General features: G+C 53.1%; 6 protein-coding genes, 2 non-coding genes and 1 pseudogene across 12 annotated transcripts; 5 read left to right on the forward strand and 4 right to left on the reverse strand.

Annotated features, from left to right (window-relative positions):
* The first annotated feature begins 1,125 nt into the window (after positions 1 to 1,125).
* S1PR2 (sphingosine-1-phosphate receptor 2) lies at positions 1,126 to 8,878 on the forward strand. The gene is made up of 2 exons (XM_075998104.1): positions 1,126 to 1,279; positions 6,396 to 8,878. The coding sequence occupies exon 2, from the start codon at positions 6,438 to 6,440 to the stop codon at positions 7,494 to 7,496; it is 1,059 nt and encodes a 352-aa protein (XP_075854219.1). The 5' UTR covers positions 1,126 to 1,279; positions 6,396 to 6,437; the 3' UTR covers positions 7,497 to 8,878.
* A 6,115-nt stretch (positions 8,879 to 14,993) lies between these two features.
* On the forward strand, positions 14,994 to 16,117 carry LOC105885444 (actin, cytoplasmic 2-like; annotated as a pseudogene).
* A 13,018-nt stretch (positions 16,118 to 29,135) lies between these two features.
* On the forward strand, positions 29,136 to 72,297 carry DNMT1 (DNA methyltransferase 1). Of its 4 annotated transcripts, none has more exons than XM_012790673.3 (40): positions 29,136 to 29,353; positions 40,471 to 40,507; positions 41,045 to 41,152; positions 41,346 to 41,565; positions 42,905 to 42,980; positions 44,086 to 44,164; positions 44,989 to 45,020; positions 45,731 to 45,815; positions 47,171 to 47,205; positions 48,129 to 48,213; positions 49,809 to 49,843; positions 50,247 to 50,328; positions 52,841 to 52,875; positions 53,271 to 53,316; positions 53,412 to 53,492; positions 53,565 to 53,674; positions 55,839 to 55,957; positions 56,207 to 56,299; positions 57,126 to 57,277; positions 57,409 to 57,596; positions 57,710 to 57,908; positions 58,960 to 59,057; positions 59,248 to 59,395; positions 60,163 to 60,278; positions 60,448 to 60,652; positions 60,731 to 60,864; positions 62,543 to 62,716; positions 63,681 to 63,902; positions 64,632 to 64,824; positions 65,933 to 66,017; positions 66,210 to 66,338; positions 66,497 to 66,779; positions 67,341 to 67,482; positions 68,438 to 68,604; positions 68,969 to 69,146; positions 69,683 to 69,878; positions 70,191 to 70,357; positions 70,522 to 70,638; positions 71,311 to 71,401; positions 71,860 to 72,297. In XM_012790673.3, the coding sequence occupies exons 1-40, from the start codon at positions 29,274 to 29,276 to the stop codon at positions 71,892 to 71,894; spliced, it is 4,857 nt and encodes a 1,618-aa protein (XP_012646127.1). In that variant the 5' UTR covers positions 29,136 to 29,273; the 3' UTR covers positions 71,895 to 72,297. The 4 variants fall into 4 exon arrangements, with proteins under 4 accessions (XP_012646127.1, XP_012646128.1, XP_012646129.1 ...); XM_012790674.3 differs by having other exon boundaries at positions 57,725 to 57,908; XM_012790675.3 differs by lacking the exon at positions 29,136 to 29,353 and adding an exon at positions 29,372 to 29,902.
* A 7,922-nt stretch (positions 72,298 to 80,219) lies between these two features.
* EIF3G (eukaryotic translation initiation factor 3 subunit G) lies at positions 80,220 to 84,058 on the forward strand. Its single transcript, XM_012790679.2, has 11 exons — positions 80,220 to 80,298; positions 80,430 to 80,476; positions 80,956 to 81,039; positions 81,148 to 81,236; positions 81,358 to 81,417; positions 82,165 to 82,269; positions 82,361 to 82,550; positions 83,113 to 83,220; positions 83,328 to 83,464; positions 83,544 to 83,650; positions 83,942 to 84,058. Exons 1-11 carry the CDS (start codon positions 80,279 to 80,281, stop codon positions 83,955 to 83,957), a joined length of 963 nt encoding a protein of 320 aa, XP_012646133.1. The 5' UTR covers positions 80,220 to 80,278; the 3' UTR covers positions 83,958 to 84,058.
* LOC105885445 (uncharacterized) lies at positions 84,051 to 91,232 on the reverse strand. The gene is made up of 14 exons (XM_075998386.1): positions 91,152 to 91,232; positions 90,893 to 91,063; positions 89,986 to 90,087; positions 89,743 to 89,793; positions 89,466 to 89,636; positions 88,422 to 88,498; positions 88,118 to 88,225; positions 87,887 to 88,010; positions 87,722 to 87,800; positions 87,515 to 87,644; positions 87,277 to 87,434; positions 86,984 to 87,194; positions 86,503 to 86,693; positions 84,051 to 85,581 (listed from the first exon to the last, which is right to left on the reverse strand). Exons 1-14 carry the CDS (start codon positions 91,167 to 91,169, stop codon positions 84,359 to 84,361), a joined length of 2,814 nt encoding a protein of 937 aa, XP_075854501.1. The 5' UTR covers positions 91,170 to 91,232; the 3' UTR covers positions 84,051 to 84,358.
* Positions 88,302 to 88,381, reverse strand: LOC142864974 (small nucleolar RNA U105B). The gene has a single exon (XR_012915264.1). It is a non-coding gene; the product is annotated as a small nucleolar RNA U105B (small nucleolar RNA).
* Positions 89,863 to 89,946, reverse strand: LOC142864972 (small nucleolar RNA SNORD105). Its single transcript, XR_012915262.1, has one exon. It is a non-coding gene; the product is annotated as a small nucleolar RNA SNORD105 (small nucleolar RNA).
* A 5,620-nt stretch (positions 91,233 to 96,852) lies between the features above and the next one.
* On the forward strand, positions 96,853 to 100,358 carry ANGPTL6 (angiopoietin like 6). The gene is made up of 5 exons (XM_012790678.3): positions 96,853 to 97,422; positions 98,126 to 98,303; positions 98,811 to 98,998; positions 99,075 to 99,345; positions 99,930 to 100,358. The coding sequence occupies exons 1-5, from the start codon at positions 96,853 to 96,855 to the stop codon at positions 100,118 to 100,120; spliced, it is 1,398 nt and encodes a 465-aa protein (XP_012646132.1). The 3' UTR covers positions 100,121 to 100,358.
* Positions 99,459 to 104,434, reverse strand: SHFL (shiftless antiviral inhibitor of ribosomal frameshifting). 2 transcript variants are annotated; one of them, XM_075997980.1, is made up of 8 exons: positions 104,115 to 104,434; positions 103,518 to 103,641; positions 103,284 to 103,333; positions 101,931 to 101,969; positions 101,628 to 101,777; positions 101,223 to 101,326; positions 100,950 to 100,996; positions 99,459 to 100,618 (listed from the first exon to the last, which is right to left on the reverse strand). In XM_075997980.1, exons 1-8 carry the CDS (start codon positions 104,133 to 104,135, stop codon positions 100,392 to 100,394), a joined length of 762 nt encoding a protein of 253 aa, XP_075854095.1. In that variant the 5' UTR covers positions 104,136 to 104,434; the 3' UTR covers positions 99,459 to 100,391. The 2 variants fall into 2 exon arrangements, with proteins under 2 accessions (XP_075854095.1, XP_012646134.1); XM_012790680.2 differs by having other exon boundaries at positions 100,950 to 101,104.
* Positions 104,435 to 137,223: the final 32,789 nt, after the last annotated feature.

The following is a 137,223-nucleotide window of genomic DNA, read 5'->3' on the forward strand; positions in this document are numbered from 1 at the left end:
CACAAAAGCATTGACCGAGGGAAGCAGCAGCTTCCTCCCATCCTCAAGTTTCCTTCCCGCCATCCTTAAGTACCTCTCCCAGGAAATTGGCCAGTTTCTTCTTCTTGGAAGAGTTGGGGTTTTCTGTGTACGTACAGTAAGCCCTCAGCTCCACAGGGACAGGGAATCTGGTCTGTCTTGTTTGCTGTGCTCTATCTCCAGGCTTTAGAACATTGCCTGGCACATCGCTAGTGTTTAATGTATTTGGTAAACAAACACACACACATTCTGGCACCCTCTTAACTGAAGAGGCCACCTCTCCCTTCTGAACATAATAAGCTCCATCAGGACAAGGAATTTTGTTCTTTTTTTTTTTTTCCTGTTTTCTTCCCTGCTGTGCCCAGTAGGTGCACCAAAAACATTTGTTTAAGGAATGAGGGGCTCTCTTATCCTGTTGTCAAGCGCTGGTCACAAACACACACACACACACACACACACACACACACACACACACACACACACACAGGTACACAGACATCTGCTAATGAACACAGCCTTGCCGAGCCACCCCAGCGAGGGCGCGACAGCGACCTACACAGTCAGGCTAAATACTTGGGCGTCCCCAGGCTCCTAGGCAGAGGGGACAGCCCCCGAATTCTGGAGTCCTATGAAGGCAGAGACCAATCCTGTTTTTAATGCAGCGTGTGGCACACAGTAGGAACCTACGCATGTTGGGTGGACGCACAGTAGGCGCTTACGCCTCTTCACTGGGCTGACGCATAGTAGGTATGTGGCTCCTTGCTGAATACTTTTAAGAGGATCTCATGTTGTCCTGCAATTCCAGAGTCCCAGGGATGGACGCCAGTATATTTGGAATTGAAGGTAGTGTTTCAGGTTGAGGCCACCTGGCTAGAGCGCTGTGACGTCTCGGGGCTGAGTGACGCCACGCGCCCGCCGGTTCTCACGGGTGGGGGCTGGGAGGGGCAGAGCGAGAGGCGCGGGGCGGACAAAGGGGCCCTGCGCGCCGCCCCTGCCCTGCCCCGCGCGCCCCCGGCCGGCCCGCGGTCCACATCTGGAATTCATTGCAGCAGCAGCCGCCGCCGGAAAGGGGAGGAGAGGAGGGCGGGGCGAGCGGGGGGCCGAGGCGGTGGCTCTCCCCGCCCCCCGCTCCGTCCCTGGTCCCCAACCCCGGGACACAGCCGAGGCCGGCGGGCAACCCCAGCCCCAGCCGCGGCCGCCCCGGGGACGCAGACGCCAAGGCCCCTCCGGCCAGGGCAGGGACCCCGGCCGGCTTAGCCAGGTGAGCGCGCGCGGCCAGGGGGAGGCAGAAAGGGCGGTCCTTGGTCCCCTGAGGTCGCCGGGTCGGAGCTGGGGGGCCCGGCCGGGGGCTGGAGCTCGCAGGGGCGCGCACGCGCCGCCTGTGTTCCTGCCGCACGGAGCGGGTGGTCACCGTGACTTCAGGCGGGCCCCACTGACTCGGCCGTGAACCCCAAGACTGCGCTCCCCGCCTTCCCCAACGGCAGGAAGTTGGCGCCGAGGAGAAGGCGGAATCCGAGCGCTTTCGGCTGGAGACTTTGGGAGACAGGGCGGTGTGCCCGGGGACCAGGGTTTGGGGGTGTGTTTGGGAGAGGGCTACAGCACCCCCAGGCTGACCCCGCTGAGCGAGGGCGAAAAGTGTCGCGGGTCCCCGAGCCTCCAAGCCAAGGGGCGAGGCCCCGGGGGAAGGCAGTAGCCCACCGCCTGCGCGGCTGACTTTCTGCCTCGGTTTCCCCAAGTTGTTCGCCTCCTCCAACCCCCCTGCGGGGGCGTGGCTTTGTTTGGGAAGGAAAAAGAACGACTGCGTGGCTCTGGCGCCTCCTTTTTCAACTCCGGCCCAGGGATGGGGCGTGGGTGAAGTCGCCCATGGCACAGACCCCCGCGTGGTCCCCAGGCCCCTGCAGAGCGTCGGGAACTCGCCCCCTCCTGTGGCACAGATTGAGTCACCCGGGGATTTCCACCCCCTCCCCCGTCTCTGCCCTTGTCAGACGCTCCGATCGCCACGCGCTGAGCCCACGGTCCCCTGCGTGGCGCGACGCCCGCACAGCACTCCCGGTGCGACTGGGATCTCCCCCCTTCCGTAGTCCTCCGAGGATCTCGAATTGGGGCTCCTGGCCGCCAGTGCCACTTGGAGATGTGGGGGTCCCCGCGCGCGTGGCGATCGCGGGACAGAGGAGGCGCGGCCCTTGCGCGAGCGAGTGTGGATACCGCACATTCCTCGGCCAGATAAGGAGGCCGAGAGTGCGGGCCGGCGCGGGGGCGGGTCCTGCAGCCGTCTCCACGGAGACGCGCCGGGCTTCGCTTGGGGGTGGCGGGGGTGGCGGGGAGGGCCGCCAGGGGGCCAGAGGTGTCTCCACCCTCCTTTGCTGTCGCTTGGGTCTGGGCTGCACTTAGGAGCCTCCGCCCTCGGGAGCCCACTGGGGTCTCGTGTGTCCCTTCGTTCGTTCATTCATTCATTCATTCATTTGCGCAGTCCACATGTTGGCTGAGCGTCCTTTGTGCCAGGCCTCCTTGCAGGGGCTGAGAATGAACCCCATCCGCACTTGCATTCTACTGTGACAACTTCCCTTAGTGGCAAGTGCTGCGAAGACAATAAAAGAAGATGCTGTCACAGGGCTTGGGGAAGGTCGCCACTGCAGATGGGTGGTCCGAGGAGGCCCCTCTGGGGAAGTGACCTATAAATGGAAACCTGAAAGATGGGGAGACAGTCATTTAAGGATTTGGGGGACCGGTGTGCCAAGGGTAGGAGTGGCCCACAGGAGGCTGGTGTGGTTGGAGGGGCTGGCTCCAGGGAGACTGGGAGCCGGCTGCATAGCCAGGGGCCATGCCACTGGGGCCATAGATAGCTATGGAAGAATATTGAGGACCGGTGTGACATATTGTAAGTTTAAAAGCTCCCCCTGGCAGCTTGGTGGAGAATAGGAATAGCAGTGTAAGGTGGTGGTGGTGGGGGGGGGGGTGTCCCGTTGGGAGGAGGACTAAATGTGGGGAGGTGGCTGCCCTATGGCAAGGGGCATGGGATCACTGGGTGACCAGGCGGAACTGTCACCACAGGATCTGCCTCTCTGTAACTGGGAGGAGGTGGAGAGGAGCCTGGGAGCCGCTGAGCCCTCCTCCAGCCTTCCCCTCGCCTAATCTCCAGCCCAACAGTCCTCCCAGTCTATCTCTCTTCCCTTCCCTCCCTGCCCCGTCACTTGTCCTTATTGTTCCCTTTCAGGCCTGGACATTCGGTCTCCCGTTCTGAGCCCAGTGGCATCTTCTGGACTCTCTGAGGGGCAGTCAGGACTGCTTCGGTGAAGGTGACTAGGAGACAGGCTCTGTGTCCCCCCCTGAACCTGGGAGGCTGACGTGGGGGAGAGGAAGCCACCAGGCCTCCCTCCGTCTAGGGGGTGACCCTTCTGCCAGCTCCAACCTGCCCTGCTTCCTCTTTCTGGGAAGCCAAAGCCGCCTAAGCTCCTGCCTCGACAAAGTCCCACTGGGGAAGAGGAGACTTGGATATAGCGTGGGCCTCAGTTTCCCTTTCTTTAGGGGAGCTGCTTCTCTCTCGCTCTTTCTTGCAGTTGCAGAAAGTGGACTGCAGCGGCCCCAGTCTTTTCCCCGGGGAGGAAGGCCGACTTTTTAGTTAGTCCCGCGAGGATAGAGGGCTGAACGCTAATTCTCCAGGAAGCCGCAGTAAATCTTTCTCCTCGGGAGCGGCGGAGGGGGCGGCCGCGAGACACACCCTGGGCTTCTTGCCCACCAGCGAGTGTGCTTCCCAGGCCTGCCAAGGGACCTCGAGTCTCAATTATGAAGCCCAGGAGGGGCCCGGCAGGCCCCGGGCAGCCTGGGGGCGTCTGGTCAGGGTGACCCGGCGGTCAGGCCGCGGTTCCGACTCCCCCAGGGACGTCCACACAGCATTAACTCTCCTTGGACAGCGCTGAGGTCCGGTCGCCCGTTCGGCAGGGCTAGCTGTAAGAGCGCCCCTAACTGGGCCAATCAGAGGCCGAGCATGGAACGTCAGGCCAATAGACAAATCGCTCCGTGCCCTGGGATTGAAAATGAGCCAATCAGGGCGCGGGCTGTTTCCGGTCCGACGGCCGGTCTGCGGAGGCCAGTTGGCCGGGGCCAAGTCGGCCGGGGACCGGCTGCAGCGGGCAGAGGGCATCAGGGCGCCTGGGGCTCCGTCCAGCGAGGGAACAAGGGGCCTCTGTGTGGCGATTGGGCGGGGCGGCCGTCCCTCAGAGAAACGCACAAATGCACAAGCCCTTGTCTGTTCCCAAACTAGGACGGATGTCCCTCCGCCTTGGGGGAGCAGCTGCCTCGAAGTCCGGCCGTGGGCCCCGGATGCCCCTCCGAGGGGACAGCCGGGGACTGAGACGGCTGGGCGACCCTGGAAGCCCCCCGTCACTCCTAAGCTCACTAGGAACCGGCCTAACCAGACTTTTCTGGAACGGTGCACGCAGTCCTTGCCAAGCGTGTTTCTAGAGACCTGGGGCGGACTCTCCCTGCACCACCCCCTCCGTTTGGCTAAGGGCTGCAGCTTCCTCCCTGCTCCCCTCCTGAAAGGCAGATACTGCACTGGCTCTTCTGAGACACCCCCCCCCAACTCTGCCCCCAAGCTGGGGGAAGGCCAGGGCGTCTGCCTCTCATCCTCTCTCTCATCCTCCTCTTCCCACCCCCTTCCCCCACGGCTCAGTGTTCCTTGAGAGGGGGGTGACTCAGGCTTTCATGGAAACAAATGCCTCCCCCCAGTGGGGCTTCACGCCCCCTCACCGCTCACATGACTTGAGCGCAGCTGCCCCAGCCTCCCAGCCGGGTCTCCGCCATCACAACTCCCCCCACCCAGCCTTCCCCACACCGGATGTGACTAGGGAGAGAGGACTCCACCCTGTGTGTTCCAGGGGCCTCACATCTGGATTTCATCCTGGCCGGGGAGGGGGTGCCAGCGCCCTGCCCACCCCCCTGGGACCCTGTGTCCCAGGGCCAAGATAGATGGTGCTGATGGGAACAAGCTGTCCCCTGGTTGGCTTGGCCAGGATCCCCCCTCCCCTCCCAAAAGATTGTGTAGGGGGCCACCAAATCCAAAGCCGAGTGTGTGTGTGTGTGTGTGTGAGTGTGTGTGCGCGTGGGGCGGGAAGGGGGAGCTGATAACATTAGCTAATATTTGTTGAGTGCTTATTATGTGCTAAGTGTGGCTGTTGCATCATTTAAAAGGATTTTCCTAACAGCCATATGCAGTGGGCTTTCTTCTCCCCATTGCAAAGATGGGGACGTTGAGGCTAAGAGGCCGAGAGAGTGTTGGGTGACTTGTCCAGCGTGTCACAGTTGGAATGGGAGCCAACTCTGATTGCCTCCAAGGCCTGTGTCCTTGAAGATGCTGTGACCTCCGGGGTGTTTAAACCTCAGGGCCGCCCTGGTGTCTCCCCAAGACCTTATCTTGGGAGCACCCAAGGCCTCAAGGCTTAGACCCAGCCTGAAATCCGGGGCAGTGGGTGGTAATGAGCAGGGGATGGTGCTATCAGCGGTGAGAATCTCCCTGACCCAGGTCAGCAGACGGCATGAAGCCCAAGGCTCCTGTGTGTTTGGAAAAATAGACAAGCCAAACCTTCCAGCCCCTACCCAAGGTAGATGGGCAGGGTTTCTGGAAGTCCACATTATATGCCTCATGCCATTTGGGGGAAGCTTCTGTCCCTTTGAAAGAGAGTGTAGCTACTTGGAAGGCCGAGGCAGAAGATTGCTTGAGGCCAGAAGTTCAAGACCAGCCTGGGCAACATGGCAAGACCTCATCTCTACAAAATACAGAAAAATTAGCTGGGTGTGGTGGCGCCTGCCTGTAGTCCCAGCTACTTGGGAGGCTGAGGTGGGAGGATTGCTTGAGCCCAGGAGTTTGAGATTGCGGTGAGCTATGATCACACCACTGCACTCCAGCTTGGGCAACAGAGTGAGACCTTGTCTCTCAAAAAATAAAATTGAAAAACTAGCCAGGCGTGCTGGTGGTGCACACCTGTAGTCCCAGCTGCTGGAGAGGCTGAGGTGGGAGGATCGCTTGAGCCCAGAAGTTGGAGGCTGCAGTGACCTGTGATCGCACCACTGCACTCCAGCCTGGGTGACAGAGCGAGACCCCATCTCTAAAGAAATAAAATAAAAAGAGAGTGTCACCTAGGGGTCGTAGAGACTTCAGAGCCAGTCTCTCTGGCTCTGCCACCTGCTAGCTTTGGGACTTTGGGAAAGTGAAGTGGCCTCTCTGGGTTTCCCGTCCATAAATGCAAAACCCGGAGGTGAGGATTCTGACTTCACGTGGGCATTCAGAGAGGAGCGACAGAGCTGGAATCTGAGCCTCAGCCGTCTGAGGTCAGAGCTCTCTGACCTGCTGTCTGTCTGTCTGTCTCTCTTCTCTGCAGTTCCGACAGTCCCATGGCCCCGGCCGGCCGCTGAGCTCCAACATGGGCAGCTTTTACTCGGAATACCTGAACTCCAGCAAGGTCCTGGAGCACTACACGTACACCAAAGAGACGCTGGAAACACAGGAGACACCCTCCCGGCAGGTGGCCTCGGCCTTCATCATCATCCTGTGCTGCGCCATCGTGGTGGAAAACTTGCTAGTGCTCATAGCCGTGGCACGCAACAGCAAGTTCCACTCGGCCATGTACCTGTTCCTGGGCAACCTGGCCGCCTCCGATCTCCTGGCCGGCGTGGCCTTCGTGGCCAACACCTTGCTGTCCGGCCCCGTCACGCTGGGGCTGACGCCCGTGCAGTGGTTCGCCCGGGAGGGCTCCGCCTTCATCACGCTCTCTGCCTCCGTCTTCAGCCTCCTGGCCATCGCCATCGAGAGGCACGTGGCCATCGCCAAGGTCAAGCCTTACGGCAGCGACAAGAGCTGCCGCATGCTGCTGCTCATTGGCGCCTCGTGGGTCATCTCGCTGGTTCTTGGTGGCCTGCCCATCCTTGGCTGGAACTGCCTGGGCCAGCTCGAGGCGTGTTCCACCGTCCTGCCTCTGTACGCCAAGCACTACGTGCTGTGCGTGGTGACCATCTTCTCCGTCATCCTGCTGGCCATCGTGGCCCTGTACGTCCGGATCTACTGCGTGGTCCGCTCCAGCCACGCCGAAATGGCCGGATCACAGACGCTGGCCCTGCTCAAGACGGTCACCATCGTGCTTGGCGTGTTCATCGTGTGCTGGCTGCCAGCTTTCAGCATCCTCCTCTTGGACTACGCCTGCCCCGTGCGCTCCTGCCCCGTCCTTTACAAAGCCCACTACTTCTTCGCCTTCGCCACGCTCAACTCGCTGCTCAACCCCGTCATCTACACGTGGCGCAGCCGGGACCTGCGGCGGGAGGTGCTGCGGCCGCTGCGGTGCTGGCAGCGGGCGGCAGGGGTGCAAGGGCGGCGGGGTGGCACCCCGGGCCACCACCTCCTGCCGCTGCGCAGCTCCAGCTCGCTGGAGAGGGGCACGCACATGCCCACGTCCCCCACATTCCTGGAGGGCAACACGGTGGTCTGAGGCCGCAGGGGCCGGTAGGTGGACTGGCAACCGGGCCACAGCAGGGGGCTGCGTGGAGAGGCTCCAGGTGACCTCAGACAGGGGCAAGGGGCTGCCACGACAAATGCCCCGCCCCCCCCAGACCCGGATGACATCGCAAGCATTTCACACCCTGCGTGGCCAGCTGGGGCGCTGCCTGGTCTGGTCCCAGTGCTGCAGTGGGGTCCTGGGGTCAGTGCAGTGCCCAGTGTGACCCCTTTAGAACTGGATCGTGGGGACACTGGGGGGGGCACCCATAAAGGGTGAGGTGACAGCAGGCGTGCACTCAAGGGGGGAACTCAGGGCAGGACCACTTTACCACGCGGTTCAAAGGATTCCAACATTTTCCTGTCGGACCCCCAACCCTGCACCAAAGTCCCCTCTCTGAATCTATCCTCCCATGCCACCTTCTCTGGACAAGCTCAGGCCACTTCTTTGGAACCACTGTCGGGAAGAGCTCGAGGCCCCTCTAGGGCCTCAATCCACAGCTTCCCTAAATTTCACCAGCTGCCACTTGGGCGACTTCTTCCCTTTCCTCTGAGTCCACGAGATGCCCGGAAATCTCGGGGTGGAGGTGGCGAGGGGAGGGGGCTGAACCCATCCCCGGAGCTCAGACCTCATTGGTCAGTTGCACTATTGGGGGCATAGACGAATAATAACCAAAGGCGGGAAATACCAGTTTGGGCGAAGCTGCTTCTCCTGGTGTGGGGCAGGGTGGGACTTGAGAAAATCCTGGGGGAAATGTTTGCACAGGATCCCTGCCTTCCAAATGCCACCCCCACCAGCCGTCCCCTCCTCCGCACCTGCAGCCCCAGCCAAGGTCCCAGGTCTCTGAAGGCAGGGCAGCCCTGAGTCCCCTATGCCTTCTTTCAAGTTATATTGAATGGGGGGGGTGGCCAAGGACATATCTGAGGGTGCTGTCCCCTAACCTCCCCCGGAAGGACTTTATGAAATCCTGTGGATAGACGGAAGGGATTTTGCGGTACGAACATATATTTATGTGTGTCTGTGTGTGTGCACATACGTGACGTCTGTGACCCCTCTCCCGATCACGTATCCCCCCGAATGGATGCTGTTCTGTCTCCTCTTGTCCGTGTTGAAGCTGCCAAAGGAAGGTTCTGGCGCTGCCCAGACCCTGATTGCTGACTCATCCGCCCCCTGAGAGCTGGGGTGCAGCTCACACTGGGGACGGAAACCTCACGCCTGCCTGCCTCCAAGCAATTTCTTGTGAATGCAAAGGCTGGGGGAAGGGGTCTTTGGGGGGCAAGGAGCCAGTCAGGGGCTTGTCTCCCCGACACACAGCTCCCCAGACCCCTCCTCATGCCTGCGACTCAGATGTAGGCCAATAAACAGTTCAATCTCTCTTTTGGCGGTTGTGTCTTTTCAGGCTTCAGGGAGCAATGCCTGCCATTAGTGTCCCACCGCTGGGCTGGATGGGGCAGGGGCGGTGGTGGCTGCTGCCTGGGCATGTCATCCTTTGCCAGCCTTCCCATCCCACGCCCCCCACCCTTAGCCCGGCTCCAGCCCGCATGCCAGGATCTCAGTGGTTTCTGAGAAAACAGGGATCAAGAGAGATTTTTTTCCCCCTAGGCAGCTGTCTGGCCCCTCCTAGGCATTAATGAGGTCTGGAGCCTCCCTGCTTTGCTTCAGAGAGGCAGCCTGGCAGGTGGTAGGGGGCCCCTTCTCCATCCCAATGACACGTGCCTGTCAGGGAGCTGGAGAAGTGGTTTTGGGGGTGCAACAGACCCAGATACCCCTTTGGGGCTCAGTATTTCCCCAAAGTAATGTCTGACCTTCATCAAGCACTTTCTAGGCAGGAAGACTTGACTCCTTAGGAGGCAGTAGTTATGATAAGCTCTTACGGAGGTGTGGGTTCAGAGAAGTTAAGTGATTTGCCCAGGGTCACACAGCACTAGTGGACTCAGTGCCTGCCTGAATTTGAACCCAGACAGGCTGACTCCAGACCACTCCTGCTCCTCCACTGGGCTAGAGAGAGAGGCCCCTCAGCCCCCTCTTTGCCATAGAAGGACAGCCTCAAGCCTTACCGAGAACCAGACGCCATGTGGCTGGGGGATGGGTCCCTAGCTGGGCTCCCAGGTGACAGCCTCCTCCTTCCTCAGGAGCCAGAGAGCCCAGGGACTCCTTTGAAGACACAGGTCTGGAGCTTTGATTAGGGGGAGGGTCCCAGGCCCCCAAGCTGGAGAATTGAACGCTAGGACAGCGGAAGGGGAGGAGGCAGACAGGGACGGACAGCCTGCAAACCCCATTGGGATTCCCCTTTCTAGCAGTTGAGAAACAGCCTCTGGAAACCTGAGCCCTAGATGGGATGGGATGGGCAGGGGAGGGGAGGGGAGGGGAGGGGAATGGGGGAGAGGCACAGGCAAGGCCAAAGTCAATAGATTTCCCTGAAATAGCCACGTGCTCCCTCCATTTCCTTTCTCAGGCCTCTGCTCAAGTGCCACCTCCTCATAGAGGACCTCCCTGACCACCTTCTTGCCCCCAACCTGCTTCCCACCTGGCAGCATGTTAGATATCTCGCCACCATTAAAATACGAACACCAGGCCGGGCGCGGTGGCTCACGCCTGTAATCCTAGCACTCTGGAAGGCCCAGGCGGGCGGATTGCTCGAGGTCAGGAGTTCGAAACCAGCCTGAGCAAGAGCGAGACCCTGTCACTACTATAAATAGAGAGAAATTAATTGGACAACTAATATATATAGAAAAAAAATGAGCCGGGCATGGTGGCGCATGCCTGTAGTTTCAGCTACTTCAGTGCAGGAGGATCGCTGAGCCCAGGAGTTTGAGGTTGGTGTGAGCTAGGCTGACGCCACGGCACTCACTCTAGCCTGGGCAACAAAGCGAGACTGTCTCAAAAAAAAAAAAAATACAAACACCTTGAAGATAGGACTGTACCTGTCTTATTCACCAACCTGTCTCTAGCATCTTAAAGAGTATGTGGCAGGTTCTCACCTCAGGGCCTTTGCATATGGTATTCCCTCTGCCTGGAATGCTCACACATAGTAGGTGCTCAATTAAAATGAAGCAAGGGTCAGGCACAGTGGCTCCTGTCTGTAATCCTAGCACTCTGGGAGGCTGAGGTGGAAGGATTGCTGGAGGTCAGGAGTTCGAGACCAGCCTGAGCAAGAGTGAGACCCCATCTCTACTGAAAATAGAAAAATTAGCTGGGCATGGTGGCACATACCTCTAGTCCCAGCTACTCAGGAGGCTGAGGCAGGAGGATCGCTTGAACCCAGGTGTTAGAGGTTGCAGTGAGCTATGATGACACCACTGCACTCTAGCTGGGGTGACAGAGCAAGACCCTGTCTCAAAAAAAAAAAAAAAAAAAAAGAAGCAACACCAAATGATGGTTACTTCAGTGAGTGATAAGTGCTAGGAAGAAAATGAAACAGGCCGGGCACAGTGGCTCATGCCTGTAATCCTAGCACTCTGGGAGGCTGAGGCGGGTGGATTGCTCCAGGTCAGGAGTTTGAAACCAGCCTGCCTGAGCAAGAGCGAGACCTCGTCTGAGGCGGGTGGATTGCCCCGTCTCTACTATAAATAGAAAGAAATTAATTGGCCAACTAAAAACATAGAAAAAATTAGCCAGGCATGGTGGCACATGCCCGTAGTCCCAGCTACTCAGGAGGCTGAGGCAGGAGGATCGCTTGAGCCCAGGAGTTGGAGGTTGCTGTGAGCTAGGCTGATGCCACGGCACTCTAGCCCGAGCAACAGAGTGAGACACTGACTCAGGAAAAAAAAAAAAAAAGAAAGAAAGAAAGAAACAGAAACAGCAATAGTTTTGAGTATCAGTGATATTTTCAGTGGTGAAGCCAGAGAAAATCTCTGGAACAGGTCACACCCCACATTCATTGAGTAGGCCTTTGGGGACATAACTAATGTTTTTCTGTTTGTGTATGTATTGCGTATTTTTTTTTTTTTGAGACAGGGTCTCACTCTGTTGCCCAGGCTGGAGCGCAGTGGCATCATCATAGTTCACTGTAACCTCTAACTCCTGGGCTCAAGTGATCCTCCTACCTTGGCCTCCTAAGTAGCTGGGACTATAGGCATGCACCACCATGCCTGGAGCTAATTTTGCTTATTTTTTGTAGAGATGGGGGTCTCACTGTGTTGCCCAGGCTGATCTCAAACTCCCGGCATCAAGTGATCCTCCCGCTTTGGCCTCCCAAAATACTGGGATGACAGGTGTGAGCCACTGTGCCTGGCTAATTATAATAATAGTAAACTCTGCTTAATGTGTGCTGGGTGAAGTAACTTACACACTTAGGAACTCATAGAATTCTCACAACAACCCTATAGATAGGTACCATTACTGACTCTTTGACAAATATGGAAACTGAGGCAGATAGAGGTCTAGTAACCCATCTAAGGTCAAATGGCACGTGAATGAAGAGGCCAAGATTTGAAGCCAGGCAGTCCTTGGAGACTGCAGTCACGTCTGATCTTCCTCAATATCCCAGTCTGAAGATCCAGTTCAGTCTTGGAGCCCAACCTTCACACTGTTGTGAAACCATCACTAGTATCTCTTTCTAGAACTTCTGCATCATCCCAAACAGAAAATGTCCCCATTAAACACTAATTCTGGCCAGTCATGGTGGCCTGTCATCCTAGCACTCTGGGAGGCCGAGGCGGGTGGATTGCTCAAGCTCAGGAGTTCAAAACCAGCCTAAGCAAGATGGAGACCCTGTCTCTACTATAAATAGAAATTAATTGGACAACTAATATACATAGAAAAAATGAGCCGGGCATGGTGGCGCATGCCTGTAGTCCCAGCTACTCGCCCAGGAGTTTGAGGTTGCTGTGAGCGAGGCTGATGCCAGGGCACTCACTGTAGCCTGGGCAACAAAACAAGACTCTGTCTCCAAAAAACAAAATACAGATTCTCAAGTTCTGTAGTCAGAAATGCTTACTACGAAGATCTGGAATGACCCCAGAAATGTGTGTTTCTCACCAAACATCCCCCAGGAATTAAAAAATGCATGGTCCTCCAACAGAATTATCCTTAAGACTAACTTAAAAAAAAAAAAAAAAAAAGAAGAGAGAAAAATAAAATTAAAAAAAGAAAAAGAAAAAATAAAAAAAATGCATGGTCCTTGGACCATATTCTGAGAAACATTCTAGACTCCATAAGCCAGAACAGTTCTGTCCATTAGCACTTGAAATGTGCTGATATGAGGCAGGAACTGAATTTTAAATTTTATTTAATTTTAATTAAGTTCCATTTAAATAGCCACATGTGGACATTGGCTGCAATACTGGACAGGACAATTCTAGGTTCTATCTCCTGGTTTCTGCAGCCTCTGAGCAACTGGACTCTTTTGGTAGTATGCTACTATCTCAACAAAACACTTTTTTCTATTTTGGGGTGGATTTTTGCTAGGTTGCTCAGGCTGGAGTGCAATGGCTATTCTCAGGCATGATAATAGCTCACTGCAGCCTCGAACTCCTGGGCTCAAGCAATCCTACTGCCTCAACCTCCCCAGTAGTTGGGATTACAGGTATGCACCACCATACCCAGCTACAAAAATTCTTAATCCATACCATGATTATTATTATTATTATCAATGACTTTGTAACTCTCACATATCACTCCATGAATTTTGGAATATTTCTTTTTTTTTTTTTTTGAGACAGAGTCTCACTTTCTTGCCCGGCTAGAGTGCCGTGGAATCAGCCTAGCTCACAGCAACCTCAAAGTCCCAGGTTCAAGCCATCCTTCTGCCTCAGCCTCCCGAGTAGCTAGGACTACAGGCATAAGACACCATGGCCGGCTAATTTTTCTATTTTTGGTAGACACAGGGTCTCGCTCTTGCTCAAGTTGGTCTCGAATCCCCGACCTTGATTGATCTGCCCTACTCAGCCTCCCAGAGTGCTTAGATTACACGTGTTGAGCCATCGTGCCCGGCCTGCAATATTTCTTTCAATAATAATATCAAGGGCCGGGCATGGTGGCTCACGCCTGTAATCCTAGCACTCTGGGAGGCTAAGGCAGGTGGATCGCTCAAGGTCAGGAGTTTGAAACCAGCCTGAGCAAGAGCGAGACCCCGTCTCTACTAAAAATAGAAAGAAATTAATTGGCCAACTAAAAATATATAGAAAAAATTAGCCGGGCATAGTGGCGCATACCTGTAGTCTCAGCTACTCGGGAGGCTGAGGCAGGAGGATTGTTTGAGCTTGGGAGTTTGAGGTTGCTGTGAGCTAGGCTGACGCCACAACACTCTAGCCAGGGCAAGAGAGTGAGATTCTGACTCAAATAATAATAATAATATCAAGATTAGACTCAGCTGCAAATGACAATGAACACAATATATTAGTGACTTAAATGAGAGAGAAATCGATTCTCTCTCACATAAAAGTCTTCTGGTGAAATTGGTCTGGGGCAGGAAGAATGGATACCCACTTCCCAATAGCCCAGCTTCCTGTCCATGCTTGCATCCATCCATGTAAACACTGAGTTTTCTAAGAACAAGGCATCTTTTGACATAACCTCAGTAAAATTATCGAAAGCAGGAAATCCGCAAACCTTAATCAGATTTCACCAATTGTCCCATCGGTGACCTTTACAGGGGAAGAAAATCCTGAAAATTTCAGATCACTTGTTCCTTCTTGTTGTCTTTTTTTTTTTTTTTTTTTTTTTTAAGAGACAGGGGCAGGGGTCTTGCTCTGTGGCCCAGGGTGCAGTAGAACTCCCGGCCTCAAGCGATCTGCCAGCCTCAGCCTCCTGAGTCGCTGGGATGACAGGCACCCATCCCTCCAACTCCCCCTGCCCGGCGGTAGCCATCTTTTTAATCTCTTCCAGTTGGAACAGTTTCTGAGCCTTTCTTGTCTTTCGTGACCTTGACATTTTTCTTACTTTTTTTTTGAGACAGAGTCTCGCTTTGTTGCCCAGGCTAGAGTGAGTGCCGTGGCATCAGCCTAGCTCACAGCAACCTCAGACTCCTGGGCTCAAGCGATCCTCCTGCCTCAGCCTCCCGAGTAGCTGGGACTACAGGCATGCGCCACCATGCCCGGCTAATTTTTTCTATATATATTAGTTGGCCAATTAATTTCTTTCTATTTATAGTAGAGACAGGGTCTCGCTCTTGCTCAGGCTGGTTTCGAACTCCTGACCTTGAGCAATCCGCCCGCCTGGGCCTTCCAGAGTGCTAGGATTGCAAGCGTGAGCCACCGAGTCTGGCCATGACCTTGACGTTTTTGAAAAATATAGGTCAGTTATCGCATAGAACGTCCTGCAACTTGGGTTTGTCTGGTGTTTCCTCATGATTAGGTTCAGGTGGTGCATATTGGGCAGGAAGACCCCAACCTGCTGTCATTTAGTCCCATCACTGGCCATGTTAATTTTGGTCACTTGGCTAAGGTGGTGTCTGCCACGTGTCCCACTTTAAAGTTACCACTTCACTCGCTCTGGGCAGCCAGCCCGCATCGTGCGTCTTCCCGATGTCGCGCCCCTCTGCGGATTGCAATGGAAGAGGAGATCGCCACGCTGGTCGTGGACAATGGCTCCAGCATGTGCAAAGCTGGCTTTGCAGGGGACAACGCCCCCGAGCCGTGTTTCCCTCCGTCGTCGGGCACCCCTGCCACCAGGGCGTGACGGTGGACGTGGGCCAGACGGACTTGTGCGTGGGCAGGAGGCCCGGAGCAAGTGCGGCATCCTGACGTACCCCATGGAGCGTGGCATGAATGGTCACCAACTGGGACGACACGGAGACTTGGCACCACACTTTCTACAACAACCTGCAGGTGGCCCCTGAGGAGCACCCGGTGCTGCTCACAGAGGCCCGTCTGAACCCCAAGGCCGAAAGAGAGAAGACGCCCCAGATCATGTTTGAGACCTTCAACACTCTGGCCACGTACGTGGCCATCCAGGCCGTGCTGTCCCTGTACCCCTCTGGGCGCACCACTGGCATTGTCACGGACCCTGGAGGCGGGATCACCCACACGGTGCCCATCTACGAACGTCACGCTCTCCCCAGCGCCACCCTGCCTCTGCACCTGGCTGGAGACCCTCAAGGAGCTCGGTGACAGCTTCACCGCCACAGCCGAGCGGGACATAGTGCGCGACATCAAGGAGAAGCTGTGCTGTGTCACGCTGGACTTCGAGCAGGAGATGGCCACTGCCGAGTCCGCTCACTCCTTGGAGAAGAGCCGTGAGCTGGCCGACGGCCAGGTGGTCACCATTGGCGACGAGCGGTTCCAGTGTCCAGAGGCGCTCTTCCAGCCCTCCTTCCTCGGCACGGAGTCCTGCGGCATCCACGAGGTGACCTCCCACTCCATCAAGACGTGTGACGTGGACATCCACGAGGACCCGTATGCCAACCTGGCGCTGTCCGGTGGCACCACTATGTCCCCGGACCTCGCCGGGACAGGATGTGGAAGGAGGTCACCGCCGCTGCCCCTGAGCGCACCTGCTCGGGGTGGGTCGGCGGCTCCGTCCTGGCCTCGCTGTCCACCTCCCAGATGTTTATCGGTGAGCAGGAGCGCCACCAGTCCGGGTCCCCCATCGGCCACCGCAAATGCTCCTGCATGGACCGTGAGCAGATGTATCTCGTGACAGCTCTGGATCGTAGAACTTGTTGCTCATTTTGACCTTTTATTCAAGTTTGTTGTTCCCTTGATTGCTTAATACCCTGCACGTATCTTTGATTTGAACCCTTAAGGCCTGTGGCTCAGTCAGTCACCTGGTGGCTGAGGTGATATAACATGCTTGGAAGAAAAGTCTGTGACCTGGTGAGTCTATGAGGCCACCAGCCTTGGTCTGTGCAGGGCATTAGTGCGTCAGAGCTGACCATTCCCAGATAGGACCAAACTCGGATCTTTTCTTTTGCCCCAAATTCCTTTTCCTAAGGGGCTTGATGAGTCAGGCTCACAAAGGGTAAAATCTCACTAGACAGGTTTTGTCAACCAAATAGAGCGTGCTTCACTTCCCAACCTGATTCTGGTATAGCATTAGCATCACCTGAAAGATAGAAAGTCCCCCCACCCCCCATCTTAACTCAAGCATCCTAGCAGATCCTTAATCTTAATTTGAAAGAGCCTCCTGCCTGGACCTCCCAGAGTGCTCACACCTTTACTTTAAATTAAACATTTCCTTTCTGGTCTTTTAGATAAAGTCAACTCTCTCAGCCAATTGTCAGCCAAAGAATCTTCAAAGCCATCTCTAACCTGTAAGCCCAGGCCCTTTGAGACATCCCACCTTTTTGGGCCAAACCAATGTACGCCTTCCATGTATTGATTCATGACTTTACCTGTAACCCCTGTCTCCCTGGAATGTATAAAACCAAACTGCAACCCAGCCACAGGGAGTCCACTTGCTCAGTGCTTCTTGGGAGTGAAGAGGGAGGGCCATGGTCCTCAAATTTGGCTCAGAATAAACCTCTCTTAAATATTTCAGAGTCTGGATTTTTCTGTCCACACAGGAATTCTCTAGAGGCCGGCAGGAGTTCCTGAATCAGTTGTCATTTCCTCAGTCTAGCAGGGTTGGAAGAGTCCAAGCCTAAGGAGCCAGTTTTCCTGTCTTACCTAATGTTTTCCTTTGGTAACACCACGCTGGTGACTTGGCTCGAGTTGGAAGCAGTTTGCAATTACGCCTGCAAATGTCTTCATCCTTTTAATCTATGTAAGGTTTTTGGATGCAATTCTCAATTCTTTAAGAGATGACAAATTTTGGTTTTCAACTGTTACGTGACAGCATTAGGCCCCAGAACACGTCATTGCGTGAGGAAAAATAAACTGCTGTAGTAAATTGAAAAAAATTAAAAAAAATAAAGTGACTACTTCCCCCTTTGTAATTATTAAGCATCTTCAGGACTTTGACACTTTCTAAAATACAATCTCTAAAAGATAGCAACAGTTAAAAAAATTAACCACGGGCTGGGCGCGGTGGCTCAAGCCTGTAATCCGAGGCGGGTGGATTGCTCAAGGTCAGGAGTTCGAAACTAGCCTGAACAAGAGCGAGACCCGTCTCTACTATAAATAGAAAGAAATTAATTGGACAACTAATATATATAGAAAAAATTAGCCGGGCATGGTGGCGCATGCCTGTAGTCCCAGCTACTCGGGAGGCTGAGGCAGGAGGATCGCTTGAGCCCAGGAGTTGGAGGTTGCTGTGAGCTAGGCTGACGCCATGGCACTCACTCTAGCCTGGGCAACAAAGCGAGACTCTGTCTCACACACACAAAAAAAATTAACCACAATAACTTCATCATACTTATCGAAAATATCAATTATAGTTCAAAGATCCTCATCTGTCTCAGTTTCCTTTTTTTTTTTTTTGAGACAGAGTCTCACTCTGTTGCCTGGGCTAGAGTGAGTGCCTTGGCATCAGCCTAGCTCACAGCAACCTCACATTCCCGGGCTCAAGCAATCCTCCTGCTTCAGCCTCCCAAGTAGCTGGGACTACAGGCATGAGCCACCGTACCTGGCTAATTTTTTCTATATATATTTAGTATATATTAATTTCTTTCTATTTTTAGTAATTAATAATTACTTAATAATTTACTTAATAATTACTTAATAATGTAATAATTAATTGCTTTCTATTTTTAGTAGAGACGGGGTTTCACTCTTGCTCAGGCTGGTTTCGAACTCCTGACCTTCTTCTTTTTTTTTTTTTTATCGTTTCTTTTCTTTTCCTTTTTTTTTTTTTTTTTTGTAGAGACAGAGTCTCCCTCTTGCTCAGGCTGGTCTTGAACACCTGAACTCAAGTGATCCTCCCGCCTCAGCCTCCCAGAGTGCTAGGATTACAGGTGAGAGCCACGGTGCCCCACCAGTTTCCTTTTTTAACATTTGATTTGTTTGAATCAAAAGCTAAATAAGGTCTTCAAGTGTCATTTATTTAGTTAATGAATCTCCGTGAAGTATTGTTTAACACATTGGTTTCCTTTTCCTGTCGTGTTTTTGTTTTGGTAATTCATTTGTAGAAGAAACTAGGCTGCTCTCTCTTCCCTGGAGAGCTTGCCACAGTTTGGCATTGCTGGTGGCATCTCCTTACGTCATGTCACATGCTCTCCTCTTGTCCCCAGTCACATCCAGGATTCATATTTTCGAGTTCAATTCTTCCCAAGTGGGGCTAGAAAATTCTATCATGAGGACAGAATGTCTGGCTATGTTTCCCACTTACTGATAACTAAGACTGATGGGGGGGTTCAGATGTCGCCAGTGTGACCCTGCCTTTGTAAATTCCCTTTGACTTTTTCCTCATAGTTTGCTCATCCACTGGACAACTGTTGCCTGGACTCATTCTTCCGTTGGCCATCTTGGAAGGGTTTCTAATCTGTCTCCCCACCCCCAAATTCTGAGCATTTTCCCCATTTGTCTGCAAAGCTGACGTACTTTGTCAACCTCCACGACCTTTCCTTGTCTAGGAATCATGAAATCTGTTTTTGTTTGTTTGTTTTTGTTTTTGTTTTTTTGTTTTGAGACAGAGTCTCACTCTGTTGCCCAGGCTAGAGTGAGTGCCATGGCGTCAGCCTAGCTCACAGCAACCTCAGACTCCTGGGCTCAAGCGATCCTCCTGCCTCAGCCTCCCAAGTAGCTGGGACTACAGGCATGCGCCACCACGCCCAGCTAATTTTTTCTATATATATTAGTTGGCCAATTAATTTCTTTCTATTTATAGTAGAGATGGCTAATTTTTTCTATATATATTAGTTGTCCAATTAATTTCTTTCTATTTATGGTGGAGACGGCTAATTTTTTCTATATATATTAGTTGGCCAATTAATTTCTTTCTATTTATAGTAGAGACGGGGGTCTCGCTCTTGCTCAGGCTGGTTTCAAACTCCTGACCTCGAGCAATCCGCCCGCCTCGGCCTCCCAGAGTGCTAGGATTACAGGTGTGAGCCACTGCGCCCGGCCGAATCATGAAATCTTTTAAAATAAATAAATAAATAAAGGGGAATGAAGTTGCTCAGATGTGATTCATTTTTAGTGGCGATTGTGGTGTAAGTGTTAAAAAGTGCATAGATTTGCAGAAAAATCAGATTTGCATCTCAAATCTGACAACCCGAGCAGACTGTGGGCAGGTTGCGGGACAACTCTCAGCTGGTCTCCTCATCTAGACAATGAGTATGTTAACAACCCCAAAGGTGGTGATGGTCTTGGGAGAATCCGTTGTGGGTAATTGGGGGTCATTTCTGGGAAGGAGTCTTGGCAGGTGAAATCCCTCTGGTTTCTTCCATTTAAGGCCAGGGCTGGCCTGCTCTGCATGCCTACTCACCGTGCCTGGAGACGGAGACTTTCTGTGCGGTTCAGAAGCGGACGCTGTGTGTTTTCATAGTTCATTCTTTTCCAGAAGGTGGGCGATTCCCTCAGCCTCCACCGTTGTTTGCGTCTAGGGCCTGGTGGCTTTAAGGGGCGATGGCCACGGGACCTGGCGGGCCGAAGGGGCTTGGGAAGTGCTGGGGGAAGCCAGGCAGGGTGGCAGTGGCTGGGCAAGAAGGAAGCCCAAGCTTGAAGTGGGTGAGAAAACTGGAGAGAAGGACCTTGGTGGTTTACATAAACGAAATTACACAGTATGCACTTCACGACCGGTTCCTTTTGTGCAGTGTATCGTTTTTCGGGTTCATCTGTATTTCTTTTTTCTTTTTTTGGAGACAGAGTCTCACTCTGCCACCCAGGCTATAGTGCAGTGGCATCAGCCTAGCTCACTGCAACCTCAAACTCCTGGGCTCCAGTGATCCTCCTGCCTCAGCCTCCCTAGTAGCTGGGACTATAGGCATGTGTCAACACCTGGCTAAATTTTCTATTTTTAGTAGAGATGGAGTCTCTCTCTTTTTTTTTCTTTTTTTTTTTTTTTTTTTGAGACAGAGTCTCGCTCTGTTGCCCAGGCTAGAGTGCTGTGGTGTCATCATAGCTCACAGCAACCTCAAACTCCTGGGCTCAAGCAATCCTCCTGCCTCAGCCTCCTGGGCAGCTGGGACTACAACCATGTACCACCATGCCTGGCTAATTTTTTCTATATATTTTTAGTTGTCTGATTAATTACTTTCTATTTTTGGTAGAGACGGAGTCTGGCTGTTGCTCAGGCTAGTCTCGAACTCCTGAGCTCGAGCAATCCTCCCACCTTGGCCTCCCAGAGTGCTAGGATTACAGGCGTGAGCCACCGCATCTGGCCAGGCTATACCATTTTGGACTTTTCCCGGCAACATGGAAGAGTTCTGCTCTTGCCAACACTTGAAAATTTTTTCCTTTTTTGTGCACGCGTGATGTTGTTTTGAGGTTTTGATTTGCATTTCTCTGATGACTAATGAGGTTTAGAAGCCTTCCACATGAGGCTTGGCCATCTGGACATCCTCTTTTGTGGAGTGGCTGTTCAACTCATTTGTCTACTTAATAAAAAAAGGGATTATCTGCCTTTTATTCATTTGAAAGAGTGCTCTATATATTGTAGATATGAGTCTGTTGTCAGCCACGTCTGTGGCTTGCCTTTTAGTGGTTTCTCTTGATGAACAAAAATTCACTTTAATGTAGCCCAACATGTTTTCCTTTATGGTTAATGTGCTTTGTGTCCTGTTAAAGAAACATTCACCTACCCCAAAGTCCCAAAGATGTTCTATGTTTTATTTTAAGGGCTTTCTCAATTCTACTTTTCCATTTAGATCTGCAAGATATCTAGAATTGAGTTTTGAATATGGTGTGAGGTAGGGATCAAGGTTCACTTTCTTCCATGTGGTCATTCAGTGTACCCAGCACCTTTTATTGGAAAGACCATGTTTTCCCTGTTGCTCTGCTGGTCATTTTTGCTTGTTATAAATAACATGGCCATGGGACCCAGCATTCCAAAAGAGCAAAAAGACTTTCAGAGAAATTTCTCTTTCTGTCAATATCTCCCACCCTGCTAGTGAACATTTATCTCCAGAAAGGTATCCATTTCTTGTTTCTTTCCCAAGGTTTTATTTATTTTTATTGCTAGGGATGCACAGTGTATAGCATCTCAAGGTTTTATATATATAAACAAGTAAATATACATAATTTCCCACTCTCTGGTTTTTTACATAAATGACATCACCTTATGCATTCTGTTCTATCCCTTGCATTTCTTACTGATAGGAAATAATCTTTAAGGTATTAAGTAGCAAAATATACTTTTGTGTTTTTATTATTGTAGGGTCTGTCACTGTATGAATGAAACATAATTTCTTTAGCTAATCCCCCACCAATGGAGAACTAGGTTCTTTCAGTCTTTTGCTACAGACAAAGCTGCTGGGAATAGCTGTGTTCATTTCTCATTTTGCACATGTGTGAGTGGATCTTAGGAGAAATTCTTGGAAGTAGTATAGATGAATAAAACAGTGTGTATGTTGGTAGTTTTTTTGCTAACTTTTTGTAGAGATGGGATCTTGCTATGTTGCCCAGGGTGGTCTCAAACTCCTGGGCTCAAGTGATCTTCTGCCTCAGCCTGCCAAAGTGCTGGGATTATAAGCATTAGTCACCATGTCCAACCCATTGGTAGGTTTTTGTTTTATTTTGAGACAGAGTCTCACTTTGGTCACCCCAGGTAGAATGCAATGGCATCATCATAGCTCACTGTAACCTCAAACTCCTGGGCTCAAGCAATCCTCCTGCCTCAGCCTCCTGAGTAGCTGGGACTATAGATTACACCATGATGCCCAGCTAATTGCTCTATTTTTATTAGAGACGGGGGTGGGGGGGTGGGGGGGGTCTTGCTCTTCCCAGGTTGGTCTCTTGAACTCCTGGCCTCAATTGATCCTCCCACCTCAGCCTCCCAGAGCGCTAGGATTACTGGCGTGACCATTGGTAGTTTTGATGGATATTTGTAAGCCAAGCATTCCAGGTGGGGATAACAGAGATCATACCCTCACTTGTGCAGGACTCAGTAACTCTTGATTGTGTGCCAACTACTCCTCGGTCACTTTGCTAGGCGCTGGGATAGGAGGGGGTATGATTGACATAGAAGCATCACCCCAAAATATGATCGCCAGCTGAGATAAAGGCCCTGAAAGAAGGCTGTGGTTCTAAAATCATGCACTGAAAACACCTGGTGTCGAGCTGGTGGATGTCAGGAAAGGCCCCTTAAGGAGGTAATGATTGATTGAGCCACAATAGGAAAAATAATTGGGGATTTTCGAAGCAGGAGAAGTGGGCACATGGAACGGCAGGCTTTACAGGCTAAGGGAACAGTACATGCAGAAACTTTGCAATAATTCTCTCTGGCTGCCTTGAAGCCTAGTGTCTAGAACAGCACTCGTGCATTATATTTCATGGTTTCTGTGGGCTGGGAATTTGGGAGCAGCTCACTTGCGGGGTCTCATGAGGCTATGGTCAAATGGGGCATGCAGGGTTACAGTCATCTAAAGTTTGAGCAGCACTGGAGGAGCTACGTCTAAAGTGGCGCACTCACATCATGGACAAATCGTGTTTTCTTCCCGTGGGCCTCCCCGCAGGGCTGCTTGAGCACCCTCACAAGATGGTGGCCAGCTTCCCCGAGAACAAGGTCGTGCTACCATGCCTGTCATGACCTAGGCTTGGAAGGCACTCGCCTACTCTTGGCCCCATAGATTGGCCCTGATTGAGTGTAGGAAAAGACTCCACGGAGCATGGATGCCAAGAGGCAAGGGACGCTGGGACCGTCTTGGAGGCTGGCTACCCCGCAGGTCTTAGGTAGGAAGGGGCTGGGACTGGCCGTATCGTGGCTTGGCTGGAGTGAGAAGGCGAGTGGCTGGGGTGGGCAGGGCCGGGCACCCAGGCCTTGTGTGCTGCAGTGGGGTGAAGAGTCGAGTTTACCCAAAGAGTGCTAAGCAGCCATGCAGGGGCATTCAGGGAGGTAGGGAGGAGCTGATGCGATCGGATTGGGGTTCTGAGACGCTCTGTCCAGCTGCCGTGTGAGAATAGGTAGGGCGAGGGGCCAAGTGGCAGCTCAGGAAGCAGGCTGGGCAGGCACCCAGGACAAAAGTAAGGGTGGCCAGGGTGGGGCAGGGGCCCTGGGGGGGAGGGCAGATCGGCTACCTGACTCAAGGGCTCTTTAAAAGAAGGACCTGCGGGGCTTGGCATCGAGTCACCCGTGACCCCAAACGGAGCTGTCAGCTTGCTCAAGGGCCCCGAAAGATGGAGGCGGCTCTGCCCAGCAAGTACACTCAGCAAGTACCGGGCTTGGGTTTCCCCGGATCTGATTCCGGCCTTGGGCAATTCCCTCGAGCCTGGAGAGAGAGAGCTTTTGAGGCCCTTCTGGGATGAGCGTGGTAAAGTGTCCCCATTGTATCTGAGTGTTGCTGCTGTCGCCACCTGGGCTTGGCACCGACCATGGCATCCGGGGTGACTCAGCTTCGCCCTTCTGACTGACCCTGGCTCAGGACACGTGGCCAGCCCTGCGCCCGCCCGCCCGCACGCCCGCCCGCGCTTGGTTGGAGGGACATCTGGGCCTCTCCGGGCCCCCTGGAGCACAGCCCTCCCTCCGCCTAGAGGCGGGAATGTGCCCGGGCCTGGCGCGTCTTTCTTGTGGGCGACTTGGGAACACTACTTTGGAGCCCGAGAGGCGCAGGCAGAGTGGACACCCACAAAAGCAGCACCCGGTTCCCTCTGGAGGTTCCAGTCACTCCTCTCCAGAGAGGGGCCCTTACCTAGGCTGGGGGAGGGGCCGTGTGGCGGAACCAGTCACTCCGGAGGATCCTGGCAGCTCTGTCTACCCCACCCCCACCCCACCGGCTCGGTCTGATTTCTGATATTTAGGTGAATGAAACGAAGTGACACAGGAACTGGAGACAGGAACACAGGAACTGGAGACAAACTGAGTTTCTGACCTGATCCGGTTTGGGTTTCTGCTTATCAAATGGAAGTTAAACTGTTTAGGGGAGACGGGAACTTTATTAGCCACCAACATTGCGTCTTACCTCTGAAGCAGTTGGCCACCTCCCATGTTGTATAGGTATATGGTTTTTTTTCCTTTTTTTCATTTTGAGACAGAGTCTCACTCTGTTGCCTGGGCTAGAGTGCCGTGGCATCAGCCTAGCTCACAGCAACTTCAAACTCCTGGGCTCAAGCGATCCTCCTCCCTCAGCCTCCTGAGTAGCTGGGATTACAGGCATGCACCACCATGCCCAGCTAATTTTTCTCTATCTATTTTCAGTTGCCCAATTTAATTTCTATTTAGTAGAGATGGGGTCTCGCTCTTGCTCAGGCTGGTTTCGAACTCCTGACCTTGAGTGATCCACCCACCCCAGCCTCCCAGAGTGCTAGGATTACCACCACATCTGGCTAACTTTTTTATTATAGAGATGGAGCAGGGCTCTTGCTATGTTGCCCAGGCTGGTCTCCAACTCCTGGCCTCAAGTAAACTTCCCACCTCGGCCTCTCAAAGCACTGAGATTACAGGTGCGAGCCACCGTGCCTGGTCACATCCTGTATATTAATTCAAGCAATATTTGCATTCCTCTGGTGCTTGCAGTCTGTGTGGGAATCAGTGTGCTAAGGTCTGAGGGCCAAATTTGGCCCACCATTTGTTTTATAAATAAAGTTTTATTGGAACACAGTCATACCTATTCATTTACATACTGGCTATGGCTCTTTCCTGTGCTGTGATGGTAAAGTTGAGTAGTTATAGCAAAGACTGTGTGGCTCACAAAACCTATTATCATCTGGCACTTCACAGAAAAAGTTGGCTACCCCTGCTCTGTTCTCATGGGACAAATTACGACAGTGAATACGAGAATGTGACAAGAGTAAATGCTACAAAGAAATGGGGTAATAGGATAGCATGATGGGGGGGGGGCGGCAGGGGCAGTTTAAAGGGTGGCTTCCAGGTAGTCTAGGGAAGCTTCTGTGTAGAGGAAACCTTTGAGCTGTGAGAATCTTCTAGAACATTGGTGTGGGCAGAAGTGACAACAAAGCCAAAGGTCTTGGAGCAGGTAAGAGCTTGAAAGAACAGAAGTGGGTCAACAAAGTTGGTGCCCAGTGAGAGGGATGCTGAGATGCATCAGGCAGGACCCTGTAAATGGAATACAATGCCTAGATTTTTCCAAGAGCAGCGGGAAGTTTTGGAGGCTTTTTACAAGGAAGGAGAGAATGAGGTGTTCTGATCTGGTTATTTTTGGAAAACCTTTCTGGCTGCAGCGTGGAGAAGGATCTCTGAGACACTTGGAAGGCCAGGGAGGAGGCTGCTAGAATAGTCCAGGTGAACGATGGTGGCTGGAGAGTGGATAAGCAGGGACTTGGCTTGCATTTCAGAGGAAGAAGCAGTAGAGGTTGCTCGAAGTTTGCATGGGAAAGATGGAGAGGCATGAAACACGGTGCCTGGCTTGTCGGTCTGGGCAAGTTGAAAGCAAATCAGCCCAGGGTTGGCACCAACTTGCAGGATGCCAGTTGCGTATACTTGGGTATACCGTTTCCGTGTCCCTAAGCTTGTGCCCCTCCTATAAAATGGGTAGAGCCAGGCCCTTCCTCGTAAGGCTGACAAAGCCATTGCCAAGGAAATCTACCCAGAGGATGTCCCCCAAAAATGCAGCTGCTTTCCCTTGCATGGAGACCCTTGAACAACAGCTATGTTCCTCTGTCCTCTCCCCCCAAGCCCTGTAAGCCCCCCTTTTCCCAAGGTGGGTTAGGCGCCCTCATACTGGATTCTGGCAGGTGTACTCCGGCAAGACTGTCTTCAATCTGTCACCGTCTTCCTGTCCCTCCTCCTTAGTCCAGCCCCCCCAGTGCTGTACCTGTGGCCTCCCATGATCTAGACAGCTGGCCCTCCCTGGGGTCACCATCTGGCATTCAGGCTCTGGACTAAAGACACCTGGATTCAGGGTCCCGGCTGCTCTCTGGGTCTATGATTTGGGGTAAGTGGCCTCCAAGTCAGAGTCCTGTGATAAATATTGTAGCCCATGAGAGATGGGGTCCTGAAAAGTCACTTTATGGTTGTTAGGGATTCAATCAAATAAGTCCTCTAAAGACCCTAGCATATTACAAACATCTTGGTTACAAAAAAAAAAAAAAGACCCTAGCATAGTACATAAAAATGCTGATCAAATATTAAATTCATAGTTGTCTATTTAGTTGTCTATTTTAGTGTTATTATTTTTCAGTCTTCTGGGTCCTGCCATGTGTAACTTAGTAAACAGAGGGTGTAAGGTCCACTTCTGGCCAGCCTGTGACCCCTCCCCGCCAGCTCTTGGACTGTGTGTGTGTGTGCGTGTGTATAAACACATTCACTTATAAATTTTGTATTACACATATTTTATAAAATGTAAAAATATACCATAATCTTAAACTCCTCTCTGGTGCTTTATTGTTTTTAAAGAAACTCAGCCCTATCTCATGAATAGTTTATTTTTTATAGTAAAAATATACAAAAATTTACCATCTTGACCATTTTTCAGTGCACAGTAGAGAAGTGTAACTATATGCACATTGTTTTGCAACAGATCTCTGCAACTTTCATCTTGTAAAACTGAAACTCTATACCCTCTGAACAACAACTCCCTTTTCCCTCTTTCTAGTCCTTGGTAAGATTGATTCTACTTTCTAAGATTCCAACTACTTTAGATACCTCCTATAAGTGGAATCGGGTGCTGTATCTTTCTGCGGCTGGGTTCTTTTGCTAAGCATAATGTCATCGAGATTGATTCATGTTGTAGCATGTGACGATATTTCTTTTCTTTTTTTTTTGGAGACAGTCTTGCATTGTTGCCCAGGCTAGAGTGAGTGCCGTGGCGTCAGCCTAGCTCACAGCAACCTCAAACTCCTGGGCTCGAGTGATCCCCCTGCCTCAGCCTCCTGAGTAGCTGAGACTACAGGCATGCACCACCATGCCTGGCTAATTTTTTCTATATATATTAGTTGGCCAATTAATTTCTTTCTATTTATAGTAGAGATGGGGTCTCGCTCTTGCTCAGGCTGGTTTCGAACTCCTGACCTTAAGCAATCTACCCGCCTTGGCCTCCCAGAGTAATAGGATTATAGGCGTGAGCCACCACGCCTGGCCTAATATTTCTTTTTTAATGGCTGATGCACATTCCAGTATATGTATATACCACATTTTCTTTCTGCTATTTAACTGTCAATAGACATGTGTCTTGCTTCCACCTCTCACCTATTGTGAATAATCCTGCCATGAAAATGGTAGGCAAGTATCTTTTCAAGATCCTGTTTTCAATTCTTTTTTGTATATATCTAGAAGTGGGTTTGCTGGGTCATATGATAATTCTATTTTTAATTTTTTGAGGAACTTCTACATTTTTCCCATACCATTTTATATTACCATCAACAGTGTACAAAGGTTCCAGTTTTTCGACATCACCAACATATATTATTTGATAGTGGCTAACCTAATGGGTGTGAGGTGGTATCTCATTGTGGTTTTGATTTGCTTTTTCCTGATTAGTGATGTTTAGCATGTTTTCATGTTTGTTGGTTATTTGCATGTGTTCGGGTAAGTATTCAAATCTTTGGCCCATTTTCTTAATGGGTTTTTTTTTTTTTTGTTTTGAGTGGTTGGGTTGTAGGATTTCTTCCTTTCTTAGAAATGGGATCTCTGTCACCCAGGCTGGAGCATGATCATAGTTCCTACTGTAAGCTCAAATGCCTGGGCTCAATCCTCCTGCCTCAACCTCCCTAAGTGCTGGGATTGCAGGCATGAGCCACTACGCCTGGCTGGAATACTTTATATATTATGGATATTAGCCCCATATCAGATACCATAGTTTGCCAATATTGAACCATTCTTTAGGTTGCCTTTTCACTGATTTTTTTTTTTTTTTTCTTTTTTGAGACAGAGTCTCACTCACTCACCCAGGCTAGAGTGCAATGGTGTCATAATACCTCACTGCAACCTCAAACTCGTGGGTTCATGTGATTCTCCTGCCTCAGGCTTCCCAGTAGCTGGGACTACAGGCACGTGCCACCATACCCAGCTGATATTTTCACTGATTTTTCTTCTGCTCTGTAAACACTTTAAAGTTTGATGTAGACCCATTTGTCTACCTTAGCTTTTGTTGCCTATGTTTCTGGTGTCATTGCCAAATCCAATGCCATGAAGCTTTCTTACACGTTTTCGTCTAGGAGTTCTATAGTTTCAGCTCTTACGCTTAGGCAGTCAATCCATTTTGAGCTAGTTTTTATATATGGTATAAAGTAAGGGCCCAACTCCAATCTTTTCCATGTGGCTAAGCAGTTTTCCCAGTAAAATTGGTTGAAGAAACTATCTGTTCCCCACGTTCTGGTGTTTTCTTTAAAGACACAGGCTGTAGAAGTGGCCCGGGACTTCCTACAGCACCCGATTCTTGGTGCTAGCTACAAATTCTGCGCATCCTCAAGACGTTTTCTAGAGCAGGTGCTATTAGCCCCGTTTTACAGATGAGGATGCAGAGGCTGAGTCCAAGTGACCCGCCCAAGGTCGCATAGTGAGCACTTAGGTAGAGGCTGGGTTGCAATTGAAAGCTATACTCAAGAGCTCATACGCTTATAACCCTTTGGGGGCTGCACCCTGCTTTATCCCGAGCACGCCCGAAAGAATGAATGAACGGCTCGGGCACCGCGCCCACCTCCCAGCAAACCCCGGAGCTTGGACAAGCCCACTGCTCCAAGCGGGGGTGCGTGCCCGCCCCGCGCATGCGCGGCCCTGGGCACAGCCCGCTCCGCAGCACCCGGGTCCTGCCTTTCTGCGCATGGCACGTCCCGCCCTCCCCCCTGCGCCCGGCCCGGGGTGGTACGCGCTGCCTCCGCTCGCCGTCCCTCCCTGTCGGTTTCCGCGCGAAAAGCCGGGGCCGCCTGCGCTGCCTCCGCCTCTGCCGCAGCCTCCGAGATGCCGGCCCGCACCGCCCCCGCCCGGGTGCCCACGCTGGCCTCCCCGGCCATCTCGCTGCCCGACGATGTCCGTAGGCGGTAGGTGGCGCGGGGGACCACGGACTCTGGGGGAGGCATGGTTATTGGGGGGTCGCTTCCCCTCGGGGCGGCCAGTGGCCGCCGCTGACAGGCGGGCGCGCATGCGCGGGGTGGTGCAGCGCGCTCAGGCGCGCGGCGGCGGCAGCGGTGGCGGTTGGCGCGGGCAGGGTGGCACTTCCGGTCGCGCGCACCCTGGCCGTTTGGCGCCAAAATGGGCCGAGGCCCCTCGCAGCTCCCCGGTGACTAGAAACTCGGGGAAGGCGTCTCTTCTGACCCCTAAGTAGAACCAGCTTTGGGTTCGTCTCTGGGTCCCCTTCTGCAAGCAGCCGCGGGCCCGGCTCCTGTCTCCAGCCTGGTCGCACAGGAAGTGGGCAGCCCGCGGTCTCCGGACACCCCTCGGCCCCCCGGCACTCCGGCCTCCACTTCCGGTGCCCGGCCTGGTCCCCGGGGGCGTTTCAGGGGGTCCCTCGGTTTCCCCGAGCTGTGCATCCCCATGGCGGCCTCCAGAGACGGACTTCGCCGGTCGGGGCCCGGGCTCGGCCAGCTCAGGTTTGAGAGCCCAGTCTTCCATGGGGGGCTCCCCAGCACCTGGGACTGTGCGGTCCTCGCCCCGCTGGGGAAAGTCGTATTCTGGAAGGAACTTTTACCCGGCAGCGTAGGGCCAGGGCCTGGGCAGCATGAAGGCTGAATGATCTTTTCAAGTAAATCTGTGCCCGTGAGCCATGGGCATCCAGGAAGCCTTGCTACTGAGAACTGGCTGTGCTTTCTTTGTGTGTGTGTGTGTGTGTGTGTGTGTGTGGAGTGAGGGATGGCGGCTAATGTCGGGGTCCCTGGCTATAGCAAGTCATTCCTCTCTTGGACTTATATGCACAGGAGGAGGGTGGGAAGACTTGCCCCAGCCCCTTGTTCTTGAAGGGCATCAGTTCATTCCCGAAAACTTGTGCCAAGTGACGTGTGTATCAGTCACAGAAACCCTGACCAGGCCTGGACACTTCCAACTGGATTTGTGAAACCACCTTTGCCATCAGTCTATTTCCCTGGGTTTGTGCCAGGCCAGTTCTGATTTGGGTTTTTGGGGCTGGAGTGGGGAAGGACAGATACTTGGTTAACTTGTTAACCATAGTTAGAGGAAAGGGTATGTCTTGATGAATAATCTGTATCAGTATCCTTAAAAGATATAATTTGACTTAAAATGGAAATGGAATTAAAGTACCTGGCTTCATGACATTAGACCCAATTCAGAGAAGTTTGGGCCCAGCCTTTTCTTTTCAGGGTCATGTTCTGTCTCCTGGGCCAGAGTACAATGGTGTCATCATAGCTTATTATAGCCTCAAACGATCCTCCTGCCCTAGCCTCTTGAATAGCCGGGACTATAGGTGCCTACCACCATGCCCGGCTAATTTTTCTATTTTTTGGTAGAGACAGGGTCTTGCTATGTTGCCCAGGCTGGTCTTGAACTCCTGGCCTCAAGCAGTCTTCCTGCCTCAGCCTCCCAACGTGTTAAGATTACAGGGATGAGCCACACACCTGGCTGGCCCAGCCTTCTTGATAACTCTACTTCTACTGTCTTGCTGATGACCTTGGACAAGCATATGCTGCCTCTGCATCTATAGACTAGTAATAATAACATGGGCTTTCAACTAGTATTAGATTAAATGAGAATATGCCTGGCACATAAACGCTCACATGGTAGTGGCTAACTTAGCTTTTTTTCAGTTCTGCTAATCATTAATTTTTGAACACTATATTATCTCATTTAATCCTCAAGAGTTACTAAAAGTGGATTCTTTTTTTTTTTTTTTTTTAAACTTTTTTTTTTTGAGACAGAGTCTCACTTTGTTGCCCAGGCTAGAGTGAGTGCCGTGGCGTCAGCCTGGCTCACAGCAACCTCAATCTCCGGGGCTCAGCGATCCTCCTGCCTCAGCCTCCCGAGTAGCTGGGACTACAGGCATGCGCCACCATGCCCGGCTAATTTTTTGTATATATATATTTTTAGTTGGTCAATTAATTTATTTCTATTTATAGTAGAGACGGGGTCTCGCTCAGGCTGGTTTCGAACTCCTGACCTTGAGCAATCCGCCCGCCTCGGCCTCCCAAAGTGCTAGGATTACAGGCGTGAGCCACCACGCCCGGCCCTAAAAGTGGATTCTATGAGAGTTATCTGCCAGGAAGCAGGGATTCCTGCTGAGATCTGCCTCTAGCCAAAACCTCTCTTCAAGTAGGGGTTGCCAACAGGCCACAGGGGCTCTGTTAGGCTTGTGCAAGTGTCTTGTTTAGCTGAATTTGAATACGTTTAGGTCAGTCTTACCATCCACTACTGGCTGGGCTTGGTGACTTACACTTGGAATCCTAGTAATTTGGGAGGCCAGGGGTGGGAGGATTGCTTGAGGTCAGGAATTTGAGACCAGCCTGAGCAACATAGCAAGACCCCATCTCTAAAAAAAAAAAAAAAAAACAAAAAACCAACAAGCCAGATGTGTTGGCACGTGCCTATAGTCCCAGCTACTCAGGAGGCTGAGACAGGATCGCTTGAGCCTGGGTGTTTGAGGTTGTGGTAAACTATGACAACTGCACTCCAGCCCTGGCAACAGAGTGAGACTGTCTCAAAAAAAAATTAAAAATCCATCATTGATCCCGGTGTCCATATTTCTTTGAACTAGAATATAGAATAGTGTTAGTGTAGGCATTGGAGTTTTGGATGCTTGCTTTTGACCCTGGGGAATACACTGAAACTCAGCTTATGTGACCCACTGACCAGATTTTTTTATACCTTGAAATATTTCAGTATACAAAAATAAACATACAAACATGGCATCTAACAGTCCCTTAAACTTAGATTTATAAATGGAGGTATAACTTTTCTTAAGAAAATTAGTATACACTAACTGAAGTTACCCTAAAAAAAAAAAAAAAAAGAAAATTAGTAGAGAAGTGTAATCTACAATATAAGAGAAGTACATAGGTCCAGTAGAATAAATACTGTAGGAGATAAATTAGGCCTGGCCTTCATTTATGCACCTTCATTTAGTCCTGCTAACTTGTGTTTATACAGGTTTAGTCTCCCTTATCTGAAATGCTTGAGACCAGAAGTGTTTAGGATCTTAGATTACTTTTGGGTTTCGTGATAGTCATGTCACTTAATGACAAGGATATATTCCAAGAAATTCATAGTGAGGTGATGCCGTTGGGCAAACATCATAGAGTATACTTGCAAAAACCTGGATGGTATAGCCTACTGCACACCTAGGTTATGTGGTATAGCTTATTGCTCCTGGGCTACAAACCTGCACAGCATGTAACTATACTGAATACTGTGGGCATTTGTAACACGATGGTAAGTATTTGTGTATCGAAACATAGAAAAGGTGCAGTAAAAATATAGTATTACAGTCTTGTGGGACTGTTGTTGTATGTGCAGTCTGTCGTTGACCAAAACAGCATTATGTGGTACATGACTTTATTTGTATTCTACCTACCGGTTCTGCATCCCTAATCCAAAGTCTGAAACGTTCCAGTGAGCATTTGCTTTGAGTGTCATTGTTGGTGCTCAAAAGGTTACAGATTTTGGAGCGTTTCAGATTTCAGATTTTCAGATCAGGGATACTCAAGTTATATGCAGCTTTTTTCTTCATGAGACAGAGTCTCATTCTGTCGCCCTAGTGCCATCATAGTTCACTGCAGCCTCAAACTCCTGGGCTCAATTGATCCTCCTGCCTCAGCCTCCCAGGTAGCTTGGACTATGGGTGTGCACCACCACTCCCAGCTAATTTTTGTATTTTTTTTGTAGAGACAGAATCTTGCTCTTGATCAGGCTTGTCTTGAGCTCCTGGCCTCAAACGATCCTCCCACCTTGGCCTCCCAAAGTGCTAGGATTACAGACGTGAGCTGCTATGCCCAGCTGTAGCTTCTTTTCTTAGACTCATATGTAGATGCATCAGATAAACAATAGTAGAAAGTATTTTCAGTGTTTGGATTTCTAAGTCTTTAACCTCATTTTGAAGTATAATATACCCCAAGTCTTCTAAAAATCATGCCTTTCAGGGCAAGCCACATTTTTCAACTTGATTTTTTTCTTTAAGTTGCCATAACTTGCACAGCAAAAGTGATAGTGTCTGACTTGTCTTCCTGCTGCCACCAGATATTTTTTTATAAATTGGAAATTGTGATCCTCTTAAAACACAAACTGGAGCCGGCGGTTTTCCTATTCCGCACACAGCCTGGCACTCTTGGTCTGAAGTTCAGAATTCTCATCCTCCTGCCTGCCTCATCTTATGCTTTTCTCAAGTCACACAGGCTTATTTTAGGTTCTCTTGGCTTGAGACCATGCTGTTTTCTTATTTTTTAGAGATAGGGTCTTGCTTGTTGTCCAGGTTGGAGTACAGTGGCATGATCATGGCTCACTGTAACCTTGAATTCCTGGGCTCAAGGGACCCTCCTGCTCAGCCTCCTAAGTAGCTATAGGTGTGTGCTACCACACCCAGCTTATTCTTTTTTTGTAGAGGTGGGATCTTGCTATGTTGCCCAGGCTGGTCATAAGCTCCTGGCCTCAAGTGGTCCTCCCGCCTTGGCCTCCCAGAGTGTTAGGATTACAGGCGTGAGCCACCCTACCTGGCCTGTTCATTCATTCTTAAGCCTTCCTCTGCAAGACAGCCCAGCTTCCCCATAATCAGAAGAGTGCTGAATTCCGGCAGTGCCCCCTGCATGCTGCCTTTGCACCTTGGAGTTGATTCCTTCAGGGACTGTTGGCAGAGCACGTTTGCCTTATTCATTATATCTGCGCCTCGGAGCACAGAAGACTTGAAATGTTTGCATGCCAGCCTTTCCCTTGTGTAGCCTGGATCTACACGCTGATGCTAGCAGCCTGCTTTACACAACTCTTTAGCCTTTTAATTACTACAGCTTTCTTTTCTGCTTGTCTTTCTGTGATTAGATTAAGCTAGGTCTTGAAATCCTTAACTCTAGTTCCATGGGCGCTACTCAGTCGGTATTGACTAGGGCAAAACTGAGTTACCTTTTATAGTTCTGCTTCCCTGTGGTAGGATTCATATCCTGCCCCACTGCTTACCAGGTGTGTGGCTCATTCATCTGATTTCTTGGGGCCTTGATGTTTCTTCTGTAAAATGGAGAAGGGACTGCCTACTTCATGGGGGCATTGTGAAGAGAAGCTGAGCTCGCTAACATAAATGTCTTAGAGCAGCACCTGCCCAGAGGCCTTCGTCACCAGTTGTCACATGACCATGTTTGTTACGGGCATACCTCGGACATACTGTGACTACTGCAGTAAATCGAATATGACAAAAAGTCATACAAACTTTTTGGCTTCCTGGTACATATAAGTCATCTTTACACTATACCATAGTCTATTACAGGGGTGCTCAAACTTTTTTTTTTTTTTTTGAGACAGTCTCGCTTGTTGCCCAGGCTAGAGTGAGTGCCGTGGTGTCAGCCTAGCTCACAGCAACCTCAAACTCCTGGGCTCAAGCAATCCTCCTGCCTCAGCCTCCCCAGTAGCTGGGACTACAGGCATGCGCCACCATGCCCGGCTAATTTTCTATATATATTAGTTGGCCAATTAATTTCTTTCTATTTATAGTAGAGACGGGGTCTTGCTCTTGCTCAGGCTGGTTTCGAACTCCTGACCTCGAGCAATCCGCCCACCTCAGCCTCCCAGAGTGCTAGGATTACAGGCGTGAGCCACCGCGCCCGGCTTGGTCCTCAAACTTTTTAACAGGGGGCCAGTTCACTATCCGTCAGACTGTTGGAGGGCCGGACTATAGTTTAAAAAAAACTATGAACAAATTGCTATGCACACTGTACATATCTTATTTCGAAGTAAAAAAACAAAACGGGCAAAAACACCCGCATGTGGCCTGCGGGCCGTAGTTTGAGGACACCTGGTCTATTAAATGTGCAGTAGCATTATACCTAAAAAATATACTTTATTGCTAAAAAAATGCTAGCAATCATCTGAGCCTTCAGCAAGTCGGTCTTTTTGCTGGTGGAGGGTCTTGCCTCGATGACGGCTGCTAACTGATCAGGATGGTCGTTGCTGAAGGTTGCGGTGGCTGTAGCAACTTGCTAAAATAAGACAGCAACAAAGTTGGCCACATGAATTGACCCTTCCTTTCACAAAAGATTTCTCTGTCGTGCCTGCTGCTGTTTGGTCGCATTTTACCCATAGTCAAACTTTGAAAGAAGTTGGAGTCCTCTCAAACACTGCTACTGCTTTGTCAACAGTTCATGTACTATTTTCAGTCCTTAGTCATTTCGGTTCAGTGTCTTTAGTAGATTCTGTCTCAAGAAACCACCTTCTTTGCTCATCCATAAGAGGCAACTCCTCATCTGTTTGTTTTATCATGAGATTGCGGCCATTCAGTCTCATGTTCAGGCTCCACTTCTAATTCTAGTTCTTTTGCAATTTCTTACCCATCTGCAGTCCCTCCGCTGAAGTCCTGAGCCCCTCAGTCGTCCATGACACTTGGAATCGCCTTCTTCCAAACTCCTGTCAGTGTTGATGTTTTGACCTCTTCCCAATAAGTCCCGAATATTCTTAGTGGGCTCTTATAGAATGGTGAATCCTTTCCAGAAGGTTTTCAATTGACTTTGCCCAGATCCATGAGAAGAATCACTCTCTGTGGCAGCTATGGCATTACCAAAATGTATTTCTTAAATAAGACTTAAAAGTCCAAATTACCATCCTTGATCCGTGGGCTGCAGAGTGGCAGTTGTGCTAGCAGACCTGAAGACAACACTCGCCTCCTTGTCCATCTCCCCCAGAGCGCTTGGGTGACCAGGTGCATTGTCAGTGAGTAGTAATAATTTGAATCTTTTTTTCCTGAGTAGTAGGTCTCAACAGTGGGTTTACGGCCGGGCGCGGTGGCTCACGCCTGTAATCCTAGCACTCTGGGAGGCCGAGGTGGGCGGATTGCTCGAGGTCAGGAGTTCGAAACCAGCCTGAGCAAGAGCGAGACCCTGTCTCTACTATAAATAGAAAGAAATTAATTGGCCAACTAATATATATATATATATATATATATATATATATATATATATATATATATAAAATGAGCTGGGCATGGTGGCGCATGCCTGTAGTCCCAGCTACTAGGGAGGCTGAGGCAGGAGGATCGCTTGAGCCCAGGAGTTTGAGGTTGCTGTGAGCTAGGCTGATGCCACGGCACTCACTCTAGCCTGGACAACAAAGCGAGACTCTGTCTCAAAAAAAAAAGTGTTGTCATCCAGGCTTGGTGGTTCTGTTTATGGAGCACAGACAAGGTAGATAATTCTGAAGGGCCCTGGGATTTTCATAATGGTAAATGAGCATTGGCTGCCACTCAAAGTCACCAGCTGCATTAGCCCCTAATAGGAGTCAACCTGTCCTTTGAAGCTCTGAAGCCAGGCATTGGCTTCTCTTTTTATAAAAGTGCTAGAGGGCATCCTCTTCCATGTGATGCTGTTTCATCTACGTTAAAAGTCTGTTTAGTGTGGCCACCTTCTTTGATGATCTTAGCTAGATCTTCCGGATAACTTGCTCCTAGCTTCTGCCTCAATGCTTGCTGCTGCTTGCACTTTTATGTTATGGAGATGGCTTCTTTCTTGAACCCTCCGTGAACAAACCACCAAAAAGCTTTGAATTCCTGGTACCATATTAGTTTCCAATTGCTGCCATAACAAATCACCACAAACTCTGGTTAAAATCAGACAATAGACATTTATCATCTCACAGTTCTGTAGGTCAGAAACCTGGTGTGGGTCTTGCTAGGTGACATTCAAGGTGTCAGCAGGTTATGTTCCTTTGTGGACGCTCTAGGGCAGGCATCCTCAAACTATGGCCCGCGGGCCACATGCGGGTGTTTTTGCCCAATTGTTTTCTTACTTCAAAATATGTGCAGTGTGAATGGGAATTTGTTCATAGTTTAAAAAAAACTATAGTCCAGCCCTCCAATGGTCTGAGGGACAGTGAACTGGCCCCCTGTTTTAAAAGTTTCAGGACCCCTACTCTAGAGAATCTATTCCTGGTTTTTTTTTTTTTTTTGGCTGTTGGCAGAACTTAACTCATTGCAATTGTAAGACTCAGGTTTTCTTGCTGTCTCGCCCCTTGGTTTGTGCCTCTTCCTCCACCCTTAAAGCCAGCAACTCCAGCTTGAGTGCTCCCATCTCTCACAGGCCTTCTTCCATAGTTGCGTGTCTCGAGAAAAGCCACAGAGCGGGTTCCGTGTTCTTAAGGACTCCAGCGATTAGATTCGGCCCAGCCAGATGATCCAGGATAATCTCCCGGTCTCCAGGCTGCAAACTCAGTCATATCTGCAAAGTCTCTTTTGCCATGTAAGGGAACATACTCACGGGCTCCAGGAATTGGGGCGTGGACGTCTTCAGGGGGTCGATTTTGCTCGTCGTGGTTACCCTCTTGGGCAGCCCTACCCCACCTGCCCTGCAGTCGTAAGAAGCGGAGTTGACTGAGCCTTGGAACTTCTCTCCCACTGTCTGCTCCTGCTGCCAAACCGTCGTGTTTTAGACCAGCCTTTCCAGTTTAGGGGGTGTCAGAATAACTTACCATTTTGTAATCCCTTCCTGTCCAATCAAATATTCCTGCCAGATTAATTTAAAGTGTGGCTCAGATAATGCGGGTTCCATCTGCCCCGTGACTCCTTGGATGGTTTAACTACGGAGCAACAGATTTTTCAGCCTCTGTTCCTGACCTCTTTTGAACGGTCACAGGTGGCCGCCTCCCTGGATGTCCCTTTCCCGGCCTGCGTGGTGGCCAGTCTCACGTGTGTTCCTCGCATGCTCCCCGAGCCGGCCTCCCAGATATGGGGCCCCTGTTTGGGCAGCTTCCTCTACCCCACTCTTCTCATCCTTCCTCTGATGCTTGCTGTTCATGCCCTTTCTCATGGGAAACCCGCAGGCTTTTAACTGTATTTGCCTATTCCCTCGTAGTTGTCCATGTATCTTACCTCCCTTCCGTGACTAAGCTCTAAGGGAAGCAACGAGGAAGGAATTGTAGGGTCTGGGGCTGGGAGCTGAGCTTGTATTCCAAATCCTCCGCTAGGCCCTTGGCGTCTGTTTCTAGTCCTCCTGGTTCCAGCAGGTAGAAGGTTGGTGTCTTCATAGTTTTACTGGGGAAAGGGATGGCTTTCCAGTGACCTCCTTCCTGCCAGCTCCTTCATGCCTGCCCGGCTCCCACGCTGCGGCCAGGCGGGTTAAATCCAGTCTTCCCCAGGCGGGACGTTCTAGGACTTCTGAAGGTGTTTTGGTCTCTTTTTGCCAAGCTAAACATCCCAGTTCATAGCAAGGGTTGAAAGAGCTCAGGCCCAACGGATCTGTCTTGTGCCCGGCTGTTGAGAGGTGTCACCATTCTGAAAAGGGTACTGTAGTCGGCTTTGTGGTCACCTGTGCCTTGTCCTTCACACCTGATGTAACTTCGGGATTGAGGGACTCTCCGGCTGGTGGAGTTAGGAGCTGTGTCCTGCCATAGTTTCACGAGCAGCATGACTGAGAAGTCAGGTGTACGCCGCTCTGCAGTGGGACATGTGCCGCTGGTTGTGAGTCCTGGTGCGGGGCTCCTCCCAGGCCCGAGTGACTGCGAGAGTGGAATGACTCCAAGGTCCTGAAAATCTGGATTCCAAAGCATCTTGAGACCAATGTATATATACGGTGCATAGAACATACAGGATGTATTACCACTGTGTCTGGCGGGCACCAAGTGTCTCTTCTATAAAAAGGCCATTCCTGACTACCCAGCAAGTCAGGAGGTCTCTGCCTGGTGGCTCTTTGCTGGACCAATGTCGCTCGTATTCCTGACTCTGCTGCTCACACTTGTTCCCTGCAGCGGGCAGCTTGGAAGAGCTGTTTCTGCCCTTCGGGCTAGGAATAACTGAGCGCCTAGTCTGTGTGGGTGCAGGGTGGGAGGGTCCTGAGATAGCAGAGGCCTGGTCCCTGCCCAGGGTGACCTCCCTCCACTGACAGATACTTGCCCGGCTGGTTAGACCTGTTTTTTCCCCACTGTCTGCAGCCAGTACCCAGGCTAGGAACAGCGGTCTCCCTGCCCCCGCCCCCCTCCCCCTTTCCTTGGTGTCTTTTCTTCTTGTTCTTTTCTCCGTTCCCCCCCACACAAAGAAGCCAGCCACTGTCCTTGATAATCCAATCAGACCATGATTTTGCAGTCACACGCATGACAGTTCTGTGCTTCTGATTAGGTACAAACATTGCAAGGATGAGCTCTCCAGCAAGACGCCAGCCAACTTCTGTGACTCTGTCTCTGTCTCCCCTGCGCGTGGGCACCCCCAGCTGAATGCTGCCTCGGCCACCTTCCCCACACACGCCCTTCCCACAGCTGGCCTGCGGGAATACCAGCTGGCTGTTCCCCAGGGTCCTGTGGCTCTCCTTGGCGCAGTCATTCTGACACTGCCACACTGCAGCACGCCCTTATATGGGCTCTTGTCAGACCCAATTGGAGAAAGATCCACTGTAGGTCATTGAACTTCCAGAAGGACCCCAACTGTGCGACCTGCTCCCTTTCCCGGTACCTTTTAAATGACAGATATTCTAGGCTGGGTGCGATGGCTCACACCTGTAATCCCAGCTCTTAGGGAGGCCGAAGTGGGAGGATTGCCTGAGGCCAGGGTTTCAAGACCAGCCTGGGCAATAGTGAGACCCCATCTCAACAAAAATAAAAATTAAAAAAAATTAGTCAGGTGTGGTGGCAGGCACTTGTAGTCCCAGCTACTTGGGAAGCTAAAGCAGGAGGATCACTTGAGCCCAGGAGTTCCAGGCTACAGTGAGCTATGACAACCCCAGTGCATTCTAGCCCTGGCAACAGAAAGACCTTGTCTCAAAAAAAAAAAAAAAATCTGTTATAGAGCTCCTATATCATTTCTCACCAGCATCAGGAAAACGACCCCAAAAAGAGGAAACTTGTTCAAATTACAGATGACTTCCTAATATCAGACACTATGGTAGGACATTCTAGACATTAGGAGGGGGAGATAAAAGCCACCATATTTTTTTTAATACTTATGTGTTCAACTTGTTGCCTGAATTCTTTGAACTTGGGATTAATTCTTAGGGGTAAACAAAGTTGCTTAACAAGCATTTGTGTCTCCCCTGTCTTCTCCTAGGCTCAAAGATTTGGAAAGAGACAGCTTAACGGAAAAGGTAATTTCCACCTTAATAACTTTTTAAATTATCAGCTGTGACTGTTTGACAGATACTTTGTGGCTCATAAAAAGAGGTTTGTTTTGTGGAAGTGGAATTGGTTCTCTTTTCTGTGTGGTTTCAAAGAGAGCTTGGATGTGCTGCTTGTTTCGTGTCTGTATTAACGTGCTGCCTAATACTAGTTGGCCCTATGGTAACCCATTGCCGGGTTTACCAATCGAGGTTCCTAAACAATCAACTCTGGATTGTCGTTTGTCCAGATGACACTGTTTTCAAGAGCACAGTTCTAATAAACCTTGATGCATCTTGATCTCACCTCTTACTGTCCCATTTGTCACCATTTTGGAGATGAGAGTAAAGTGATTTTTATAGAAATGCCATGACCATGTTTTGTGACTATTTAGTTTCCTGGCTGAGACAGCATTACCTGCCGTTCAGTCGTTATGATGTGACAAGGGAGCTTAAAAACTTGTGTGCTAGTCCGTTGGGTCATAGCTTGGGAATTTGGGGACTGCTAACCCTATATCCTTCCCTTAGGAATGTGTCAAGGAGAAATTGAATCTCTTGCATGAATTTCTGCAAACGGAAATAAAGACTCAGTTATGTGACTTGGAAACCAAATTACGTAAAGAAGAATTATCCGAGGTAAGTCAGTTGTCAGCATCCGGGCTTCTAGAAGAAAAGTCTCCTCCCCTGTAACTTGTCTGACCAGGGAGGCAGAAAATCCCCCGCTCTCCCTGTTGCCCGATGATGATGAAGGAAACGCATGTGTTTCCTTGTTCTCTTCTTGCCACTTGTTTACATTCACTGCTACTTAAATTATCCTTTCCTGCTGTAGGAGGGCTACCTGGCTAAAGTCAAATCCCTTTTAAATAAAGATTTGTCCTTGGAGAACGGAGCTCACGCTTTCAGTCGGGAAGTGAACGGACGTCTAGAAAACGGGATCCAGGCAAGGGGTCAAGATCGCAGAGTGGGAATGGCAGAGGCAAACTCCCCCCGCAAGCCCATTTCCAAAGCTCGCACGCCGAGGAGGAGCAAGTCGGACGGAGAGACAAATCGTAAGGACGCTTGACTCATTTTCCACCCCAGAGGAGGCTTTGGTGACACATAAGGGGGCAGCCAGACTCGCACCCACACACATCCCCTGGGCAGCATTTTTGAGTCTGTTTCTTGTGTATACTGCCCAACTAGCAAGCACTGTGTGCTTTCTGATTAGCTTACATGTGTACTTCTTTAAATTTTGTCTTTGTACTTTGGTTGTTTTTTTTTTTGAAATGGAGTCTCCCTCTGTAGGTGGCATCATCATAGCTCACAGCAACCTCAAACTCCTGAGCTCAAGCCATCGTCCCGCCTCAGCCTCCCAAGTAGCTGGGACTACAGGCACACGCCACAATGCTTGGCTGGCTAATTTTTTCTTTTTTCTTTTTCTTTTTTTTTTTTTTTTTTTTTTTTTAGTAGAGATGGGGCCTCACTCTTGCTCAGGGTTTAGGCTGTTCTTGAACTCCTGAGCTCAGGCAATCTTCCTGTCTTGGCCTCCCAGAGTGCTAGGATTACAGGCGTGAGCCACTATTCCTGTCCCTAACTTTCATCTTTGACCAAGTATATAGCATTGGATCCCAAAACATGGCCACATTTGAGAGGTATTGGATGATAGGGGCTATTAGTACTCTTATTTCTAAGACATTATATACCCAGCTAAGCTAAACCTTTATTCCCAGATTCCTTCCCAGTTTATAGGTGAAGGAATTCTTCTGGAATATTATTTTGATTTTTTTTATTTTAGAGACAGGGTCTTGCTCTGATGCCTAGGCAGGAGTACAGTGGTGTGATCATAGTTCACTGCAGCCTTGAACTCCTGGCCCAAATGATCCTCCTACCTCAACCTTCTGGGAGCACAGGCATGGGCCACCATGCCTGGCTAATTGTTAATTTTATTTATTTATTTATTTATTTTATAAAGATAGGCTCTTGCTATGTTGCTCAGACTGATCTTGAACTCCTGGCCTTGAGTGATCCTCCCATCTCAGTCTCCCAAAGTGCTGGGATTACAGGCGTGAGCCACTGTGCCTGGCCTGGAATTTTAAAAAACAAGAGGATGGGACATGAGCTTAGGTCTGGTTCTCAGTCACTTCATCTTTTGGCGATAGAAGGAGAGATTGTTTCTTTATGTGGTTTGGGGTTTGGCCCCTCTAATAGGAGCTCGGTGGAATATGGCTCAGCAAACGGGCAGGTGCCAATGACTGACACTGGCAAGCTGGTCATGGACTAGAATAAAAACCCAAAGGATGCTTCATCCTTGGAACCTGGCTTTCTGAGGTAGCTTGGTGATGGTCAAAGGACCATAGCATAGCTGTGGACTTTTGTATTCACAGTGGCTTTTTTTCTTTCTTTAAACAGCCGAAGCTTCACTTAGCCCCAGGATTACAAGGAAAACTACCAGGCAGACCACCATCACAACTCATTTCGCAAAGGGGTCAGTATATAATGAATTGGCAGCTGCTTTTTCTAGGGACCAGCTGTTTTTGGTAAAACGTGCGTGAAATTGGTAGGGTGTAAGTTAACAGTTCTGTCTCCGTATTGCATAGGGTTTCATCATGCACTTATAGTCACTAGACATTTATGAACAGCATCTCTGAAGACCTCGTCTATTCCTACTCTTATAGGAAACTTCAGCTACGCACAGAATTGAGTATAGTGTAACGAACCGCCAAACACTCATCACCCAGCGTCTGCAGTTATCAGCTCCTGGCCATTATTTCATTTGTGCCCCATATGCTGTGTCCCCTCACCTGAATTATTTTAAAATAAATCCTAGACATGTCACTTCGTCCATGAATATTTCAGTATATTTCTAGACAATGAGGTTGTTCTCTTACAGCTTTTTTAAAAATTTGTTTAGCAATAATTGCTAACATTTTTTAGATATGTCATAGGTAGCAGGACAACAGCCTTTTTAAAAAATGTAATATAAGAACTCCTTAGTATCAAATATAGTCAGCATTCAGATTTCCCCATTTGTGGTGAACAAGCCATGTGGCAAACAAACAGCACTTGCCTGATTTGTTCCTTAAGGTTTGCAAGTCATAGATTCTTTCCCTCTTATCCTCTTAGCATTTGCTTGAAGAAATTAGTTCATTTGTTCAGCAGCGGTTCTAGGCTTGGCCGGTCGCATCCTGGTGCTGGTCCGTGTGGCCCCTGGGGTTTCCTGTAGACAGAGCGAGAGGCCTGGTCAGATTCCAGCTTTTTATTTTCTGAGGCTGACTTTTTCGTAGATGGTGCTGTGTCCTTCCGTCAGAGGTGCGTCATGTCTGTTCTGTGACACTAGCAGCCATAGATCAGTGACTTCTCAGGGCTGGCAAGGTGGCGATACGATAGGTTTAGAATATCATTCGAAGAAACACTAAACTTAAAGCCTGTTTCATCAACTTGGCATTAAGGGGCCCCTCCTGGGAGTGAAGAAGGCTTCATACTCCGAGTCTGTCCCGCAGAGAGTGCTTTTAGCAAGAAGGGCTAAGTCACTTAAGGTCTAGAGGTCTAGGATCTTGGCGAACTAACGCTGGCTTCACTGTCTGTGACAGCCCTGCCAAACGAAAGCCCCAAGAAGAGTCTGAAAGAGCCAAATCGGACGATTCTGTCGAGGAAGAAGACAAAGACCTGGTAGGACTGGCATCTTCATTTCTTAACCCCACCTTGTTTTGGTATATTTGCTGATTATTGTGGTGTAACGTGTTCTGTGTAAATGAATAAAAACCTTGTCTAGTCTGGGTTCTCCAGAGAAACGGAACCAATAGAGACAGAGTGTGTGTAGAGAAAGAGATTTATTTTAAGGAGTTAGCTCACAGGATTGTGGAGGCTGGCAAGTTTGAAATTTGCAGGAAGGGCTGAAGGTCCAAGGAAGAACTGATGTTATAGTTCGAGTCCAAATGCAGTTCTAGAGGCAGGATTTTATATACTCACAAATACTCAGATTTTATATATGTATGTTCCATATAACATAGTACAGAGAGATTCTATGTACCCTTCACCCAACTTTCCCCAGTAGTAATAATCTTGTGAACTTGGAGAAACTGTACTAGGGCATTCATCTGAGAAAAGAGCTACTGTCCCATTTAGGTTATCAATATCGCTTCCTGATAAGAATCTCAAATTACCACTTTGGTTTTGCTTTACTCTGATAGTAAAGAATTTCTTGACATGCGGTAGAGAATCTTCGATTCTTTCACGTAGCATCCCTGGGCGGGGTCCAGCAGGCAGCCACATGCTGGCCTTGCTCCTGGCCTTCACCTTTGTTTTGGAGATAGTGGGGGAGTAACAGCACCAGACCAGAGTTTCCCAGATCTTCTCCCCAAAACCTAGACCCTCCCAACCCTGTTTTTAACCATATCAAATGTATTCAGTTAATCTTTCCATTCATGCTTTTGCTGTTGGTCTTCCCTCAAAACCAATATTCTTATCTATTGTTCTTCCTTCCCTCCACACAGGAGAAGAGACGTAGAGTTACATCCAAAGAACGGTAAGAATAGTTACTACATCTTTCTTTTTGGTCTGAATTGGTTACATAATCTCGCTTGTGAAATTACTTTTCCAGAAAGTATAAAAAGAGTTTTTTAGGCCGGGCGCGGTGGCTCACACCTGTAATCCTAGCACTCTGGGAGGCCGAGGCAGGTGGATTGCTCAAGGTCAGGAGTTTGAAACCAGCCTGAGCAAGAGTGAGACCCCATCTGTACTAAAAATAGAAAGAAATTAATTGGCCAACTAAAAATATTAGCCGGGCATGGTGGCGCATGCCTGTAGTCCCAGCTACTTGGGAGGCTGAGACAGAAGAATTGCTTGAGCCCAGGAGTTTGAGGTTACTGTGAGCTAGGCTGACACCACGGCACTCTAGCCTGGGCAACAGAGTGAGACTCTGTCTCAAAAAAAAGAGCTTTTTAGTGAGTTTCTATGGCAACCACAGCCCTGTTGAATTAGGGGTCAGATAATTAACCTTTGGATTCAGGTAGAATTCTCTGTGGCCAAAGAATGAAGGACAGCTGGCATTGCTTATTAGAACAAGTTTTAGCTCATATTAAATACTAAATATTCAAGGAGTATGTGTCTTACAGAAGTCTGAAGATTGGGTTGAAGATTTTTTTGCGGGGTAGGAAAGAAGATCTTAGGAAGACTGCTTCTGGGAAAGATGTCTGTGTCAGTCATACTTGGGGTATTTGTTATTTCGTTTGACAGAGTTGCTAGACCTCTTCCTGCAGAAGAGCCAGAAACGGCAAAACCAGGAACACACACCGTAAAGGAGGAAGAAAGAGATGAAAAAGTAAAGCTTTGTCTCCTTCAAGTTTGTTATTTCTGCCTTAAGCAAATGCAGCAGTCCCCATTTGGTTCCAGGAAGGGGGACAGCGGGCGGGGAACATGTAGGAACAGAATGGATTTCTCCAGGGATCAAAATGGCCTTAACTGTGGCCAAGACACTTCTCACACTTGCTCTTCTGGTGGTTGTGTACAACACGGAAGGTGGGTTATAAGGTTGTAGTGATAATAACGACCTCAGTGGGGGCCTAGGCTGACATTTGCTACTTACTTGGTCACCAAGCTTCGGTCTCACCCCTCACCCACCTGCCTCTCGCTGACAAGGGTCTTTGTGAAGATCCAACTTTCAAATGTGGGAGGTGCCAACCTATAGCATCATCCAGGTATGAAGTTGCTTTCTTCTCTGAGATCAGACCAGCCCTTTCCCAAAACTTCCAGCTCCTTTGAAAATCCGAGGGTTCACATTTCTGTGCCGTACAGATGTTGGGTTCCATTTTGGTTTAGTTTCATGGTGAGATGTTGATGAGAAATTTCTTACGAACTCAGGTGGGTGGCGAGAGCCTTATTGGGCAGCTGTTAAGGAATGGATGCCCATTGTTTTGCTGTAGTAGGGGATCAACTGAGACATTCAGTAATGAACCATTTGGTACCTGAAGCTAGTCCATGATTAACCGCCTTTTATACCCCGACTCTAGTTAACAGCAGACAGCACTTACCATTGGTGCATACCTTGAATTCATTTCAGAACAAGTGGTCCTGGTGGGATGGTTTGACCACCACCTTCCAAAGAAAGGAACCTGGGGCAAGATTAGGCTCTCTTGCCTGTGGTCACTGTGTCAGGGTCCCTCTTTGCAGTAGGAAGGTCCGCAGCGTGTTTCTTAACACCACCAACCTGTGTGGGCTCTTTACAAACTACCACCTGTGGAGCTTCTGAGTCTGAATTCCACTTGTGTGGTTTTCTGGTGAGGTGTGTCTAACTCATTAAATGCAGTCTCCCAACGGCACGTTGTCCTGTTTGAGATGGAGCCGCTCTCCACACTGGGCCATCCTGCCTCCTTCCTGGGAATCTGTAATAGAGTTATTTTCTGAAGTTGTCAACACTTACTGGTGACAGGCCATAGGGCAATTTTGAGGTAAAAATACTTAAACTGCAGCATTATAGGATCTATTTTCTAAGAGTTTAATTGCCTGCCTACTCAGACAAGGGGGAGAAAAGTGCTATCTTGGATGTAGACAGTCTTTCAGGCCCACCGTCTGGGCTATAGGATCAGTTTTAGGTATCTTACATCCATAGAACACTTTAATAGAAGGATCAGGACCAAATGGAAAAAAAATTAACTAGTCTTTTTCCTCCCTATTTAGGAAGAAAAGAGACTTAGAAGTCAAACCAAAGAACTGTAAGTATGGTTAACATGCCTCTGTGCTTTATGCTATGAAACTTAATTTCGAATGATGTTCTGGTAAAATAATGGGTTGGTGCAGAACATTAAGGTCACCAATCATACGTGTAGCATGTGGTAGGTTCTGCTTGTGGAGGTCAGACCACCACAGCGAAGGCTGAGGTCAGCCTTGATTCCTGTTCCTGACCCTGAGCCCTTCCTCAGGGCCGGTCACATAGCACTTTCTTGTGTGGTGATGAAAGGCCATTGAATGAGCAGCTGTGTCAGTCACCTGTCACTGAAAATACTGGGTAACAAACCAAGCCGCCGCCAACCTCAGAGGCTTAAGGCAGTGAGCGTTGCGGAGCTCGGCGGCTGTCCGCTGACCTGGGCCTGGCTTGGCGGGGGCAGCTGGGCGACCCACCTCTGCCCCACAACTTGGCTAGCCCGGGCACACTCGCGTGGCTGTGGGAAGTGAAAAGCAGCACGTTTCAAGTCTCTGCTGACATCCAGTTGGCAGAAGCAAATGCGGAGACTGGGCGTGAGTCCAGAGGTAGGCGGAACGCCTGGCCTGCGTGGCGGGGCCCTGGCAGGGGCAGAGGTGAGGGGTCAGGCCCTTGTGTGCAGTCGATGAACCCGCACAGGCCAGACATGCATTTTCCTCCACTGCAGGCAGGATTCCCATCAGGCCATGGGAAATCAGTGGAGTCCCTTTGTCCCTTTTGTTTTTTGTGTTAAACTACTGACATCTCTGGTCAACATTTGCATGAAGTGACAATTGTGAGTCCTGAAGTGGCAGATGCCTCTTGGGGTTGCCGAGTGAAGACAGAGGTGGCCCAGACTCTAGATCTGGGAGGAGCTGGCATAAGAAGCCCTCTCTGGCCCGCACGGGAGGGTGTCGGGGCCCGCGAGCTGACTGGCGTATTTGTCTTCTGTGGCAGAACAACTAAACAGAGATTCAAGGAGGAGCCGGACAGAGAAGCCAGACCAGGAACTCACACTGACGTGGACGACGGAGATGAGAAAGTGAGGGCGGGATCTTCCCGTTTCTTAGCTCTTATTATCGTCCTGTTTGATTGGGAGAAGTGGCATGGGGATAGGGTCCTGGGTTCCAATCCAGCCACATGGACCCAGAGGATGGCTCTGGGCAAGTCACCTCGTCCCTGTCTTAGGTGTTGGGGGGGGGGTTGCTGCGTGTCTCTGCCTGAAGCCTAGTGAGCGTGCAGTGGCCCTCCGTCCAGCATGCGGGACAGGGCCTGTGTGCCCGGGCTGAGGCCCCCCTACCCATTCTAAGGTTCCACGGACAGTCAGCTCAGACGTGAATGCCAGCTGCGCATGGCAGGTCCTTACCTGCCTTCTGGGGACAGCACTCCCCTCGCCAGCCTCCCACTTCCATTTCGGCCAAGTGAACACATTTAAACCCTAAAATAGCATAGGTGGTACCAGGGCTGGGCCTCTGAAAGCGTAGGACAGCAAGGTCACCTGGGGGGCTGTCCCTGGACCCTGTAGAAGAGGCTGAACTGGGAGAATCCCGGGATGGTGGCTGTGGTTTTCTGCCTGTCGAGATTGCCGGGTCATGAGCATTCTCCCTTCCGACCTGGGTGGCGACAGGCCTCTGTTCTCATCCTATAGCGGAGGAGCCTTTTGGTAGCGCCCCAGCTCGAGGTAGCACCTTCCTGGCTCATCTTTTCTACCTAGCTATGGTTACCTTACTGTCAGCACAGGATCCGCTCAGACTCGCAAGGTCCAGTGGTGTAGTCAGACTGCTTCCTGTCCTCTGCGGCCAACCGGCGGGGGCTGACAGTCACCCAGCCGGCACTGCCGCCATGCTCGGCTTTTATAGCTTCGTAAACCCACGTGTGGATTTGTTGCGTTATGAAGAACTAAATGAATAGATTTATCAGTAAGAAACTATTTTTTTATATACAGGCTCAGAAAATACTAGCTTGTCCATATATAACAAGCTTGGTAAACAAGTCGGGGATTCTTTTATTAATTTTCCATGCTAGTTTCCCAAGTTTGGTTTTCTTTCAAAACATTTTTTCCCTTTCTATCCCAGTGTCTGGCTGTATGAAGTCTTTATCCCTGACCAGGGAGCAGATGGAGCTGGAGGCATTTTGCATAAGCAAAATGTCTATAATATTCCCTTCTATACTGAGCTATCCCAGGACAGGGGTTGGCAAACTATGGCCTGCAGGCCAAACCTGGCCTGCTGCCTGTTCTTGTAAATAAAGTTTTATTGGAACAGAGCCATGCCTTTTTGTTTTACCTATTGTCTGTGGCTGCTTTTGTACTACAGTGGAAGAAATGAGTAGTTAGGACCATGTGGCTCACAAAGCTGAAGATGTTTATTGCCTGGCCCTTTGCAGAAACAGTTTGCCAACCCTGGTCTAGGAGATTCTTTAGTGCACTCTTGTTTGAAGGGGCGGGGAACAAAGGAAGTAAAAGTCTGACGCCTCCTCTCTCCCCGGTGGATCTGCCCAGGCCCTCCTGTGCTCTAGTTTCAAGCTGAGATCTTTACCGATAACCGTGGTATTCGCTTTTCATCTGTCTCTGTCTCAGACGCTAATTTTCCCCTTTCTCTCTCCACTTCCCCCCACCCCCACATTTCCCCGGCTCAGGATGAGAAGAGGCACAGAAGTCAACCCAAAGATCTGTAAGTGGTTAAAATGCTCGTGCCTTCGTGTCGTCTTACTCACCAAGACACTTGTTCTAGACACCTGTCATGACGCGCAGATGTGTACAGGGAATTGCCGATGCCGTCAGAACACTGGATCGGCTGGGGCGGGGTTAGATACCCAGTCAGTCACTCTCGGGGCCGTCCTCACCCTCTGCCACTGCACGGTCACATGTATCACTTCCAGGCCCCACGTCTGAGGGGACAGCCAGGGATTCCGAAGGCCTTGTCTCAGGGCAGCGAGGCAGCAACGTGCCTGCAGAGCCCGCGCGAACGTTCTGCTTTTCGCCAGGGGAGGCGTTTCCCGTGTTTGTCACTTGCCACTCGAGTCGGTGATGTAGTTGGTGTCTCTGAGCTAACGTCTGCTGCGTTCGCCCGACAGAGCTGCCAAAAGGAGACCTGAGGAGAAAGAGCCCGAAAGAGTTCACCCGCAGGTGTCCGAGGACAAGGACGAGGATGAAAAGGTAAAGGCCTTAGTTCTCAATTTCACTTTATTTCAACCCCCACCCCCGCATTGGCTGGGGTATGTCAAAGTGATTTTTTTTAAATGAGCTTTTGTATCATGGAAATATTCAAGTGCAGGATGGGGGAGCCCCACGGCTGCATCAGTCTCCCCCACTTAGCAACTCTCGGCCAAGCAGGTTTCACCCAAACCCTGCCCGTTCCCCTGCCTCACCCTCGCCCCTGGGTACCGTCGGGCAGATCCTAGATGCGTCGCTGCGGTGTGTGCAGCAGGAATAGCGCTAAGAGGAGGGGACTCTCGTTTTAAACACAAGCACAACACCGTGGTCAGACAGACACAGCAACATCAAACATCTCGTCTGTGCTCGGATTGCCCTCGTCGTCTGTTTTCTTTAGTTCGTTGGAGTCGGGACCCACACGAGGTCTGTGTACAGTGTGTGGTTGACATCTGTCCTCGATACCTCACCTGTTCTTTCCTGCTCCTTTGATGTGTAACTTGGGGGTTGTCTGTGGCTTCCTGGATTCTGGATTCTGTGAGTGGCATCTCCCCCCCAGCACTGTCTCCTGCAGACTGGGGGCCCACGCGCAGGCCTCTTGCTGTTCTCAGGGGAACACCTGTGGTGGTGCCCTGTGCCTTCTGTCGCACCACACCTGGAGGCGGCGTTGTGCCGTGGCCTGTTTACAGGACGGAGGATGAACAGGGAACATAAAAGAACAACACAGAAACACAAGGACGGTACATGACTCGAGTGCCCAATGCACTGGTCGCTTTATTTTTATACCCTCTAGACCCAAGGTTAGTTTCTTGTACGTGAGCATCTGAGCATAGCAGCAATAACCGTCAATTTTGGAGTTGTTTCATAAGGGAACAATTGTCCCAATGATCTCAGATCTCAAAATGGTTACTTAAGGCACCGGACATAGCTCAAAAACCAAGGCCGAGATAAGCAACATAAAGCAATGCAGCCATCTAAAAATCTTTGTTTTCTTTTCCAGTATGCGGCTGGCCCCATGGTTGTGCCCGTCTTAGGTCATCCCTCCCTTGAGGAATCTTACCCGTCATTGACTACCAACCGTCTCTTGGGGCTGGACCTTGGGAATGTTCTTTTTATCTTTATGGCCTCCAGACTCTCACCACGGGGGCCCACTGTATCGGAGCTGGGCAACATTTGCTTACGTGCAGAAACTCGGGCCTCTTGTCATGTCCCAAGGCAGCAACCGTGTCTGAAGAAAATACTGGCTACTCTTGCGTCATGCAGCACACGTACATTACAGGCTGTAGTGAATGATTAGTGTAAGGCATAACGCCAGAATCGGCCCCCAACAGCGTTGTCTCTTGGTGACATTAAGATTGGTCCTTGGGCTCAGGTGCTGTCTACCTAATCCATTCATCATGAAGTCCCCTCAGTTTCCCACCTGACGTTTTTAGTTGCCATTGCCTAAGTCCATTATTTCACTAGGAGTTGTGAGGTAGTGATAGTCTAGTCCTATCATTCCTGCATTTGCGTGAAATAATTCTAGAAATACATTTCTCCTGGGTTTTGTCTGCTCAGGCTGCCATGATAAAGTGCTAGAGACTCGGTGGCTCAGACAACAGACCTTTATTTTCTCACAGCCCTGGAGGCTGGAAGTCCAAGATCAAGGTGCCAGCAGAGTTAGTTGCTGGCGAGGCCTCTACTAGCTTGCAGACGGCCACCTTCTTGCTCTTTCGTCACATGGCCTTTCCTCTGTGCTCATAGGTTGAAAGAGCTGATTTCTCTTCTTTCTATAAGGATATCAGTCCTATTGGATCAGGGCCCCACCCTTACGACCTCATCTAACCTTGATTACCTGCTTAAAGGCTGTATGTCCAGGCCAGGTGTGGAGGCTCACACCTGTAATCCTAGCACTCTGGGAGGCTGAGGCGGGAGGATCGCTTGAGGTCAGAAATTCGAGACCAGCTTAAGCAAGAGCAAGACCCGCATTTCTACTAAAAGCAGAAAAATTAGCCGGATGTGTTGGCTGCCTGCACCTGTAGTCCCAGCTACTCAGGAGGCTGAGGGAGGAGGATCACTTGAGCTTAGGAGTTTGAGGCTGCAGTGAGCTATGATGATGCTACTGTACTCTACCCAGAGTGACAGAGCAAGACCATCTCAAAAAAAAAGCCCTATGTCCACATAGTCACATTGGGGATTAGGGTTTAACATGAATTTGGGGGGCAAGGTGACAAAATTCAGTCCAACTACCCCTAAATTATTTGCTTACCTTGAGATATCACTTACACAGGAAAGCTAAGGTTTTGAAAAATTGGTCTCTCTTACGAATCTTTAAGGAAGTCTTTAGTTATAAGACTTTTGAGTGTGAGGTTTTAGACACGGGGGTGAGCCAGGTCACACCTGCTGCTCTGACTGCTTCGTCCCCACCTCTGGCCAAGCCTTGGGATAATCAGCATGTGGCACTTCCTTAGCTCTGAAACACTAGCCACGTGCAAGACACTTTCTTACCCTTTATTTCCGTTCTGTTTTCCCCATGTAGGAGGAGAAGAGACGTAAAACGACACCCAAAGAACCGTAAGAGTTTACTTTTGTCTTTATTTTTAATCAGGCAGTGCTTGAGCCAGAATCGGTTCAGAGAGACTGCCTGTTTTTGTCTTCATACAAAGCAGATTGTAATGTTTAAATGGTGGTTCTTAGAACGGGAAGATGAAGGGACTGTCAGTGAACCCTAGAGCAGCCTAGCTTTGTGTGCGATCGGACCTGTGAACGCAGGACGGAGGTGATCCGATTCCGTCGCGTTAGGCAGATTGCCCCGTGCCACAGGGCCACATGGGACCTAGTGCCTGGCCCTTACTGCAGCGGTGGGCGCTCACCTGGGCCAGGTGCATTGGGCGTAAATCTGATGGGCGATTTGATACGTTCTAGAATGGCTAAACAAATAATCTTGTGCTTTTGTGCTTTGTCCCCAGAACTGAGAGAAAAATGGCTCGAACCAAAACAGTCATGAGCTCCAAGGTAAAAGTCTGTCTGGGAATAAATCGGGTGGTGGCGTGGACAGGGCTGCTGCTCGGAGCCACCTCCCTGAGCGCTGTCTGTGTCCCCTCCCCCAGACCCAACCTCCGAAGTGCATCCAGTGTGGGCAGTACCTGGACGACCCGGACCTCAAGTACGAGCAGCACCCCCCGGACGCGGTACGTGCCACCTCTTCCCGGCCTCTTGCGTCCCGCCTTCCGTGCCCTGCTTAACGGTCCAGTGTCCCTCAGGTGGATGAGCCGCAGATGTTGACGAACGAGAAGCTGTCCATCTTCGACGCCAACGAGTCTGGCTTTGAGAGTTACGAGGCTCTTCCCCAGCACAAACTGACCTGCTTCAGGTAACTGACGCGCTTCGGGGGGGTGTGTGCACGTGTCGTGCTGACGGCGCTTCCCTGAAGACACCTCCGTTCCTAGCAGCCCGGTGAAGTTCGCACCTGACCTGCAACGTTCCCTCTGCTGTTCTCGTTTTGTCCTGGTGCGGTTTTGGGGGACCGTGTTTTATTTCATGTATTAAAATGCTACATGTTGCCTCTCCAGTCTGTGCACGTCGTGAAGGTCAGATGTGTTCAAAGGAGGGCCAGCTCTGCTAGCTACTGATCCGGGTATTGTGGCTGTAGCAGCTTGGGCGTCCCAGCCTTCGTGGAGACAGAAAATAAACAAGCGACACCTGGTGACACTCAGAGAATGGGCAGGAGGAGGGAGCTCTGTGTAGAAGGGAAGGGCAGTGACTTGAGCAGAGACCTCGGTGGCATAAGACAATAGGCTGAGGGGGTAGCTAGGGGCCAAGCACCCCAGATGGAGAGACAGCAAGTCCCTGGCTAGGGGAGGGTGCCGAGGCTGGTGGGGAGTGCAAGTGGTAGGGGTGCAGTTGGGGGCGGGGTGGGCAGGGCGGGGCAGGCAGGGCCTTGCAGGCCATGGCGATGATTCTGGTGCCCGCTCTGGGGAGAAGCCTGTGGTGTCCAGCCTGTGCCTTTGCTGAGGCTCCGGTCAGCCCTCAAATAGGCAGAGGCCCTTTGGCGTCCCCAGCTCCATCCTGCTCCCTGTCCCCAGCAGTGCCGTTACTCTCAGAGGCTTCCCCTTCCCCGAGGGGACCTGCATGGCTCCGGGAGCAGCCCACTCCCTTGCAGGCCTCAGACGGTTTCTCTCTCTCCCTAGAGAGAGCGACGTGGGGGAGCCCCTCGGGGACACCTGTTAGAGGTGTCAGGCGGACGTTCTTTCCCAGGCAGCCTTTGCTGATGCCCACCCCACCCCGGGTTGGGGGCTCGTGCCCACTGGGCCAGGGCCCCATGACCCACGGTTGGATGGTGGTCGTGTCCCTCCCCTGGGTCCAGATTGGGATGCTGTCCATCCACCAGTGATCCCCAGGGCCTGGCTAAAAGCCACAGCACAAGTGAAGTGCACTGCAGTGGACAGTGCTACGGTCATGCCCACAGCCCTGCCTGTGGCCTTCTGGGGACAGAGGCTCAGAGAGAGCCGAGAGCTGGGGTGGGGCTTCCAGGAACTCGTAAGCGTCTCGGCCTCGTCGAGTCAGGGTCTGTTGTAGCCTCCACACAGCCATGGGGCTGCAGATTGGAGCCGTCTCTTCCCTGGGCCTCCCTCGATACGTTTGTCTGTGTGTGCCTGTCTCTCCCATCAGACCTTGAGTCCTAAGGCTGGCTGTCTTGGTCTGCCACACCTGGCAGGTAGTAGGGGAGCTCAGCTTAAGGTCTTCAGCTTTTTACTTTTTTAAAAGTTTTGTGAGCCTCAAAGATGAGCATTTCTGGCTTCCAAGGAGGTGCTAGGCCATTTGAGAGTAGTCGAGGGGCTACTTTCCAGGGACCTGTGCAGACCCCACGTGGGGCCCTGAGGCTGCCATGGCACCTCTGGGGGGAGGGCGATTTGGGGGCTGGCATGCAAGGTTTATAAGTAGAACCCCCAGTGTGTTCTGTTAAGTTTGGCCTCATGTTCTCTGACTTAACTAAGAAGAATGTTCTCCAACGTCAAGGGCTGTCGGGGCAGTGGGACTGTGGATGCCTTCTTTATGCTTCAGCGTTAGCCCCCAAAGTGAGGCAGAACCCCTCCTTCAAGCCCCTGACGTACCTCTTTTCCTAGTGCTGTATAACCTGCTTTGAGTTGTTTTTTTGAGGCATAACTCATAACAGAAAATTAACCATATATGAAATACTATGGACGGGCAAATCCATAAGAACGGAAAGCAGATTGGTGGTCACTAGAGCGGGGCCCAGGGGTATTGGGGAGTTGCTGCGTAATGGGGATGAGGTTTTATATTTTGGCATTGAAAATGTGCGGGGGCTGGACAGAGGTGGTGGTTGCACAACATGGTAGAATGTGCTCTGGAAGCCAGAGCTGCTCCCACCATCCGATCTCGGCGTTGCCTTTGCAAATCCACGTGCTCTCGACGCACAGGTGGGAGAGCCGGGCAGACGCTCGGGTGATGGAACCCTGTGCTTACCTAGCATTCTCGCAACCAAAAAGATGACGCGCGCTCTGTTCCCTGTCCAGCGTGTACTGCAAGCACGGCCACCTGTGCCCGATCGACACCGGCCTCATTGAGAAGAATATCGAGCTGTCCTTTTCCGGTTCAGCAAAACCAATCTACGACGACGACCCATCTCTTGAAGGTAAGTGGAATGTTCCAGGAGCATGTTTGGGACAGACATTCTCAAATGAGCAGATCCACTCACAGAGCAACATTCAGCTTAAAGTCAGGGCGTGAGACTCTGTGCCCTGGACAGCGACTTCAATGCGGATAAGAGATGCAAGCCGAGCTGGGCAGTCTGAGTGCCACTTAGCCCCCCTGGGGTGTGACGTGGGTCATAACTCTTAGTCTGTTTCCTTTTGGGAAACCGTTTCGTCTTTTTCTGCTCTAGGTGGCGTTAATGGCAAAAACCTCGGTCCCATCAACGAGTGGTGGATCACTGGCTTTGACGGAGGCGAGAAGGCTCTCATTGGCTTCAGCACCTGTAAGTGTGTGGCCCGCTGTAGGCTGTCCTCGGACCTGGAAGGGGCCTCGCACTGCTCTTCCTGGGGCTTGGCCGGGCTCTCATGGGAAGTCTGGGCGGGCTTGCAGAATGCCACGTGACCCTGTGGGAACCACAGCGGGTTTAGCTGGGATGGCCTCTCGTGTTAGTTACAACTGGCGTTGGAGCGGATCCTCTAGTTACAAGAGCAGGTCTTATCCTCGCAGCTCAAACCCAGGCTGAATTTCCAAAGCCGGAGACGAGCTTAGCAAAAGCCCACTCAGCGAGTCTCCCTTCTCCTGCTGGCTGGGACAGGCCCCTTCCAGCTGAGCCAGCCGGAACTGGTTGTGCTTTGTGTTTTTGACGTTTGGGTGTGGAGTGACTTCCAGTCTGTTCAGTAAATGTGATAGATTTGTCCCTCCCCTGTGGCCACCATAGGTGCCATCAGATTCAAAACCCTTTTTATTTTATTTATTTTTGAGACAGAGTCTCACTTTGTTGCCTGGGCTAGAGTGCCGTGACGTCAGCCTAGCTCACAGCAACCTCAAACTCCTGGGCTCAAGCGATCCTCCTGCCTCAGCCTCCCGAGAACCTGGGACTACAGGCATGTGCCACCATGGCCAGCTAATTTTTTCTGTATATTTTTAGTTGGCCGATTAATTTTTCTATTTTTAGTAGAGATGGGGGTCTCGCTCTTGCTCAGGCTGGTATTGAACTCCTGACCTTGAGCGATCCTCCCGCCTGGGCCTCCCAGAGTGCTAGGATTATAGGCATGAGCCACCGTGCCCGGCCTCAAACCCCTTTTTAAAACATCACGTGTTCACTGCAGCGTTTGCCGAGTATATTCTGATGGACCCTAGCCCCGAGTACGCGCCGATCTTCGGGCTGATGCAAGAGAAGATCTACATTAGTAAGATCGTGGTCGAGTTCCTGCAGAGGAATCCTGAATCGACCTACGAGGACCTGATCAACAAGATCGAGGTAAGGGCTTGAGGCTCTTCCTCGTCGGGGTCACGCCCGAAACGCAAGTCCAGAAGCCGTTTCCAGACTTGGCATCACGAGAACCGTTTGGTTAAGCATAAGAGAAATGCCTGCCTTTTCTTTCTCTTAAGACCACTGTTCCTCCTTCTGGACTCAACCTGAACCGCTTCACAGAGGATTCCCTCCTGCGACACGCGCAGTTTGTGGTGGAGCAGGTGGAGAGTTACGACGAGGCCGGGGACAGTGACGAGCAGCCCATCTTCCTGAGTCCCTGCATGAGGGCCCTGATTAAGCTGGCTGGGGTCACGCTGGGACAGAGGTAAGGACAGGCGGGCACAAGGCGAAGACTGAGGCGAGGAAGGCAGAGCGTGTCCTGTGTCCTCTTCCCCAGTCGGCTAAACTGCCGACTGAAACTTTTATATATATATATAGAAACCTTTCTCCCAGGCGAGCTGAGAGGCGTCAGACCATCAAGCACTCTGCCAAGGAGAAGGACAAAGGACCCACGAAAGCCACCACCACCAAGCTGGTCTACCAGATCTTTGACACTTTCTTCGCAGAGCAAATCGAAAAGGATGACCGAGAAGACAAGGAGAACGCCTTCAAACGCCGGCGGTGTGGCGTTTGCGAGGTAACCTTGCCTGGGTCGTCTCTGCGAACAACTGCTTAAACGTGACCCCAAGACAGAAGTTGGGAGAAAGAGTTGCTAGTCTGAGGGGACCCCTGCATGCCTCATGGGACAAACGTTAGAAGGACAGAAGTCAAGGGAGGTGTGCTCGGGCGCTTGCTGTTAATGCCGCTGTCCCTAACCGGAGAGCCTGGTTTCCGGCGTGGGCTTGTGCTGTCCACATCTCCCTGTGACAAGGCGACAGTGTGGGTGCGGAGGGAGTGGCCGCCCGCCAAAGGCTCAGCCTGGTGCAGGAGCTGCCCTGCCTCGCAACCCCTGGGAAAGTGGGGGACCTTGTCTAGCATAGATCTGAGGCCTTAGAAGGCCTCTTTTTCTGTGAATTTTTTAAAATACATGTTCCCTTCACTTTGGAGAAATTAATACCCTAATTCTATGACCCAGAGATTAGGCATATTTTGGTATCTATTATTTGACTTTCTTTGGGACAATCCCTTAAATGTGAAAATACGGCAGCTGCCTTCAGAACCACCCTGTGTTCGCACTTGACACGGACTTGGGGCCTTCCCTTTTTGTCCTCGGTGACAGCTCTTAACAGGAGCTTGCATGTCCTCACCAATCATATTTTTGTTTTATTTTTCTTTTAGTGCATGTGTGGCCAATATTTATATTTATAACTTTTTTTTTTTTTTTTTTTTTGAGACAGTTTCACTTTGTTGCCCGGGCTAGAGTATATTTATAACTCTTAAAACCTTTTTTTTGGAGACAGAGTCTCGCTCTGTTGCCTGGGCTAGCGTGCTGTGACGTCATCAAAGCTCACTGCAACCTCACACTCCTGAGCTCAAGCAATCCCCCTGCATAGCTGAGACTATAGGCATGCACCACATGCCCAGCTAATTAAAAAAAAATTTTAGAGGTGGGATCTCGCTCTGTTGCCCAGGCTGGTCTTGAACTTTGGCCTCAAATGATCCTCCCATGTTGGCCTCCCAAAGTGCTGGGAGTACAGGCACAAGCCACCATGCCCTGCCTGATTGACCTTTTTAATGCCATTTTGTAGGTTTGTCAACAGCCCGAGTGTGGAAAGTGTAAAGCCTGTAAGGACATGGTCAAGTTCGGTGGCAGTGGACGGAGCAAGCAGGCGTGCCAGGAGAGGAGGTGGGTTGGGCCGACTCTCGTTCTTGGGGCGGAGGGGTCAGCTTTGCGTGGGACAGCCGGTGGACACGTGCAGAGGGACAGGATCCTGTGTTCAGCGTTATCCCCAGCCTGTCCCTCTTAATCTGGCCAAAACAGCCTCAGTTGGCTTTACTTAGAAAAGGTGGCTTTGCTAAAACAAGTGACTTTGCAGGTGTCCCAATATGGCCATGAAGGAGGCAGATGACGACGAGGAAGTTGATGATAATATCCCAGAGATGCCGTCACCCAAAAAAATGCACCAGGGGAAGAAAAAGAAACAGAACAAAAATCGGATCTCCTGGGTTGGAGAAGCCGTCAAGGTAACCTTGGACAAGCCCTGGTCGTGTCGCTGCCGGGCTCGTGATGAGCAGTCGTCTCCGGGCATCTTGCCAGCCAGACCACTTGGGCAGCCTGAGCCCTGGTGACAGGAAACCTGCTTATTTGCCCCGTGAGAACAGGACTAGCTGAGAGCAAATGTCCCCTTAGTGTCACCTCCTTGATGTCCACAAGCCAGAGATAGTTCACTCTCTAAGCGTGAGGCCGACCACCTGCGGGTGCCACTGTGGACCCAGCACGCAGCTGAGCGCCTGCGGGAGGACAGACAGTGTGTCGGGTGGGGTGTGTGCCCTGGCAGCATGGAGGGCTGGAAGGGGCCCGAGGGCCACGAGGCTTTGAGGAGGTGGCGCCTGAGCTGGGGCGGAGGTCAGATAGGCGGCAGCCGCCTGAAGCCCTGGGGAAGTCCTGCCCTGCGGTGGCAGTGGGCTGACCTCGCTGGAGAAGCGGGAGGAAGCTTCTATGGCCAGAATTACCAGAGCAAGGGGCTGCCAGGCGGGAGAGGGGCCAGGGGTCGGATTGTGGGTGGCACTATTAAAATGGAACCCTGGACCCTCGGTGGTGGTCGGCACAGGCGCGGGGCTGAGGCCGTGGGAGCGGGTGGTGTGTAGTGGCCAGGTGCTGCAGCTCCTGGCTGCTTCCTAATCGAATTACTGTGAGTCACGTGCTTTTAGAACACAACAGAGGATCACACAGGCCAGTCCGAGCAAGGACCTTCAAAACAGTCCTCGCCTGAAATGAAACTCTTTTTCAGATTGATGGGAAGAAGAGTTACTACAGGAAAGTCTGCATTGATGCGGAAACCTTGGAAGTAGGGGACTGTGTATCTGTTATTCCAGATGATTCTTCCAAACCGCTGTATCTGGCGAGGTCCGTATCCTTCCCTCCGCCTGACTGCCACAAACAAGCAAGAGATGCCTGTTTTGCCAGAATGGCAGTCGCAGCTCCTGGCCCTAGAGTAAAACCAGAAAGACACAGTCTGCCTAAGTAGACTCAGTCGCGCTAGAACTTTCTCCCCGTGCCCGTCTTCCGCCTCCAGGGTCACGGCGCTGTGGGAGGACAGCAGCAGCGGGCAGATGTTCCACGCCCACTGGTTCTGTGCCGGGACAGATACCGTCCTTGGGGCCACGTCTGACCCTCTGGAGCTGTTCCTGGTAGACGAGTGTGAGGACATGCAGCTGTCGTATATCCACAGCAAAGTGAAGGTCGTTTACAAAGCTCCCTCGGAAAACTGGGCCTTGGAGGTGAGTCCTGGCACCCCTCGGGGGCTCCTGCCTCCCCGTGCTTGCGGCGCCAGCTGACAGCCGCTCCTGTCTCCACAGGGGGGCCTGGATCCTGAGTCCCTGCTGGCAGGGGACGACAGGAAGACCTATTTCTACCAGTTGTGGTACGATCAAGACTACGCGAGATTTGAGTCACCCCCAAAAACCCAGCCGACAGAGGACAACAAGTACAAGTGAGTGCTAGGGCTGGGCTCAGGGCTGTCCTTGTCCTCGGGGTTGTGCACTTTCTACACAGATCACTTTTGATTTCTGGATATTTCGGTCTGGTAGGGGTGTTCCCCCCAGCCCCAGTTCCCTGCTCACCAAAAACTAGCCTGACTCTATGGGAGTTGCTTTAAGTATATAGACAGCCAGGGGCTACCTTTAATTTAACTTTTTTTTGTTTAAAGAAACAGTTTTGCTTTGTCACCCAGGCTGGAGTGCAGTGGTGTGATTATAGCTCACGGCAACCTCAAACTCCTGGGCTCAAGGATCCTCATGCCTCAGCCTCCCGAGTAGCAGGGACTATAGGCATGTGCCCATGCCCGGCTAATTTTTTTTTGTATATTTTTAGTTGGTCAATTAATCTCTTTCTATTTTTTTTTAGTAGAGATGGGGTCTTCCTCAGGCTGGTTTCGAACTCCCAACCTTAAGCAATCCGCCCGCCTCGGCCTCCCAGAGTGCTAGGATTACAGGCGTGAGCCACCACGCCCGGCCCTAATTTTTAAATTTTTTATAGAGACGGGGTCTCACTGTGCTGCCCAGGCTTGTCTCAAACTCCTGGGCTCAAGCGATCCTCCCGCCTGGGATTACAGGCATGAGCCCCTGTGCCCAGAGCCTGTCTTTGCATTTTAAGACTTCCTGAGTGTCCCGCAGTGTGTGTGTCGCAGATTTTGCAAATTTTCTTCTGTTTTTTTAGGTATTTTCTCTTGAAAATGAGATCTTTTATCTCACTTTATTCTGACTGTGGGGGGCGGCTGCTTTTAGGTAGGTTCTTTTTTCTTAAACATCTAGTAGTGCCCTGTGTCTTCTTTGTAACCTGTACCTCACTTCTACTAGAAGTGGCAGCTGGCCTCCAGAGCAGTGACAGCAGCAGGGGCGGCGGGGAAGAGGCAGGAAGGGCCCTGGGTGCGTCTGTCCTGGCTCGGTTTCTCTGTCTAAGGCACTCTTCAGCTCTCCTTTAAGGGATTATTAATTAACAATGTTGAACTTTCTCAAGCACTTTTGTAGAGAGAACAGCATGAGCCGCCTCTGCTGTTCTGAGTGTGTTCTTAACTAGATTCTAGATTCTGTTGACTAATATCTTCCGGATTTTGACCTGATGACTCAAAAGTGGGATTGGCTTGTAAATTTCTGGTTTGTGTTCTCTCTTTGGTCTTTCGTCCCAAATAAGTGTCTTCAGAGTATGAGTGTAAAGTACAACAGAGCCAGTTCCTTTGAGCATGTGCAGGTATCTTCCTGTCCTGGTCCCCAGGGTCTGTGGATTAAGCCAGCAGCCTCAGGGCCTCCCATTACTTTCTTTCTTTTTTTTTATTTTTTTGAGGTAAGAGTCTTACTTTGTTGCCCGGACTAGAATGAGTGTGGTGGCATCAGCCTAGCACACTGCAACCTCAAACTCCTGTGCTCAAGCAATCCTCCTGCCTACAGGTGCAAGTCACCACACCCAGCTAATTTTTTAGTCCTATTTTTAGTTGACTAGTTTTTTCTATTTTTAGTAGAGAACGGGGGTCTCGCTCTTGATCAGGCTAGTCTTGAACTCCTGACCTCGAGCAATCCTCCAGCCTCGGTGTCCCAGAGTGCTAGGGTGACAGGCGTGAGCCACTGTGCCTGGCCAGGACCTCACATTTCTGTCCTTCATGTCTGTCCCTTCAGGTTCTGTGCAAGCTGTGCCCGTCTGGCTGAAATGAGACAAAAAGAAATCCCCAGGGTCTTGGAGCAGCTCGAAGACCTGGACGACCAGGTCCTCTACTACTCAGCCACCAAGAACGGCATTCAGTATCGGGTGGGCGACGGCGTGTACCTGCTGCCCGAGGCCTTCGCGTTCAAGTGAGTGGCCCCTTTGCCCAGGCAGGGCAGGGCCAGGGTGCTCTGCTCTCTCCTCCTCCACGCAGACATCCCCGCCCACCCCCTCGGTACCAGCTGTCGCCCAGCCGTCACAGCACTACCTGCGGCAGGCGACAGCACCCGGCTCCAGGCTAGCGCGATGGCAGTTCCGTTGCAGAGGGAAGCTGTGCGTCTGTGCGAAGTCCAAGAACCTACTGGCAGCCAGCGCCAGGGGCAGCTGGAGACCCCCCGCTCTGCCTCTGACCAGCCATGAGGCTTTGAGCCAGGGACCTCCTCTCAATCCCCATCTGTGAGAAGGACAGAGTAGTATGTCACCTGCTAGGGCTCTAAGGATTGAGTGAGTTAAAAGGCTTTGCACAGTGCCTGGCTTAAAGGAAAAGTTTAACAGGTGTAATTCCCATTGACTGAGAATAACTCACATCAGATGACCTCCTTGTGTGTCTCTTTCGAGAAAAAGAAATCAAGGCCACAGTCCATTTCCATACCCAGTCCCTTCTGTGTCCATTCTAAAAACAAGGGTGTGATTGGAATTACAGCCAACATGTTCCAAACTCAGTTCGATCTCATTTTCCTAGCGTCCCGGTGGGACCCGTTGCACGCCCGCGGTTCCGTTACTAAGAACTGGGGAGCACACCGACATTCCTCCGGTCTCGGCAGGGTGGAGTGCGTCACCCTGCACCCCGGGCCCTGGTCGTCCTCAGCAGGAAGGGGCGGGGCAGTCAGTGGTGTGAGCACAGACACCTTTGCAGCCCATCAGACTCTGGGGCTGGCGGGGAGAGCAAGGCAGCTGAGACTGAACCTTGACCTAGAGCTTTTCTAAGGGCATGAGCCTCGGTAGTTCTTACGTGGGTGTTTGACTGTGAATGGTTATTGTCGCTAGTCGGTCGTGCTGAGCTCACTACTTTGAGGTTTAACGTTCACTTACGCCACACGCTTGCTCTCGTAGCATCAAGCTGTCCAGCCCTGTGAAACGCCCCCGGAAGGAGCCCGTGGACGAAGACCTGTACCCAGAGCACTACCGGAAGTACTCGGACTACATCAAAGGGAGCAACCTGGACGCCCCTGAGCCCTACCGGATCGGCCGGATAAAGGAGATCTTCTGCCCCAAGAAGAGCAACGGCAAGCCCAACGAGGCCGACATCAAGATCAGGCTCAACAAGTTCTACAGGTCGGCACAGGCCTCTGCCCCGCCGCGAGGCCGCTGACTCTTCCAGAAGGCTCTGCTTGAGACGGGGTTGTGGCATAGCACCCACGGTTGTGTTTTAGGAGTTGGGTAGAGGGAGCTGCTTTGCCGAGTGTTTCTGGTTATCTGGTGGGTACTGACGCCAACTATGGCGATGATATTTCACAGCCCTGAGCCTTTCGGTCTTTAAGGCTGCAGAGCCCTTTCTCCAGGAGAAAGCCTTCAGCAGAAGCCCGAGTGTGATGCAAGCAGGGGGCAGTGTCCGGGGCCCTCCCCGTCTTCCCAGGCCCCCCTTCCTGTTTCTGGGGTTTTTCTCTCTCCTTACTTCTCCCAAGCTCTTGGCTTAACTCTTTTCTTTTTGTTGGGCCCCAGTAACTGGTAGTGGTTAGGCGCTGACCGGAAACTAACCTGTGCAGATAGGTGTGCTCATCTCGCTTCTTCCCTAACTCGGGTCAGAGATTTTCTGGAGTCTTTGTAATAGTTGTAATAACAGGACAGCAGGAAGAGGTGCAGCCGGTACAGGTGAGGGAACGAAGCTCTCGAGAAGCTTCTACAGGAGACAGGTGGGGCAAAGCGACCAGTCAAGCTGACCCAACTGGGGCTGGCGGTTTCTTTACCCAGGGGCCCCTGAGCACCCCTGGGGAATGTGACGCCATTTAGTTCGGTGTAAGCTCACAGCAAGAGAGTCCCTAACAAGGTGCCTTCCGCTCGCAGGCCCGAGAACACTCACAAGTCCACCCCAGCGAGCTACCACGCAGACATCAACCTGCTCTACTGGAGCGACGAGGAGGCCGTGGTGGACTTCACAGCCGTGCAGGGCCGCTGCGCCGTGGAGTACGGGGAAGACCTGCCTGAGTGTGTCCAGGATTATTCAACGGGCGGCCCGGACCGCTTCTACTTTTTGGAGGTGATGCCCCTGCTCACTAGAGGGGAGGCTTCAGGGCCAGTCTGGCCAGAAAGCAGTTCGGCACTGGGCTCCATAAGGAGTGTAGCTTGAGTCATTGCAGAGTTCTCCATAGAACAAATCCCTGATGTTCAGGTTGTTGTAGAGTCTAATTCTCCTGGTCTTTAAGAACTACGATGTAGAATGTACCATTTAGTGTCATACTGCTGTTGAACTTTAAGGACCCTCGGGCAGCCCCTGCTAGCCTGACCAATGTCAGGCTACGCGTGGGAGATGAAGCTATGTCCCTGGGTCCCTTCAGGCAGGTCCGAGCAGCCATGCAGGTGGCCCTGGTTATGTCAAAGATGCGGGAATTTTTTGATCAAGCTGATCACTTTTGAACTTTTGGAGCAATGCCTTCCTGTGTTGGCTTATCTTAAAATGATACATGCCGGTGTTTCCTGGGCTGCAGTATGAATGGCCTAATCAGACAGTAGTTTCCACACCACACTTTTTCCTGTTTTAGAATGAATAGTCCAAGGGCCTATACTAATAGGAATTTCAGTGTTGGCCAGATGAAATATTTGTTCGAATAGAATAGGGTTTCCCTTTGTTTTTCTTTAAGTTTCCAGCATAGTAAAACTGCTTATTGGAGGCTAATTGCTTGTGGCCCTATTCAGGGAGAAATGAAGTGACTATCAAATTCACTTCTTTTTTTTGTTTGTTTGTTTGTTTTTTGAGACAGTCTCACTTTGTTGCCCAGGCTAGAGTGAGTGCCATGGCATCAGCCTAGCTCACAGCAACCTCAAACTCCTGGGCTCAAGCGATCCTCCTGTGTCAGCCTCCGAGTAGCTGGGACTACAGGCATGTGCCACCATGCCCGGGTCATTTTTTTTATATATATTAGTTGGCCAATTAATTTCTTTCTATTTATAGTAGAGACAGGGTCTTGCTCTTGCTCAGGCTGGTTTCGAACTCCTGACCTTGAGCAATCCGCCCACCTCGGCGTCCCAGAGTGCTAGGATGACAGGCGTGAGCCACCACGCCTGGCTCAAATTTAACTTCTTAAGTAGCCCTTAGAGAGGGTACCAGTGCCTTTCTCCAAAGGATGATCACGTTCTCTCCTTAACAGGCCTATAACGCAAAGACCAAAAGCTTTGAAGACCCTCCAAACCATGCCCGTAGTCCTGGAAATAAAGGGAAAGGGAAAGGAAAAGGTATGTTGTTGTCCACAGGCTGCTTTCCAGGTCTGTCTTTTGTAACTCAAGGGACTTACCGTGACTAACGTGACCGACTGGGAATTCTGGCCTTTCCCCTGCGCTTTGCTGCTCGGGGGAGTGAGGCCGTTTGGGTGTTAAGGAGGCGTTTAAAGAGAGCCAGTTGGGTTCGAAGTGGCCTGTCTCCTCCAGGGAAAGGCAAGCCCAGATCACCAACGTCTGAGCCGAGCGAACCAGAGATGGAAATCAAGCTGCCCAAACTGCGCACCCTGGACGTGTTTTCTGGCTGCGGGGGGCTGTCGGAGGGATTCCACCAGGCAGGTGAGCCCGAGAGGCGTCCTGCCTCTGAACAGCTAGGAAAACTGGATCAGGCAGGTTCTGCCTGAACGACCTCCCTGGCCCTGGTCACCATCCTGACTCGGCCTCGCTGAGCAGGGTCGAGCGGGTTGCGAGCTCGCCTTTGTCCTCTCGCCCGCCAGGCATCTCTGAGACGTTATGGGCCATCGAAATGTGGGACCCAGCGGCCCAGGCCTTCCGGCTGAACAATCCTGGCTCCACGGTGTTCACGGAAGACTGCAACGTCCTGCTCAAGCTGGTCATGGCTGGTGAGGCCACCAACTCCCGGGGCCAGAGGCTGCCCCAGAAGGGCGACGTGGAGATGCTGTGTGGTGGGCCGCCCTGCCAGGGCTTCAGTGGCATGAACCGTTTCAACTCAAGGACCTATTCCAAGTTCAAAAACTCCCTGGTGGTCTCATTCCTAAGGTAAATGGGACAGCAGCCCCTTGGTGTCACCTGCTGGCCAAGGGTGACCAGACAGACAGCCCAGGGCCAGGGTGCCTGAGATGCTGGCTGTGCCACGTGTCGGCAGTGATTGGTTTCACCTTGGCCTTGCTGGGTGCCCTGCGGGAGGCCTCTGCCTCCAGAAATGCACAGCTCAGCTCTCCCTGAATCAAGGAGCGCTTGGGGCTGGACACGATGGCTCACGCCTGTCATCCCAACACTCTGGGAGGCAGAGGCGGGAGGATGGCTTGAGGTCAAGAGTTCAAGACCAGCCTGAGCAAAAATGAGACCCCGTCTCTACTAAAAACAGGAAAAATTAGCCGGGCATTGTGGTGCATGCCTGTAGTCCCAGCTACTCGGGAGGTTGAGGCAGGAGGATCGCTTGAGCCCAGGAGTTTAGGCTATAGTGAGCTTTGTTGATGTCACCTCACTCTGGCCTGGGTGACAGAGCAAGACTATCTCAAAAAAACCCATTGGGGAGTGGCTTCTCTTGAAGTGGGTCTTGTCCCTTCTGTGTGGGGTGACTGCAGCCTCCCCCTGCAGCTACTGCGACTACTACCGGCCGCGCTACTTCCTCCTGGAGAACGTCAGGAACTTCGTCTCCTTCAAGCGCTCCATGGTCCTGAAGCTCACGCTGCGCTGCCTGGTCCGCATGGGCTACCAGTGCACCTTCGGCGTGCTGCAGGTGGGCCTGGGACTGGGGCGGGCCGTGTGGCCAGCGGGGAGGGGCAGGGGCAGGTGTCCCTAACCAAGAGTAGGGTTCAAAGGCGCAGGGCTGCCACCCGAGCAGCAGGGGCGCGTGGGGACCTGCACTGCCGGCAGGGAAGATGGACCCTCTGGCGTCTTCTCCAGAGCTGTGTTCTTGCCGGGCCAGCACAGCGCCGGCTGTGGGGGTTCTTGCCACTTGTCCCAGCGCCTTTCCCTCTGTGGGGAAGGGTGGGCGGCCAACCACGGAGCTCCAGGAGAGGAGCTGTTGGCCCTGCACGGGGGTGCCAAGTGGGGCCAGCAGAGCCTCTTGGAGGCCCAGCTAGTTGATAGTTTTAAAAGAAAAACAGGCATTTTTCTCTCTGGGTGCCTGTGCACCCACAGAGCCCCAGAAGGGGCACAGGTTGCCCTCCAGCGGCTGCCAGTAGTGTGTCTGCAGGGACGGGGCTGTCAGCGGGGACAAGGCCTTGTCTGAAAATCGTCCCCTGTCTGTCTGCCTGGCGATCGAGGGCCCGACTGAAAAGGGAGCAGCTGTCCACATAGGAAGGCGGGGCTGGCCGCCAGGCAGCAAGTGACTGTCAGGCTGACCAGGCGAGCCTTGTCACAGCTGTGTTCTCTGTCCTGTGACCACGGCTGGCAGGCAGGCGGCAGGGCTCTGGTCTCCCCCGGCTGCTCTCCTCCCTGAGTGCTAAGGCCCTGGAGTCCCTTATACCCTCTTAAAAAGCTGGGGGGACTCGCCAGTGGGGTTCACTGCCGTCTTCTCCAGTAGCCACTGCGTGGGCTCGGCTGCCTGCCCTTCCATCTGGTACCACCTCTTGTTAGGACCAACCTGCTGGGGTAGCCGGGGGTCCCACAGTGACTTGGGTGCTGCTGGCCCTGGGTCTGGCCGGGCGCAGGTGTCCCGCTGACCATGTGTGTCTGTCCCCATCGCGCAGGCTGGCCAGTACGGCGTGGCCCAGACCCGGAGGCGAGCCATCATCCTGGCCGCGGCCCCTGGGGAGAAGCTCCCACTGTTCCCAGAGCCACTGCATGTGTTCGCGCCCCGGGCCTGCCAGCTGAGCGTCGTGGTAGACGACAAGAAGTTTGTCAGCAACATCACCAGGTCAGAGGCCCTGCCGGCCGCTGTGGGCGCTGCACGGTGGGTCCCGGGGACTGAGCATCACGCGGTGGTCTGGGCTCGGGTCTCTGTCGAGAGGCCTGAGCTGAGGAGTGGACAGTGTGGCATCTGGCCAGCCACACTAGCGCTCTGCCACCTCCAGTCTTAAGTTCTGACCCTGCATCACCCGCCCCCAGCAAGTTTGCGGTTGGCGTCCAGGCGCACAGTGCCGCCCATGGGACCCTGGGCCATGCTGTGACCGCTGGAGAGGGCATGGCTAGCAGTAGGCGGGTGGCACCTGTGACGAAAGGACCTCGCACCTGTGGCATGAGTCCCCGGAGGTGTCGACTGCCTGCCTGTTCTGTCGTAGGTTGAGCTCGGGGCCGTACCGAACCATCACGGTGCGCGACACCATGTCCGACCTGCCCGAGGTCCGGAACGGGGCTTCGGCGCTGGAGATCCTGTACAACGGGGAGCCCCAGTCCTGGTTCCAGCGGCAGCTGCGCGGCTCGCAGTACCAGCCCATCCTCAGGGACCACATCTGCAAGGTGCCGCCGCCCTCCCGGGAGTCCTCTCTGCTACGCGCAGGCCTGGGGTCCACTGTCTGCTCCTGTCACCGCCCTAAGTCCAAACCGCTGTCGTCCCCTGGCTCCCAGCATTGCTCCTTCACGTCCTGACGCCCACGGTGGACATAGTCACCCCCATGGGACAACAGTCAGAGCTTCTGCTGTCCTGGACTCGGCCCACCCCACCTAGCCTCCCTGGCCACTCCCCTTCCTGCGTGTTCTCCCGCATCCACCAAGGCTGGCCCCAGAGCTGCCTGTCCCCACCCCATAGGCCTGGCTTTGGTGACACACTGGCCCCCAGTCGGCCCTTCTCAGGTGCCCGCCCTGTCCCTGCACTGCTCCGTGTCCCTGCTCTGGGGTCCTCGTGCCATGTGCACCAGCCTGAGTTTGTGTCGCCCTGACGGGCACGAGCCCCACGGGGCTTCCTGGGTGGCGCAGTGTTCCCAGTGCCCAGCTTGGCTTGGGTGCTCAGATGCTCCCTGAGTGAGGTGACAGCGGGGCCCACCATGCTCTTTCAGGACATGAGCGAGTTGGTGGCCGCCCGCATGCGGCACATCCCCCTGGCCCCGGGCTCAGACTGGCGCGACCTGCCCAACATTGAGGTGCGGCTCTCGGACGGCACGATGGCCAGGAAGCTGCGGTACACCCACCACGACAGGAAGAACGGCCGCAGCAGCTCCGGGGCCCTCCGCGGCGTCTGCTCCTGCGTGGAAGGTGGGACCCCGGGACCGCGGCTCCCTGCAGCGGCGGGGGCTCGGGGAGGAGGCAGTTGCCTGGGCTTCTGAGAAGCAGAGACTCGGGCTTCTGCCCATTAGCTGCGGCTGGGGCTGGCGCCGGCGACACACCAGGCCGGGTTGCCCAAGTAAATGGCTGCCGAGAGGTGAAGTGATTCTCTCCCCGGCCGGGTCCCCACACAGTAGGTGCCTGCTCTGTCCCTGCCTCCCAGAGCTCCGAGGGCTGGTGTGTGCCATCCCTGGGACCTGTCCCACTCCGTGTCCCCAGCCCCACAGCAGTCCTCTCTTGCAGCCGGCAAAGCCTGCGACCCCGCGGCGAGGCAGTTCAACACCCTCATCCCCTGGTGCCTGCCCCACACCGGGAACAGGCACAACCACTGGGCCGGCCTCTACGGAAGGCTCGAGTGGGACGGCTTCTTCAGCACGACCGTCACCAACCCTGAGCCCATGGGCAAGCAGGTAGGTGGACAGGGACATCTGGGGCGCAGGGTCAGGCCGCTGCGCCTTGGCGCCCGGGAGGAGCAGGCGGTGCGGGCGCAGCGGGGCAGTGTCCTTTCTCTCCCTGTCCCTGTGGCGAGTGGGCCTGACCCCCTCCCCTTGCCCACCGCTCCTGTCGCCCCCAGGGCCGCGTGCTGCACCCGGAGCAGCACCGCGTGGTGAGCGTGCGGGAGTGCGCCCGCTCCCAGGGCTTCCCCGACACCTACCGGCTGTTCGGCAACATCCTGGACAAGCACCGGCAGGTCAGTGGCCACCGCGGCTGCTCCGCCCTCCCTGGGGCTCTGGCGGGAGTCCCGCACTGAGCCGCTGCCCCAGGCTGGACGGCCGGCCTGCGCCCCACGGGGGTGGGGCGGGGGCGGGGGCGTGGCCAGGGCTCCACCTGCCGCAGGAGCGGGCGGAACTGGGCGGGTCGGGAACTCACTGGCTAAGAGTTAAACAGACCGGTACAGTCACCCCTGACTGCTGCTCGGGTGTCAGGCCAACGCAGTCGGGCATCCTGATGGAGTGGATTTGCGGGGACGAGATGCGCACGGGGCTGGCATCCCCGGGGCCCAGGTGTTCCGGTGAAAACCACCCATTTCACCCCCTTTCCCCCGAATCTCGTCCTCCTGAAGCAGCCGCTCTTGGCTGGGAGTGAAGCATGTCTTGGCGGCTTCCTTGTCTTCGAGAGTCTTTCTGGAACTCTCTAGAGGCCCCCTCCTGTGTTAATGACTCACACGGAGTGGGAGGGTCTGAGGGCCGCTGTGGTGGATGCACTCTGGGGACCCGTGTGAGCAGGAGACCAGGACCCCTCCCCAAGGGGCCCGGTACCCTCGTCATCCTCCTCATCCTCGTCCCGAGCGGAGGCCCAGCGCACTTGTCCCCAGCACGCGGCTGGCCGGGCAAACCAGGCATCGCCTCCTCCCCTCCCGCAGGTGGGCAACGCGGTGCCGCCTCCCCTGGCCAGAGCCATCGGCTTGGAGATCAGGCTCTGCATGTTGGCCAAAGCGCGCGACAGTGCCTCAGGTATGGCGGGCCGCCGCCCTGTGGGGGGGCGGTGTGGGGACGCTGGGTACGCTCTAGGCTCTGGGGCTCCGGCGAGTCCCCCACCCTCCCACCCCATGGCCCCATTGTTCTCGAGAGGCTTCCTCGAGGATTGAGCAAATTGCACACGTCCTGTGCTTAGAACAGGCGCCTGGCACGCAGCGGGTGTGCAGTCGCAGGCCATCTTCCGTGCTCCTGCGGGCGACTTTGGCTCGGCAGGCCCTGCCTCGGATGCTCCCGCCTCTGTGGCACGTTCGAGGTGTGCTCGGTCTCCACCAATATTGTCCACTTAGAGCCGCGGCTGCTCATTAGATCAGTCGCTGACATGGGCGCCGGGCGTTACTTGCTTCCCGATTGACCGTGTCTGTGCTCGGCCGTCATTGCTTAGCGTGACACCGTGTGTGTTCCCCGGAATGACCTTTTCTTTTGTTTCTCTTCAGCTAAAATAAAGGAGGAGGAAGCTGCCAGGGACTAGCTTCGCCCTCCCGTCACCCTTTTCTCCAGCACCAGGAATCCATGCACTGATGTTGTATTTTTAACATGTTGAAATCTGTCGGTTCAAATGTGTTGTGCACGGTGTTTGTGGCCTTGGCTGACACGGAGCTGTCCTGTGAGGTTTGCTTATCAACTGATGACTTAGTGATCAAATTGTGCCGTACCTTGTACGTTCAGGATTTTAAAAGTTTTTGGTTTTTTTGGTTTGTTTTTTTTTTTTAAATTTAACATGTATACATGGGAACCCTCAGAAAATGAAGATTCCTTAAAAGTTTTTTATTATGCATTATATCAAATGTTACCACCGTATGAGTGGAAATTAAGACTTTATGTAGTTTTTATATGTTGTAATATTTCTTCAAATAAATCTCTCCTATAAACCAGCCCAGGTGGTGACTTGTGATTTCTGGCTGAAGGTGGACAGGAATAGGCTCCTCACTGCTAAAGGGGACCCCCACAGAGGCATTGTGTTGTCTGTGTTTTGGGGGTAGGAGTCAACTCTGTGACTCAATTTGGGCCAATGAGATGCAAGTGGAACTTGGTAGTGTGTCCTCCAGGAAAGCCATTTAAAGCAAAGTCTTGGCCAGCCTTCCCCATGGCCTATAGCCCTCCTTGGTCTGGAGAGTGCTGTGATGGCTGGCAGTGTAGCAGCCATCCTATGACCATGAGGACAGAAGCCCCATGGAGTGGATGGTGGAACCAGAGAGGAGGAGTCACTCAGAGCATTCCCACGCCCTGACAAAACCCCCTGCTGTAAATGGTGCCACACTGAACATCTTTGTACATCTTACTCCCTCGTTTCCTTTAGGGAAATGTCTACAAGAGATGCCTGGGTAGTTGACTGTAAATGTCTTGATATTTAACGCTGTTTCCACCAACAACATGAACTTCTCCTTAGCCTTACCCCTAGCTCTATTTAATCCTTGTCAACTGAATAGTGAAATCTTGTTAGCTTTTTAAATTTTTTTTTTTTTTTCTGAGACAGGGTCTTGCTGTGTCACCCTGGCTAAAGTACAGTAGCATCATCATAAGTCACTGCAACCTTGAATTTTTGGGCTCAAGCAATCCTCCTACCTCTGCCTTGGGAGTAGTTGGGACAACAGGCAGGTGCCACCACACCTGGCTAATTTTTCTTTACTTTTTTGGTAGAGACGGAGTCTCACTATGTTGCCCAGATGGGTCTTGAACTTGCAGCCTCAAACAGTCCTCCTCCCTCAGCCTCCTAACGTGCTGGGATTATAGGTGTGAGCCACCACGCCCAGCCCCTGTTAGCATTTTTTTTTAAATAGTGACTTGACACTTCCATATGTCCAATGGCCACTGGAGTTTGTCCCTTCTTTCTGTGGTGACCACATGACTTTGTCCTTGGGCATTAGGGGTAATTAGTCTGGCTCGGATCATCTTGATTCATCCTGTCTCTGCCATACAGAGATCTTCTATATTTAGAAAATAGATATATTTGTCATTTCTGTTCCTTAGCCTGTTGAGAAAGTCCTTCCCTACCCCCAATCTTCCATATTTCTGTGACATCCTCATTTTAACACGTGAGTCACTTTTGTGAGGACTAAGGCAGGGATCTCGGCCGACTCTTCCAATAGGCAGCCCGCGTGGACAGCGCCGCAGCTCAGCGCGGCATATGGAAGAGTTTGCCCGTCAGATTTTTTAAAAATACACTTTCTGCTTTTTTAAGCTTAAAAACGCATTAAAGCATATATTGTGAGTATATTGAGAAGTATGAAGTGTGCTATCTTTTTGTGGATCCCCAGGCATCTTGACCAAGACAACTGAGTCCTTGTCTTCCAAGTTTGTTCTATGCACGAGCATGAGCACGTTTCGGATCTCGTCTCTGCTACCATTGGTAGCATCTGTTAAAACTGCTTTGTACCTTGAAGGTCATTTACCTAAGAATGTCTTTGTTTCCCTATTTTTCTTTTTAATTGGGGTGTAATATGAAATACCCAAGCCCTAAATGTCCTTGATTTTTTTTTTTTTTTTTCTTGGAGGCAGGGTCTCTGTCACCCAAGTTGGAGCACACTGGCCCAATCATAGCTCACTGCAGCCATGAAGTCCTGGGTTCAAGGGATCCCCCTGCCTCAGCCTCCCGAGTAGCTGGGACTACAGGTTTGTGCCACCATGCCTGGCTAATTTTTATATTTTTAATAGAGACCCAGTCTTGCTCTTGCTGGTCTCGAACACCTGGCCTGAAGCAGTCCTCCCTCCTCGGCCTCCCAAAGTGCTGGGATTACAGGCGTGAGCCACTGCAACCAGCCTGCCTTTCTAAGAATAGAGTTGGTCCTTCCATTGATTCAGATACTCTCTTGTGGTTTTCAATGATCCAGATCTTGCAGATTTCACAACTTGATTGCTAGGTATTTAGTTCATTACTAATATAAATTAGATGTTTTCTTTTTTTTTCTTTTTTTTTTTTTTTGAGACAGAGTCTCACTTTGTTGCCCAGGCTAGAGTGAGTGCTGTGGCGTCAGCCTAGCTCACAGCAACCTCAATCTCCTGGGCTCAAGCAATCCTTCTGCCTCAGCCTCCCGAGTAGCTGGGACTACAGGCACACGCCACCATGCCCGCCTAGTTTTTTCTATATATATTAGTTGGCCAATTAATTTCTTTCTATTTATAGTAGAGACGGGGTCTCGCTCTTGCTCAGGCTGGTCTCGAACTCCTGACCTCGAGCAATCCGCCCGCCTCGGCCTCCCAGAGTGCTGGGATTACAGGCGTGAGCCACCGCGCCCGGCCTAGATGTTTTCTTAATTTCTAAACAGTAGTCCTTTGCCTATAGAAAGATGATCAACTTGTATTGACTAGGATTTTATATATTGATTGTGTATTTTTTTTAACCATTTTAAAGTGGCAGTTCACTTGCATTAAATACATTCACACTGTTGTGAAACCATCACTGGTATCTCTTTCTAGAACTTCTGCATCATCCCAAACAGAAAATGTCCCCATTAAACACTAATTCCGGCCGGGCGTGGTGACTCACGCCTGTAATCCTAGCACTTTGGGAGGCTGAGGCAGACAGATTGCTCAAGGTCAGGAGTTCGAAACCAGCCTGAGCAAGAGCGAGACCCTGTCTACTATAAATAGAAATTAATTGGCCAACTAATATATATAGAAAAATTAGCCGGGCATGGTGGCGCATGCCTGTAGTCCCAGCTACTCGGGAGGCTGAGGCAGGAGGATGGCTTGAGCCCAGAATTTGGAGGTTGCTGTGAGCTAGGCTGACACCATGGCACTCAACTCTAGCCTGGGCAACAAAGTGACACTCTGTCTCAAAAAGAAAGCAACAAAAAAACCCACTAATTCCCCCATTCCCCTGCCTCAACCCCCAGTAATCTCTATTCTGCTTTGTCGCCGTGGATTTGCCTATTCTGTAACAGGTGCCTTGTAGGGGTGGAATCAGACAATACTTGCCCTTTCGTGTCTGGGTGCTGTGTCCAAGGTTCATCTATGTGACAGCATGTGTCGGGATTCCATTCCTTTTCAAGCTGGTGTTGCATGGTATGGAGATATATATATCACATAGTGTTCATCCATCCGTCCTGGTGGACGCTTGGGTTGCTGCCACCTTTCAGCTGCTATGAATCATGCTGCCACGAGCACGCACGCACCAATATCTGTCCAAAACCTTAGTTTCAATTCTTGTGGGCATAAACCGGAAGTGGAATTGCTGCCTCATATGATAATTCTATTTTTAATGTTTTGAGGAACTGCCATACCATTTTCCACAATAGCAGGTCGTTTTTTTAATGAAACCGACATGCAGGGCAGCACAGTGCCCCTCTGGGGGCGCCCGGGTCCCCGTCTACTTCCCCAGACGCAACCACAAATAGGCCATTGCCATGTCTCCTTCTGTGCGCGTTTTGTGACTGTTACCAGTCACAGTCTGCCTGTCCATCACTTTAGTATTTCCTATTTATTTTATTTATTTAGAGACAGAGTCTCACTCTGTTGCCCGTGCTAGAGTGCTGTGGCATCAGCCTAGCTCACAGCAACCTCAAACTCCTGGGCTCAAGCGATCCTCCTGCCTCAGCCTCCCGAGTAGCTGGGACTACAGGCATGCACCGCCATGCCCGGCTAATTGTTTCTATATACTTTTTTTTTTTTTGAGACAGAGTCTTGCTTTGTTGCTCAGGCTAGAGTGAGTGCCGTGGCGTCAGCCTAGCTCACAGCAACCTCAAACTCCTGGGCTCAAGCAATCCTCCTGCCTCAGCCTCCCAAGTAGCTGGGACTATAGGCATGCGCCACCATGCGTGGCTAATTTTTTCTATATGTGTGAGGGGTCGAGACATTGCATACCTGCAAGGCCCACACCTCCAGTGAAGCCGGAACTAACATCCGGCTTCTGGAAACCGTTGCTTGCTTGCTTATTTGCGCCAACTTTGCATTGTTTGAACCCCTGTATAGTGGGGCTGCCAGCCAACCAATCATGTTAAAGGTCAATGCATGATCCACGCGTGATCAGCCACTGCATAGCGTATGCACCATAGGGATAAAAGGCCCGCTGCAACCCCAGTCGGGGTCCTTGCCTGCAAGAGTGGCCACTGCGTTGGTGCTCTAGGACTTGGACTCTGGCTAGCCAGAAAATAAACCTCCTCTTGTGTAATTACATCCTCGATGTCTTTGCTTTTCTGTCCGGTGGGGCTGTGGAAAGTCGGTCCCTAACATATGTATTAGGTGGCCAATTAATTTCTTTCTATTTACAGTAGAGACGGGGTCTCGCTCTTGCTCAGGCTGGTTTTGAACTCCTGACCTTGAGCAATCCGCCCGCCTCGGCCTCCCAGAGTGCTAGGATTACAGGTGTGAGCCACCGTGCCCAGCCTCTATATACTTTTAGTTGGCCAATTAATTTCTTTCTATTTTTAGTAGAGACAAGGTCTCGCTCTTGCTCAGGCTGTTTTCGAACTGACCTTGAGCGATCCGCCCGCCTCAGCCTCCCAGAGTACTAAGATTACAGGCGTGAGCCACAGTATTTCCTATTTCTTTAAAACGTTATGTAGAACCAGGCACCATGGCATGCACCTGTAGTCCCAGCTACTTAGAAGGCTGAGGTGGGAAGATCCCTTGTGCTCAGGAGTTCAAGTCCAGCCTGGGCAACATAGTGAGACCCCTGTTTCTTAAAAAAAAATTAGGCTCTCTAACATGGTGTCATCTTGCAAGTGACCATTCTCAGGCCTCCGTGGAACATACCTGTCCACTTTGTACGTGTTGCCACGCAGCCAACTGCAACCACCAAGAGAAGACTTGCAGAAATGGCACCATGCAACTGTTGATCGGGCGTGAACTCTGTCCTACTCACAGTAAGATAGATGAGTACTGTCCCTCCTTGCCTCGCAAGAGAAATAGGCAGGCAAATGCCACAAACAAAGTGATTTTGGAGAGTAAGAAATGCCACAAATAATAAAAATAAAACAGAATTGGAACTAAGTGACTCTGAACGTTGTTCCTCTCCAGATTTTAGCACTCAGGTGCGTAGATCTTATGTGTACAGTGAGATAATTTTTGACACGTATTCGTCTGTGTTTTCACCGACTAGATCAAGACAGAACATTCTCATCACCCTGGAGGGCTGCCTGGTGCCCCTCCCAAACCAGTCTCTCCCTACCCCCTGCACTCCAGCCAGTGCAGAGAGATTCTGTCTCAAAAATATAAATAAAAGTACTTAAGTTGAAATGAGATCATTAGGATGGGCTCTAATCCAATCTGGTGTCCTTGTAAAAAGAGATTAGGACACACACACCCCCAGAGGAGAAGGCCACATGAAGAGAGGGAGAAGATGCCCAACTTCAGAAGAAACCAACCCTGCTGATTGGTTTCTTTGATTTCCAGCCTCCAGAACTCTGTGAAAGTAAATCTTTGTCGTTTAAGCCATCCATTGTGTGGTATTTTGTGGTGACACCCTGAGCAAATGATACAAGTTGTTTTCCAGTTTTGGGTCATTGTATAGAAAGCAATAAAGCTGCTATGAATATTGGTGTACTTTTTTGTTTTGGAGACAAGCTCGTGCTGTGTGGCCCAGGCTGGAGTGCAGTGGCATCTTCATAGCTCACTGCAACCTCAGACTCCTTGGCTCAAGTGATCCTCCTGCTTCAGCCTCCCAAATAGCTGGGACTACAGGCATGTGCCACCATGCCTGGCTAATTTTTCTGTTTTTTTGTAGAGATGGGATCTTGCTGTGTTACCCAGGCTGGTTTCAAATTCCTGGCCTCAAGCAATCCTCCTGCCTTAGCCTCCCAAAGTGCTAGAATGACAGGCATGAGCCACCACATCCAGCCCAACACTTTCTATGGATGACCTAATGTACTTGAATATGCATTTCCTTAGGCCAGTTGTAGAAGTGGTAATTCAAGTTAGTGGATATACAAAACAGATAAATATGCATTTGTATGTTATTAAATACATCTCATATCACAGATACATATTATGTGTTAATATATAAAATATATATTTATGCATGTATTTATATTTAAACCAAAATAATATATACACATGGTAAGATTTTTAAGTATGGCAGGAATGTCCCCAAATAAGCTTTTCTTTCTTATTGCCTTCCTTCCAAAACATCCATCAATAGTTTTCTTATATTTCTTTCCAAGAAATGGTTTGCATATATCTGCATATCTGTGTGCTACTAACAGTTTATATAAATTGGTTTCTGTAATATATGTCATTTTACATCTTGCTTCCTCCTATTGGAGATTTTTTTTTCTGTTTTTTACATGAGCGCCAAGAGATCTACCTCCTTAGACACCACATAGCGTTTCACAGATTATGGCCTAGCACACCTTAATCTATTTAACCAGCCTCTCTGGATGGGCAGATAGATGTTTCCAGTTTCTGCTATCATGAACAATTCTACATGCACATCTTAACTCTCAAATCTGCATATATTTACAAGTTTATTCACAGGTTTAATTACTGGCTCAAAGGAAAAATCATATGTGCATTTTATTTATGTTTATTTATTTATTTTGAGACAGAGTCTCGCTTTGTTGCCCAGGCTAGAGTGAGTGCCGTGGCGTCAGCCTAGCTCACAGCAACCTCAAACTCCTGGGCTCAAGCGATCCTCCTGCCTCAGCCTCCCGAGTAGCTGGGACTACAGGCATGCACCACCATGCCTGGCTTATTTTTTATATATATATATATATATATATATATATATATATATATATATATATATATATATATATATGTTAGTTGGCCAATTAATTTCTATTTGTAGTAGAGACGGGGTCCCGCTCAGGCTGGTTTCAAACTCCTGACCTCAAGCAATCCGCCCACCTCGGCCTCCCAGAGTGCTAGGATTACCGTGCATTTTATTTTATTTGACACAGAATCTCGCTCTGTCACCCGAGGGAGAGTGTTGTAGTGTTGTCATAGCTCACAGCAACCTCAAACTCCTGAGCTCTGCTGGGCGCGGTGGCTCACACCTGTAATCCTAGCACTCTGGGAGGCCGAGGCGGGCGGATTGCTCAGGTCAGGAGTTCGAAACCAGCCTGAGCAAGAGTGAGACCTCGTCTCTACTATAAATAAAAAAGAAATTAATTGGCCAACTAATATACATAGAAAAAATTAGCCGGGCATGGTGGCTCATGCCTGTAGTCCCAGCTACTCGGGAGGCTAAGGCAGGAGGATCACTTGAGCCCAGGAGTTTGAGGTTGCTGTGAGCTATGCTGACGCAATGGCACTCACTCTAGCCTGGGCAACAAAGTGAGACTCTGTCTCAAAAAAAAAAAACCCAAAAAAACTCCTGGGCTCAAGTGATCCTCCTGCCTCAGCCTCTGGAGCAGCTGGAACTACAGACAGGTGCCACCATGCACGGCTAAATTTTTCTATTTTTAGTAGAGATGGGGTCTCGCTCTTGCTCAGACTGGTTTGGAACTCCTGACCTAGAGCGATCCACGCACCTCGGCCTCCCAGAGTGCTAGGATTACAGGCGTGAGCCATCGCGCCCTGCCCTTCAGGCAGGTCTTGAACTCCTGACCTCAAGCGATCCTCCCTCCTAACAAAGGGTTATTTTGTTCTTTCTGAGACTTGGTTTCTTCAGCTACAAAATGGAAACGTTAATTTCCTCCTCACAGTGCCCAGCATACAATAAGCGCTCAATAAGAGAGCACCCATCCACCTTCCCATCCATCCGTCTGGTTAATACGAGGAGCCCTGAGATGCACCTCTGCTCCCTTACTGGTTTGGCACCAGCATCGCCCAGCAGCCTTCCCTCCACCCGCACGGTGGCGCTGTGGGCGCCGAGACCGGGTCGCTCTAGACATCGCCGGCGGCACCGGAAGTCTCGTTCTTTCCCGCTTCCGCTCTCTGGCCCGGGCTTGGGCTGCGTGGACAAGACTTTCTGCAATGCCGACCGGCGACTTCGAGTGAGTTGGGGGTCGCAGGAGTGGGGGCCCGGGAGGCAGTCGGGGGGTCCTAGGGAGTATTACGGGGCCCGGGTGTGCCGAGGCCGTGGGGGCCGGGCCTCGCTGACTCCCCCGCAAACTTGTCCCGGCAGTTCGAAGCCCAGCTGGGCCGACCAGGTGGAGGAGGAAGGAGAGGACGGTGAGTGTCCCCGGACGCCCCGCGTCACCGCGGCCAGCCCCCAGCTCCGCCACTGCGGCCTGCTTCGACCCCCAACCCTGACACCGTGTTCGGAACCTGCATTCCCCGTGGGCGCCTAGCCCCAGCCCCGCGCCATCGTCGGGGCCAGCCTGTTGCCATCTCCAGGCGCTCACTGGCCGGCCAGTCCTCCTTCCTCCCGTGCCACTGGCCAAGACCTCGCAGCTGCTCCCCTTCTCCGAGGACGCTGTACCGGCCTGTTTCCTGCCTCTGTACTAGTGCCTGGCGGGCTTTTTGGCTTGACCCCCACATTCCTGCTGGGGATTCCCTGTCCTTGCCACTCAGGGTCCCCACAGCGCACTGTCCGTGATCCCTCTGTCCCTGGTCCTGCCTTCCTCAGCTGTTTGTGTGGGTGTCATCCCCAAAGCCCTTCCATCTCAGCTTCTGGAGCTGATCCCTTCTCCCCACGCTCCTTCTCGCAGACAAATGTGTCACCAGCGAGCTCCTCAGGGGGATCCCTCTGCCCACCGGGGACACCAGCCCAGAGCCTGAGCTACTGCCAGGAGGTGAGTGACGACTTCCACTCCAGCCCCAGAGCTGCCTCTCCCCCAGCCCTGTCCTGCCTGGTCTCTGACACCCAGGCTCACTCCCTCTCACCTTTCTCCCTCTCCCAGCTCCACTGCCACCTCCCAAGGAGGTCATCAATGGCAACATAAAGACAGTGACTGAGTACAAGATAGATGATGATGGCAAAAAGTTCAAGGTGAAGGGGCGGGGCTGGAAAAGGGGGTACTCTTGCTTAGGGGCGTGGTTGGTAAGGAGATCCTTTGGTCCTAGGAGCCTGGAGATGTGGGAATCCCTAACCTCTCCCCTCCTGTCCACAGATTGTCCGCACCTTCAGGATTGAGACCAGGAAGGCCTCAAAAGCTGTCGCAAGGAGGAAGGTGAGCCCCTCCTTCCCCAGAGCTGACCCCAGGGACTTGGGAATCTTTGTTCCCCGAGGTGGGATTTGACTGTGCCTGTTTTGTTGAGGCAGAATGGGGGCCTGAGGTGTTTGTACTCTCTTGGAGCCCTGAAAAGTCCGGGGTGCAGGAACAGGTGGGGTTAGATTCTTATCCTCTTGGCTTGTCGACCTGGAGGAAGGGAGCCAAGCCTTCCCTTGAGGTGGTCGTAGCGGCTCCTGTTTCCCCAGGGCTGCATATTTCTGGAAGAAGCAGTGGCAGTCAGTGCGCTTAGCCCACTGTGCTGTGCACTTTGCTCCAGACCCTAGGCCAGGTACCCCACAGAAGGTGTTTGCTTGTTCGTTCCATCTCCCTAGAAGCCCAGGGAGGTGGGAAGCATTTGTCATTTTATAGGCGAGGAAGCTGAGGCTCAGGTGGTTTAGCTCAAGGTTCCTTGTGGTCTGGGTGACCTCTGCACGTCCCTGGACATTGCTCCCCGGCGGGGGCCCAGAAATGGGGACTGTGCCTCTGTCCTGCACCCACCCCCCACCTGTCTCTGTTCTCTTTTATGCAACATGGGGCTGGGAGCTGTCCCTGCGTGCCGGAGCTGTCACTGTTCTGGGGATGTTTGGGAGGAGGAGAAATGGGGCTCAAGGCCCAGACACTTTGGGAGTAGCTGTTGTGGGTGCCTCAGTGTGGGACCCTGCCTGCCCTTGCCCTGACCTGTCCCCTGTCCCTCCCCGAGCACAGAACTGGAAGAAGTTCGGGAACTCAGAGTTTGATCCCCCGGGGCCCAATGTGGCCACCACCACCGTTAGTGATGATGTGTCCATGACTTTCATCACCAGCAAAGAGGTAAGGGGGGCAGCAGGCTGGAGGGCGTGGCAGTGGGGAAGTGGGTGGGTGCAGCAGCCACCTCTGAGCTGCCGCCACCCTCCCCTGCCAGGACCTGAACTGCCAGGAGGAGGAGGACCCGATGAACAAGCTCAAGGGCCAGAAGATAGTGTCCTGCCGCATCTGCAAGGGCGACCACTGGACCACCCGCTGCCCCTACAAGGACACGCTGGGGCCCATGCAGAAGGAGCTGGCCGAGCAGCTGGGCCTGTCCACCGGCGAGAAGGAGAAGCTGCCAGGAGGTGAGGGGCTGGGGGGGGGAGCCCTTGGTCATCGTCTGCTGACTGTGCATGGGCACTGCCCCCAGTGTCCCCTTTGTGGTTGTCACCTCACCCCCAACACACACAGCAGTGTCGGCACCGCTATGCTGTGGCATGGTCTGGGTTTGATGATGCCTGGCAGATCCTCTTGTGAGCTTACCTATGACTGGCACGTACTATGCACTTGTCCCCTGCCACTCTTGGGGAACCTGGGGACTGTCCCTACTGTGTGTCCCATGCCTGCTGTCCCCTTGCATTGTGAGGCTGGCCTTTCTATTTTCTCTGGCTCTCAGCCCTCTGGGGCGTAGAGGTGCGGGCACCTGTGACCACATCCACCGTGGTTTCTGCCAGTGTGGCTGGCGGGGTGCTCGAGTGGTGTCAGTTTCCTGGCTGTGAGCTTGGTGTCATCGTAACCAATGAGGCTCCTGGCTGCAAGGGGCCAAACAGATGCCTGTGCTTTGGCGATGGCAGATGGTGCCCGGGTCGGGTCAGGGCCGGGGCCACCAGCCTCCTGGCTGAACACCACTGTGCTTTTGATCCCCAGAGCTGGAGCCTGTGCAGGCCGCCCAGAACAAGACGGGGAAATACGTGCCACCAAGCCTGCGCGATGGGGCCAGCCGCCGCGGAGAGTCCATGCAGCCCAACCGCAGAGGTGAGGGGCACCCGGCGCTGGGTGGGCCCCTCCCCATACCCCGTAATCCCTGGGGTGTGGGAGCCAGGCGGGGCCTCCCACTCACAGCCACCTCCTCACCCGCACAGCCGATGACAACGCCACCATCCGCGTCACCAACCTGTCAGAGGACACGCGTGAGACCGACCTGCAGGAGCTCTTCCGGCCCTTCGGCTCCATCTCCCGCATCTACCTGGCTAAGGACAAGACGACGGGCCAGTCCAAGGTATGGGGGGCGGCCGCAGTGGGGCGCGAGGTCATCTGTCCTGGCTCGCAGCCCCCTGACCCTGTCCCCCTCTTCCCAGGGCTTTGCTTTCATAAGCTTCCACCGGCGCGAGGACGCCGCCCGCGCCATCGCTGGGGTGTCCGGCTTCGGCTACGACCACCTCATCCTCAACGTCGAGTGGGCCAAGTAAGACCCCCGCCCCGCCCCCCTCCCGTCTCCTCCCAGCACTGTGGGCTCCATGCCACTGCAGCAGTCACCCAGCCTGTTTGGAGGCGACCGTCTTTTATTGTCCTTTGCCAAACCTTGCAGAGGGGCAGACAGGCGACAGGCAGCAGCTGCCGTGCCCGGGGCCCACTGTTGGCCCAGCTCTCCGTGCCCTTTGTCACACCCCTGCCTAAGTGTCGGGAGTCTTGGGGGACCCTCCTTGGGGGGCTGGAAGCTCTCTTGCCGTCTTCAGCACCTCCTCTCTGTTCCTAGGCCATCCACCAACTAAGCCAGCTGCCACCACGACACTCAGCCCAGGACCCTTGGCGACAGAAGGCAGCCTCTGAAGACAGGGGCTCCGGGGGCAATAAAAAGGCTCAAGTCACCCTACACGTGACCTGTTTATTGTCGCATCTCAGCACCCTGTGGCCGGTGGGGCCCTCTCCTCTCCCGAGCTGTGGGTCTGCTTCCCGCCCACGCGCGGCTCAGCGTGTGGGTGGGAAAGGTGACAGCTGCGGCCTGGGCTCGAGCTGGGTCTGCCCTGGCGGCGACCCCAGGTTGCCGTGGGGTAGGAAGTGGCACGTGGGGCCTGTTGGCACCTCGGGGCCGGGGACCTGCTGCGACCCTCATTCTGTGGCACTTCATGGTCCCAACACCTTGCAGTGAGGAGGACGCTCAAAATAGGCCACGTCATGAGCTCAGCTCGGGGGACTGAGGCTCTGAGCTGTTCTTGGAGGTGGCTATGACATCAAGGGGCAGGGCTTGGCCGGTGCTCTTGGCGTCTTCTGGGTTCCGGCCCCTGCCGCAGCCACGACAGCATTGGCGGCAGCAGCCCAGGCTGGGTGCCACGGCCATGTAGAGCAGCGGGTGGATGCAGAAGGCCAAGGGCATGACGCCGCGCATCGCCTGGTAGCCCAGGTAGGGCCCCAGCTCCAGGGCCGCCTTGGCCTGCGCCACGTCCGCAAAGCCCGGGCAGCGGGCACGCCAGCGCCGCCGGGCGTCCGTGTTGAGCACCTGCGTGACGTGGTAGGGCACGTAGGAGCTGGCGTAGAGGAGCATGCCGCTGGCCACCAGCGCTACCACGCGCAGCTTCTCCGCCGTGGTCATGCTGGGGCTGTGCAGCACGGCGCACCCGAGGGCACCGTAGGCCGCCAGGCTGAGCAGCAGCGGCAGGCCGCAGCCCAGCCCCGCCAGCGCCAGGCTGTAGGCCCGGTAGGCCTCAAGCTGGAGATCGCCCGCCGTCCCCAGGCACTTGGTGCAGGCCTCGGGACTGGCCACGCTGCACCTGGCCGCCTCCTGCTGCGGCCTCTTCAGGTGGGAGAAGCTCAGGGTGGGCGCGGCCAGCAGGGCCGCCAGGACCCAGCCCGCGGCGCTGAGGGCCCAGGCGTGCTTGGGCCGCAGGTGGCTGCGGGTGAAGAACGGGTGCACGATGCCCAGGTAGCGGTTGAGGCTGATGCAGGTGATGAAGATGACGCTGCCCAGCAGGTTGCAGGTGAAGAGGAAGCGCTCCAGGCGGCACGCAGCCTCCCCGTAGCGCCAGTGCTTGGGCGGGTACAGGTAGGCGGCCAGCGGGGGCAGCGTCAGGGCACAGAGCAGGTCGCTGACGGCCAGCTGGGCCGAGAAGACCACGGCCGGGTGCCACGGGCGCTGCTCCCGCGCGCTGAATCGGTACAGGGCCAGGCCGTTGGCAACCACAGCCACCAGGAACTCGGCCACCAGCACGGGCCACAGGAAGTCCTCCTGGAACCTACTGAGGATGCGGTCGGCAGCCGCCGAGAAGTTGGCTGGGCACGGCTTGGCACCTGTGGACGCAGGGTGTCGCCACTGAGGCCTGTCCTCTGGGAAGGAGGCTCCTGCTGCCCCAGAGCCCTTGTCTGATGGGGCAGACCTGTCCCTCGAGTCCTTTCCTCTCCCTGGAAGGGGGACCGAGCTCAGCTCCTTTATATGGAATCTGGGGCCTTCATTCAGCTGACAAGCTTAAGGGGCTCTCCCAGGTCCCTAGCCCCGAGGAACAGTTGGGGCAAACCAGGCAGTCCCAGGCCTCAAGGTGCGCAAGAAACACAGCTGTGCCCACCGCAAGCCATTGGGCTGGGGCGGAGGAACAGGAGTCCCCAAGCCCACTATGATCCTCCTCGAGGTCTGTCAGCAAGTACTGTCCCAACCTCAGCCCCACCCAGGTTCAGTCCCCCATCTACCTGGACTAGCCCAGTTGCCTCTGCCGTCACCATTTATTCTCCCCACAGCCACCGGGGGGTGCCAGTGAGCGCCGCATCGGTCCAGTCCCTCTGCTCCCAGATGCTCACCCAGTTGCTGCCACTCATCCTACAGGGCCACCCCTGGGGCCCCACCCCACACGCTGCCACCTCCTCCTGCGCTCCCTGACTCACTCCCTACAGCCTCGCCACTCCAGCTCCCTAAGGGCCCATCGCAGGGGCTGTTCCTTCTGCCTGAGTCACCCACCAGACCTCCTGAAGGTTCCCTTCCCACTTCTCCATGGTCTCCGGGCCATCCCGAGGTCCTGCCCCGGCCACCCCGACATTGACAGTGCACCCTCAGGCCTGCCTCCCTGCCAAGCTTTCTTCCACAGCCTGCCAGCTCCGAGTGACCCGAGAACACACCCTTCAGCAGAGGAGGGTCCCCTTCCTGCCCACGGCAGGGCCCAGCAGCACTGGGCCAGCTCCCTCCTCCCTGGCACCCACTCCCTGCCGCGCAAGCCGGGACACCCCTGCCCCACCCGGACTGCTGGGCCCAGACCTGGGTTTTAACCCAACTCCCTTCCGAACTTCCTGAAAACCAGTGGCTGTTCCTTAACCGACCCATCACCGACTCCTTACCCAAGATGGTGGCCGCCATGCTTCGCACACGCCCAGCCTCTGGGGCTGCCACCCACGCAGTGCCCAGGCCCCTCCCCAGGTAGCACTCAGCGTGGCTGGCCCCTCCCTGGCTGGCCGCAGCTGCAACCTCGCCGCTTCCTTCTTCCTCAGACACCTCAGCCTCCCAGTCACACAGGTTAACAGGGCCCTTGCTGGGGACAGGCCCAGGACTGCCAAATGGCGCCAGCCCTGCCTGCTGTGCCGCAGTGAGACCACCCCGCCTCAGGGCAGAAACCAGGGCAGACTGCTGGGTGCCGCGGCCCGGGGCGCTCTGGGTGGACCCCTTCCCGGAAGCAGACACAGACACAAGGCCGGGTCGGGCGTTTATTGCGGTGGGAGGGGGGGAACAGCTCCTTTATGAAAGGAAACCGAGGCCGCACCTGGAGCCCCAGGGCCGGGTCTCTCGGACCCCAATCTGGGGCATTCTGTCCGCGGCTCGGCTCAGGCCACTCTCTTAGGTGGCCGTGGCTGGCCTCGCCGGCGACCCCGGGCAGCCCCTCTGGACCCCAGCTTGGTCTGGGCTCCCTGAAACCTGTCCTTGGGGTGTGTAAGTCTCCGGTCACTGTGGCGGCCCTTGCCTCGGTCCCTTCCCCGATGCAGCCTGACCGAAGGCCAGGTGGGCCGTCTCCGCTTGGGCACCGTGGGGAACATGTCTGCGGGGAGAGACCATGTTGTCAGGGCCCCCAGGAAACAAGCACGGACCCTGGGCGCCCAGCCCCAGACCCCGCCACGCACCCTCATCGGGCTCCTCGCCCACGGCCTGGCGGAAATACTCGGCTTCATCCTCCTCCTCCTCCCACTGGCTGTCCTCCAGGGGGAGCCCAGGGTCCTCGGCATCACTGTCTCCCTCGGCCTTGGCCCGTTTCTTCCTCATGCCCTCCAGGCTCTTCTTCCTGCGGGCAGCGTCAGTCAGTCCATCCGTGTGGCCGCCTGCACCCGGGGACCCTGCCCGCCCACTGCCCGCCGCCCAGACCTGTGGGCCTCGCGCTGCTCCTGTTTGCGCCGCACGTTCTCGGCCTGCTGGGCTTGTCGCTGGGCCTTGAGCTGCAGCTTATGCTCCTTGGCTGCCAGGATGGCCTGGAGCTCCTCCTCCGTCTTGTGCACTGGGCAGAGAGTGTGGTTACCGAGTGCACCCGGCGCCTGCGACCCTTCCCGTCACTGTGACCCAGCCCCAGCTCACCGAAGCTGTGGAACATGACTTTGCCCTCCCCGATGCCGTCCTGAATCTTGATGAGCTGCAGCGTCATCCGAGGACCAATCTGGGAGACACGTGGGAGAAGAAACAGTCAGCCTTCCTTGCGGCTGGGGGCTGCCAGAGGAAGTCACCTCTGCCACCAGGCTTCACCTCCGTGAGCCGCACGGCGCTCTGCTGGGCCTGCATGTTGCCACGTCCCGCGACCGCCTGGGGTAGCTCGGTGATGTTGTGCTCACCGTCGGGCTCCGCCTCGCTCTCTGACAGCCCTGCGCCCCTGTGTTGGGGACACACGGGGCTCAGCAGGGGAATCCCACGCTCCAGGACAACTCTAGGGTGCCCTGGATAACACTGTGGTGGCCTCCCGTCCTATGCCCTCCTCACGTGGCCAGCAGCTCGCTGATGTCCTGTAGGCGACTCATGTTGGGGAACTTCTCCTGGAGGAGCTTCTTCATGCCACGACTGGCGCCCACAGGAACGACTTTGATGCTACTGCAGGGCAGGAATGGGCAGGGAGGGGGGCGCTTAGGGTCATGGGGTCAGAGATCAGCTCCAGCCCCCTGCCCTTCCAGGGCGCGTCAGGGCGTTTACTTTGAGACTGAGCAATCACAGAGCCTCAGCGGAAGTGCTGTCATCAGCCGCACTGGGAAGCCCCCACCCCGCACCCCCTCCGTCCTGGAACACTCACTAATGGCGGAAGTCCAGCTCCTGGGACTTAGGGTTGTAGTTGATGAGAAGGCAGCGCTTGATAGTGTTCAGGTTTACCTGGGAGAGGGAGAGGGCGTGGGCTGCTAGGCCTCACCGCATGCTCCGGCAGACAGGGCAAGTGTGGGGGAAGGCAGGGGTTACAGGGCTGCCAAGTGGTGTCCATGCGTGGCCTGGGGTGCCGGCCCCACTGAGGCCACCCGCATCAGACTTCCTGATGGCACCTTATAATAAACCCAACTCGAACATCAATGGTGGCAGGGGATTTGGGCTGGGGCTATGGAGCCAGACAGATGTAAAAATCCAGGACTGGCCAGGTGTGCTATGTCACATGCCTGTAGTCCCAGCTACTCGGAAGGCTGAGGCAGGAGGATCACTTGAGCCCAGGAGTATAAGGCTGCAGTGAGCTGTGATTATACCACTGTACTCCAGTCTGGGAGACAATACGAGACCAGAACTTGACTCTTTTTTTTTTTTTTTAGACAGAGTCTCGCTTGTTGCCCAGGCTAGAGTGAGTGCCGTGGCGTCAGCCTAGCTCACAGCAACCTCAAATTCCTGGGCTCAAGCAATCCTGCTGCCTCAGCCTCCCGAGTAGCTGGGACTACAGGCATGCGCCACCATGCCCGGCTAATTTTTTTTATATATATTAGTTGGCCAATTAATTTCTTTCTATTTTTATAGTAGAGACAGGGTCTTGCTCTTGCTCAGGCTAGTTTCGAACTCCTGACCTTGAGCAATCCGCCTGCCTCAGCCTCCCAGAGTGCTAGGATTACAGGCGTGAGCCACCGCGCCCGGCTCAGAACTTGACTCTTAAAAAAAATCATCGGCATCGTTTCACATCAGCCAGATGAGAAGGCTGCTCATGGGGCTAGGAGTAAAACCCTGGACACTTTTGCTCAGCGTCACTGAACACGAGGGCAATGTGACCTCAGCACTCAGCGCACCCCGGAGCAAGAGCTCTTAAGCCAAGGGACTGCGGTACGCACTGCCCCACCCTACGCCTGCCATCTCGCCAAGCCCAGCCTACCTTATGCACGTTGATAGAGGGGAACAGGTTCTGGAACATGGTGGCCATGAGCTTCACGTGCATGCCATGGGGGCCGAAGCTGTTGAGGACCAGGAGCGGGGGGTGGACAAACTGCTGTTCGTGCATGCGGTGCCGGCGCAGGGAGGAAACCACATCTCGCACTAGCGTGTACTGCAGGGCAGGGCGAGGAGTGAGTGACCACCCACCACACGCACTGGAGCCACCTCCAAGCCCAGTTCCCACCCCATGTGGCCCTCCTACCACCTCTACCCCTCACCTTGTTAACCTGGAAGGTCAAGGTGGGGCCTCCTGGGAGCCGCATCAGCTTCTACAAGAGAACAAAGGATGAGTGAGGGTGGAGGTGTCTACTTAGGGAGCTGAGGAGTGAGAACCTCCGTCCTGACTCTTCTTCAGAGCGTTTACTTTGAAGCCAAAATCATGGCAGCTCAGAGGCAAACGGTTTCATCATAAGAGATGGGCAAAGTTGAGGGGCCTACGAAGGGTGAGGGTGTCCACTTACAAAGTAGACGTTGGTCTCTGTTTTGCTCAAGATCAAGAAGTGTGTGACCCCAAGAGGTCCAGCCACCGCTATACAGTCCTTCAGTGAGTTCTTCTTATGAATCTGAAAGTTACAAAAAGAAAAAGGACAAACGTAGCTATCCCTTATTGAGCAAACGCTATAAGCTTAAGGCAAAGATCTTGTTATATGCTCTATTTTGCATCTGACCCTTGCAACAGGCCCAAGGGAGTGACATTACCCTGGTCCCTAGAGCCAATCAATCAGACTTGAATTGAGTACCACCACTGCCCCTTGCTTAGGTGCATCTCCCCATTTAACAGATGAGCAAATTGAGGCCCAGCGAGGTTAAGTAACTTGCTCCAGGGCCTCTGGGAGGAGTGAAGTTTCCAATCTTGCTGTCTGCAGAGTCTAGTCTTTTTTTTTTTTAGATAGTCTCACTCCATTGCCCTGAATAGAGTGCTGTGGCTTCAGGCTAGCTAACAGCAACCTCAAACTCTTGGGATCAAGTGATCCTCCTGCCTCAGACTCCTGGAGTAGCTGGGACTACAGGGGCACACCACGACACCGGTTAATTTTTATCTTTTTAGTAGAGATGAGGTCTCACTCTTGCTCAGGCTGGTCTGGAACTCCTGAGCTCGAGCAGTGCTCATTACCGCCTGGGCCTCCTAGAGTGCTAGGATCACAGGCGTGAGCCACCGCACCCGGTCTCAGAGACCAGTCTTAACCGTCAGGCTCAGGCAACCAACTAAGCCCCACAAAACCTTGAGAGGCAGAGACAATGGTCCGCGAGGGTCCCTTTCTCCAGCTGGGGAGACTGAGGCCTCTCACGACTTTACAGCGGGTGTCAGCACCGCAGCCGCGAAGATGGGGCCCAGGGCGGGGTGGAGACGGAGTGCGTGGTACAGACCTGCAGGCGCGTGGCAGTGAGCGGCTCCATGACCCGCCGCAAGTCCAGGCTGAGCTGCCGGATGCTGTGACCCGGGCAGCCCCGCGTGAACACGAACGAGTGCGGCTGCGCGGCATAGGCCTCGAGGTTGCGGAGCTGCGCCTGGGCGCGCGCGCGCTTCTGGTGCCGGGACTGCGGGGACAAGAGACGCGCGGTGAGCCCCGAGCCCTCCGCAGGGACCCTGTCCTCCCTCCCCGCCTCCCCGGCCGCCGCGTCTCACCCGCCCGGACTGTCCCATGCTGCTGCCTCTTCCACGAGGCCGCCTCTGTCTGCCACTTCCGGCCCGGTTCTACTCACTTCCGGCGCCTGGGAGGTGTCACGTGAGACTGGCGCGGTGCGATGACGTCACCAAACGGGCCTACGCATCAGATTGCCTCCGACAGCAGGGGGTGGAGGTGGAATCTTTGGAAGGGTTGCTATGGAGACACCGGATGCCTGTTTCCACGGAAACCGGGGGCGGGGCTATGCGGCTCCCAGCTTTGGAGAAACCGATCTGTGTGTTCGAATCCAGCCAAGGCCTATTTCCTCTCCAGCTGTCATATAACCGCTTTTCTCCACTCCGAGGCGCTGAAAGTATCCCAGAGTGAGATGATCATGTCCCCGGGGCCCGCCAATTAAGAAAGAGACTGTATGCACGATGCTTGGCACACGGATGCCAGGCACTTGGGGAGAAGCCACAGCAGGAAATAGGCCCTGTGACAGTTATTCATTTCCGTCCTCCAGCTCCTGAGGGCCAGCTGTCCTCCTCAGGGACCCCGTCTGCGGACAGACTGAGGGATGGAAACTCCACATCACCTTTTGGAAACTCAGGGCAAGGCGGGCGCTTCGTGAATAATTCGCCCCCTCTCCTCTTCCGCTCAAAGCCACAGTCTTGGCCTCAGGCCCCTGGCCTCTACCCCAAAGCCTTGCAGCAGGGGGAAGGGACACCCCCTCCCTGGGCTGAGCCTCTCCCTCCCCTCCCCCAGCTCTCTTCCCAGCCCCAGTCTACCCCCACCCCCCACCGTGTCCCCTTCCATGGTCTGCCGTCTCGTCTCCCTCGGGCAGGCTTTGTCTCTGTCACCGGTCGTCTCTTTCATCACCTATAACTTTCCGCCTTTCTCGGCCGTCTCCGTCTCCTCGTTTCTTCCCTCTCCTGTCTCTCCGTCTCCTGTGTCTCCCCAGGTCTCTCCCTCCTCTGTCTCTGTGACTCTCTGCCTTCTGTCAGCCCCTCTCTGTGACTGATGAGGTTTCCCCTCTCTCTGCTGCCAGTGGGGACGCCGGAGGGGCCGGGGGTGGGGGGCCCCCCGCCCCCGCCCAGGCCTGGAGCCCGGCCTGGCAGCCTGTCTTGGATCCGGGACGGCCATTTCCTCTCTGGGCCCCGGAGTGCACTCGGGTTGCTCGGAGCTCAGGACGGGGCGGGAAGCAGGCTGCTGTCCCCGCGTGTCTGCTGGCGCGGGGCCTTTGTACCCGTTGGAGACACGGGGCCTGGGATCCGGGGGCCTCCACGTGAGTCTCTTTGTCCCTCTGAGGCACGGCTGTGTGGTCATTGCCCCCTGTCCTGTCCCTGCGTGGTTTGACTTGTGTGAGAATGTGACGGAGGTGTGGGGGACAAACGGCAAGGCGGGTGGGCGTCTGACGTCACTGTGTTCGTCTTTAGCGTCTCTTTGCTGCCACTGTGTGATCACACATACCTGGTGCTTGCACAGGCACACTCAGGCCACGGGCGTTTCCTCCTACATTGTGGTGTGTGATCGTGTTTCAGACACAGTTGTTGCCTCGATGTGTTTTTTTGTTTGTTTGTTGTTTGTTTTGAGACAGGGTCTCCCTCTGTCCCCCAGGCTGGAGTGCAGTGGTGCGATCATAGCTCGCTGCAACCTCAACCTTCTGGGCTCAAACTGGGACTACAGGCGCGTGCCACCACGCCCGGCTAATTTTTTAATTTTTTAGTAGAGACAGGGTCTCACTCCTGCTCAGGCTGGTCTCGAACTCTTGGCCTCAAGCAATCCTCCCGCCTCGGCCTCCCAAAATGCCAAGATTACAGGCAAGAGCCATCACGCCCAGCCCAGTTGTGTCTTTATATGTGTGTGTGTCAGACACATTCGTGGACGTGCATACGCACATACGGATTCCATCGTATCTTTGCTGCTCGGTGTAGCCGTTTGCATGCTTTTTTGAGTATTGGGGTGTGGTGTGTGTGTGTGTGTGCGCGCGTCTTCATGTCCGTTCTGTTATGTGCACATATGTGTGCCACCGGTGTGGTATACCTGTGTGAGTTCCGAAGCCAAGTTACCTGGGCCGAATCCTATCCTCGTCCCTTTCTGGCTGTGTGACCTCAGGCAAGGCGCTCACCCTCTCTGAGCCTCAGTTTTCCCTGCTGTAAAATGAGGCTACATACAGAAGCCAGCTCAGGTCGTGAGGGTTAAGTGAGATAAAAGGCGAGAGGCGTTCAGAGCCCAGCCCCACACGCAGCCAGGTGCTCACTGACGGTCGTGGTTCTGTGCGGGGTGTGTGCGCGCCTGGGGTGGGATCTAGCCTGGCCGCCGGGGCCTGCAGCCTCCCACGCTCTGCGCTCTGCTGCGGGGGTAAGAGGAGGGATGTGGAGGACACTGACCTGTGTTATCAGCCTCTGGTGTCCTGGGCCGGGGCGTCTGGCAATTCTGCCTGAGTTCTCAGGCGAGAAATGCTAAATATTTACAGTTGGGCCTCCTGGGCTGAGCATCCCAGCCCCGCTCCCAGGCTCTGGGGGCTACGCAGTGGTGACCGAGCCTCCTCTCTCCTTCTCTCCACTGGCCTCGCCCCTTCCCCAGCTCGGAGGTCCCACCAGACAGACCCTCAGCTCTTTTTCTGACTGGAGCCGGCGGCAAGCCTTGCTGGATTCAGGTTGGACAGGTGAGAGGGCGGAAGGGCAGGTGGAGACGGAGTCTGTCTGTCGGGAGACCTCGGCCTCAGCTTGGCTGGGGGGTGGGGGGTGCTCCCAAGCTCGTCCTCACCCCAGGCTGAGGGTATGAAAGGCGGTGGGTGTTACTCACAGTCCCTAGCTCTGGGGGGTTTGGTCCATCCTGTTGTGGGGCGTGAGATGGGGACAAGGAGAGGATCCTGCTCCACCCTTGGGAGCTGGTGCTTGGTGTGTGAGTCCGGCAGCAAATATGCCCTTCGCAAGCTCAGAACCCTCCAGGACTCCCCCCGGAGTAAACCCCACATCTTGCTTGAGGCCTTACACACTTTGCTCTGTCACCTCCCTGCCCTCACCTCGTCCTGTGTCCCCATCGCTCTGTTCCAGCCTCCCTGCTATTCCTCGAGCAGATCAAAAGCAAAGTCCAACCTCAGGGCCTTTGCACATGCCGTGCCCTCTGCCTGGAACACTCTTTCTCTTCTCTCTCTTCCTGCAGGTCTTTGCTCTAGTGTCATTTTTTCAGTGAGGCCATTCCTGAGCCCGCTGTTTAAATGCACTGCCCCCCAATCCTGGCACTCTCTACCCTCTGACCCGCCTACTGGCTGTTTGACTTATTTGTCTGTTTTCCCAGCTAGACTGCCAGCTCCATAAGGGCGGGGATTTTGTCTATTTTGGTCCAGGTCCCATTGCCTGGGCAGCATCTGGCACACGACAGGCACCCAGGGGGTGTGTCGTTGAACGTGTGCATGAGGCAGCAGGACCTGTGCTGAAGACCGTAGGACACGTGCCTGTGTGGCCCTCAGGATAGGACATGGTGGCACTTGGTGCAGGTCGGGGGGGCCACGTGTGGACTCGTGCTCCGAGTGTCAGCAGGTGCACAGGCATGCACGACCCGGTCTGAGGGGCTGCGAGTGTGTCAACCCTGGCGTGCCTAGGGATGACGGCAATGCGGCCCCGTGTGCAGACCCTGCGGGGCTGGGGTGGGGGGTGGCCACGAGGATCCGCCCTCAAGTGAAGACACTTGCTTCTGAGGCTAGGGAAGGAATCATGTTCACATTTGGAGAAGATGAGTTCAGGAGTTCGAGACCAGCCTGAGCAAGAGAGAGACGCCATCTCTACTAAAAACAGAAAAACATTAGCCGGGCATGGTGGCGCATGCCTGTAGTCCTAGCTACTCAGGAGGCTGAGGTAGGAGGATCTCTTGAGCCCAGGAGTTTGAGGTTGCAGTGAGCTGTGATGATGCCACTGTACTCTACCTGGGGTGGCAGAGTGAGACCCTGTCTCAGGGTAAAAACAAAACAAAACTGGATTACTGTGTAGGCTGAGAAAACAGCAAGTGCAAAAGCCCTAAGGCTGGAGTTTGGTGTGAGCCAGGGCATGAGTGGGAGGAGGTGAGGGCAGGAGGGGACAAGGCAGATGGGACAAGGGCTTATGGGACACAGAGAGGACTTGGGCTTTTCATCTAAATGAGGTGGAAGCCACCAAGGATTCTGAGCAGGGGAGGGACATGAACTGACATGTCACAGGCAGCCTCTGGTCGCTGAGAGAGGGAATAGACCGGAGGTTGAGGGGGCAAATCTGGAGACCCGGGAGGCAGCTGCTCTCAGGGAATCCAGATGGCGTGTTGAGCTGGGAATCTGGGGAGGGAGAAGGGGGGACGTAGAGGAATTCAGGGTCTAAACAGAAGAGCAGACAGGCCTGGCTGATGGGTCGGATCTGTTGTGAAGAAACAGACATGAGGCAGCTGGGTGCGGTGGCTCATGCCTGTAATCCTGGCACTCTGGGAGGCCAAGGTGGGAGGATTGCTTGAGCCTAGGAGTTGGAGGCTGCAGTGAGCTATGATGACACCCCCTGCACTCCAGCCTGGGTGACAGAGCAAGATTCTGTCTCAAACAGACAAACAAACAAACCCCCAGAGAGACATGAGGACCCTGGGTTTAGGTATGAGGACATGGAGGATGGGGTGGCCACTATTGGACAGATGGGAAGACTGAGCTAGTGAGATGTGACCCCACCCCACCTCACCTCCTTGCTCGAACTTTCTCTGCTCTTGCTCCAGACTCCCCGAGGTTCCTTCAATATATCAGGCGTGGGCCAGCCACAGGGCCTTTGCACCTGCTATTGCCCTTGCCTAGAATGCTTTTCTGCCCAGACACCCATAGGACTTCCTGTCACCCCTTCAAGAGTTCCTCCTGCAGGACTTCCTCTTGGCAACCCCCTCCTCTCAAACTGCCCCCATGGACCCCCACAGCCCTCTCTCTGTTTACTGTTGTTTTTAGCACTTTGCACCTTCTAATATACTCCATTCAACCTATACAGTACTTATGTATTGACGTGGGTGGGTGAGTAAAAAAAGAAAAAAAATGTAAAAATTAAAAAAAAAATAATAGTACTTAGTATTTTGTTTCTTGCCCACCAGGCAGGGATTTCCTCCCCCCTTTTTGAGACAGGGTCTTGCTCTGTCTCCTGTGCTAGAGTACAGTGGCATCATCATAGCTCACGGCAACCTCCAACTCCTGGGCTCAAGTGATCCTCCCGCCTCAGTCTCCCAAGTAGCTGGGACTACAGGCTCAGACCACAATGCCCAGAAAATGTTTTCTATTTTGGGTAGAGACGGGGGTCTCACTCTTGCTCAGGCTGGTCTTGGAACTCCTGGCCTCAAGTGATGCCTCCCGCCTCGGCCTCCCAAAGAGCTGAGATTACTGAATGGAACCACCGCACCGGTCTCCAGGGCAGGGATTTTTGTGTTTTGTTCCTGACTGTATTCCCAGCGCCTAGAACAGAGGCTGGCACACATTATGCGCTCAGTGATTGCTTGCTGAATGAATGCACCAGAGACGTGTCCTGTAGGGCGCCTGGTGGAGAGGCCAGGGCGCGATCCCCCTGGGGCCCTCCAGCCGCAGGGTGGGGGGAATGGACTCGAGGCGGGGAATTATGGCCCCGGCCCCGCGCCGGTGTAGACGCGCGCGCGCGCGTGGGAACCGATGGGCCTGGCCGGGCCTGCGACGTCCGGTCTCCCTCCCGCTCCTCCTCTGCCCGCAGGTCTGCCATGTGGGCGCCCCGGCTGCAGCTGCTGCTCCTGCTGGGCGCGTCGTGGGCGCGGGCGGGCGCCCCGCGCTGCACCTACACCTTCGTGCTGCCGCAGCAGAAGTTCACGGGCGCCGTGTGCTGGAGCGGACCGGCGGCCGCGCGGCCGGCGCCCGAGGCCGCGAACGCCAGCGAGGTGGCGGCGCTGCGCATGCGCGTGGGCCGCCACGAGGAGCTGCTGCGCGAGCTGCAGAGGCTGGCGGCGGCCGACGGCGCCGTGGCCGGCGAGGTGCGCGCGCTGCGCAAGGAGAGCCGCGGCCTGAGCGCGCGCCTGGGCCAGCTGCGCGCGCAGCTGCAGCACGAGGCGGGGCCGGGGGCGGGGCCGGGCCCGGGGGCGGAGCCTGCCGCCGCGCTCGCGCTGCTCGGGGAGCGCGTGCTCAACGCGTCGGCCGAGGCGCAGCGCGCCGCCGCGCGCTTCCACCAGCTGGACGTCAAGTTCCGCGAGCTGGCGCAGCTGGTGAGCCAGCAGAGCGGCCTCATCGCCCGCCTGGAGCGCCTGTGCCCGGGGGGCGCGGGCGGGCAGCAGCAGCAGGTAACCTCGGAGCCTCCCCATGGCAGCAGCCGCGTCTGTGAAACGGGCCGCCTGCAACCCCCAGGATCACGGGGGTCAGTTCCGAAATCTGAGAACCCTGCAAACCGCTGCCCTGCCTGTCCCCGTCTCGTGACTTATTTGGGTCAAAAAGTGACGGGTGGCTATTTATAGTCTTCACTTATCCACTTAATGTGAATATTCATAGGATCCTATAATTACGCGTCCAAAGACTCGGTTAGGGGTGTTACGTGTAATACACACACGCGTTTATACACATACATGTAGACATCTGCATAACGCCCCATGTCGCTGCGTCTAAGCCCTGCAGTGTTACTCTGAATTCTAGAACGTGTCTGGCCCAGGGTTTTGGATAAGAGGTTATTGCTCTGGGACAGTTCCTACCTGACAGGGCTGGTGGGAGGATTCAGTAAGTTGTTGTTGGATGAACTCTTGTTGCCCATACTTTACAGAAAAGGAGACTGAGGCACAGATTAGTTAAGCTGTGAACACCAGAGGGGACATTGAAGCTCAGCTCTGTCTGCGCTTCAAAGACGAGAGTTAGCCACTGGGGAGGAGGCATTTCCTGGCCTGGGACATCCCGGCTGCCTGATACCCAGATCATTTGGGAGCTAGGAGACGTATCCACCAACCCCGAGACCCTGGGGGCTAGTGCAATTCTATCTGAAGGTTTTGGTCACCCCAGGTTCTGCCACCGCCCCTGGTGCCGGTGGTCCCAGTCAGTCTGGTGGGTGGCACCAGTGACGCAAGCAGAAGGCTGGACCCAGCCCCACAGCCAGAGAGAGACCAGGCCCTGAGACGGCAGGGGCCCCTGGCCTCTCCTGTGCCCGCAGGGCACCCTGCCGTCCCCACCAAGCCGGCAGGTAAGACGGTGGCACGCCTGTGAGCCAGGGCATTCCCAGTACAGTGCGGGCAGAGGGAAACAGAGGGGGCGGGATTGTCATGGCAGATTCCTTTCATGGTGAAAGGACCAGAGAAAAGGAGGCTTTTATTCTGATGATGGAACAGGGAGATATGGCTCTCATTCTGATGTAAGAAGACCAAGCTTCTTACTACAGTGTGAAAATAGGAGAGGAGGTCCTCTTAATTTGATAAGGGGATGGTGGACTTTGGTGAGAAATTTGAGCAGGTTTAGAGTACCATGTTCAGGACTTATGTTTTGGTAAGGAGACCAGAGAACCCCAGACTCCACATTTGCTCTGGTGAGCGAATAGAGACCTCTTACTCAGATAAAGGGCTCTTATTCTGGTGAGGCAATGGGAGAGGCAGGACTTCTATTCTGGTGAGGGGACCTGTGAGAATCTGGACTTTTACTTCAGGAAGGGATTGGTTGGCCCCACTGCGCCTCCCCCACATCCCTGTGCCCACAGGCCCCTGGCGGGACTGTGCAGAAGCCCAGCAGGCAGGCCACAAGCAGAGCGGGGTGTATGAGCTGCGCATGGGCCGGCTTGTGGTGTCGGCGTGGTGCGAGCAGGAGCTGGAGGGTGGCGGCTGGACAGTGATCCAGCGGAGGCAAGATGGCTCCGTCAACTTCTTCACGACCTGGCAGCACTACAAGGTGGGTGTGGGGGGGCGCGAGCAAGGCAGTGGAGGAAGCCCGTGTTTCTGACCTGCTGACTCCCCTTCCTCGCCAGGTGGGCTTTGGGCAGCCCGACGGAGAGTACTGGCTGGGCCTTGAACCTGTGTATCAGCTGACCAGCCGTGGGGACCACGAGCTGCTGGTGCTCCTGGAGGACTGGGGGGGCCGGGGAGCACGTGCTCACTACGATGGCTTCTCCCTGGAACCCGAGAGCGACCACTACCGCCTGCGACTTGGCCAGTACCACGGTGATGCTGGGGACTCTCTTTCCTGGCACAACGACAAGCCTTTCAGTACCGTGGATAGGGACCGAGACTCTTATTCTGGTAAGGAGAACTCTTATTCTGATGGGGGTGTACAAAGGGGAGGCGGGACTCCTGTTCTGGTGGGGGAATGTATGAAAGGAGGTATGGTAGGTAAGACGCCCCTCTGATAAGTATCAGGATAAGCAAGCTTTTATTCTGGCAAGAGAACAAGGGACAGGACTTTGTATTCTGGTGAGGAAATGGGGAACCCAAATTCCTTCTCTGATGAGGCAATAAAAGAGTCAAGACCCCTGTTCTGGGGAAGGGCAGAGAGAGGGTGAAAGCTAGAACTCTATTTCTAGAAGTAGAGAAGATTTGTTTTTTCCTTGATAAAGAAATGAGCAGCAGACTCCTAGTTTGCAGAAAAAGTGGGAAAGGTGTGACTTGTATTTTGGTAAGGAGATAGGGAAGGAATTAAGGCTATTACTCAGAAGAAAGTGGGTGTGGGGACAAGGGCTCCTATTTTGGCGAGGAGATGGAAGATTAGGGCTTGTATTTGATAAGAGTAGGTAAAGCCAAGGGATACCCAGCAAAAGCTTTGCACTGTAAGGTGCTGGTACTGGCTTTTATTCTGATGAGGGGACATGGACTCTCTCTCCCTTCAGGTAACTGTGCCCTGTATCAGCGGGGAGGCTGGTGGTACCATGCCTGCGCCCACTCCAACCTCAACGGTGTGTGGCACCGCGGTGGCCATTACCGGAGCCGCTACCAGGATGGCGTCTACTGGGCGGAGTTCCGTGGCGGGGCGTACTCGCTCAAGAAGGCTGCCATGCTGATCCGGCCCCTGCGGCCGTGACTACGTGTCCATCTGTCCCTCAGGCCCCAGGGGCCCCAGGCTGTCCTGGCCACACCTCCTTCGTGGCTCAGTGCTGACGTGTCCCACAGAACCTCCCATGTTGGGGTCTGTTACCCCGGACGCCCCCCAAATGGGCCCCAGGAACCCCCCGCCAATGGCTCAGACCCGGATGGCTCCCCACGGGCACTGATGTCGCGGTTTGAGATCGTATTTTATAACAAGACAAAGTTTCCACGGACCGTGTCTGTTTTGTGTCTGCGCCCGGCAGGGGTCACTCCCTGTGCCTGCCGCCGCCCTCCTCCTCTTCCTCCTCCTCCTCCTCCTCCTTCAGGTCCTCCAGAATGAGGTTGTCCAGGTCTTCCAAGCCGCCCTGGCTGAGGCAGGTGGCCACGGTGGAGCCACTGCTGATATGGGGGTTGCTGGGGTGGAGGACTTTGGGGAGGTGGTTCTGCTTCCGGCTCTTGGGGTGCGCACAGGACGTCCCAGGCACGTGGGGCTCTGGGGAGGGAGAGGTGCTGCGGTCGGGGGACTCCAGGTCCCACGCATCCCCGTCCCCAGGGAGAAAGGGCTGAGGCCACAGGAGGGGGGGTGACTACAGGAAAGTCGGAGGTGCCCAAGCTACAGGACACGGGGACGCAGGGAGCGCCCGAGACTACAGGGCACAGGGCTAAGGAGACACACCCATGGGGACCCTCGCAGGGGCCATGGAGGACACGCGGGAGGGGCTGCCACCGTGGGCACCGGGGGAGAGGACGTGGCCCAGGCGGGTGACCTTGGCACTCAGGGCCACAGAGTGGACGCAGGCCACCGGGGCGGGCAGGGGCCTCACCTCGCCGGTTGTAGCAGTCGGCGGCCGAGCAGGAGTGCGTGTGGGAGCTGCGGCGATCCGTGTCCCGGTCCCAGCGCGGGGGGAGGATCCGTGTTGGAGACACGGGGAAGCCGCACCCGTAGCAGGGGGACCGGGACCCCATCTGTGCCCAGCCCCTGGGGGCGGGCAGGGCTGTGAGGCGGCGAGGGCGAGGCTGGGCCAGGGTGGGGCCGGGGCGGGAGGGGCGGGCAGGGCGGGGCAGGGCCGAGGGGGGGTGGGGGTCAGTGCCCTCACCGGAAGTTGTGCCGACACTTCGGGCAGTGGAACTCGGCCAGGCCCCACATCTTGTCGGCTGGCACCGGCTCGTAGCGCTTCCGGCATTTGCGGCACCGGGAGACCTGGGGGTGTGGCACAGAGAGGGACCAGGGGTTGCCAGCGGTGTCCGGCGCTGGCGGCGTGTCGGGCCCCTGGCAGTGGCTTGAGCCGCCCAGCTGCACGTTCAGCGACTTACACCACGGAAACTGGCAAACGCGACAAATCCGGGCTCCCTGCCTCCTTTGCAAGGTGGAGGTTGGAGGGAGGGAGGAGGGAGGTCAGGGGTTGGCTGGGCTCCCAGAGGCCGCTGTGCTTAGGTGCAAGGCACAGACCCCGGGGATGGGGGTCAGCAGTGGAGTTCAAGGTCAAGCTGTGGGTTATCACCTCCTTCCTCTGGGGCACGCGGCGCCACCAGACGTGGTCACAGGAAGAGCAGGCAAACTGCCGGTCCACGGCGGGGATGAGGTCGTCCTGGGCGCGCTGGAACATGCGCAGGTTGGCTTGGGTCAGCGGCAGGAGGGAGGTGGCCACCGCCTGCGGGACGGGGTGGTGGGGACAACGTAAACACATCCGCCCTCCTCTCCCGGCAGCCGGCCCCCTCCGGCCCGGTGGACATCCCTCCTCCTGTGCTCGGGAATGTCCCCTTCCTCCACCCACAGCCTGCTCTCGCCCCGGCCACCAGCTCACCTCAATGTCCTGGTCTTGCTTCATGTCCTCTGGTGGGTCCTAGGCAGAGACACTAGAGCTTACTGAGGGCCAGCTGTGTGGACTCAAGTTGTCCTCACAGCAGCCCTGCTCGGGGGGCACACCCGTTGTCCTTATTGCTCAGATGGGGAAACCGAGGCCAGAGCCAGGGGATGGCTTGCCTGCGATCACCCTGACTCAGACCTAGACCCCACGCCCCCTTCCCGCCTGCACAGGCCACACACTTGGTAGCGTGACACACCACCTCTTTGGGGCCAAGTGGATTTCGCCTAAGCGCTTGGGCTCTGGATTCAGAGAGATGCAGGTTCGAATCCTGGCTCTACCACTTCGAGCCGTGGGAAAAGGTGGGCAAGCCACTCCCTCCCTGTGGGTCCCCCGCCGACGGGCATCTCCGAGTCCCGGCTCTGACTCCAAGTGGGCCAGGGTTCAAATCCCAGCTGCCGCCATGCCTGCTGTGTGAACCTGGCAAGTGACATCGTCACTTTGTGCCTCAGTTTCCCTGTCTGTGAAACGGGGAAGTAACAGGACCTGTCTCATGGGGTCACTGTGCTGATGGAACAAGTCAATTCCTGGAGTCTCGCCACTGGGGAAGTGCTCAATCAGTGTTTCCTTTTGCTGTTATTTTTGTCGTACTCTTTATGTGTATAACTGGAGAGGGTATAATACATATTTTATTATACTCTTTAATAACTCTACGTGGGGCCTCCCAGGGCAGGCAAAATCGACAGTCTCAGGCCACCAAAGCCGTCTAAGAGGCAGCGGCCATGTCGCACCTGTGCTTCAAAAAGTCATTCATTCATTCATTCACTCATTCAATACAAGGGCTCCCCTGCCACTCTCTCCTCCCGTGTCTCCTCATCACAGCCTTTCTAGGGACCATCACTGACAGCTACCTCTTTCACCTCCCAGCCTTTGCTCACACCATTCCCTTCCCCCCACCCCAAGTCCCCTTTTCTGCCCGGCTGCTCCTCTCCCGGGGCTCAAGCTTCCCTATCCTTGAAGATTTGGTGCCCCATCCTCCAGGAAGCCCTCCCTGACTTCTGGGGCTCCCCAGTGATGGCAATAACCCTGGCTCATTTCACCGCCTGGTTTCATGGCTCTCCCCTCCACTTAAAACAATCAGCAGGTAATGAGCACCTACTGTGTGCAGGCTCCCTGGCAGGACGGACTACCGAGAGGAGTACCAAAGTGAAGGAGGCTGGGTGAGAGCTATGGACCGGCAATGCCCAGTCCCTCCTGCTCCGGAAGGGGTCACCGTGGATGGGTCGGGTCCCCTCTGCTCTCCCTCCCACGGTGACCCGGCCTTTGGGGAGGGGAGGGGAGGGGACAGGTTACCTGGGCATCCAGGCCATTGCTCAGTTCTTGCCCGTCTTTCTGCTTCACCCCTGGTGGGGGAGGAAGTGTTTAAGTGAAAGGCGCGTGGAGGGTCCGTGGGAGCTCCAGGCCGCAGCACGCCCTCCGCCCAGGCTGGGCCCCGCTGGAGAGCCGATCTCAACGCCTCTCCCACACCACGCCCCCCGGCGTCCCCACGCGCGTCCGGCACCAGCCCCGGGACCCCCGCGGACTCACCGTACACGATGGAGCGCCCCACTGCGGTGTGGTCGCTGCCAAACTTCCTCATCAAGGCCCCCGCCTTCTTGGAGGATACCTTGCCATGAAACTTCTCCCGGAGGCGCCGGACGCTCTTCTCCAGCTGGGACGGGGACAGGTGAGCGCCGGTGGGGGACGGAGAGGCGCCATCGCCCCTCCCCCACCTCTGGGCATCGATCTCCCGGCCTGAACTTGACCCTTGGTTTTGGCCTCCGCCGCCCGCCACCCCCCCTTCCCATCCCTCTACGGCATTTCCTGGAAAAAGCCAAAGTCCCCGCAGGGCCGTGGGGGAAGGCGCGGACTGGGGCGAGCGTCCCAGCCTAAGAGGGGGAGCGGCCGGGTCATCCCTGGCCTGTGACCCCTGACCCTGCTGCCCCCGCTTTTCTTCGGGGGAGGCCGCACTTCGCTCTGGGGGGACGTGGGAGTCACTTTCCGTTTCGGGCGGGGCGAGCGCCAGCCCGGGGGCAGGCCTGCGCTTAGGATGGGGTCCCCAAGGAACTGCGGCGCCCCCTCCGCGCCCCCGGCCCCTGCTGGGCGTCTGTCGCGGCCCCCGGCGCGGCTGGCGGCATCTCCTACCTCCACACCTTCCTGAGACATGGTGGCGGCGGCGCGGGTCCCGGCGAGGGTCCGCACTGCGCGCTCAGCCGCCCCCTACCTGGGCGCGCCCGTCGGTCCAGCCGCCGCGCAGGGCAGGGGGCGGGGCCTCGGCCGGCTCCGCCCTTCCTCCCGGCCCCTGTTTCGCTTTCGTTTCAGGGGGACCCGGCGCGCTGGCTCCGCCCCGGCTCCGCCTCTGCTCTTGCACCCCGAACCCGCGCGGGCGCCCGGGGTCTGCACCCTGCGGCGGAGCGCGCAGACCTCGGGCGGGGAGGTGGCGCGGCCTCTGCAGTCGGTCACATGTCCCCACGCTGCGCGGGGTCCGCGTCTTCACGTCCCTCGTGGGGGCGGGGCCGCATCGGAAGGCCGCAGCGAGTCCCCGCGCGCCCCCCCACCCCACCCAGCGCGCGCTCCCCGAGTTCGTCGCCCTCTTCCTCGCCCTGTCCCCTCCCCCAGGAATCAGGCGCTTAGTAGGACCTTTTTCTCGCTCTGAGTCTCTGACCCAGCTGCGGTCGCCTCTCTGAACCTCAGTTTACACCTCTGTAAAATGGGGAGGGTCGTAGTACCTGCATCGTGTATCGGAGCAGAGAGCTAAATAGGCTTGCCAAAGACACGCAACCAGTCCCTGGGCCACCTGCTGTGTGCCCATGTGTGGTGGCAGGGGGGGAGGGGCCTGTCCAGGTTCCCGTCCCTAGCTGCCCCGCAGGATCTGGCTGTCCTGGGGGCTCCAGGGAATCTGCATTGGAAATTTTATGGTTGAGAACCCCACGCGGACCAGGAGAATTGTTCCCCAGCCCAGGAAGCCTGGGGAGTCCTTAGGTGGGGTCTTAGCCCAGCCTGGGGACATCAGAGATGCCCTCTTGGACAAGGGGACGGTTTGTACAGAGTCCCTGAAGTTTGACCTTAGCTAGGTGAGAAACAGGGTGGGGAGAAGGAAACAGGAGTGCAAAGTCCCCAGAGCAAGAGTCTGGGACTTTGAGACAGGACTTTTCTTAACCAGGGCACGGTTGACACTTTGGGCTCAATAGCTCTTTGGGGCAGGGGCTGTCCTTGTCCTGGCCGTTGTGGGCAGTGAAGCAACATCCCTAGCCTCCACCCAGTTGATGCCAGTACTACCCCACTCCAAGTTGTGACAACTAAAAATGTCTCCAGACATCACCAAATGTCCCCCTGGTGGGGCAGACTTGCATTGGGGTAAACGATTCCAAAAAGTTTGTTTTCTTTTTTTTTTTTTTTTTTTTCTTTTTTTTTTTTTTTTTTTTTTTTGTGAAAATATTTACACACAAAAAAAGTTTGTTTTCAATGGAGCACCCCTATCCGTAAAAATCTTAAAGCTCCACCCCCAGGTGCATATTAATTTGTAAATTATATGCAAATACAATTATACCAGTATATTCTGTAGATTATTATGTAACAATCAATCTGTTATGTAAAGATTTATTCTTTGGCAAACAAAATATGGAGATTCAAAAATGTAGATGTCCCAGCGTTTTCCCGTTGAACCCCAGAGCTTTGTTGACACCCCACTCTAGACACTACTGTATTAGTGAACTGCAAGCAGTTCGTGGTGCTTTGTGGCTGAATGATGGCACTTCGGGCAGGGACAGGGGACTGCAGGCTTTGCATAGAGGATCCCTAGGATTTTATCCTGAGGGAAATGGGGAGGTTTGGAGGGGGTCTTTTGTCACAGTTGCCAATCACTAATTTGTTTGCCCAGTGGAGGGGATGGTCGCAGTTATGTCCCATCCCTTGGCCAGGGTGGGCACCAAGTGGGCAAGAAACAGGCAGGAACCTGATCCAGCCCTGACTCAAATCGGGTCTGCTGGGTTCTAATCCTAGTGGCCACCATATCGAGCAAGTACCCTGGGCCCGGCACTGTTCCAGGCACTGTGGACACAACAGCAAACAAAACAAAGGTCCCTGTCCTAGTGGAGCTGGCAGAGACTAACGTGATAGGACAGGCTATGGCAAGGGCTATGGGATGAAAAATGAACTAGGATGGGGGATGGGGAAGAAGGGGGCATCAGAGAAAGCTGCAGGAAGTGACATCTAAGCGAGGACCCATGTGGATCTCTGGGGGAAGGGAGTTCCAAGCAGAGGGAACTTGTTACTAGCTGCATAAAACACCAGACTCTTATTATTTCGTATCGTTTTTGTGGGTCACATTTCAAGGAGTGGCTTTGCTGGGCTGTTCTGGCTCGGGGACTTTTGCAGAAGTTTGCAGTTAAGATGTTGGCCAGGGCTGCAGTTATCTGAAGGTTTGATCTGCCTCCAAGGTGGTTCACTCCTGTAGTAGAGGCAGGCGGGTGCTGTTGTTGGTAGGATGCCTCCGTTCCTCCCCACGTGGCTAATTGAGCATACTTCCAACATGGCGGCTGGCCTCCCCGGAGCAAGCCAGCCAGGAGAGTGAAAGCAGGTGGAAGTTGTGTCTTTTTTTTTTTTTTTTTTTTTTTTTACTTCCGGGGCATTGAGTGCATTAAAAGTGACTCACTAGATGCAGCCCACATTGGGGGGTGAGGAATAAAGACCTGTCCTCTCTTCCCCTCCGACCTGCCCATCTCCTGCCGGAGCCTCTCATTGGCTGAGCCCAGAAAGTAACAAGAGCAGGGAGCCCAGTGGTGCTCTCGGCCTTTGTTCAGGGAACAAGACGATGGGGTGGGGGTTGTGTGGGGGGAGGAAGGGTGAAAGTCAATTCAGAAGGACAAACAGGAGATACAACTGGAGTATTGAATTTTGGCATTTGTAGACGAACAAGAAAACAAATATTCCCAGCAATCACATGGGGGCGCTGCCTACCCACCAAGAGTTCTCTCTTTGAGCTTTGAGCATCGTGGCCTGGGCACATGAGGCTTGGGGGGGATGTGAGCATTATTCCGTTTCATTCTTTATTTTTATAAAAAGATGTGGAGGACCAGGCAGGGTTTCTCACACCTGTCACCCCCCCACACTTTGGGAAACTGAGGCAGGAAGATCACTTGAGCCTGGGAGTTCTCCAGACCAGCCTGGGCAACATAGTGAGTCCTCCCCACCCACCCCTGTCTCTGCAAAAAATATTTTAAAATTGTCAAGGTGTGCACCTGTAGTCCCAGCTACTCGGGAGGCTGAGGCGGGAGGATCACTGAGCCCGGAGTTCGAGGTTACAGTGAGCTATGATTGCCTCAGTCCCTTGAGTTGCTGGGATTACAGACACAAGCCGTCGTGCCAGGCTATCATAGTCTTAATGGAAAAGAGAAACAGGAAGCAGATGATATTGCAAGTCATTTAATTATATCTCTGATACATACCAAAAGGAGTCATTGAGGAATCCACAAGAAAGGATAACACATGGGAACCTGACCTGAGCAGGGTGGTCAGGGAGGGCTTCCTGGAGGTGGTGCCCCTTGAGCTACAATCATAACACTTTCTGAAACACTGTAACAAGTGCTTTAACCTATGTATCTCATTTAATCCTTATGGCAACTCTGTGAGGGAGTAGGTTTTTTTTTTCAGACATGGAGTCTCAATATGTTGCCCAGGCTGGTCTTGAACTCCTGGGCTCAAGCAATCCTCCCGCCTCTGCCTCCCAAAGTTCTGGGATTACAGGTGTGAGCCACTACAGCCAGCCTGAAGTGGGTAATATTATTACAAATGGGCAAACAGGTCCAAAAACCTGCTCAAAGTCCCTCTGAAGGGTGGATAGCAGCTTCCTAGGTGGACAGGTGCGCGGGGGGAGAGGAAGTGGCATGTGCAAAGGTCCTGAGATTGGAAGGGGCTTGTTCCATTCCGGGAAGCAAAAGGCCCGTGTTGCCCAGCAGGGGTGGGAGGGGCAGAGTGGAACGAGGAGAAGTTCATGTTGTGGTCGGACCAACCCAAGGCAGCAAATCTTGACCCTGGGCGGGCCCCTTACACACTTCAGCTGGGAGACTGTGTGGTTAGTTGCGGAGGGAATGGCGGTGCATTCATTGCAGCATGCCTGTGCTTTTCACAAGCTGGTCAATTTCCCCCTCCGGTTTCAGCGAATTGAAACATTGATCGGGGATGCCCAGAGTCGGAGGAGATGTAGGGAAACGAGAAATCTCCCACACCATTGAAAAGGGTGTCCCTTTGGTGGAAGCTCTGGGCAGGGCAACCTGGCCAAATCTACCACGAAACTGTCAAGCGTGCTGTGTGAACCGTGTCTTTCGTTTTCTGTCCTCCGATGCTTTGACATCGGGGACGGATCTTGGAGAGACTGCCCCTCCCAGAGTTGGCTAATTTCTGGAGATAATAAAACAACTCTCGGGCCAGGCACGGTGGCTCACGCCTATAATCCTAGCACTCTGGGAGGCCGAGGCAGGAGGATCGCTCAAGGTCAGGAGTTTGAAACCAGCCTGAGCCAGAGCGAGACCCCGTCTCTACTAAAAATAGAAAGAAATTAATTGGCCAATTAAAAAAATATATAGAAAAAAATTAGTCGGGCATGGAGGCGCATGCCTGTAGTCCCAGCTACTCGGGAGGCTGAGGCAGGAGGATCACTTGAGCCCAGGAGTTGGAGGTTGCTGTGAGCTAGGCTGATGCCACAGCACTATAGCCCAGGCAACAGAGCCAGATTCTGTCTCAAAAAAAAAAAAAAAGATAAATTACGTATGTTGATATATATGTACATATATACATCTACTACATCTACATATATATAAAATATATGCTGGTGACCGGGTGACTCAGGCCTGTAGTCCCAGCTGCTCAGGAGGCTGAGGTGGGAGGATCGTTTGAGGTTACAGTGAGCTATGATGATGCCATGACACTCTAGCCAGGGTGACAGAGTGAGACTCTGTCTCAAAAAAAAATATATATATATATGCTTATATGTATATAAGTAAAAATCTAGAGATGTCACTAAACCATTTGTTCACTTCTGCACGTGGATCTCCACACCACCTTTATTTTCCATATTGAATATTTCTCTAACAATTGAATTTCTTTTGCAACAAGCAGCTGCCCACTTTTGTAATCAGGAAAAAATAAATACCCAATAAGGTAAGTCCAATTATTTTTTAAGAATGACATGTACGAAACCCTGGAAATATATCTTTGACAATGACGCCTAAGAGGTGAGAGTTAATTTGGGATTTATGATCCGTGTAGTCCTCAGCAAATGCACTGTCCTCTGTAGCACAGAAATCTATTGTTGGAGTTCTGCGAAACTGGCTTCATGCACTTTCTCAGGAATGCATTTGTGCAGAAGTTGGGGAACTTGTTTGGGGGCTTTGCTCAAATGGTTTTGGCCAGTGCATAGATGGAGTGGCTAAAATGAATACCTGGAGTTTATCTGGAGCTCACTGGCTGTCAGGCTGTCTGTTATGAGGGTTCCATGAATTATTAATAATATAAATAAACCACCCAGACCTGTGCTGTTTAATAGGGTAGCCATAGGCCACGTGGGCTGTTGAGCATTTATTTATTTATTTTTTTTTAATTTTTTTTTTTTTTTGAGACAGAGTCTCGCTTGTTGACCAGGCTAGAGTGAGTGCTGTGGCGTCAGCCTAGCTCACAGCAACCTCAATCTCCCGGGCTCAAGCAATCCTTCTGCCTCAGCCTCCCGAGTAGCTGGGACTACAGGCATGCGCCACCATGCCTGGCTAATTTTATAAATATATTAGTTGGCCAATTAATTTCTTTCTCTTTATAGTAGAGACGGGGTCTTGCTCAGGCTGGTTTCGAACTCCTGACCTCGAGCAATCCGCCCGCCTCAGCCTCCCAGAGTGCTAGGATTACAGGCGTGAGCCACTGCGCCCGGCTTGTTGAGCATTTAAATGTGGCCTAACAGAGACTAGCCACGCTGTCAGCGTAAAATGCAACTGTGCTGGGCATGGTGGCACCTATAGTCTCAGCTACTCAAGAGGCTGAGGCAGGAGGATCGCTGAAGCCCAGGAGTTCAAATCTAGCCTGGCCAACAGAACGAGACTGTGTCTATATAAAACAAAACAAAAAAGCCCCAAATCCATTTCTAGAAACAATTAATGTTAAAGCAAAAAAGTAAATATTAAAAAAGTAAAATGCATACTGGATTTCGCAGACTTATGGAAAATTCCATATTAATGACTTTTTATATTGACTACATGTTGAAATTGTAATATTTTGGATCTATTGGGTTAAATAGAATATATAATTAAAATAAATTCCACTGGTTTCTTTTTACCTTTTTTTTTTGTTGTTGTTGTTAGATAAGGTCTTTCTCTGTTGCCTTAGCCAGAGTGTAGTGGCATCGTCATAGCTCAAAGCAGCCTCAAACTCCTGGGCTCCAGCGATCCTCCTGCCTCAGCCTCCCGAATGGCTGGTACTACAGGCATGAGTCACCATGCCCGGCTACATGTTGAAATTTTAAATTTGCAAATAGCATTCCCTTTCCTCTAAACACAATACTTGGCCCTTTCTTTTTCTGTTTGCAAAATTAAAGTGTGCTTGGACAAAAATATAAAGTTAAACACTTAGAAATGTTTGACCTGGAAAGAAGAAGTCCTTGTGTACACAGGAAAATAAAACATGAAGTCATATTTTTATCTGTGGCCACTGAGGTGTCCACAAAGTTGGAAGACAAGGGATGTAGGATGCTCGAGTTCTGGTGCCTGGGGAGGAATGTGGGAGGGGGCTTGCAATGGGGGAACTTCTCATTTTCTTTCTATATATCTGCTTTTTGGGAAATATTTTTGATACCATGTGTTCATGTATCATTTAAAAATAATAAGCATACCAGCCGTGGTGGTGTACACATTAATCCCAGCCACTCAGGAGGCCCAGGCGGGAGGACTGCTTCAGGACAGGAGTTCGAGGCCAGCCTGGGCAATATAGAAAGACCCCCCATCTCTACAAAAACAAAAATAAAAGTAATAAGTATAATTTAAAAAAATAGGCCAGTTGCAGTGGCTCACGCTTGTAATCCCAGCACTCCGGGAGGCCGGGGTAGGAGGATCACTTGAGACTAGGAGTTCAAGACCAGCCTGGGCAAGAGCAAGACTCTGTCTCTATAAAAAATAGAAAAAATAGCTGAGCGTGGTGGTGCATACCTGTAGTCTCAGCTACTCAAGAGGCTGAGGCAGGAGGATCACTTGAGCCCAGGAGTTCGAGGTTGCAGTGAGCTATGACGATGCCATGGCACTCCAGCCCAGGCGACAGAATGAGACTTGTCTCAAAAAAGAAAATTGTAGAGAGAGAAGTTAGGATGGGACATTATGCGGCCCCAGAGAGAGAGAAGAATTATATATAGGATCTTGCTCTATTGCCCAGGCTGGAGTGCAGTGGTGCAATCATAGCTCATTGCAGCCTCGAACTCCTGGCTCAAGTGAGAGAGGAATTATCTATGTAGACGTGCATACAGGTAGCTATATGTTACAGGCACTAAGCAACCTATTTCCTTGGTCCATCTGGATTTCAGCACATGCAATGGTACACAGTTCCATGCAACTCAAACTCCTGCCTTAAGTTTGGAAATTAAACAATGCACTTTTTCTTTTTTTTTTTTTTGAGACAGGACCTCTGCTCCTGGCCTGAACAATACACTTTTAAAGAACCAGGCCGGGTGCGGTGGCTCACGCCTGTAACCCTAGCACTCTGGGAGGTCGAGGCGGGCGGATTGCTCGAGGTCAGGAGTTCGAAACCAGCCTGAGCAAGAGTGAGACCCTGTCTCTACTATAAATAGAAAGAAATTAATTGGCCAACTAATATATAGAGAAAAACTTAGCCGGGCATGGTGGCGCATGCCTGTAGTCCCAGCTACTCGGGAGGCTGAGGCAGGAGGATTGCTTGAGCCCACGAGGTTGAGGTTGCTGTGAGCTAGGCTGACGCCATGGCACTCACTCTAGCCTGGGCAACAAAGCAAAACTCTGTCTCAAAAAAAATAAAGAAATAAAATAAAGAACCAATGTGCCAGTGAATAATTCACTAGGGAAATGAGAAAATAGTTTGAGAGAAATGAAAATGAAAGCACAACATAGCACTTCTGGGAAGCAGTGAAAGCAGTGCTCAGAGGGAAATTTATAACTGCACACGCCTACATTCAAAAAGAAGAATGATCTCAAATTAACAACCTAACTTTACATCTTAAGGAACTTGGAAAATGAAGGGCAAACTAAACCCAAGCTAGCAGAAGGAAGAAAATAAAGATTAGAGCAGAGATAAATGAAATAAACTGAAAAACAGTAGAATCAATGAAAACAAAAGTTCGTTCTTTAAAAAGATCAAGAAGTTGGCCGCTGTGGCACGTGCTTGCAATCTCACCTACTTAGAAGGTTGAGGCAGGGGGCCAGGCGCGGTGGCTCACTCCTGTCATCCTAGCACTATGGGAGGCCGAGGCAGGAGGATCGCTTGAGCCCAGGAGTTCGAGTCCAGCCTGGGTAACATAGCAACATAGCATAACATAACATCCCTTCCTGTCTCTTTAAAAAAAAAAAAATTAGTTAGGGCCAGGCATGGTGACTCATGCTTGTGATCCTAGCACTCTGGGAGGCTGAGGAGGAAGGATCGCTTGAGCTCAAGAGTTCAGGAGTTCGAGGCCAGCCTCCCCAGTCCCATTTCTCTTTCTCCCGCCTCCAGTCCCTCCTTTGAGCCATGCCAGATACCGTGTGCAGTCCCTCCAGCGCTCCTAGAGGGTATCTGGGTCCACGTGGGCTGCTGTCTGAGCTTAGCAGGTCCCCTCTCCCGCCCCAGCCCACGTTGATGAAACTCGTTCATGTCCCCTGTGTCTCGTCTCGGTCCCCCAGCTGCCTGGGTGTCTCTAGCAGAGCTTCCATCGCTACGAGCTCCTTGAAGGTACAGAGCAAGTGTGATTCCTTAGGGTCAAGTGCAGAGTGGGTGCCCGATTCATTCATCCATCCATTCATCCATTCATTCATTCATTCAATAATCATTTCTTGAGCACATACTAGGTCCCAGCCCCTGCCGAAGAAACTGGGAATACTGCAGTGAACAAGACAGACACGACCCTGGTCTTTAAGGGGCTGACATTGTGGGGGCAGGGGAAACACCCATTAAAATGATCAAACCAGGCCGGGCTTGGTGGCTCACGCCTGTAATCCTAGCACTCTGGGAGGCCGAGGCAGGTGGCTTGCTCAAAGTCAGGAGTTCGAAACCAGCCTGAGCAAGAGCGAGACCCCGTCTCTACTAGAAATAGAAAGAAAGTAATTGGCCAACTAATATATATAGAAAAACTTAGCCGGGCGTGGTGGCGCATGCCTGTAGTCCCAGCTACTGGGGAGGCTGAGGGAGGAGGATCGTTTGAGCCCAGGAGTTTGAGGTTGCTGTGAGCGAGGCTGACGCCACAGCACTCACTCTAGCCTGGGCAACAAAGCGAGACTCTGTCTCAAAAAAAATTAATAATAAAATAAAATAAAATGATCAAACAAGTAAGCATCATATACAAGGTACTTGTAAGTGCTATTAAAAGGGTAGAGCAGGATGAGGAGAGAAAGAGGGACAGGAGAAGGGATTCTATTTTAGATAGGTTATGAAAGAAGGTATCTTTGAAGAGGTGACATTTATTTATTTATTTTTAAGAGACAGAGTGTTGCTCTGTTCCCTAGGCTGGGGTGCAGTGGTGAGGTCACAGCCTTGAGCTCCTGGGCTCAAGCATCTTCCCACCTCAACCTTCCGAGCAGCTGGGACTGACTAACAGGCATGCGCCACGCCGCCCAGCTAATTTTTTATTTTGTTTTTTGGAGAGATGGGGTCTTGCTATGTTGCCCAAGCTGGTCTCAAACTTCTGGCCTCAAGTGATCCTCCTGCCTTGATCTCCCAGATTGCTGGGATTACAGGCGTGAGCCACCACGCCCAGCCTGAAGAGGCGACATTTAAACAGAACCCAAACAAAGGAAGGGTTTCAAGTCATGCAGCTGTCTTGGGGGGGGTGTACAGGGGAGGAGGGCGGGGAGGGCAAAGGCCCTGAGGTGGGAATCGGCTTGGGCGTTGGGGAGACACAAAGAAGGAAGCGGGAGAGCGAGAGGGGAGAGGTCCGAGCCGTGTCGTGGCAGGTTGTGCAAAGCCCTTGCTGAAAGTTGGAGCAGGAACAAATGTCCAGAATTTGGGTATGGTATTTCGTCTTCTTTATTTGGGGATGCCTCTGGGGACTGCTTGGGCACCTCCTTGCTTTGCCCCCCTGTCTGGCTTGATGGTCTTCCAGAGCCTTGGCCTGCAGTCTCTGGTCTTCCAGCTCAGGCCGCTGGGAATTAGAAAACGCTCCCCTTCCTCTGACTCCTTACTGCCCTCTGTTGGAAAACGGAAGTCACGAATACCCGCATCATCTCAGTGTGAATGGCATTCCCTGGACTTGTGCAGTGCACAACCTGAACCTCCATTCAGGACAGCCCTGAATTTCCAGACTTCCTGGTGATAGGTCCAGCAGAAATTGTGGAACTAGGGCTGGGCTAGAGTAAGGAAGGAGGCCCAACCCTGAGTCCCCAGGGTGGTGGGAGCCCCTCACATACTCAGATTTGACTCTCCACAGGTCTGATGTCTGGCCTGTGATGAGCTACGATTCCTGTTCTTGCAAGCCCAGGGAATCATGGCAGGTGGCGTGGGAGATGAACTTCTTCACGGTGAGGGGCACGGCAGGGGCCGTTCCTGGAGGAGACCCCGTGTGTGACAGTGCATAGGTGTGGCCCTCCTCCACACTGGGACCCCTCCGCTGTCACCTCCGACATGCCACTCTTGGTGCTGGCCTGGAGCCGCATGCTGTAGTAGATGTAGGGTTTGGAGGCGGAGACCTCCACAGAGTCCAGGCTGACCCTGTCCGCTGGGCAGGAGGGAGGACAGGGGCTCGTGCTGGTGTCTGGCCTGGAGCTGGGCGCGGCCTGCCCCTTGCAGCTCACACGCTCACCAAAGTCCACGCCGGCCTGGCAGGCTGCGGCCTGGAGGTCCTCCTGCTTCAGCCGGCTGCTGCCCTTGCTGGGGACAGGCGCTGTTCTGGGGGGTCAGGCAGGTCGCCGCTCTGGCTGCACTCGGGGAGGGGGCTTCCTCTTGTCCGCCCCCCACCCACCCACCCATCTGTCCCCAAGCCTCCCGATCCTCTGGCCTGTGGGTCTGGCCGCCTTTCTGATCTGTAGGGCTCGCTGCCTCTTGTCTCTCTTTTTGGTCGTTTTCGTGTCTGTTTCTCCCGCCTTAGCCTCTTTGTGTTTGTCTCGGTGTCTGCGTCTCCACCTCCCTTGATCCTTGCCAGTGCGAGTGTTGTCTCTCCGAGTCTCCCTTTCCGTCTCTCTGTCTAGACTCGGCCCAGATGGCAGCCGGGAGGAAGCGGAGGTGTGACGGGCTCCTGGACCCCCCGCCTGGCAGCCCCCCGCCCGGCATGGGGCCAACCCTGGGGGGCGCATCTCACCCTCTGCCCATCTGCAGACGTCTCTGTGGCAGATCTTTCGCAGGGAAGATTGCTCCGTGGGCAGGTTGGAGAAAGCGCTGCCCCTCCGGGCTCTGGGGGGGACAGTGCCCGCACTTGGCTCGGGCCAGTGTTTCCCCGGGGTTTTGGCTCCTGTCTGGCTCCGCCTCCTCCAGGCCCTGACCCCGCCCCAACACGCTCCGCCCCTCCAGGCACTGGCCACGCCCCCTCTGGCCCTGCCCTACCACCTCCCTCTGCAGGCCTTGACCCCGCCCCAACATGCCCCGCCCCTCCAGGCCCTGGCCACGCCCCCTCTGGCCCTGCCCTACCACCTCCCTCTGCAGGCCCCGACCCCGTGGAGGCCACACCCCTTCTTGCCCCACCCCGATCCTGGCAGGCCACGCCCAGCTCCCTTTTGGTTTCGCCCCGTCTCACTCCTGGCCCCGCCCACTTAGGTCACCCCAGAAGGCCGTGTCCCTTATGGCCCCTCTTGGACATGCCCTGTCCCTCATTCCCTGGCTCCTGGCCCCTGTCCTCTGCAGGCCTGGTCCCCTCCCGGGATACCTCTGCACCCCAGCTTGTCTTGGTCTCATACTGGAAGGCGTACATCTCCACGTGGCTCGTGAGCTGGGACAGAGGGCCGTGATGGGGGTCGCCACAGAGATTCTGAGCCCCACCCCACCCCACCCCAGCCCCAGGAGCTCCAGTCCGTGTGCAGTAACTCCCAGAGCTACCAGCCTTTGTCCAATCAGCCCCACTATTGGGGAAACTGAGGCCCAGGCAGGGAAAACATTTGACTGAGACCATGCATGAAATTAAGTTGCTTAATTTCCGGGAGTCACCCGGAAATCTGATATGTCGTGTCCTTGCTTACATTATCAGTTGCCTTGTCTTAGGCTCTACAGCCTTGCACGTCTCAACCTCCCACCCCGGCTTCCGTTCGATCACTCTTAGCTTCATTCCCTCTCCTGCCACCGGACCTTTGCACATGCTGCTGTCCTCTCAGCCTGGAATCCTCACTTCTCTCTCTTCATCCTGAAACACCCCTGCATTGTTTGGATCTCAGCTGACACATCGCTCCCTCTGGGAAGCCTTCACTGACCCCGACACTGGATCATTCTCTGATTCGCCGCCCGTGACTCTGCGGACCTCCCCTTGGCCATTTTAAATGAGACATGCTGTTTTCTATTGATTCCGGGGGATTATTTGGTTATTGTCTGTCTGCCCTGATAGGCTGTGAGCTTCGCCAGGGCGAGGGGTTGGTGGCCTTGCTCACAGCTGGGCGGGCCCCCAGCGTCTAGAACAGAGCCTGGCACACAGTAGGTGCTTAATACATGTTTGTATCCGGAGCAAACCTGGCAAGGGAGATGGCGGGACACAGCAGGACAGGGGTGGGGGCTGGGGTGTCTGGAGAAGACGAGGGGAGCTGTGGGGTTTGGGGCCAGCTCTGGGCTGAGTCACACAGCATGTTGGCAAAGGAGAGCATGTCATCTGGGGACATGCGGACATGGCAGGATGGGGGGCAGAAAGGAGGACAGGCATGCACAGGCAAGCTCGGCTGCTTCCCACCCTCCAAGTACCCAGGGAGGGCTGCTAAGGAATCCGGATGCCAGGGACTGGGACCCTCCTCCCGTCCTATCCAAGATCCTGGTGCCCTGACCTCGTTTCCATACAGAACTGAAAGGTCTCCTCTCCCTTTTTATTTTCTGCAGAGAGAAGGCAGCTGTTTAGAAGCTGGGTCGCCCAGTGATTTAGGGCCCAGCTTCTGGAGCCGGCTTCCTGGGTTCAAATCCTGACCCTGCTGTGTGACTTTGGGCCAGTTGCTTAACTTCTCTGTGCTTCAGTTTCCTCGATCTGTAAATGGGGATCAGAGTAATCCCAACCCGACAGGGTTTTGGTGAGGATGAAATGAGTTAATATAAGTAAAGCACTCAATATAGTGCCTGACCAGTGCTTTGTAACTGTCAGTTATGATGATGATGATGATGAAGGAAAAACACCCAAACCAAAGCCTTGATCATTTTTAGTCCCTAAAATTCCTGGGACTAGTAAGACTTGTTTCCCCCACTTGCCCAGTGAGCTCCCAATAGCAGCGTCCTCTCTCCTCCTTCTTCATGCCCCAGGCTGGGAATTGCAGAATCCCATCATTTGGGATTATTTCCTCAGCCCCAATCTGGTTCAGCCCCTCCATCCTCTCTTGCAGATCTGTGCGGGGTCATGTCCCTCCTCTGCTCAGAGCTCTCTATGGCTCCCACCTCATGCAGAGTAAAAGCCAAAGTCCTTACTGCAGCCAACAGGTCCCTACACCGCCTTCCTCCCATCACCTCTCCAACTCTTTCTCCTAAAACTCTACTCCTTGCCCACACTGGCCTCCTCTCTGTTTTGTCAAATACAGTGAGCTCATTCCTGTCTCAGGGCATTTGCACCTGGTGTTCCACCTGCCTGGAATGCTCTTACCTCAGATGCTTCTTCTATTTTTTTTTTTTTTTTATAGACATAGGGTAGCTGAGACTACAGGCATGCACCACCACATCCAGCTTATTTTTCTATTTTTTGTACAGACAGGGTCTCACTCTTGCTCAGGCTGGTCTCGAACTCCTGACCTCAAGCATTCTCAGAGTGCCAGGAGTGTGTGAGCCACCGCACCTGGCCTCGCTCAGATTCTTGATCGCTCATTCTGTCCCTTCTTTCTCATCTCAGCTCAAATGCCACCTCCCCAGAGAGCTTTCCCTGCGTCTCTCTCAAGCCTGTATTCCCTTTTCTTACATTGTTTTGTATGGCACTTACCATCGCCTGCTATTATGCTATATATTTATTGGTTTATAATATAGCTTTATTTATTGGGTTATAAATAAATAATAGTATGAGTATTACATATTGTAATTTGTGTATTAAATTATTATTTGTGTCCTTCCACTAGAATGTACCTCCCAGGGGAAGAAGGAATACTTTCCTTTTCATGCCTATATTCCTGGGACCAAGGAATGATCTGGCTCATTTCTTGTTGAATGACTAGATCAAGCAATAAATGTGCTCAATAAGCAACAGTCAAAATAAAATAGTAAAGAAGAAGGATTGGGTATCCCTGGGTCCAGGTTTACCTGCTGGGGCACTTTGAAGAGTCACATTCAGGTGGTACATGTTGCAGGTGTCCTTCCAGGACTCTGGGGACCTGTGGTACATGGTCAGGATCTGCCAGGCCGGGGGGGGGGGTTGTCAGAGTCCGTTTCCACCCACTGCCTTTCGTCCACACCCCAGGGTTTGACTGCCCAAGTCTCTGGCCACATGGGGATTTCACTGCAGGGGCCAGAAGTCTCTAGAGTCTAGACCAGCTCTGTGTCATAGAATTTCCTGCAGCAATGCGAATGGTTTCTATCTGCATTGTTCAATATGGCAGCCACTAGCCACATGTGGCTGGTTCCATTGAGAAACTGAATTTTGAATTTTCTTTAATATTAACTCATTTGAACATAAATTTCACTGAGGGCCAGGCATGGTGGCTCATGACCGTAATCCCAGCACTTTGGGAGGTTGAGGTGGGAGGATTGCTTGAGGCCGGGAGTTTGAGACCAGCCTGGGCAACATAGCAAGACCCCATCTCTAAAAAAAAAAAATTAAAAATTAGCTGGGTATGGTGGTGCACACCTATTGTCACAGCTACTTGAAAGGCTCAGATGGGAGGATCGCTTGAGCCCAGGAGTTCAAGACTGCAGTGAGCTATCATTGTGCCACTCCACTCCAGCCTGGGCAACAGAGCAAGACCCCATCTCAAAAACAAAATTCACTGAGGTTTAAGGAAGAATGTGGCTTGCTCAAGATCACACAACAAAGTCAGGGATTGAATGGTGACTCCATTGTCTGAAACAGGTTAGCAGGCCACCTTTTCGTGAGCAAAAGGGCTGCCTTCCTGGGCCATAGGGCGTAGGGCTGGAAGATATAATAGAGCCACGTGCTCAGATTTTAGGGGAAGGGTGAAGTCATCCTCTGAGCCTTGGGAGGTATCCTGGAGGGAGACTCTTCCGTTGGGAGATCAAGGAGGGGGACATCCCATGAGGGACTCAGCATGGGAGAAGCAGAGGGGTCCAATGACCTCTAGCCTCCACCTTCCCTGACTCTTAATTTAGAACAACTAAAGAGCACTCTGAGCTTCCATTTCTCCACCTGTTGAATGAAGTCCATACCCTTACCAATTTCCCAAGGTGGTTTTGAGGTGTCCTAGCTTGATTCCCAGCAAACAGTAGTGCCCCAAATTATAGCTAAAATTATTGCTAATTTTGATCATGTCTTGGGGTCTAGGACTTGCTCCTACCCGCCAGCTAAGGATCTCAAGAGTGGGTGCTATGATCTGAATGTTTGTGTCCCCGACAAATCCATATGTTGAAACCTAGTCACTAATGTGATCTTGGACTTCCCAGTCTCCAGAACTGTTAGGAATAAATGTCTGTTGTTTAGGCCACCCAGTGTATGGCATTTTGTTATAGCAGCTGAAGGGGCTAAGGTAGCGGGCTACCACACCTACCGAGATGGTTCTTTACTGCTGCCACTGGCTTTGATCTCTAGGTCATTGTTGGCAAAGAACTGGGGGAGAGAGAGGAGGATGCAGGGTTGGAGGAAGCAGCAAAGTGTGTCAGGAGGAAAGCACACAAAGGTACTGGGGTCTTGATATTTCCCTAACTTGGGATCTAGTGATTCATTATCCACGTGTCCCCACGCAGATGATTTTACTTTTCCTTCTTTATAGAGCATTTGTGGTGTCTACACTGTCACAGATTGACTAGGACTGCTGACTCGGGCTGTGTGCTCCTGTGCATCTCTCTCCAATCTGTCTGCTTTGCAGCATCTCCCAAGTTCCCTGCGCAGGGAGCCCCCACAAGACCCTTGTCACTGGCATTTCTGTGTCTAGTCTCTCATTATGCTCTTCTCACATTGTCGCAGGTTTCCTCAACCTACGACCTGTGGCCACATGCAGCCAGCCGAGGACATTTATCCGGCTCGCCCCGCCAGGTGTTTTGGCTGCCGCTGCCTGTCCTGCTTAGCAGCTGACTCGTCCCGGGCCCACAGTGCGCATGTGTGGAATGTGCGCCGCACTCTCCAATGGTCCTCCAACAGTCTGAGGGACAGTGAACTGGCCCCTGTTTAAAAAGTTTGAGGACCCCTGGTCTAGAGCAAAATTTAAAAAAATTCACCTCCATCACATCACCCTTGCTAAAATCCTATTGTCTGAAGTGTTGAGTCCTGAATTCTTGCCATGGCTTCCCCAGCCCCCCTTGGTGGCTCCTGACAGGCTACTTATTTCTCTCTTTTTTTTTTTTTTGAGACAGAGTCTCGCTTTGTTGCTCAGGCTAGAGTGAGTGCCGTGGCGTCAGCCTAGCTCACAGCAACCTCAAACTCCTGGCTCAAGCAATCCTCCTGCCTCAGCCTCCCAAGTAGCTGGGACTACAGGCATGCGCCACCATGCTCGGCTAATTTTTTGTATATATTAGTTGGCCAATTAATTTCTTTCTATTTATAGTAGAGATGGGGTCTCGCTCTTGCTCAGGCTGGTTTCGAACTCCTGACCTTGACCAATCCGCCCGCCTCGGCCTCCCAGAGAGGCCGTGATTACAGGCGTGAGCCACTGCGCCCGGCCTACTTATTTCTCTTGAGTTGTCCCTATGAACTATTCCTGTGCCTGGCTCAGGGTCTCCACTCTAGCTGTCACCCATACCTGGAACATTCTTCCCCTACCTCTGCTTTCTTCATCTCAACAACTCCTATTCCTCCAGGCATCTTCATTAAACATATGTGTGACCTTAGACTGGTTATTTTTCTTCTATATCTCTCCAATTTCCCATCTAGAAATCGAAGTCAATGATAGTACCAACTTTATAGCATCATTGTGAGGAATAGATAGTTTCATATATATAAGGATGGTGCCTGGCACCCAGCTAACGAACATTAGAGGGTGCCATATTTTATATATATCATAATTATATTCCCATTATGTATATTAATACAGTAAAAGTGAGATAATATCCCTCATTCCTTGAAGCCCACTTCCTACTTAATTTTTTCTATAGTACGTGTCACCAGTTAACACACTAGATATTCTTTATAGTCTATCTTTATAGTCTTTATAGTCTATCTCACCTGTAAAAATGTAAAATTCTATAGGGGCAGGATTTTTTTCTGTCTTACCCTTGGCTGTATTCCTAGTACCTAGGACAGTATCTGGTACACAGCAAGTGCTCATTAAAGATGTGCCAAATGGTTGAAGCTTAAATGACATCCACCTCATGGACTAAAGTCATAAGGTGGACTTTCTTTCTCCCCACACTCAAAGAATTTTTCCCTTTACACATATTTTTTATCTTTCCCTGTGCTAGGAAAACTGAAAATGGAAAAAATATATATATGGTGTATTCTTCTCTTTCTGTATTGTACATTCCATAAGGGCAGGGACCACAGATCTTTCATAAGGTGTCCCCAATGCCTAGGAGGGTGATTGGCCCATAGTAGATGCTCAGGAAACGTTTGTGGATTGACAGTAGAGCCACATTTCCAACGCTTGTGAGATCCTCTTGGGGAGGGAGATTGGCAGGGTTGCGACTTTTGGCCTCATCCCCAATGCCACCTCTGCATGGACTCCTGTCTCCCTGCCAGTGCTGTACCTTTGCTCACTGCTGCTGGTAGGCATTGTTGTGGTCAATAAGCCACTCCACGTTCAAGGCTCCCATGGGGACACTGATCTGGACGTGGAGATCCTGGTCACCCTCGAAGGGGACAGCTTTACGGAAGTGGGTCAGGGCTTCGATGGCCACCACCGTGGTCTGGGTGTTGGGGTGGGCGGGGGATGGAGGGGTGTGGATCAGCACCACGGACAGCGCCCTGGGAGCCAACCGGGAGGCGCGTCAGCACCACGGACAGCTCCTTCCGGTTGGGCGGGGCGCGCCAGCACCTCGGCTAGCGCCCCCAGCACCCTTCTCCTGGGACGAGGGGGGCAGAGGGGGTGGCACCTGGGTGGACAAGAAGCCTCCTCCCAGCTCCCGCTTCTCCAGGAGCCACTTGGCGTTGGCGTGCGTCTCATTGTACCGACCCAGCGTCAGCTTCTGCATCAGCGCCTAGGCCGTCGCCTGAATGGTATACAGGGAGCCCAGGTCCTGCTCCTTCACCTGCCAGTGGCTTTTGTCTAGAAAGAGGGATGTCCCCCTGTTCATCCAGACTTGGGCCCAGCCAACTCAACCTGCCTTCTGCTTGGGGCCCAATCTTTCTCATCTACCACTGAAGCCCTTTGTTGAGGGAACATGTGGTCATTGCATTTTCAGAACCAGCCTGTGAGACAGGACTCCAGCTATTTAGAGATGGGGAAACTGAGGCTCAGAAAAGCTTGTCCGGGTCCCTCCAGTCCCACTGCAAGCAAGAGTTCCTTGCCCCGCTTCCCTTGATTTGGGCAGTAGAGAAGACGGGATATGGACCCTCGGGGATGAGATAGGACCCTTCTAAATAACCCACATTTTATGACCTCTTTTCCATCCTTGATTACCCCAAGAGCTCTTTCCCACGACAGGGTGTTTGCATGTGCTGTTCCCTGTGCTGGGAATGTCTGTGGCTTTTCACACAGGTGTGCTTTTTTGAGCTGTTGTCCCAGCCCTCCAATCTATACTTCCCTCCTCTGGCCATCTCTCCCACTCTACCTTGTTTTTTTTTTTTTTTTTTTATTTTTTTTTTCTTTTTTCCAGGGCCAATCTCTGGAGATCTACCTTGTTTTTGAACTCCCGACCTTGAGTGATCCACCCGCCTCGGCCTCCCAGAGTGGTAGGATTACAGGTGTGAGCCACCGCGCCCTGCTCTACCTTGTATGTTATCTCAGTGCTTATTTTGATTTGTATTTATTTATTTATTTTTGAGGCAGAGTCTCACTCTGTTGCCCCCCGTGGCATCAGCTCACAGCAACCTCAAACTCCTGGGCTCAAGCGATCCTCCTGCCTCAGCCTCCCGAGTAGCTGGGACTACAGGCATGCGCCACCATGCCCGGCTAATTTTTTCTATGTATTTTTAGTTGGCCAATTAATTTCTTTCTTATTTTTAGTAGAGATGGGGTCTCGCTCTTGCTCAGGCTGATCTCCAACTCCAAGACCCCAAAACCCTGCGCTGTGATGCTCTTCAGTCCTTAAGCCCCACGCTGGGCCCTCGGGCTTCCGGGGTGGTGGTGGCAAGAGATACAGGGTCACCCTCACCAGGTGCTTCCTGGTCTCCCCTTGGAGGTGTGGTAGGTGCCATCTGCGCTGCGGTGCGTCAGCACCCGGATGTAGCCTGAGCGAACAGACAGAGCAGGGCTGGTAGGTGTCTGGGCGTGGTCTGCGAAGGCAGGCTCAGTTATCAGGAAATGTAGGGGAGGGGACAGGGTCTGGGGGTGACTCAGGGATGTGTCACACTTGGAGGTAACCTGGAGGAGGAGACCCACTGGCCAGGTGTATTAAGGAGGGAGGTTCAGGGCTCAGGTATAGATGAGGATCACGGCCCAGGTATGACTTTGGGGACCCAGATGTTTGTATCTGTCTGGGGGTAACCCAGGAAACTGCCACCTTGGGGACTCTGGGGAAGGGCATGCCTGGGAGTTGCTGCTGGAAGGATCAGGAAAGGTGTCGTCCAGGTGTAACCTGGGAAAAGGAACAACCTGAGGGGCCCTACATGAGATTTTTCTTGGGGGTCATTTCTTGGATGCAAACCTGGAGTCTTTGTGTCCCCCAGGGGAGTTTACTTCTGGGTGTGACATTGGATGGGTACCTCTTGTGTATATTCTGAGTGTTTCCACTTGGGTACAACCTAAAGTTTCTCCGTTTGGGTGGGACATTGGGGTTACTGCTTGAGCAGCCCTGGATGGGCAGTTTGGAGTCTGAGTGTAACCTGGGAGAGAGCTCACTGTCCAAATCAACTTGGGGGTGTCTCCGGCTGTCTGGGTGTGACCAGAGGGTGTCCATCTCTGGGTGTAACCTGGGGAGGTGTCATGATTTAGGTGTAACCAGGAGGCCACCCCCTGGGATTATTCTGAGGTTTGCTGCTTGTGTCCTACCTAAGAGCGTCCCTAACGGGGTGTAACCTGGGACATTGTCTGGGTTTAACATCACCCCAGGGGGGGTTCTGCTTGGGGACATCAGGGAGTCTGTTGTCAGACTGTAGCCTGGGGGAGGGGCTAGGGTAAAGGAGCAAGCTGGGGGTGGGTCACAGTTTTGGGGTCACCTGGGGGAGGAGTCAGAGGTTGGGTGTCATCGTCTGGGGGTGTCTCATGCAGACGTCCCCCAATCCTAGGGGTGCCCCAGCCACCCTCCCAGAGAGCCCCAGGAGGGGCCTGGCTCTCACCACTGACAATATTCTTCATCACCTGGTCCCTGTGCTCCACCGCGACCTGGTCCCACTGGCCAGTGATGTCCAGATATTGGGTCAGGATGGTCACTGACACCAGGGAGCTCAGCGTCTGCTCAGGACAGCTGGTGGGGACCCTCAGCAGCCGCTGTGTTCCTCTGGGTAACAGGATGCCCACGACTGTCTCACCCAGGATGTCACCTGTCCGGTGGGCGAGTTGGGTCACACCTGGGGCATGGCCTAAGCCACCACGGCTTCCTGATCACCCACACGACCACCCCCAGCCCCCCTGCCCTTGTGCCCAGCAGACCCTGGAGGACCAAGCTCCAACGCCCCCCCCCACCTTGGACGCTGATGAACACTTCCGCTGACGTGTTGGGCACCTTGTTCAAAAAGTCCCGCCATGGCACCAGCTCCACCTGGGTCTGACCTGAGCGGGCACAACCTTCTGTGACAAGCGGGCTCTGCAGCTGGGGCGGTCACAGTGCACAGGGCCTGGAAGGGGCTTGGACTGGCCGCCACATCAGCCCCTCTGTCCTCCCTAGCATGGCCCCGGGGTGCCACAAACCTTGCGGGTCTAGGAGGATGCTGTGAGACATTAGCTGTATCTGACCCCCTGGCCTGAGGGATGCGGTGAAGACACGCGTTAAAAAACAATGCCACCACTACCAATAACAATAATGACAATCGTAATGACAGTAAGAGGAAGCATTGCTTAGCTGTTAAGAGCACAGAACCTAGAGCCCAAATATCTGGGTTCAAATCCCAACTCTTTTGCTTCCTAGCTGTGTGTCCTTGGGCAAATTACTTAACCTCTCTGTGCCTCAGTTTTCTCATCTGTGAAATGGGGATAATAGTGGTCCCTACCTCACATAGTTGATCTGAGGGCACAATGAATTAATATTATTATTTTTTTTTTTTGAGAGACAGGGTCTTGCTATATTGCCCAGGCTGGACTCGAACTCCTGGGCTCAAGCGATCCTCCCGCCTCAGCCTCCCACATAGCTGGGACTATAGGGGTGAGCCACTGTGTCCGGCTGAGTTAATATTCTTAAAGCACTTGTATCTTAAGTCCTGAACATGTCTTTGTTAAGTAAATAAGGTATTTCCGATGGGTCACACCCTGGTTGTAGGTAATTTTCCTAGCTCCCTGATTATTCGTGGGTATAATTATCCTCATCTTGCCAATGAGGAAAAGGAGGCTTGGAACAGAGAAGTTAAGTAAATTTCCCAAGGTCACACAGCAGAGATAGGATTTGAAATCCGGCTTGACTCCAAAGCTCCGAACTGGGGGCTTTGTGACTCCCCCAAGTCAGTCCACTCACTGAACTTTCAAACCCGTTCTCTGGCACCTCACTGCCATCTGGGGCGTTATTGTGAGGTTTGAATAACAAAATACCGTAGAACCTTTCCAAAGAGGCCACCATGCCACCAACCCACAGGAATAATGAACATACTCCATCCCTTTTCATATAACACACTGGCAGATGGTTTGGTGGGGGAGGGGAGGGGAGGGCTTGGGGCTTCACCTTGACCTGGAAGTCCCTGAAATTGTACAGCACGGCCTGGATCTGGACCTGCTCGTTCCTGACCACGGAGGGGGGCAACTTAAGTTCCACGAAGAACAATTTCATCACTGTCAGCTCAAAGGGATCCGAGCCACAGAGACCTGTGGGCAGAAGATCACACTGGGTTTAAGCAGGGGCCAAGCATCGTGCTGAGTAGGGCCACCATCCTCCCATGCCCTCAGCCCTGGGCTTGCTGGAGGTCACCTTGTCCAGTCTTGAGGCTGACAGCCACAAACTGCCACGTGGTGATGGAATCTGGCACGTTCACAGAGCTGGAGGGGTGGGAGATGCTGAGGGAGTGAGGAGACGTCACTCACTGGGTTTGTGCTGCCTGGACAGAGCCCCTGGGCTGGGTGGGGGTCGCCCTCTGGGGGTTATGATCACCCCTGGGGGTCATAGGCTCACCCATTAGTGACATCATCACTGGAGGATCATCATGTTAGGGGACCCACTAAGATCTTTATCTCCACCAAGGGGAGATCTTATCTTGGGATGATCTTGAGGTTCAATGTCACTGCTGTGCGGTCACTGTTCATGACCAGTGTCTACTGCTGATTGGCAGCACTGGGGACCCGATTTTTTTTTTTTTTTGAGACAGAGTCTCACTCTGTTGCCCAGGCTAGAGTGAGTGCCGTGGCGTCAGCCTAGCTCACAGCAACCTCAAACTCCTGGGCTCAAGTGATCCTTCTGCTTCAGCCTCCCGAGTAGCTGGGACTACAGGCATGCACCCCCATGCCCGGTTAATTTTTTCTATATATTTTTAGTTGTCCAATTAATTTCTTTCCATTTTTAGTAGAGACGGGGTCTCACTCTTGCTCAGGCTGGTTTTGAACTTCTGACCTTGAGCGATCCACCCGCCTTGGCCTCTTAGAGTGCTAGGATTACAGGCGTGAGCCACTGCGCCCAGCCCCCAAATGACTCTTTTGGGAACAAAGAGGAGCTGTGCTTCACTGTTGAGCATTGATAATACTACATTTTGCATCCTTTAATGAGAAAAGAGTTGGTAAACTGATTTCCTTTTTTGAACAGGGAGTGTTTGAATCTTTGACACATGACTGGAGAAATTGGGGCATATTTGACACCTTTTATAAAAACTGCCCTTTAAATAGAAAAGTCTGCTATGCTAATATTAGAGACTTTTTGATTCATATGGGAATTGGTTATAAATTCAAATTTTCATGTCACCCCATGAGAGGTGACAGATTGCTCACTTGGCCTTATGCCCCCCTATTAATTCCAGAAGAGGGTGAATGTGGGTGGCCATTTAAGAAAATATGGTCGGTGCCTGTGAAGTCAAAATAATTCATGATGCTAAGATTGCTTAGCTTTTTTCCCCATTCACAAGTATAGTTGATTTTGCAAGTAATTAAATGACTGGTATAAAATAGGCGGAAGCATAAGCTAAATGTTGTTAAAGAGGGATGCATTAGTTTTTATTTTTGCCTGATATAATTATCTGTAATTTGCCTAACCTGTATAAACTAGGATATTAAACAAATGTTTATATGAATTTAAAAAAAAGAAAGAAGGCTGGGCACGGTGGCTCATGCCTGTCATCCCAGCAACTTGGGATGCCAAAGTGGGAGGACTGCTTGAGGCCAGGAGTTCAAGACCAGACTGAGCAACTTATTAAGACCCCCATCTCTACAAAAATTAAACAAAATGCTAGGAGTGGTGGCACATGCTGTAGTCCTAGCTACCTGGGAGGTTGAGGTGGGGGGATCCCTTGAGCCCAGGAGCTTAAGGTTGCAGTGAGCTATGATCCTGCCATAGCATTCCAGCCCAGGTGACAGAATGAGAACCTGTCTCAAAAAAAGAGAAAGAAGTGTTCTCCCCTTCCTTCTTCCTTTCATCTTGCTGCCTGTCTGGCATGAGTTAGGGTGAAGTGCTATCTTGTAACATGGCATGCAACAAGCTAGAAAGAGCCTGAGTTCTCTGAGGATGACCTCTGGACTGTTTTTAAGTGAGAAATAAACTTCTACCTTGTTTAAGCTACAGCTACAGTTAATTTGTATCTCTGATACACATGGACAAATCTATATTTTTTACTTTATTTTATTTTAGAGATAGTGTCTTAGTCTTGCTTGGTCACCCAGGCTGGAGTGCAGTGGCATGATGATGCGAGCTCACTGTAGTCTCAAACTGCTTGGCTCAAGTGATCCTCCCACCTCAGTCTCAGGAGTAGCTGGGACTACAGGTGTGTGCCACCAAGCCTGGATAATTTTTTGTCGAGATGTGTGTCTTGCTATGTTGCTCAGGCTGGTCTTGAACTCCTGGCCTCAAGTGAACCTCCTGCCTTGGCCTCCCAAAGTGCTGGGATTACAGTCATGAGCCACTGTGCCCCAGCCAAAACCTATGTCTTAGCCAACACACAGTAGTTACTTCTATTGTTATCCCTATTTTTTTTTTTTTGAGACAGAGTCTCTGTTATCCCTATTTTATGGATGAAGAAATTGAAAATCAGAAAAAGTGACTGGCCCATGGTAAGTGGCAGGGTCTGGAATTTAGCCCATGTCTGTTTAACACCAAACTCCACTAAGCAGCACTGCCCCCATTCCTTCCCTTCTCCTGCCCCCCTGCCTGTACCTGAGCTTGCCAGAGTGTTCGTCCCCGTGCTGATTTTCAGGTCCAATCTAGCATCTTTGAACACAGCAAGTCTGTCTTTTCCACTGCCTGCTGTGCAGCCAATGCCATGTTCCTCCACCACATCCCAGACCTGGAGGTCAAGAAAGGAGCCTGAAATTGGGACATATCTGACCCCCTCCAGGGAAGGAGCAAAGGTGTTCTGGAATTGCAGGCTCAAATAATAATTCTCACGCCATTTCCCATTTATTGGCTCTTACCACCTTTAGTTGCTATGCTGTACAGCATCTCCTTTAATCCTCACAACCATTGTAGTTGCCCATTTTATAGCTGAAAAAGCTGAGATTCCAGCTAGAATCTCCAGTCAACCTCTTGGCACAAAGACCACATGCTCTCACCTTCTTCTGAGTGAGTTTGTGTTTGCTGGTCAAGACATAGACAGCCTTGTCCACAGCCACTAGCCCCACTGTGGCCTCTGCATCACCTGTCACCTTCAGTTCCACTACACTTTGTGGCTCTAAAGCCTGGAAGAATCCATCATTCTTTAAGCCAACCTTCAGCTAAGCCAAGAAAAGAGAGATGTCAGGAAAAGGAAATCATAGGCCACCCAACTCCATTTTCAGGTTTATGCTCCCTACTGGGAACATCTGGGAACTCTACTAGGCCAAGCCCAACTCCACACATTTGTTTACTTGTATTCTTTTTATTTTTTTTTTAATTGGACAACATAGCTCCCAAATATTTACTTGTATTCTTGTCACACCCTGTGTTGAGCTCTTAAGGCCACATATTCTCCTTTTCCTTTCCCTTGCCCCCTAGACTGGGAACCCCTGAATTTGTAGACCCTTTCTGGAGCTTTATGATGGTGGAACACAATTACAAGGAATTTGGCTCACTGTTCCCATGCATCTGTCATTCACATCAATCCATATGGAATCAGCCACCAGGTCAGGGTCCTGGCTCACTCCCCTGGGCAGTAAATAAAAGGCCAGAATGTGGAAGGAGGGCAGCATCTCTGAAGTCACATCAATAATAGCTGACGTGTAGACACTACCCAGGCTTTTAAATTGATGTTTAGCACTCATAATCTGGCCCTTACTCAAGACCTTGAAGACAAGGAGGACAAAGATGAGAAGGGTAGGGCCAGCCCTTCCCTGAAGTTGTCCCAGACAACAATGTGGCCCATAGTGTCTTTGTTTCAGCCTCTTGGTCTGAGCCCACCCCAGATTGTTCCTATCTTCATGCCTTTTTCTCATAGTTCCTCCAAACCAGTAATCCAAGGTTGTTCAGGGAACAAATTCCTTGACTCAGGCCCTTGTCCTATTTCACTCACTTCACTGGTGAAGTGAGTGATCTGGTCCTTTGCTGCAGGGTCTCGATGCCTTGTGTTGAGGCTCAGTTGGATGCTGCCACCAACCTCTGTGCCCAATGTCTTTACCTCGATGTGCAGGAAGTTCCCTGACCCATCCTGAGTTGAGTAAGGCAAAGCTGTCATCCTGGCTGAAGCCTGCTCCTCTGGCCAGAGAGAATCTTCAGTTTCCACCTGGGGGGGGGGTGATGGGGAAGTAAACCTCAATCCTTTCAGCTCACATAGCCCTAACCCTACCATACTTGCCCTGTCAGGTTGGTACCAGGATGGGGAGCTGGTGCTGATCTCCGCCTGTGTTGATAGTCAGAGTGGCCACCCCATCAGTTGAGGTGTACACTTTGTGGTTTTGGCAGTGGACGAGGACTCTGGAGGCCGGGACCCATCAGGATTTGAGACGAAGACCTGGGGTAGAATCTGAAGTGAGATGAAGGACAGGCCTGGGGGTGGCCTGGCATGAGAGGTAGTACTGGGAATATGATGTGGATAAGACTGCCTTGTACAACTGTATGAGTGGTGCATTGAACAACACCAGGGCACCATTCATGTTAGAGATTTTATGAATGGCACCTCCTAGAGTTTTGCAGCGTACAGCCTTATGTGGTCACCGTGGGTGCTGGTGTGCTGACTGGGAGTGGGAAGACTGGGAGTGGAGAGGGTAGGAGGAGACGTGGAGAGATTGTAGGAAACGTGGAGTAAGACTGGAGCCAAAGGATATCTCCAGCTTTCCCAATGCCCATCCAAATTAATGTATGTAAAAGTAGCATGCTTGCTGTGCAAATGTAGCCCCAAGATAAAGGTCACCTGATTGTGGCCTCTAACCCCTCATAGAGAAATTCTGAAGCTGTCACTGTGCTTTGGGGAAGACCTGGGTTAAGACTTGAAGGGACCTTGGGATTAGTCTGAGGAGCATGATGGAAGCATGATGAGTTGGGTGCAAGTGAGTCCAGTATTGGTTTTTGTCTCCTGGGTGGTCTCTTTTGGGGGAAGGGTCCCTGAGTCCCTGGGTGGAGTGAGCCCAGACTCTGACCTGAAAGTGGAAAGGCATTCCTGGCTTGAAATACTGGGGTGTCCTGACGAACTTGATGTTGTATGGGCTCTGGACGATCTTCACCACTGAAGTCTCGGTCTGGACCATTTCACCCCCTGCAGAGACAAGGGGACTGTAGAGTCTGCCGATGGGGGTCAATTTCCTGGGCGGGTGGTGGGATTGGGATGGGAGCCCTGTCTTGGGGAAGGTAGGGAAAGGCAATAACATCATTCCAGCTCCTTCCAGCCCTTCTGGTTGTTTTCCCATTTCTCTGATGAGGAAACTGAGGAGATAGCCTGAAGTCACATGAGGAGAGTGTCTGGGCTGGGAAATATCCTGGCTTCAGCCATGGGCCTGGGTGACGGTGGCACCTGAGGAGAACACGGTGACATTGACAAAGATTGAGGCTCTGATGAAGTCCTCTTGTGGGCCTTGGAATGCAGCCATCAGGGTGTCCTTCTGAATGGAGATGTGGCCCAGGCCTGCAGAGACCTGTTCTTAGGGGGGAACAAAAAGAAGAGGATATGGCTTTTTGGGAAACGATAGAGGGCAGAGTGTAGGGGAGGTGGAGGAGGGGCCAGGATCCAGTCACCTCCACCCTCTGCAGGGAGCTTTGGATAGAGATCCGGCAGGAATCCAACTTCACCCAGAAGATGGCCAGAGTGTGTCCATCCACTGGCTTGTTGAATACATACCTAGGGGACGAAGGCCATTCTGCTGCCGCTGAAGCACCCACACACCTGGTGTGGCTGCAGAGACAGCTGTGCAACTTTGGGAAGGGCAGAGGTGGCCTCTGGGAGCTTAAACAACTTCATGGCTGCCCTACACAACTCTGAGAAGCGACAAATACGTCCCATAAAGCCTCGATGGGTTGCAGATGTGGTCTGTGTCCCCTTACAAGATGGTAGAGGTAGCCTTACAGCCATGCGGAGCCATGTGGAAGTCTGGACAACCCATGAGGTGGCAGAGGTGGCCTGCGCAGCCTCACCGGGAAGATCAGGTGACCTGTGTGTATAGCAGGTCAGAGCAGTGGAATGATGACCTGTAGAATGTCCAGAAGTGGCAGAGATGGCCCGTGCAACCTCAGGCGGGCAGCACGGCCTATACAACCTCATAGAGCTGCAGACAGGGTCTATGACGGTCATAAGATGGAAAACGTGGCATTTGCCACCTCCCAGAGCTGCATCTTCATGATGGCCAAGGAGGCCCGTGCCACCTCGTGGATTTTCAGAGATGGCCCAAACAGTGAAGTGGCAGATGAGATGAGACAAGGTACAGCTTCATTATGTAGACGAGGTGGCCTGTGCAATCGCACAGACTTGGAAGATGGTCTATGTGACCTCACGGATAGCAGGGTGTGGTCTGTACAACCTTATGGGACAATGTAGGTGGCCTAGAATGTCTCATGGGTGGCAGAAGAGGGTCTCTGCTACCCTAAGTGCTATAGAGGTGGCCCACGTCTCTCTGCCCGTTCAGTTTCTTGGTGTCCCCAGTCTTCCGGCAAGGCTGGGGATGAGGGCGCTCACCGGGCTTGGATGTCAACGCCCAGAGCCTTGTCGTCGAGGTAGAAGAAAGTCATGTTGGTAATCAGCTGGACCTCAAAAGATGGCAGGACTGGGTGGGACAAAAGCAATGGGCACCGTCAGCATCGCACCGTGTCTCCTTGTCCCTTCCCTGTCCTGCTCCTTCCCTGGTGACTCTGGAGACCCCAAAAGGCTGGAACCTGCGGTCTTGTCGACCAGCACGCACCCAGCTCAGGCCCTGGGACACAGCAGCTGCGCCACCAGCCCCTGCCTCCCGCTTCTGCCCCCAGCCCTGTTCCTCTCGCGTCTCACCATACTCCTTCAAGGTGGCCTCAAACCTCTGCTTGGGGGCACTTGGGAAACTGGCTTCGATGGTCCACGTCCCACAGCCGAGGCACAGGAAGTTAGGAGAGGTGGTGACAGAGCACGACAGCCTCCCGTGCCCTCCCGCGGGCACCTGACGAGCTCTGGGAGGTCGAAGGAGTTGGCGAAGAAGCCTCCCCTGGCCAGCAGCAACTGGCTGATCACGGTGACACCCTCTGGGTTCCTCGGGGACAAGGGAGGGGCTGGTGGCCACCCTCTGGGAGGGCCCTGGCATCCGTGTCCCCAGGCCTTGGGCACAGCATGTAACCCCGGGATCCGGGATCCACCCCCTGCATCGGCAGAGCCACCTTGATGCCCAGAGTGAACGTCCTTGTCACAGGACCCGTCTTGCGGTTCACAGTGAACACCCAGTACTGAACTGGGGGGGGGGGAGATTGAGACGGGGACTGAGGAAGGACTGAATATTGGATAGAGGAAGGAAGGGAGAGGGAGGTGGTGGCCTTTAAGATCTGGGGCAGAGGGAGATCTCGGGAGATGGGGAAGATTTTAAGGGACGGGAACATTTGGGACGTCGGAGGAGTCTAGGGGAGGGGTCAACGCCTGCCCCAGGCCAAGTGCCGGGGGACTGTGCCCAAGTGCTCCGGGGTGTGGATGGGCTTGTCTGTCTGGGTGAAGATGTACCAGCGTGGGCGCCACCAGCACCATCTTCTCCACGTACGAGGGGTCCGAAGTGGGTGCCCACGCTACCCGGATGACGACATACTGTCGCCCCAGTTGTGGGGGCTTTCTCAGGCTCTCAGGACGCTGGGGAGAGAGGCCCACACTCCCTACGCTCTGCGGGTGTCTCCCACCCCGGGGACAAATCCTTCGGCCAGATCTTGGCAGGAGCAATTGAGCGAGGGCCTTATGGCTCTGCCTCTGGGAACAAGGTCGCCAAGTGCAGCTGTGCAGGTTGCTCACTGCACAAGGGCACCTGGCCAAGGGAAGGACGGAACCCAGTCCACACTCAGGTTCCCAAGCTACCAGCAGAGGGCACCTTTTATAATCCACACAGAGGCGACGACGTATGGGCTATCGGAGGGTTTCTGAGGCCCAGGCTCGGGGGACTTTGACTTCTAAACGGACGGGACCTGAGAGGAACAGTAAGTACATTCAAGCCCTGAATCTACTCCCCAGAAACTGTCCCTCGTGGGAAGGCCCCTCAGAGTCTGCCCCTCTCTACTGCTGACCCTGCCTCAGTGGCTGGCCACCCATCCCGGCCCGTCACCCACCATCACAGGTGTCTGCTCCATAAAATTGTTTCCCGGCGAGAGGACAAGATGACTCGGAGCCACCAGCGTCCTCATGGGGAAGTCCCACGCTGCGAGGTCTACCCCGAGGGCCCTCGTGAGTCCGAGTCAGCCTGGATGTGGATGTTCTCGGGCTGCCGACCCTCAGGACTTGGGAGGTCGCCAGGAAGTACCTGCCAGTAGACAAGCACGGGGGCAGGGAGGGACTCGGGCAAGTGACAGAGCGGATGGGGTGACAAGAAGGGAACCGTGCAAACGTCAGACATGCAGGAAGCCGGCCGAGCCCAGGACTCACAGAGGATGGGCGTGGGTGGGGGTGCCCAGGAGGAGCAGAAGCAGCCCCAGGGGCCAGCGCGCACCCGTGGCGGGTGGCAGGGGGCTTTGGAGCCACAGGCTGCAGATGTCCGTCCTCCTGCCTGCCCTGGCCCTGGCCTGTTCGCCGTGGCCCGTCCTGGCCGGGTTAATATCTAAACGGCTGCAGGAGGCGGGTGGGATTCCCATAAGCCCAATGGGGGGTGTCGGGCGGGAGGGGGTTGCTCTTCCTTTCTCAGCCATGGCCTCCAAGAAGGGCTGGGACAGTTGCGCTAAGAAGTGCACCAGCTTTTTCCGCGGGGGCCAGAGGGGCAGGGGTGGGGGTTTCCACTTCTATGAGCCATGGGACAGGGGTGTCACCCTCGAGCCTTCCCCTCCCCCAGCAAGGAGCTCTGTGCGCCCAGGGCGCTGAACTGAGCGCCCGGTTGGGGTTGGCAGGTAGGGGCAGGAGGAAACGTCTTCCCGCCCTGGCCTGGATGTACCATCCCCCCCCCTGCCCTGTGAGATTGGCCACACGGGGTAGCTGCTCACACAGGGGCAGTGCATTTGGTTCCCACTTCCAGCCCCAGGCACGAGCGTTTGACCGTCTGGCCCCAGGACCCACTTTGTGGGGAAGTTCCCGGTCAAAGTCCTCTGGCTGGGCTTCCGGTCCTTCTGCGCCTGCGCGCTGTTCTCTCCGCCCTTGCCGGGGACGATGACACGTGGTACATTGCAACCCTTGTCCATTGTTCCTGAGTCACGCGAGGCTCTCTGGGCTCCTTTTCCAGAAGGCAAATTATACACATTAAACCAGGGAAGAAAACACATCATGCTTCAAGCATTCCTGGAAAAAAGCTTTCTCTGTCTCCAAATAATTGTCACTGTTTAACGGGCCTGTTAAAGAGGATGCTGACCCGGCTCTGCGGTGTCTGCCCCTACCGAGCAGTCGGGCTTGCAGAGAACTCTGTCTCAACCTTCCTCTTACAGGGGGTCGATCCCGCCAGCCTGGCCCCAGATCCTGCCCCCCCGCCCCCCGCACCCCTCCCCTGCCCCCAAATGATACTGTACATTTATCCAACAAAGATTCATTAAGCCTGCCCCTACTTAGCATTCTGGGGACACAGAAATGAACACAACAGACAAAAATCCCTGCCCGTGTGGAGTGCACAATTACTGCAAACTTACTTACAAAGGGCCTTAGATGCACTTTCTCCTTAAACCCTAGTGATCTCCTGTTTTTTGTTTTTTGTTTTTGTTTTTTTTGTTTGTTTGTTTTGAGACAAGGTCTCCCGCTCTGTTGCCTGGGCTTAGAGTGCAGTGGTGTCATCATAGCTCACTGCAACCCCAAACTCCTGGGCTCAAGCGATCCTCCTGCCTCAGCCTCCCGAGTGGCTGGGACAACAGGCGCGTGCCACCACGCCCAGCTAGTTTTTCTGTTTTTTGAAGAGATGGGGGTCTCGCTCTTGCTCAGGCTGGTCTTGAACTCCTGACCTCAGGCGATCTTCCCACCTCAGCCTCCTAGAGTGCTGGGACTACAGGTGTGAGCCACCAAGCGAGGCCCAGACTTCATCTTTGTAGAGAGCTGACACCAAGTGTGTTTGATGCAAAGGGGGCAGGTAGAAGCAAGTGATTTATTCCTCAGGCATTTGTTGAGCACCTACTATGTGCCAGACACTGTTCCATGTGCTGTATGAGCATGCGAGGAAGTCTTGCAGCCATGACGAAGTAAGAATTAGCACCCATTGTACGGATGAGGAAACTGAGGCCCCAAGAGGTTGAGCAACATGGGCCATGTTAAGCAGCTGGGTAGCAGCGAGGCTCCAGGCAATGCTCTTAAATTGCTGTCTTATAAAGCAAAGAACCAACAGAATCAAACGGAGGCCTGGCTCAGGGAAGCGGGGCAGACCTAATTTGGAAGGTTCTAGTATGTTGGTGTCCTTTTACTGGCCTAGACTCTCAGGGAATCGCCACTGGTTCTGTTCAGCTCTCCCTCATACCGAGGTGACCTTTATCCCTCACAGGTGCTCACACTCCCCCTCTGTTGGGGACAGGGCTCTCAGGTGTCCAAGACAGGGGGTTGTCCAAAAGCGACAAGTGTCAGGGCTCTATCCTCGGGCCCTGCCATTGTTCTGTCCAGTCCCGGCTCTCTGTCCCCTCCGCACTGGACCAGCGTCTCTGTCTACAGAGACGGGAATCCTTGCCAGGTAAAATCACCTGGGCCTTTTTTGAAACGTGCTCTGACCTGCTTAGTCTTTGGGGTGGGGCTGAGAAGGGAAAAAAAAAAACTGCCCTCAGGTACCAACGAGCATCCGAAGAGGAAGAAAACACATCAAGCACAAACAGGAGTCCTGGCGCGGTGACTCACGCCTGTAATCCCAGCACTTTGGGAGGCTGAGGCGGGAGCATCACTTGAAGCCAGAAGTTTGAGACCAGCCTGGACAACATAGCAAGACCCTGT

Source organism: Microcebus murinus, chromosome 27 (genome assembly GCF_040939455.1).
Source record: "Microcebus murinus isolate Inina chromosome 27, M.murinus_Inina_mat1.0, whole genome shotgun sequence".
Classification (NCBI taxonomy): Eukaryota; Metazoa; Chordata; class Mammalia; order Primates; family Cheirogaleidae; genus Microcebus; species Microcebus murinus.

Excerpts from the sequence above, each read along its gene's own strand:
- EIF3G (XM_012790679.2), top strand. The coding sequence starts at position 80,279 with ATGCCGACCGGCGACTTCGA. Across the intron at positions 82,551-83,112 it reads GAAGGAGAAGCTGCCAGGAG|AGCTGGAGCCTGTGCAGGCC; the intron begins GTGAGGGGCTGG and ends TTTGATCCCCAG. Across the intron at positions 83,221-83,327 it reads CATGCAGCCCAACCGCAGAG|CCGATGACAACGCCACCATC; the intron begins GTGAGGGGCACC and ends TCACCCGCACAG.
- ANGPTL6 (XM_012790678.3), top strand. The coding sequence starts at position 96,853 with ATGTGGGCGCCCCGGCTGCAGCTGCTGCTCCTGCTGGGCGCGTCGTGG. Across the intron at positions 98,304-98,810 it reads CGTCCCCACCAAGCCGGCAG|GCCCCTGGCGGGACTGTGCA; the intron begins GTAAGACGGTGG and ends CTGTGCCCACAG. Across the intron at positions 99,346-99,929 it reads GGACCGAGACTCTTATTCTG|GTAACTGTGCCCTGTATCAG; the intron begins GTAAGGAGAACT and ends CTCTCCCTTCAG.
- DNMT1 (XM_012790673.3), top strand. The coding sequence starts at position 29,274 with ATGCCGGCCCGCACCGCCCCCGCCCGGGTGCCCACGCTGGCCTCCCCG. Across the intron at positions 49,844-50,246 it reads AGAAGTCAACCCAAAGATCT|AGCTGCCAAAAGGAGACCTG; the intron begins GTAAGTGGTTAA and ends TTCGCCCGACAG. Across the intron at positions 62,717-63,680 it reads CCCGAGGCCTTCGCGTTCAA|CATCAAGCTGTCCAGCCCTG; the intron begins GTGAGTGGCCCC and ends TTGCTCTCGTAG.
- LOC105885445 (XM_075998386.1), bottom strand. Across the intron at positions 88,499-89,465 it reads CCTCTATCAACGTGCATAAG|GTAAACCTGAACACTATCAA; the intron begins GTAGGCTGGGCT and ends TCCCTCTCCCAG. Across the intron at positions 86,694-86,983 it reads CCACCTAAGAGAGTGGCCTG|CAAGGGCCCTGTTAACCTGT; the intron begins AGCCGAGCCGCG and ends GCCTGTCCCCAG.
- S1PR2 (XM_075998104.1), top strand. The coding sequence starts at position 6,438 with ATGGGCAGCTTTTACTCGGAATACCTGAACTCCAGCAAGGTCCTGGAG.
- SHFL (XM_012790680.2), bottom strand. The coding sequence starts at position 104,135 with ATGTCTCAGGAAGGTGTGGAG. Across the intron at positions 101,778-101,930 it reads AGCAAGACCAGGACATTGAG|GCGGTGGCCACCTCCCTCCT; the intron begins GTGAGCTGGTGG and ends CCCGTCCCGCAG. Across the intron at positions 100,619-100,949 it reads CGACTGCTACAACCGGCGAG|AGCCCCACGTGCCTGGGACG; the intron begins GTGAGGCCCCTG and ends CTCCCTCCCCAG.